We start from the raw sequence: 141,035 nt of genomic DNA, 5'->3' as shown, positions 1-141,035 counted from the left end.
CTTTAATCAGCAAGAAAATCAAGATTAAGAAGGAAACAGACATTCCTGATTATATAGATGAGGACACCTTCATCGACATCGTGATGAAAAGGCCACGACAACGACAAGACGAATTTCCGCTGAACTCCCCAACGACGACGAGAGAAGATGAGGAGCCGCAGTACGAGACCCTGTGGCCCCATGACAGAGACAGTCACGTGTACGTTCTCCCTCTGTCTGACGTTGATGGCAAAAATAGAATTCTCACAAAGGAAAACCTGGAGGGGGATTCTCAAACTGTACAGACTGTGGCAAAATCCCAGGAGCCTGTTTCGCTTTCGTCACGTGATGGCGTCACAGCTGTCCTGTCAAAGCCCTCGGCAGAGGCGTCAAGGGATGCTACTGCAACATCCTCGAAGGCGCCTGCACTGCCACCTGTTTCTCACAGAGTACCTCTGAGGTCTACAAGCTCAAGCGAAGACAGTCAAAAGCCGCAAACCTTGATGCTGTCTTCAGCGTCCAGCAGACCAAACCTTTTTCAAGTCCCCGACCAGGCCATGCCAAGGTCGGCCAGACCAGCCCTAAGGCAACTTCGCCGTTTTGACGTCGAACGGTTATCTGTGGACGATGTGTGTCGACGGCTGAAGGAGCTGGGTTTAGAGAAACACTGTAAAAAGTTTAAGAAATCTCTCATCGATGGAAAACTGTTAAAACGAATAAGTCGGAAAGCTCTGGAGGAGGAGTTTAGACTGAGTGAAGTAGAGATCGTCAAGCTCAGCGCCTTTATTGACGAGGGACACATCCCTCAATAAACAATGTCTTGGGGAGGTAAGGCAGCAAAATAGTAAGTGAATGGGTACTTAAAGCTGGCTTCCAGAAACTGACCTAAAAAAAGTCCTGTGATGAGCTTTACCTTTACCTACATAGTTGTGAAGTGCAAGTTTGTGATGATGGCTAGTAACAAACCACACGTTAACTACTACTGGCATGTTCAGTAGGGAGCAGACCAGAGCGAGGCATCGTGGCCATTTCTTTTTTCAATTCATAAACTTCTTGTAAATTAAAAAAAATTAATATGGGTATTTTTATGTGTGGAAATGTAATTAAGAGTTTCACATTTCCAACAGATAAGTGTGGATAGATACAGACTGTGAATGAAGACGACGTGTGTCTTCTGTACATCGCCATGACAGTGTACAGATCAGCGCCAAACCCACTTCCATCAAGCTTGACTTACTCTTGTTATTTGCTCTAACATCAAATAGTTTTCAGCGATTCATTAACAACCAAGTATTGATCTTACATTACCAAATTAATTTTTACCATTGTCTCTTTTGTTACTTTAGAAAATGGATGTTACAACTTTTGTCATGTTCGAGCATTTTGATACGGGGAGAGTGAAACAAAAAAAAAAAAATCCATGGAATAAGACTTTATAATGTGTGGAGACATGCTCACGTGACTACTAAGACTGCTTTATTTTCTTATATAGTTGAGAAGCTATTATTGAATCATATTCTTTTATTCTGTAATCAGTCGAAACTATAAATCTATCAAGTTTTTACTAATCCGTTTCTCTCATAATAGAGTGACCGCTGACTGTGTGACAGAAAAATATATTGAAACGAAACTTAATTAAGAAAATATTTAGTTTTGTAGATTGTCATTGATCGTTGGTATGATGTTAAGTGTCTGAATGTGGTACTCAAATAGTTTGAAAGCAAAGCTTTTTGAATTAAAAACAACATTGGATAAACAGATATAAATATGTAATGAAATTCCTACTCTTTATTTACACAGTTTTCAATTTTTAAAAAAAATTTGAAGACAGGACATGATGTGATATTAATAATCGTTGTAATCAGAATTTTCTAAGAATAAACCTCTGTTCAAGTATAAATAGGATTCACCGAGTATGAACAGCCCCGTATGTTTCGTTGTCCGCATTGTAGACAGTCTTAAATAAATAATAAACCTGGTTTGAATACAAACTTCTTAAGATTAAGAAGAGCTGAAGCGACCACTGGGTTGATGCAGCTTGGAGACTAAATGTTTTGTCAGACTAGTCAAAGGTTATTTAAACCGTTCCGACATTTATTACTTACTTGGGAAAAATCTGAAGGACCCAGAGTTGGACTCCAACCTTCAGAGGTAAAGTCTTTAAGAAAATATTTCATCGATGGAAAACTGGTGAAACGAGTCGGTGGGAAAGCGCCGGAGGAGGGGAAGCTACAACTGAGTGAAGCAGAGATCGTCAAGCTCGGAGTGTTTGGTGACAATGAAGTTTTATTGCACCTCTTCAGGAGGTGAGGTCGTGAAAGCAGGTTAGTCAGCAAGTCAGTGACGGTCATGTGATCTCCTAGTGTACTTCCTGCTAGTTAGGGAAGGTGTAAACACGGGTCTTCAGGTCTTTGCTGCCTGTTCATCATGTCTTGTCAAACTGAGGTTTGTCATCGTCATTTTGTTTGTATCTTATATCAACTCCACCCATTTAAGTTTTTGCTATCATAGCTGCTCACTTGTGAAGGCTGTGTGGTGGTGAGTCTAGCGCTGAGTTTAAACAACTATTCTCTTCACTAAGTCCCGTCACCTTTGCAGCTTTAGAAAAATTTCTATTTTCACTGGATATTATTTTAAAATAACCGATATACACGAGTGTTTATACGAGTTGAAATGAACTAGAGTTGCAATCAGAGCTAGTATATTTTAAACACATAAGCTGTTGCTGTGTGAACTGTCTTTAATATGTCGAATCACGTGACTGCTTGTATTATGGTGCTGACATGTATTTCTGTAAAGCTAAAGCACTGAGCTGTTGAAGTTAGCAGTGCTTTGTTTGTTTGTGAATGTTTGAGGGGAGTAGGTAGTAGTAGTTTTTCCATGTAGAAGCCGTAGTGTGGTCTTCACAAGGAGCCTGGTGGTGTCGCCAGATGACATCGCCGCGTCTCGACATGGATCACGTGACCTCTCTACCTGCTAACCTGACTTTGTAGATTGTAGATGAGAGCAATTCTGTCATGTACAACTGTCTGAGGTGACGAGAGCAGAGGGCCTATGCGTGTATGATAAGTGAGCTCGCAGTATTCCGTCCCTTATCAAACTTTATTGTCCTCATGCAGTTATACAAGGTGTTGAAAGTAAATACGATTTAACACGTAAGCTATAGACACTCACATTTAAAATATTTTGTTGCCATTAGCTTTTAAAAATCAGCTTACATGTATCTCACCTTAAACTGCTCTTTGAAGACTTGCAACCACATAGCTACTTAGATTGAAGATATATATATATAGAGAGAGCTATACCTTCCCACCTGCATTTACACACACACCACACGGTACATTTTTGCACATCATAATACATACATGCAAACATAAATATATACATAAATACGAAGTTCTATCCATTTTATCTCCTTTTTCAGAACACAGAAGAACAATCCTCTAAGAGTCAAAGATTTTTCACGTGGACAGAGTCTAAGACCTTCACCTCCAGAGATGTTTTTAACGGAATGTTGGGGGACCTGCCCTTGTTGCTAGTCGTGAGCTCGGGGTTCTCTCCCGCCCCCAGCAAACCGGGTATCAACCATCTGGAACAGTTTGAGACTGGGCAGGTAGGAATGTTGACATTTCTAGCGAGTAGTCTAGGATGGTCAGAGAAAATGAAAACGTGGACACACACACACACACTTGTACACGTGATTAACATCTTGCTCAGTTGTCTCCCTGTATTGCAAATTTTGTTTTCAATGTTCTACATTTGCTGCAGGTAGTGTTCGCCTTCCAGAGGGCTTTTCACAGGAGAGTACTACTACACGACTCTCATGACAGAACCCTCAGTCTACCACTGCTGTCTTCAATTCTTTTTAGAGTCAAAGGTTTAAATCATTCCTTATTTCATTCTGTGTCTCGTGTTTTTTCACTTTCAGTCCGAGGTTAAGTTCTCATGGTGTACCAGCTGCAGTGAATGGTCTGTTATCGCAAACTATTTTACCTTCAGATCGAATAAATCATTACACCGACCTTGCAGTGAATTATTTTACAACTACGTATCTTCTAACTATTTTCACTACTTACTTTTATGTGAGCTCATGAGTATTTCATGTTTTCCCTTGATTTTCCTGCAATATATGCTGCAAACTATTTTGTCAAAGACTTTAGTAATATTGTGTTAATTTCATTTATTAAGATCCTGTAAACAAAGGCGAGGGGAAGGTGACGACTCTTGACGATGTCGTGAAGACGATGACCCTTCCCGTGAGGCTGAGCTTCTACCAGCAAGAGCACCTTGTGTTCACTGTGGGTCGCGATCACAGGACACACGAGTACTTCGGAGACCTGACACTCGTGTCGGTGTACCTGGAGCCCTTCATCGGCTGCTTGTTAATTCAAAATGATGGTAAGGGAAGAAGACGCGAGCTATTTTGAATTATCTTCACACACACACACACACACACACACACACACACACACACACACACACACACACACACACACACACACACACACACACACACACACACACACACACACACACACACACACGCGAGCAATTAGCTGAGGATATGCTGGAACACTCGCACACACTTGCGCCCGCACGCACACAGGCCTTTATTGTTTTTATTTGAATTTTTCTATTTTCTATTTCACCTCAGATGGAAAGGTGACGAACAAAATTGTGGCCCTGCCCTGTCGATTTCGGAGACTGGGGATATCCCTGGTGGAGGGACTCGAAGGAGGAAGCGAGGGTCAAGATACGCTGAAGGAACTCATCACCTCTTATGTCCAAGCTACTAAAGGTGTCTCTCCTCGACAGGATCCATTTATGAAAGGTAATTGTATATTTTTGTTATTTGCATGACTGAGCCATATTTATGCTTGTACTACAAAAACAGAGACAGTGGGAGTAAAACACTCACTAACTCAGTAAACCCACAAAACCTTATCCCTGTTGTGTAGACTTAAAGATGGCCTTCGATTCAGTTCAACACATAACCTAAGTAAACATCAATTATTGTTTATGCTTGACGCACCAGGCAAATAAACGAGGCAATAAAAATGCAAATAGGCTTATAACCCATAAGTATGGTTAAACCAAGAAGTTCTTTCAAAAGGAGTGATAGATGTCATCTGTAAACATGGGTTGTCAACGTTTTAAGATATGGGCGGCACCCAAACTTTGTGATGTTAAGTTTATATACTTACTATCGAAGGTTCATGTATGCTTGCATGTCAAATGCATTCTGTATGATATCTTCAGTATTGGGGAGTTGAATAATGCAATGTCACGAATTGTTACGATATATGTATATAGACTATAAGAGGCTGCCAAGGCAGCACGGGTGAGAATAAAAAATAACAACTGAAGTTTTGTTGTTATTGCAGAACTTGCTTTAATCAGCAAGAAAATCAAGATTAAGAAGGAAACGGACATTCCTGATTATATAGATGAGGACACCTTCATCGACATCGTGATGAAAAGACCACGACAACGACAAGGCGACGGACCGCTGAACTCCCCGCTGAAGACGAAAGAAGATGAGGATCAGGACCCGCAGTACGAGACCCTGTGGCCCCATGACAGAGACAGTCACGTGTACGTTCTCCCTCCGTCTGACGTTGATGACAAAAATAGAATTCTCACAAAGGAAAACCTGGAGGGGGATTCTCAAACTGTACAGTATGTCGCAAAATCCCAGGAGCCTGTTTCGATTTCATCAAATGATGGCGTTACAGCTGTCTTGTTAAAGCCCTCGGTAGAAGCGTCAAATGATGGCGTCACAGCTGTCCTGTCAAAACCCTCGGTAGAGGCGTCAAATGATGGCGTCACAGCTGTCCTGTCAAAGCCCTCGGCAGAGGTGCTTCCCCCTGTTCCGCATCACCCACAGGTGGCGCCCTCTTCAAGGGATGCTACCCCAACATCCTCGAAGGCGCCTGCACTGCCACCTGTTTCTCACCGAGTACCTCTGAGGTCTACAAGCACTGGAGCATTAAGAGAAAGCACTCACACCTTCATGCAATCCTCAGCCTACAGCAATCCCAACCTTTCCCAAGCGATGGCGAAGTCCGACAGACCGGTCCGCAGTCATCCAAGCCGCTTCGACATCGGACAGTTATCCGTGGACGATGTTTGTCGACGTCTGAAGGAGCTGGGTTTAGAGAAACACTGTAAAAAGTTTAAGAAATCTCTCATCGATGGAAAACTGTTAAAACGAATAAGTCGGAAAGCTCTGGAGGAGGAGTTTAGACTGAGTGAAGTAGAGATCGTCAAGCTGAGCACGTTCATTGACGAGGGACACATCCCTAAATAAACATTACTCTTTCAACTGGTTGTCAGATCAGACACTCCTTGACTACAAAACAGAAACTTCTGTGTCTATACACAGCTCCTTTCCCGTCACCGTAGGCGGGTGTAAATCTCTTCACATGCAAACACGGGTACCCACACAGCCAGGGACACTAGAGAAAGACTGCCAAGGCAGCTCGGGTGGAGCAGCGCTGACAGACCATTTGTGTTTTGTATGGAAGCCTGAGTCAAACAACTTTTGGCTTCTTTGTTTTTTGGGTTTTTCTTTTTTTTTTTTTTTTTTTTTTTTTTTAAACATACAAGCAGTACCATAAAATCCTTTAATATAAAGGACATTATTCAGTGATTCTTATATATAAATAAAACTTGGGAGTGGTTTCCCTTCTCCTAACAAACTTGCGGCGGCCACCTTTCCGTATTTTTGTTTTTTGCTTGGATTTGTTGTACATGTATTGCCTATTATACCGACCTGTATTTTTTATGACACCATCGGCATCATACTGGACTTTATTTTCATGTGTCCTTCTGTTTTTTCTTTTCCTCGCCGTTAGTCTTCTCTGGCTAACTCCATGTTTCTTCATTTGTACAAGTCGTTCGGTAGACTTTCCATCAGTGCCAATCACGTGCTTCAGCATTTTATTGCAATTTCTATTTTTTGATAATGTGGACATTTTTTGACGATTTGTTCTGATTTGCTCTAGTCCAATGACTTCCGGTCTGTAGATGTATCTTCTATGAATATCATCCGGCAGAAGAATGACCTGACATTGCCATTAAGTACACAGAGATGACTACATGGATTTTGTCTGTGTTGTGTTGATGTGTCTGTGATGTGAGGAGAACCTGGCGTTTGCTGGGACACACATCGGGCTGTCTGTATGTTATGTACATTTCGGTCCTGTCTTACTTTGTGTCTTAGTCTTTCTCTTGTTAAGTGCATAGAACCTTCTGCGAAGCAGGAAAATTTTTGATATAAACTTTATTTTATTTATATATAAATGCGCAAACTCAATTATATCTATACATAAAACGAGATGTGTGTATTTTCATGCTTTGGGGATGGTTTTATCAGCAAGCTGCAGCATGCGAACATTCCACACTTACTCGACCACACACGATAAACGAACCACTTACAGCCGCCGATAGAATTCCACCCTGAAGTACCTAAGACTCCAATCTCTAAACGGAAGAAAGATCAGGGGATAAAATATTCAAATATTGAAGAGATTTCATTGAGGCGATGACATATTGCTTTAATTCAGTAAATACAGCTCACATCACTTGGCATCAAACACCCCTTTCATTCTTAAATCTTTACAACAGACAAGAGCAGAGGTAGAGAAGAGATTCTGAAGTGAAGAAACAGTGTTTTTTTTTAAATAAAAGAAGAGAGAGGAAAAGAAAATGTCTACGTGTCTGCATATACTAATAAAAAAGATCTACCTTATTACATGGCAAATTGCTAATGCAAAATAAATATTAGAACTATCATCTACATACTCTCTTTCCTGAAATATCTGCAATAAACACAATTAAAAAGCCTTTTGCACAATGCAGCCTTATAATACACCAGCACACAATGTACAACTGGTCTTGGTTTACAGAAAGTCACTAGTTTACCATCATTCACACAATTGTTATAAACAGTTAATCATCATCAGCTTTCCACCAATTCATTAAATTAACATAGAAGAATAATATTCATGCATCCTCTCTTTCTTAATTTTCGTTAAATATAACAGGAAAAAACATATTGAAACCGACTCATACACTCACTGTATCTCTATATTCCATGTAACTGTTAGATAATAGTCTGCTTTATCTGTTAGTACCAATATATAGGTATGTACAGGATGGAGAAAATTATACAAAAAAAAAATAAATAGCTTGAGTGAGAGACTAAAAATTAATGGAGCGATTGTATCATTGTACCTAGCACCACAAGTTACTACTGGACAGATGATTTCCTCAGTTACATGTTTTGCAAAATGTTGTGAAATTGTTTATTTCTGAATAAACTCAAAATTTTATATTGAGGAGAGATAGAAAACACTAATTTATTTATCTTTAGATATGCATATGAAAACTGGAATACAAACTAAAGTGCCATGTATCAGTGGATTATGGATGGTTTGTTGCTGTGTTTGGTTACCCACTTCATTTAGCAATTAATACTGTCAGCCCAGCTTGTTATTAATTCTTGTTAATAAGTGCGATAAATTCCTCAATCTTGTGTCTTCTATTTAGTTGTAGAATAAAAACTATTAAGTCTGGCTGTTTCTACTCTTATTTACATTTATAGATGAAAAACTTTGCTTGTAATAGTATAGTCTCTAATATATTATCTATTTGGCAATTTGCTTCATATCCAAATACATGTAGTATGATACTCGTTTAGTAATTAAATTATTATTTTTAGTTCACTTTTAACTATTGCCTTGCGATAATACTCACATGAATGCACTTTTCTTGTCACCACAAAAACATACTACTAGAAATTCAGAAGGAAAGGGGTTTTTTATTGAAAAGTTGTATTAGTAAGAAACTCAAATTGTATTTTTCACAAAGACGTGCTGGAACTCACTACCTGCTAACATTAAAAATGCACCAGACTCACATACCTTCAAGAACTCTCTAGGTAACATTCCAAAGTTTATAGATCTCCTTAACAGTTTTGATAGATATTAAAATATATTAAAGATATTAAATAAAGTATGCATGAGAGATTTGGATCACGACTAAAGTGACATTAAGGTGGTTCATAAAATAGTCCGCGATGTCAAGGCAGTTGACAGTAAGTCCCTATACTCCAATTAAATTATCTCTGTGATGTTTGCTCAGTTTTTAATATATTTAAACAACAAGTACGAAATAACAAGAACTAAAGTCAATAAGCACAATTTGTAGTTACTGCTGTTGTTGTTTTCTACACAAAAGACCATGGTACACTGTGCTATTGAGGGATGTGTCCCTCGTCAATGAACGCACTGAGCTTGACGATCTCTACTTCACTCAGTCTGAAATCCTCCTCCAGAGCTCTCCGAGTTATTCGTTTTAACAGTTTTCCATCGATGAGAGACTTCTTAAACTTTTTACAGTGTTTCTCTAACCCTAGGTCCTTCAGACGACGACACACATCATTCACAGACAACCGTTCAATGTCGAAGCCTCTGGGTGGATCTTGGAGTGGTCTGGTCGACCTAGACATGGCCTGGTCGGGGACTTGGAAAAGGTTTGGTCTGCTGGACGCTGGAGACAGCATCAAGGTTTGTGGGTTTTCACTTGCCTCGCCAGAGCCTGTCGACCTCAGAGGTGCTCGGTGAGAAACAGGTGGCAGTGCGGGCGCCGGCGAAGATATTGGAGTAGCATTCACTGAAGGGGGCGCCACCTGTGGACGATTCGAAAGAGGGGGTGGCACCTCCGTCGATAGCTTTTGTTGAAGTTCTGTAATGACTTGCTTTGACGAAGGCGAAAGAGGTTGTTGGGTCTTCACAACAACATTAGTTTTCAATGTTGAAGAGTTGTCCTGTAGGTTTTCTTTCATTGGAAAGTTTTTAATGGCATCAGACTGAGAGGAAATGTACAGGTGACTGTCTTTGTCACTGGGAGACAATGTGTCGTACAGAGACTCCTCCTGATCGTTTGGTATCGTGGGTGGGGCGTTCACTTGTCCGTCGTCTTGTCGCTGACCTGACCTTTTCATCAGGATGTCTATGAATGTGTTTTCATCTATGTAATCTGGAATATCCGCTTCGTTAATAATCTTTGTTTTTCTGCTGATTAAAGCCAGCTCTGCAATAATAACAATAACTGTTGATATCGCTCTTTTTCCAAAGTCTAGTATCATTTTTTTAGATTGAATATAAAATTAGTAAGGAAACTGTTAAATCATCTGGTCACCCTTTCCTTTGTTAAAACATCGTATCATTAGTGACATATGTCTCCCTATTTCCCTCTGCGAGCGTGCGTGCGTGCGTTCGTGCGTGCGTGCGTGCGTGCGTGTATGTGCGTGTGTGTTACACGACTAAATGTAATTCACTCAGGAAATAAGACTATTCCATCACCTGTGAAAAAAAGTTCTTTAGGAAGAGGGAACTTCTCAGCAGTTTCCTTATAAGTCTTAAGGAGCTCTCTGAACTTCTCCTGACGCCCACTTTCTCCTTGGATTCCATTCACCATTGAGATCCCCAACTGCCGCAGTCGACAGGGCAAAGAAACGACTTTGTCTGTCACCTTTCCGTCTGAGTTAAAATATAAAATAGAATTTAAAGATACAAAGTCCATCGCTGTCTCTCACTCTGTGTATGTGTGTGTGTTGTCTTTGAGTGTATGAGTTCACTACAAGTGTGTTGGGATATATTCTCTAAAAAGTCTTTTCTACCCTTACCTTCATTTCTAACTGATAAGCAGCAGATGAAACGCTCCAGGTACACCGACACGAGTGTCAGGTCTCCGAAGTACTCGTGTGTCCTGTAGCTGCGGTCCACGATGAAGAGCAGGTCCTCCTTCTGGGCAAAGCTCAGCCTCACGGGAAGGGTCGTCGTCTTCACTACATCGTCAAGCGTCGTCGTCTTCTCTAACCCTTTTTAACAGGATCAAGGTCCAATAAACTTACTACCAAATACTACTAATATTAATTATAAAACTGCTTATGATACTATTATTAACACTAAAACTGTTTTTTGACTGCGAGACTACTTTCACACAACCTGTTTGACAAAATAAATACAAGTCACTGAAAGTAAACAGATTTGCTCATAATGAACATTGTATATCTGATGAGAAAGACCCAAAGGCGCACGAAATGAAAATGCCCTTAAATTGATGGAAAAAAGGACAATGTGCTAATAACTGGGGTCTACTGTTACTTGAGTAAAACATGATATATTTACCAGTGTGGGTGCTACTACTCCAGTTTAATAGAACCCTCAACGTGTAACTGAAATTTCATAACACAAAACATTTGCAAACTGAGACACATCTCAAGTACCGTTAACTCTGAAGAGGATGGGTGATGACTGTGGGAGACTTAGGGTCCTGTTCTGAGAGTCGTGTAACAGCACTCTTCTTTGAAAAGCCCTCTGGAAGGCAAACAGCATCTGCAACGTTTTGGGAAGGGTGTGTTAAGAATGTATGCGAGCGCGTGTAAACATCTTCATGTAAACCACGCTCGCCACACTCTTCCACCTTTTTCAACAGAAAAGGTCCGGCCAACGGTTAACACATTTAATGTTTAACATGAAAGAAATGGAACGATGGGAGAAAGGAAAGATAAAACACAAGATTAATATGACGTTTAAACCCTACTGCCCATGAGCTATTGAGCCTTCGTAGGTCTTACTCCACTGACTGCTCAGCTCTCTCTGTCCAGAGCGATGTTAGTTTGCCTAACTTAACTATCTACTCTCACTCCAATGACCAATCAGGCCATTAGCAACGCGGTAACTAAGACGACTGCTTAGCGATTCTTCGTGGGGTCCATGCCGACCAATCATAATCTCTGTACCGTGTAGTCGGCATGGCTCCCACCTCAATCGGCCGCAGTCGCCGTAGTTACGCCTATGACAACTTTCTCTACGTAAAACACGTCGAATGACGTGAAATAATCTGCGTGGGGATTACGTCAGCGCTTGCGTGACTGCTCTCCCCTGGTACCACAGACAAATAATTACAACAACAAAAATAGCATACGCTTTGAATCGCGAATCGTTACAGCATCTGCAACAAATATTAAAAAGGAAATGCACTTCTTGGTTTGCCTCATGCAATAAAATCTGTTTTCAAGAAAACATTGGAAATGGAAGCATTCTTACCTCCCCGGTCTCGAACTTTTCCATGTGGTTAACGTGAGGTCCGCTAGAGTTGCGGTAGAAGCCGGAAGTGACGGAGAGAAGCAAGGGCACGTCACCTACCATTCCGTTGAAGACATCTCTGACAGTGAACATTCTAGACATCGTCCAGGTGAACATCGGCTTTTTCATTGCAGACCGTGTGTCGTCCTGACACAGAAAGGGAGGGAATGGATGCTTACTACCTATTTATTTGCTGCTGAACAAGTGCACCAACAAGCAGACAGCAAAATATTCTCCAGTCAATCACATGTACATACTCGACCACAGCAGGCTACGCAATGGCGAGTCTCTAAATGTCAGTTTATAGCTGAAAACAAGACAAACATGTCTGCTAGCTTCGCTAAACATGTGGACCTCTGTATCATTGACTTTCACCAGTATCTGGTAGTTTTTGTGTTTGAATGCATCCTTTACCTTTGACTTGTTGACCTCAATCTTCCGTGTCACGGGGATGTCGGCATCCGAGGCTTTTGCCGCGGGCAGGCGGGGAAGATGGCGTGGGGGCCCACCTGGGATGTCGGGTACTTCTCGTCTCTTGTAGCTGATGTCGATGAAAGTGTTGTGCTCAATGTAGTCCGGGATCTCGGCTTCTGTCATCACCCGTCGATTCTTATCGACGATGGCCAATTCTGATTTAAGGGACTTTCGATTTAGAATAATTATGATGATTGTAACTTAGCTCTTATGTGTGAGAGAGAGAGAAAGCTCAGAGAAGACAAATATAAGACATAAAGTTACTGATTCAGTGATTTTCTAAACCATCGTAAACATGCGGTAGACAGTTCAAGGAAGTCAAGCAAATGGTAAACTCACCTTGATAGAAGGGGTCGTTGTCCAGACTGTACTTGGCACTGGCCGCTGTCAGCTCTTTTATGACTGGTTTTAGCTTTTCCTGTGGATCTTTCACACCAACAAGGCCGTTCACTAGTGAAAAGAGGACTTGGTTCAGCCGGCGAGGCAAGACTTGAAGTTTCTCCCGCGGCTTGCCGTCTGCAGACAAGAACAGTTCCAACAAAGAAGTGAAACTGCTAGACTGCGTGAGAAGTACTAAGTGACTACATCAGTCCTAATAAATTAAAACACATTTATTAATCCCATTATTTTATTTCACTATTTTCAGAAAATAAGCCTTTTGATTGTTCTAGTTTGGTTCAAGATATTTTTTAAAAAGTATATTAACTTTTTACACTACAACCATAAATGTTGTGAGCATATAATGACAATGACAAAGTATTTTACAATGGGCATAAAGTATTATATACAAGTTAAAAAGTAGTGATTTGTTTCCCCATTCATCATCTAAGTACAGAATGTAAGGCCTTCCAAGATGTTGTATTTGGTACCTGTACCACCAACTGAGAGGCAGGAGAAGAAAGGTTCTTCATACACAGCAACCAGGACCAGATCCCCAAAGAAGGTGTGGTTAACAGGGTTAGGGTTAACAGAGAAGACGAGGTTGTCTTTCCTGGCGAAACTCATGTGAACCGGCATCTTCATGTTCTTCACGATGTCCCTCACAGTCACAGCCTCCGCTCCTATAGGGATGAATCACATCGCAATCTTTATAACATCTTTTTTAAAAGGGATGTTGCGCATTCTTCATGTTTTAATTCTTTCTTTCACTCAATTTGTTCATCCATTATCAATTTTCCTTTGTTGCTGGGAGCTCCCACAGCTTTTCACGTATCACGTGAACTGGACGTACATTGACAACATAACATTTGTATTACAACAGCACGTGCCGGAAACATCGTCATCGAGAGTCCCACCCTTACCTCCGGGGTAGCTCCTGGCATTAAAAGTGAGGGGCGAGCTCAGCGGCAGACTAAGGGTCCTGGAGTGTGAGTCATGAATCAAGACTCTCTTCTGAACTCCTCTCTTGAAGGCAAACAGCAACTGTCACATAAACACTGGCTGTAGTCACGTGTTGCAGTGTCTATTGGACTAACATAGTTAAAATGAATTTTTCATGCTTAATTACATATCTACAGCTGTTTTAATGACTTCAATGCATGTGCGTGTGTGTGTGAAATAGATAATAGTAATAGGAGAGAAATAAAAGATAGAAATCATAGTTTCACTAAAAAGGGAATTTATGTCCACACTGATCCAACACCAGAGTGGATATTTCCACAGGATTCACTACCTCTACATAAAGATCGAGCAGTTCGGCACCTGTTGGTTGCCCCTAGACTAAGGGAGGGCGCTGCACTGCGCGTGGTCAAACTCTCAAACACACAATGATATCCTTAGCTTTGATAGTCGACAGCAGTGAGAGTGCCTTCAATATATTATGAACTAATCACGAGGCTCGATTATTCGCTGTACTTCACCTACTGTCAGCTTTTTATTTTAAATACAGAGTGAAGCTGGGTAGCTGTGATTTATGATACTTTGCGAGACATTGGACAATAAAGAGTGACGCAGTGCAAACCCTCCAAAGTCAACAGCTGCCATGTTCTTGGGGTGGTGTCACACCTACCTCGCCAGACTCGAAGGCTTCCATGTACTTGTGGTTGTCGTCCTCGCTGTCGTAGCCCACGTCGACGACGAGGAAGAGCGGCAACTGCCCCGCCTCACCATCAAAGAGCTGCTTGGGGAAGTAGATGTGGGAATCGTCGTATTTGAACTTGGTGTAGTTCTTAGGCGGTCTTGTCAGGACCTGAAACATGGCGAGTAGACAGCGAGTGGTGTGCAGGTATCATTAAAGTATTTTGTCAGAAATGTTGATCTAAAGTAGTTCGTAACTACAATTTAATCAACTAATATCAGACAAAATAAAGAATTTTTAAATGCTGTTGGTGCCTATTTAATAAAACAATCCAATAAAAATATTTGAATGGCGAAATGGAGAGAGTGTGAGGAGACTCATATGAATGGACAAAAAGAATGCAAAAAGTAAGATGGACTGTGATTGGACAGGACAGCAGAGCTTTAGCATGCAAACGGAAAGGTTTCCTTCTGTCAAATCATGTGATATTCTTATCTGATTGTAAAGATATTGAAGATATTTTTTTTACTTTTAAAAACAACTGGAAAAAATGAAACGCGAAGCTGGGACAAGTGCAAGCACAGCGAGCAAATAAGAGGATCCACATTTTCAGCAAGGATCCACCCCTTTCTCGCAAAATAGAAATGTCGTCTTCACCAAGGAGACCAAAGGCCACGACACATGTCTTACAGATTTATAAAGAGGCAGCCAAGCAGAAAGTGAGAAGCTTCACACGAGCATGCAAGTCAAGTGCACGAAAGAAAAAATGAGGACAAATTGCACTTACGTTTGCCATGTCTCCTTGCAAAGATTTGAACTGTCACCTACAGGAGCGTCAATAAAATGTTTGTGTCCACAGACTGGGGCCAGCTGTGTTCTCGATGTGTACCCCGACTCTCTCTATCTCACACACAGACTAAAGAAAATCCATGTTCATCTAAGCTGTAGCCAGGACTAGCCAAATAATCGACTGTCATCTTCCCTGGCAACATCGAAGTCCACCTGTACTTTTGTATTCTATTCACAGCATTTTGCACAGTGCACCTCGCGCTGATACCTGAGTAAGTTTACAATCAGCGGGTTGTAAGCGGCCCTCGGAAATTCTCAGATCCTAAGCCAAAGGTTGTCGCAAAAATGGTTTATTGCATTTTTTTGTGCAGTCAGCTGATGAAGCATACACTACAGCCTGGCTCGCACTTGTCAGGCGGTCTTGCCTACATGCGAAGCCGTTCTGGTAAGAAAACAGTGTTTGCACACACATCCACCGAAGACTGTGGGCAAGCAGGAAGTACATTTGAGAATTTTAGGAAGGCAACACGTGTGCAGTACCTGTGATGTCATCCAATACACCTGCGCGGTGCAGTGAAATATGTGAAATGACCGACGACAACGCGTAAACGGGGGAAGTAACTGGGCTGCAAACATTTTTTTGGAGAAATATTCTTTTGGAATTTAGTTATCGGTAAACTTTCAATGTCATCTTGATGGCGATGATAACGACGTCTGTGCAGGATGCCGGGTCTCATGGTGAATAGAAGGTTGGCGCGCGTGTGTGTGTGTGATCGTTGACAAGGATGAGATGTTTCTCCTCACCTGTCCAGGGTGTCATATCCCCAGGTCTGAGATTGACTGTTGAGGTCTCCAACGATGAGGAAACCGCTATCCGGGTCCTGTATCACGTGGAGTGCCAGCATCTGACCGTTGGTGCAATAGTAGCTGTCCACGATGATGACGCTGTCTGCATCGTTACCTTGACGTCGATGTGCTCCGCGTCGACCATGTATCTACTTCTTTTATTGATATTCAGGTTGTTTCTCAGGTCATCACTCCAGAATTAACGATTACTCCCGAAATCTTGGTACCCTTTGGTCTTGAATGGCTTTTCATCCTGTCTAGGCGTTTCTTGAATGCAGCAGATGCATAAAGATGGTTGATGAAATTGTGGGATCTCGCTCCAGGGTCGGAGCTTTTAACGCGATTCTTTATCGCGTGGTGGACCTGTCATTAGAAACATGGGCTATTTCCTACTGTAGGATCCTGTCATCTACTATCCCTACCAGTACCACCAGCTGGTTTACGACTGCCTATTCGTTCAGGTAGAATCAGGCTTATTTCGCAATCAACCTTCATAACTGGAGGCCATTATGTCACCTGCAGACGCGATGTATTGGGAGATGTCACTCTGCCATTGGATTGAGGATGGTGTGCTTCCTGTATGGGGATAATGAAGTTTGATAAGGGACCATTGAATAATGTGTGCTCAAAGGCGACACAGTGTTGTTTCTTATCTCTTGTCCGCTAGCATATATCCGCGCCAGGTGTAGAGGTCACGTGATTTAGTGGTGTTATCTTGTGGCACCCACACTCTCCTTTTGATGACCGCGCTACTGGCTCCATGGGAAGAGAAACCCTCCCCCCCCCAAAAAAAAAATCGGTCTGTTCCTTTAACAACATAATGTTCTCGCTTCTCGAGATGTATGTCAGCATCGGTATACATGGACAGGGGACATCACTCACACTTCACATACGTCAGGTTCGCTTGCCTCCCTTTTGTGAATAAACCATGCTAGTTGTCTTATTCCTGCATTAACACACGACAGTACTTGACCAGATATTGTGAGTCATACATCGACATTACTGTTGTGATAAAACGTCCGCTTGCTCTGGATTTAATTAATGCTCCCAAGAGTTTCCTGTCGGATTTAGCCGTAGGCCATCTTTAATCCACCAAGCATGTGTAAAGTTTAGCGGGCTTACTAAGGTATTCCTGGACAATAGCATACAACGAGAATCACAAACTGCACGTGTTACATTCTCTTGTGCTTCCCCTGCACTCAGTTCGTCTAAAAATAAATGTATTGTCACGGTCCACCCAACTTTCTCTATGTAACCGTCTCTGCACGTGCATCAGCTCGGTCTGCCCGAGTCACGTTGTCAAGGAGACTGGCAGGTGGTCTCTCTACTCTCTTTTCCATTTTCATCGACAGGAAAGGTAGAAAGGATATTACTAACACACGGTCACTGTGCACCCCATCCTTACTGAACACAATCCTCCCTTTTCACACACAGCAAAATGCAAGCAAAGTGTTCCTACATGTTATTTGCTTTAAAACACTGTTTGACGAGTGCTGAATGGTGTCCTTTCAAGAAAAGCTTCATGGACATTTCAGGTTAGTAATGTGAGCACATCTCTGTCGGCCTTCTCTTACCAGGAAATTAAACCTAAGAATGCAAAGCAGCTTGGTCCTTTACAAACATCCTCAAGTAATGTTTGGACACCGCAACCGTTAATGTAGAAATCTACCGAAGAAAGACAAAATAAATACACAATATTTTAAATAAAAATGTTAACTTATATAACACCATATTCCGGCCATATGGAGCTCCTGGGACTTTACAATCTCTCTCTCTCACACACACGGACGCACTCGCATAGCATACAGGTGTGTTTTGTATAGAATGCCGTATGGGATGATGAAAGATATGTAACAGACAAAGGGAATAATATTGGTTGCGTGGCTCTGTTTACAACTCGTGGTCTCGTGCTGAGAGATAAGGTAAGCCATATCTTGCGGGGATCCGAGCAACAGGAATTTCCGAACCAGAGCCTGAATGTGTTGATATCAACTTAGACCCACCCTAGGAACTGGAAGACGAAGGGTACCATTGTGTCCACTGTGCTTAATGAAAATGAGCGCTGATGCTAAAATGTAAAATATTAAAAGTAGAAGAGTAAAAGGGTAAGGGATTTCATAGCCACGAGGCCACAACTAAAGGTGCAGTGAAAGTGGTTCATCGTGTCTAGGGCAATAGCCAAGAGGATTAACCCTCTTCTTTGTCCCATTGTTTTTACTTTTCTGATAAACGAAGTCCCCTATTGTTGCAAAGCAGGAGTTGATCCATTCAATGATTGAACCACCGACCTTGTAATCCACAGCGGTTAAGCTGCATGTAAAGAAAACTATTAGCAGACGACAAAGCAGTCAGGTCACACAAGCTGAAATATTTAACTGTAATGTATAATTTTACATCCACTCAATTGTAAATTAAATATCCAGCCTGCTAAGGAATGCAAACGTTATAGAAATTTGCAGTACATCTCCAAAAGAAATAAGGCAAACATTTAGGACTGGCAAAATGAAACAAGCTCAAGAGTTCATCTGAGCTGTTTTAAGGCTACACCTGCAAATTGAATGGGAAAGGAGACAGGACATAAAGCAGACAGCTACGGTTTCCCCCTCCTTGTTGCATAAGCTCACCTGTTTCCACTCACACCGCTGGACTTTCATGACTATCAACTTTCGTTTTGCTAGAAAAGGTTCCTGTAGATGGAATTGAGATATAACTAGTATATACAAGAGGTTTGTGAACTCTACATTTGTTGTCCTCCATTTACTTAAGAGGTGGTCAAGGTTAGTGTATCCCTACTTATCAGCCTACAACATATGCAAGTATACATCATGCACACATACATACTACTCATACATACATATGTACATCGCTAGTAACAAGACCATGTCAAGGATCAATCGCTAATAATAATGAAGTTAATTTTTAAGAGTGCTTATAGTTATGTCTAAAAAATGTCACACGGAAAGATGAATGTGATATGAGATGAATGTGACATTTTTATTTCCTTCTTTCATTCATTTTCTCTTCCTCTCTGCTATTGCTCAATGACAACTCCTTGAAGGCCCCTTGAGTAATTTTCTTAAATTGCTTTTAATAATTACCATTTTGCAAAATAAAAAAAAATCATTCACATTGCATTTGATAGTTTCTTTAATGAACACCAGTCCAACATATTCATTCCAAAATATCTCAAAAAGAAAACCTGCAAATTCATGCTCTAAGAACTAGAACTAGGAATGTCACATGTTTATCATAAAAGTCAAACAAACAAAACAATGTATCTGCTGAAAATTGTTTCATTCTTTGAACACTGCAAACATAAATTTTGCAATTAATTCAGAATAAGAAATTCTTACAAGCAGATGTAAATTATTCAGTCATTTGGAGTAATTTATCCTTCAGTAGGAACAGGATCTTCATATGCATATCAAGGGATACTAATTAAAAAAAACCAGATTGCAATTATTATGCCATCAATTTCAATGAGCAAAAAGAATCAGGAAGCTAAAAAACCTTCTATCCAAACATTTTGCCTTTATTAGGTCTATGTCAATTGCAGTGCTCTGCAAACATTAAAACTTTAAAAACATCAGTAAAGTGTCCCTGCAATAAATGTAAATCACTATATCTAAAACCCTAAAAAAAACTAAAAGAGGGAAAGAAAACATAAGGAATGGATGACCCAAGAGACCTGGGCAAAGATTGAATCAAGAAAGGGACTGAAACAGAAGCTCAACCAGTGCCAAGACCAGCAAGAGAAAGAAGGCCTCAGAGCGAAATACTGGGAAGCCAACCGCCAAGTGAAGAGGTCGGCAAGGGAGGACAAGAGACGCTTCACCCATGAACTAACAGAGGAAGCAGAGACAGCAGCCACACAGGGAAACATGAAGAGATTATATGAAATAACACGAACTCTGTCAGGCAAGAGCGTAAACTCAAACAAGCTGGTGAAAGATAAAAACGGCAAGACCATAACAAATGATGCAGAACAAAGAGACCGCTGGATGGGGTACTTCGAAGAGATGCTGAATAGACCTCATCCAACATCTTTACCTGACATACCACCAGCAACTGCACAACTTCATGTCAACACCAGCCCTCCCACTAAGACAGAAATCATCAAAGCTATCAAAAGCATGAAAGATGGCAAAGCAACAGGCCCGGACGGCATACCTCCCGAAGCATTAAAGGCAGACCCAGAAACAACAGCAACAATTTTACAGCCCCTCCTACACAAGATCTGGGAACAAGAGCTAGTCCCAGCAGACTGGAAATTAGGCCACCTGGTCAAACTACCAAAGAAAGGAGACCTCTCCCAGTGCAACAACTGGCGGGGAATCATGCTGCTGTCCATCCCCAGCAAAGTCCTGACAAGGATAATACTAGAGAGACTGAAGAAGGCACTAGACATGAGAATGAGACCAGAACAAGCAGGGTTTCGCCAGGACAAATCATGCACTGACCACATTGCAACCCTTCGTATCATCATAGAACAGTCCATCGAATGGCAATCCTCCCTTTATATAACCTTTGTGGACTTTGAGAAGGCCTTCGACAGTGTAGACAGGGACGTCATCTGGAGGCTGATGAACCACTATGGTATTCCGCTAAATTCATAAACATCGTCCAGGGATTGTATGAAGACTCATCCTGCCAAGTTATCCATAATGGCAAACTCACTAAACCTTTTGTAATGAAGACTGGTGTAAGATAGGGTTGCATACTATCACCGACAATCTTCCTGATGGTCATAGATTGGGTTATGCGTAAGACGACCCAAGACAACACCACCGGTATCCAGTGGACCTTCACTAAACAGCTAGAAGACCTGGACTTTGCAGATGACATTAGTCTCCTATCTCATCGGCAGCAGCATGCACAAACCAAACTGAGCAAGCTAGCAGAGGAAGCAGAAAAGACCGGCTTAAAGATCAACAAAAAGAAGACCGAAGTGATGAAATTCAACAAGCAGGAACTTCCAATTCAACTTCAAGGAGAGAACATCCTAGAAACAGACCGCTTCACATATCTGGGGAGCATCGTCAGCAAGGATGGTGGAGCGGACGACAACATCAGAAGCCGCATAAACAAGGCCAGGCATGCTTTCAACAGTCTGCGCCCCATCTGGAACTCCCCAGCATTATCCCTTCGCAGCAAGACCCGCATATTTAACACCAATGTGAAGGCAGTCCTACTGTATGGCTCTGAAACTTGGAGAGTGACAAACACCATCAACAACAAGCTCCAGACCTTTACCAACCGATGCCTTCGCCATATTTTGAGAATAAGATGGCCTGAGAGGATCTCCAACAGCAGCCTGTGGGAAAGAACTAACCAGAATGCCACTAGCCAAGACATCAAAAAGCGCAAGTGGGGCTGGATAGGACACACCCTGCGCAAACCAGCTGACACCATTGCCAGGCAGGCACTTGACTGGAACCCGCAGGGGAAGAGGAAAGTTGGGAGGCCAAAACAGACTTGGAGAAGATCAGTAGAGAGCGAGGCAAAGGCTGCCGGAACCACAGGGGCCCAACTGAGGGGGGCTGCCCAAAACCGGGTCCGCTGGCGAGGTGTTGTTGCGGCCCTACGCTCCTTGAGGAGTAGCAAGGAATGATGATGATCATGATATCTAAATCCCACTGTATTAGATACTTTAAATAAAAAGTAATACCTTCTGTTTAAAAAATGCTATAGGGAGAACTTCATTTTGCAGCAAAACAAATAATTTGAAAAAGAAATAGACAAAACAATCCACAAGAAAATAAATACAAGGAAAAGTCAACAATAGGAAAACCAAGATCAGTGCCTCAATGTCTACAACATAAATTATTATTTGCCCCATTCAACTCTCTGACTTCCTTTCCATCAATTACTATTTTCTTCTCTCCCCCCCCCCCCACACACAACCCCAGCACCCATCCCTTAATTTTAGCACATTAGCTGTGATTAAATAATACAAAAATGTTGAATATACCGGTATATGTCAATATGATAATATACTTTAAACAGCTGCAAATTTTAATCATTGATAAATTTCTTACAGCCAGGTGATACCTGTATCTGATGGAGGACAAGTCTCTTAAAGCAGCTTTACACACACTGCAAAGGTAAGGTTTAACATCTCTCATCTCTGTAGCTTATTATATGCATTTTCAAATACTCTGCTCTCAAATAGTCTCTTGAAATGAACTGAGGAGGTTTAGAATCACAGTGAATCACAATGTCATATTTTAAGCCAAAGAAACAGCTTTACACAAACTGCACTGGTCAGGTGTAACACAGCAACAAATGAGCATGTGTTGTTTGAAATTGAATGACCTAATCCCAGCATTACAAATATGGCACTAGGATGGTTTAACCCCTCTAGGGATCAGCCTTCCTGTTTTCAAAATAGATCATCTAAAATCAGCTTTTCACAGTTTGCAAGGATGATGACTTGATAAGCACTTCAAAGCAGCTTTACCTAGCATGCACGGGTAACAGCAAAGATCATCATAGGTCATCATCTGTGTTTTTAAAGTAGATGAACACCTAAAAGCAACTTTACACACAATGCACTTGACACATCACTGTAGATTAGCATGTGCATTTTCTAAGCAGGTGAGGACTTGAAAGCAGCTTTAGACACATCAGACTAGTGAGGTTTAGAATCACCGTGACTCACCTTGTGTCTTTTGAAAGTAGATAACTGTCTAAAAGAAGTTTTACATACACTGCACGGGTAAGATTCAACATAATTATGAATTAGATTGTGTCTTTTCAAACCAATTAAAGAAGTTAAAAGCAGATTAACACACACTTCAACGGTAAGATTTGTTATTGCTATGGACCTGCATATGCTGTTTCAAATGAAATAAACTTTTGAAGGCAATGTTACACACACTGCATTTGTGAGGCTTATCACTGTGATCCTGTCCTGCTGTTTCCAAGCATTTGATTTTTTGAAGGCAGATTTACATTTGTTGCACTGGTAAGGCTTCTTGTTACTGTAGATTTGCCGATGCTGTTTCAAATAGGATAATGTTTCAAATACAGCTTTACAAACCCTTCACTGGTGATGCTTCTCATCACTATGAACAAGCATATGTTGTTTCAAATTGGATAATCTTTTAAATGCCACTTAACAAACCCTGCTCTGGTAAGGCTTCTTATCTTTGTGAACCTGCGTATGTCCTTCCAAATCGGATAATCTTTTAAATGCAGCTTTACATACACTGCACTGGTGAGGCCTCTCATCCCTGTGAACCTGCGCATGTCGTTTCAAATCGGATAATCTTTTAAATGCAACTTTACATACACTGCACTGGTGAGGCCTCTCATCCCTGTGAACCTGCATATGTCCTTTCAAATGGGATAATCTTTTAAACGCAGCTTTACATACACTGCACTGGTGAGGCCTCTCATCCATGTGAAGCTCCATATGTCCTTTCAAATCGGATAATCTTTTAAATGAGGCTTCACATACACTGCACTGGTGAGGCCTCTCATCCCTGTGAACCTGCATATGCCCTTTCAAATCGGATAATCTTTTAAATGCAGCTTCACATACACTGCACTTGTGAGGCCTCTCATCCCTGTGAACCAGCGCATGTCGTTTCAAATCGGATAAACTTTTAAATGAGGCTTCACATATACTGCACTGGTGAGGCCTCTCATCCCTGTGAACCTGCATATGCCCTTTCAAATCGGGTAATCTTTTAAATGCAGCTTTACATACACTGCACTGGTGAGGCCTCTCATCCATGTGAAGCTCCATATGTCCTTTCAAATGGGATAATCTTTTAAATGCACCTTCACATACACTGCACTGGTGAGGCCTCTCATCCCTGTGAACCTGCATATGTACTTTCAAATGGGATAATCTTTTAAATGCAGCTTTACATACACTGCACTGGTGAGGCCTCTCATCCCTGTGAACCTGCGCATGTCGTTTTAAATTGGATAATCTTTTAAATGTAGCTTTACACACACTGCACTGGTGAGGCTTCTTATCACGGTGAGCCCGCATATGCCTTTTCAAATCAGATAATCTTTTGAAGGCAGCTTTACATCCTCTGCACTTGTGAGGTTTACCAGTGTGGTCCGACATATGTTTTTTGTGCAAGGATAGAAAATGGAATGAAGAAATACACACTTTGCACTTATCAGATTCAATATCACTACTAGGGTGCTGTTTTTCTGACTCAGTACTGAAGCTTGCTTCTGTCACATTTACATTTCTCTCATGCTGAGGATTTTCAGTCACAATATCCATCACCGGTATATTTTTACATCCAGCAGCATCCATATCTTGAAGTTCAGGTGATGATATACATGCTAAAATATCTTTATTTTTCCTGCAATTGCACTCCACCTCCTGTGGTACACTCTGTGCCTTCAAGTGCTCCATTATTGTGGACTGAGTGTGTGATTTTGTCTGCTCTGACTTTACTGCAGAACCAACGCCTTGACCTGAGGGAGCTTCATGCTTGACCTCAGAAGTGACTGGTCTTTTTGCATACTGTGTCTTCACTTCATAAGTATCACCTTGGCAGTTCCAATAAAATTCATTATCACTATCAAGTTGAGAAATTACATCCTGGCCAGGCCAGGATCTCTCAGTCTTTACTATATGATTACGCTCAGTCATATGTGGCCCTTCTATCTTCACAATGTGACTGTCTTGCTGTTCAATTTTAATGAAGGAAGTGGAATCTTGAGAATTCATCTCCACTTTCGGAACATTCTCACACCTCCAGTTTGTCTGTGCATCTGGATCAATTTTTATATAATGGAGTTTTTGGTCAAAGATACTGTCATGCTGCATGAAATCATTCTGTAAACATTTTGTCTCATTATAATCAGAGCAAAATGAACTTTCTGCTTTAGGTATTACATTATTTCTTAAATCTTCTTGTGCCTCACCAATATATTTCGTTTCAGTCTTTATGAATGTACATGGGACCTGCATCTTGCTGTTCATGGCAAACATATCTTGCTGTTCAATTTTAATGAAGGAAGTGGAATCTTGAGAATTCATCTCCACTTTCGGAACATTCTCACACCTCCAGTTTGTCTGTGCAACTGGATCAATTTGTATATCATGGAGTTCTTGGTCAAAGATACTGTCATGCTGCATGAAATCATTCTGTAAACATTTTGTCTCATTATAATCAGAGCAAAATGAACTTTCTGCTTTAGGTATTACATTATTTCTTAAATCTTCTTGTGCCTCACCAATATATTTCGTTTCAGTCTTTATGAATGTACATGGGACCTGCATCTTGCTCTTCATGGCAAACATATCTCTGTGCTCTCCAAAAATTACTGTTTGTATTTATTGTCTTTTGGGTAAAAGTACTTTTACACTTACTGTTGACTAACTTTCCATGAAGCTCAAGATCTTAGCTTCATCAACTCTATTCTTTCTAGTGACAATAGAGGACCTCCTGAGTCTGTTGTAATCTTATCAGACCTGAAACATGACAATTGTAATGATTCAGTTGTGATGGAAATTATAAGCAAACATTTAAAAGCAAGGGAGATTTCACTTAGCCGCTCTATTACAATGAAAGAGAAAAGCTTTTACTGCTGCGGCTTTCTTTAAACACGTAGGTTCTTACTCAGTAGGAAATTCTGTAAAATTACTGAATTTTACGCTTTTTTTTATCTAAGATTATGTGGTACTGGCTATATTGAATAAAACCGTCGCCATCTTTAGTGGGTCGGACAAACTGCTGAAAATCAAGTCATTTAACGTCTCAGAACAGAAACAAGGAGGTAAAATAAATAAATTATGTCTGTCCGTGCTCAGATTTAGAGGAATGAGACATACCGTGTAGGTGGAACTTGTGGACGTAGAAGTGTACGTAGTCACACCATGAAACTATGACTCTAGAGTGTAGATTCTAGAAGTTTCAAATCAGTTTTGATCACTAAGAACAACTCCGTATTTTCTTTTGACGAGAGTTACCGCCCATGTGTTGAAATTTGTATAGAGCAGAGGTGGGCCGCCTCCTGTCTCTGACCGGCCCGCCCGCTGGCCTGCCAGTATATATATACTATATATACAGTATTGGGTAAAACTGAGTTAACTGTATTAGTCCGGCCCTCTAAAACCATCCCAATTTCTCATGCGGCCCCTTGGGAAAATTAATTGCCCACCCCTGGTATAGAGAGCCGCCAGGATGCCTATCACGTGGTACACAATTTAATGGCCGTTGCTCAGGTGGAGGACAAAGAAGTCTCCATGCCATTGTCCGAAGTATTAGAAATAGAACTCTATTTTCCCGACAGTTTGGACAAGAAAATAACTTCGCCTGCACCACAACAATCAGTGTCGTACACGAAGCCAAAATCAAATGCGATCGACATTGCTGGCCTATACGAACTGCCGAAGCACAAATCAAATCAAAATCAAATCAGACTTTATTGTCTGTAGAGGAGACCCAAGACAGAAATTTTTCTTTTGCTCACAAGGGCAGGCATACATACTATATGTATATTTAATGCGTTGGCATTGCAGACTGCAACGAAATGTGTCTACACTTCAGTTTCTTCATCCTCCTAGTACTTTGTCAGCTGATACTACTATCTGTTCATTCACCTGTAGGCAAACATCACAAATTGTCATCATCTATGTCATCTATTGGCCTGTTTCAGAAATCCCTGCATTTTATTAATTATTTAAATTGAGCACCTTTTTTTATTCGACCACGCGATTTGCCGTGCACCAGAAATGAAGATATTGTGGAGGACCTTGCTTTTGCCATAAGCACCAACACGATGAAAGAATTTAAGACTGAGTAGAAATCATCACGGGGCCGAAGCTTCATCTCGCCGCGAGGCCACGAAGGGTCGTCAGAGGTCGGCACAGTCTTCACGTCCAGCAAAGGTCAAGTCGTGTGTCAAGTTTTGGCCCCTCTACCCGGCCGATCCACCCGTAAATGTACAGACGACCTTACCCGCCTCTAACTCGCGTGATGCTCACTAAAGATGGCTGCAGCATACTTGATGCTGTATGAAGTGGAGAGAAATCTTAGCAGAAACAATATTTCATGATCAAACTAATTCCTTCGATTCATGGGATGATTTAGCCCTCTACCGACGATGAAGATTTCGATGTAATGACATCCTGGCGATCGTCGATGACATACAAGGAGACTTAATTAGTAATTGCAAATCGGGGGCGGAGTGTCACAACTATACATTGCAAGTCTGTCTTGATCTTCGTTTTTATGCAACGGGTGCCTTTCAGAATGTGTGTGTGTAGGCGTCTCCCAAAGAACGGTTGGCCGCATTACTAACCGAATCACGAGAAACTGAAAATAATACAAACCCTACACAGACTACATTATTAGTTGGATTTAGTATCACTATTGATGTGCTGATATCTTGATATTTGGGTGATGATGATGAAATATATTCATTTGTGTACTCTAGGAATCTCATTTTTCTGTCTGCCCGTAAGTTCCAAGCTTTTTTTGTGTTCACTGTATGCTTCTGTGTCGGTCTTTATTATGTGGCAAAGCTTGTTCCCGCACAGCCATTCTGTCTTTACTGGGTGAAGACAATGTTTCTCAGTTTTAACTGAAGAAGCAGACTCTTGAGAGTTGTACTCAACAACATTCATAACAACATTCTCAAGCTTACAGTTTTAATGCTGAGTCTGTGTAGCCTGATCCTTTTTTAAGTGTTCAAGCTCAGTTTTAATTAAACAAGAAGCATCTTGAAAGTTTAACTCCAATTTCACAACATTCTCGTGATTCCAGCTGCATACAGCATGATCATTTTTTTTGTGTGATGCAGTTCCTGATCAGAGATGGTATCAGGCTGCACAAAAACTAACGTATAAGGAATTTGTCTTCTTTGAGTCAAGGCTAATTGAAATTTCTGCTTTAAGCACTACATCAGTACTTAGGACTTCTTCTGTATCATCTACTGTTCTTGTTTCACTCTTTAATGTTGAGAGCACATGGGACCTGTGCCTCCCTCTTCATGGCAGACATTGTGCTGTCCGAGTTGTCTGATTAAACCCATTGACAATTTGTTCAAGGACTTTCACACTTACTTCTGGTTTACTTCTCAGCAAGCTGTACACATGATATCAACTACTTCCAGTCTAGTGTCTTAAATGATATTAAAACGCCCTCTGAAGTCTGCTGCACTCCACTCTATGTGAAAAGATCTTTATGAACCTGATGCCTGACAGCTTCAACAATTAATTTTATTTCATACAAATTAAAAAATAAAAATTTAAAAGCAATGGAGCTTTTACCGCACATTGATGATTTGAACTCCAAGAAGGTAAAGCATTAATAACTTTCTTCACCGACCCACCCACCCTGCAAAATAGCATGATAAATGATATTGAAATCTACAGAAGGTTAAACTTAAAAAAAGTATTCTATACACATTTATCTACAATATTTTAATGTAAAAGAGTTATAGAATACTCACAGAATAATACACAATTCAATTTAAAGAATATATACATTTATATAAACATATGCACACTCAATAATTATGCATACAAGCAATAAAGAAATGTCGACGCAGGCCACGCAAGAAAAGAAATAGAGACAGAATGATATCACAGAAAAATGGCAGTGTGTCCACCAGGCTGCGTTAGACACCATCACCTCTAAATCCATGTCACAATATTCTAGATTTCTAGAGATAATGGGAACAATATTTCAACAGAGAAAACATGATAAGTGAGAACATTTAGAGTAAAGAAGCAGAACGTGGTGATAAGAGGGTCTTGCTTTTTTTTTTGGCTGTTGCCTCACCTGACATAACACCTGTCAGGTGACATGTAATATTTCAGAACAATAACAGTAACATCGCTAGCCTCTTAGTCGTGAGGTACAGTTGTTGTACTTAGTTGGTACTTAGTGGATTTATTCAGACAAATCATTGACAGTTGCTGTTCAGTTGTCAGGCTGACAGTGCAGGTGAACCAGTGCCGGTGATTGTCCCGTCTCACCTTGAAGCCGGGTGCGTGGAGTGAACAGTCGTAATAAAGTAGTGCATATGAGGCTACATTGGGTCTTTGTCGCAGACTCACATGCACACATGCGCTTGTTTGCACAGGTAATCACACTTGCGTACACACACACACTGCTAGCTGGGTCAGTCGCCTGGCTCTAAAAATAGACTGCCCTTTGCCCTTTACCGTGCAGCGCTGTCGTGAAGCGAGTGACGACCTATCGTCTGTTGATAAACTTCCTGGTTGACGACGACAGTCTCGTCAGGCTGTGTGTGTGTATGCACGCGCGCAGTTTTCTTGTCTTCACATGCAAGCAAAACTCCGGCTCACAAGTGCAGGACATGCTTCACTGGATGCTCACCCTCTGAATCCTGTGTCCGTGGTCCATCCACCTTCGGACAAAAACGAAAGTAAGGCACCATCTTCATGACAGCCGTTGCCCAGGACCTGCCAACTTCCGGGGGCCCACTTTCCACTTACAGATTTCAGTAAACTCGACTGTATCGTGTATCGTGTGTGTTCGAGAAGCTTACTTCATTTGTATTCAACTGGTAAACACATCACGAGGGACCAGACCGAGCTGGTGGACCTTGTGTGGCAAAGGAATGTGAGCTTTGAGGAGGATTTTCTAAAAGTCGGTTTGTGTGTGTGTTTGTTGGGTGGAGGACCTACAAATAGAACTGTCCCTAATTCATGCTGTGTACACAAGCAGTTTATTGTCGTCGCTAAAGGTGGCAGTCGCAAGCTTTGCAGGAAGACATGACAAACGTAAGTACAATTTTCATCCCCGAGTTGTTTACCTTCACTTGTGTGCATGTCGTGGGTTAACCGCTGGCTGTCATCGGTTATCGGTTATGACCTAACTGTTGTGAGAGCAGTACGACGTGGCACAATGATAACAGCTAGAAGGGAGGGGATATACAATCAACAAATATGATGAATCCAAATCTTTCGTGCTCTCAAGAATTTCTCATTTGTAGCCTTATTTTTATTGGATCTTGTCACTGACAACATTAGGGTTTTATCCAACATTATCGGATGTGAAGAGACCTTAGCGACTATTGACACAAGCTCTGAAGCTCGCTATCGCTCGACAGAGAGCGAAACCCATGGAAATTCCATTCATAAAGTTCAACTTCCCCTGTGTACACATCCGTGTTATTTGCCGGGTGGGCTATGCTTGTCTTCACGATCTGAGTGATGTTCTCCAAACATTGTTGCAGAGGGAGCATCTCATTTTGCTGGTTACTTTTGTCTTGTCTCCACACTAATAATCCCCATTAAGATTACGGGGCGCGTGGACCATGGACGCCACGAGGACTTGCAGCTGGAAGAGGGTCACGTGACGTTATGTAACTGTAAGTTTTGTAAAGACAAATCCAGGCCAGGTATCAGTTTCACAATGTTACGACTTCCAAGCACGTAAAGACTAAACCTGGGTGATATATAACTCTGTAGAAAAGGCTTTACAGAAGGGTAGAAGGTCAAAGTAAAATTAGTATCTGTACACACAACCCTAACCCATGGACTGTAAGGAGATTTCTGAGAAGTGTGCTATAGGACAAAGTGAACATTTGCAAAAAAGTGAGTGACACAATCCACCCTGCCCCAGCTCCTGCCCCAGCTCCTCCCCAGCTCCTGCTCCAGTTCCTCCCCAGCTCCTGCCCAGCTCCTGCCCCAGCTCCTGCCCCAGCTCCTGCCCCAGCTCCTGCCCAGCTCCTTAGCAATCTTACTTCATCGATGATAATAGAAGGCATTATATAAAAGTCCTTCAGAGCCAAAAGCAAGCTCAACGCACTTTGCATACAATGTTTAAATACACTCACACACACAACACACCTATTGGGGAAGACTGGAGGAAACCATCTGTGATCCGTCACATTGAGAGAGAGGTGTCAAAGCCGATATTCGAACCCACGACAACCGATTCTGACTGCTGTGATGACGTCTGGGATGGGTGGAGAGACGGAGAGTATAGACCACAACATGCAGCGTTCGGGACAGGCTGTGATGACATAATAGCGGAACGTTAGTGACGGTTGAGACTCGAGTGTAACACATTCATTGAAGCATGACCTCCCTAATCACGGTTTTTCAGAAACGTTTGGAGTTCGTGGTAAATGAGTCACAGCTCATTACCTCACTCGCACGTGACTCTCTTCAGCTGATCTACATGCACCGGTACGACCTTTAGAGGCCCACTTGTTGTAACCAGACAGTAGTTACAGAGTTGTGAGTAAGGCTCAATCACTTCAACTGGCGTCTGAACACGGAACTGAATCCAGTAAATAAATCCTGTTAACGGGGAATCACTATGGGGCGATGACACATTGGGTGAGGATGACACACTGTATAACAGCCTAGTCAGCGATTCAACTATCTGAAACCTGATGTGTTGTTATGTTTGTTGTCATGTGGGATATGTTTACAATTTGTCATAGTGTGTCCACATTTCATATATACTTATATATACACTATATTCAAGATATTGGAAGAAGAGTGAATATATATATAGCCTGATTGAGCAGACGACTGATTGAAGCTGTTGAACTTCCATGTGAAAGTAAGGTATTTGCATGTCGCCTCACCATCAGTAGCAGGGTGGTCCGGCGGCACAACGGTTAGCACCTGTCACTAATGGAGTGAGAACTGGCTGTCCTGGGTTCGATTGGTGTGTCGAAAAAACAGTGGAGTTTTATATTTATTCCAGCTTTCTGTAGAGTCTGTCACATTGCCGATATTTGCCGACATTTCATTGACTTCAATGCCTCAAAGGCAAATGAAATGATCTTTGACCTTAAGGTAAAATAGTCTTATGTAGTCATCAAAACTATCTATGGTGATGTCATCAGGGTCATCAACTCTTATAAATATTTAAGCACTATCTTCGATTACCGGCTTTACACTGACATAACTGTCTATAAAAACCAGCAACATCTGCACCTCCCACGGAAACTCCGATCTTTCTCTGTCAGCTCTGTCATCCTCACTCGGTTCTTTCAGTTCTTCGTCGAGGGTCTAATCACTTTTTCTTTGAATTCTGGGTTCCACAGCCTCTCTCTAACAAGCAGGAAAGGTCTGGTCTCCCTTGTTAATATTTGCTCCAAGATCACCGGAACCAATCACAGGAAAGCGGTCTAAAGTAATGAGACAATCCTTAGAAATGCTCATCCTTACTATCGCTGATCACGTGTTGGCTTGCAGACATAATCCTTGTGGTCAGGCCGCAATGGACAATGTATGTACTCAGGTCTACATGAACATTACCTGATATACAATACACAAAAAGCTGTATTGTATTGCCACAAAGCAGCAACACTCACGCTTCACACAGAAAAGCAAATGTTCGTACATATAAACGCCGTTGTGTTTGTCTGTAGCAGATGAATGGGCCAGTAATATTCACCTTCCCGCAATACTTCTTCAATGATCGCAATGCAGATTCAGCTTTGTATCGTGTGTTTTTGTTCATGAACTAGCCATTAAAGGAACCATTATAAGCTCTGTATGTGAATGAACAAACAACTGACAGTTCTGTCGGTATGTGCTTTACTAGTATACAAGATGTTGACAGAGCTTTCGATTTTAAGCTGTAAGCGGAAACACACACAAAGGAAACCGAAACTTATAGTTTATTTTAGGAAAATTGCTTTTTCAGTTCCCGCAGGTTTGTGACATCAAGAAATATGAGTTTTGGCCACGGGTTTTCTAAAAAAAAAATGCAAAAAGACAACACCCCGGCAAGGGATGATGATGATGAGCCACTGCATGGTGGGGGACAACCAACCCTCCACCATGTTTGTAAGGGGGAGTGGTGTCTTGCTGATATGAAATGTTTAATGACAGCACGCGTGAAAATTGTTGTGAGGCTACTAGAGATATGTCAGAACATAACAAGGTTTTCCGTTTGAGTATTTTAATATAATACTTTGACCTTTAGGGTCCCGGTGAGGACATTGCAAAGTGGCTGGTACAACAAACAATGTCTGGAGTGCTCCTAGCGGAAAATGGGGCTTGAAGCTTTTTAATGTTGAAGAAACTCTTGTTTTCAATATTAAGGCAGGAAAATCGGCCTATGTTTCCCCTCTCAGGTCTTTTCCATTTTTACTGTTGAGTGAAAGTGCAGCCCTATTGCCCTTGTCTGTGTGTGTGTGTGTGCACGTGCAAGGAAACATTGGGAATCAGACACGACAAGCAGAAAATATCGAGAATCATTCAACACACAAAATAATAAACGTATTTTACAGACACACCGAAACTGAAAGTCCCCCTTAAATTTTTTTTTAAATCACATCTGTAGAAAGTCCTTTTTAAAGTTTTCCCCATCAGGCTGGATCGACCCCGCCCCACATGAATAAAAATCAAAACACAGACACGACAGTTCTTTTCCGGCTGCTACCCTTTTAAAAGTCCAGTAAGATCCGACACACCAATATATAAGCAACACGCAGATACAACAAAGAAATTAATCTGGATAGAAAAATAGTCCTTAAAATCTAATCATCATTCAACATAAATTTGCAATAATACTAATCAAATATTACCCAATTACGATAAAGTTACAAAGAAGTCAGCTAGTGTTGGTGGGTAACACAGGACCCGGGTACACCTTAAGCTGCCAACAAGCAGCTGGTTAACAAATAATATTCAGCTAAGCTGCTCATACTTTGTGAAGCTGTTTACCTGTCTGGTAAGCATCCAGCTACCACAGCACTTAGAGTAGTTTCGCCATGGCGCAGTAGTCGCGAAGCCTTACCTCTGGGACCAAAGCTTTAAAGGTATCAAAGGTGCTGTGGGGAAAGGTAACACGAACAATATCTATACACCGATTGGTAACTACGGAGACATGACATTTACTTTTGATTTCCCTATTTCGTCCACGGGCAAACGACTTACCCTCGCCCCTGGTCAACAGCCAGACACTCGGATCCCGTACCCCACTCCCCCGTTCCTCTTGCCGCAGTGCAGCAGACTGAGTAGAACCAAGATTTGTTGCAACCAGTCTTTAGTTCATTAATACTTTCTGCTCGACACTACTTTTTAACATGTTTTAAATCCAAGCCATTGAGTGCCTCAGTCATCGAATATCGAGGATGCACTAAAATTACAATTATATGTGGCTATGAAGGTTTGTAGTCGGTGACTACATGTACTTGATGGTTGTGGCACAAGCAAAGCCTTTCACCTTGAGTTGCATGTCTTCTTTCGTGATGTTGTCCAAGTTTCATTTTCAATATCTACAGTTTCGCTAAGACTTGTTCCTCCTTTGAGCCAGCTTCATGTGTCCACGGACGTATACAGGTGGACTGCTGTGTGTCTGCCGAGACCAACGCTTAGCTTCTTGAGAAGTTCTCTGCTGTTAGTTTCGGCGAGCCTAAACTGTGAATGTGACTAAACCGGAAGCTTTGTATACACCAGCCTCGTTTTAGTAGTTAACTGGAAAAATCATCTGCAGGAAGCCCAGGAATACAAGTACGTGACGTGTCTTGAGTTTCATTTTCCTCGTGCACCATACCACGATCCCAGCGTGTCATCTTGCAGTGCCATTGTGTCCATCTGTCAGTGTCACTGTCAATCAACTGCCATGATGTAGCCTTAGTTGCTGGCACGGCATTAAACACAAACAAACAAGTCACTGTCGATCTTGCTGTCCTACTCTTTGTAGCTTCACTATCTCTTCCTCTTCGTGGTGGCTTGGTCTGAGCGTCGTCCGACCTGGGACCATCAATAAATTTCACTGACATAAGTCTTCAACCCGCCGTTTATGTACTTTTTTCTTTCTGACAGTAATTTACATATCCTTAAAATACCAACTTTGAATGAAAAAATTGATGTTTTGTCATTATAGTTATTGAAGCTTAACGAAATTTTAATTACATACTATTTTAGAAGATCAAAATTTATGTCTACTGTGCACATAGCTTCCTGAAAGTTTCAACTGGGATGAAAAGATGCATTTCTTGGTTCCGGGAAAGACACTTTGAAACACGGAGTTAGTGAAGGAGCAATTGCCGGATGTTATATTCCACAAACCCGATACATACAACAAGGGCCGTAAAACAACAACGAAAGTGGTTCAGGATATAAAACTCAAAAAATAAGGACGAGCTGAAGCCACGTTGGGGCGAGTCCGGGGATAAGGAAGGTAGACAGAAGTTGTAATTGTGTCGTTTCGTCTTCCTCCTGCCATGACCCCGCAGACAAAATACTTGCATGAGACCTGCACACTACTCGCTGTCTACTCGCCATGTTGCAGGTCCTCCCGAGACCGCCCAAGAACTACGCCAAGTTCAAATACGACGATTCCCAGATTTACTTCACCAAGCAGCTCTTTGATGGCGAGGCGGGGCAGTTGCCGCTCTTCCTGGTGGTCAACGTGGGCTACGACAGCGAGGACGACAACCACAAGTATATGGAGGCCTTCGAGTCTGGCGAGGTAGGTGTGACCCCCTCCCCCATGTTTTTTGCCCTCAAACGTTTTGGTGAATTTAAACAGAGTTTAGAGATTTAAACAGTACTGGACACTACATTATTTATCTCCAGTAGAATGCAAAAAGTGTTGACAGGATACAGCATAAGGTTTGAATAGTCAGGCCGTCCATCTTTAAAGTCAGCTGCAGTCTCTCAGTCTCCAGCACATCCCTTCCCACACTGCCTCACCTTTGTCACCTTTCGTGAGAGGTCACTGTGCTGAACTCACCGAAACTCTGCACACCAAGCCATCTGTCCAAGCTGCAGGAAGTCAAACCCTAAGTCGAATGGAAGGATAAGACGACGGAAGACATTAAATTCAGAATTTAATCATGTCATACTTCCAGCCTTGTACTGCTCTTCTTTGTTATAAAGATGCTTTCTGAATTATGACAGTTTTTGTGAAGCAGATTATTTGCTGATTTGTTTGAGTTTTCCGCTTTCAGAGAAGATTTGTTGCTAAGAAATTGTACAGGCTCTGTCTCATTATTCTCTGCTTGCCGATAATAGGAGTAGCAAACACTAGCGACAACGCCCATAAATACACTTTTCAGTAGAGCTGTGTCCACCCAAAGCTTCCTCTCCCTTGTTACTACTGTCTCACTTTCTCTGCCTCTTTATTTATTGTATTTTTCGGTTAAATCACACACACACACACAGGCACTTACTCACTCAAGTAGCTTTAGGTTCGCAAGGAGTTTCGGAGCTCCATGTGAAAACTGCTTTTTAACTATGTTAGTCCTATAGATACTGTAACACGTGACTTCAGCCAGTGTTTATGTGACAGTTGCTGTTTGCCTTCAAGAGAGGAGTTCAGAAGAGAGTCTTGATTCATGACTCACACTCCAGGACCCTTAGTCTGCCGCTGAGCTCGCCCCTCACTTTTAATGCCAGGAGCTACCCCGGAGGTAAGTGTGGGACTCAGGATGTCACTATGACCTGCCAATGTAGTCATGACACTTTTATTTTGTTTACAGAAGACTGTCATTACTCGAACTTTGTTTGTATTGTTTACATCCTGTCCATGTGTTCCATAGTGAGACCCTTTGGAAAAAAGTTTTCAATGAAAACCCCTTTTTTAGGGATTAGTCAGCATCCAGTCCGGCAGTCGGCGGTCCTATAGGCGCTACTTTCGAGAAGGATACACTCACTGTGTGGGCTGCAATCTGATTTATGGCCGCACTGTTTGCTTGGTATTCAATCTTGAGGCGTGTCAGGGTTTCATGCAAGGGAATCTCATATCAGTTCTTCCTCCTTCGCATCAAGGACTCTCGCACTCAGTCGTGTCCTGCACCATGATAGTGATATCTCTATTCTGTTCTATTTTAACTCATGCTAACACTCCAGCTACACTACCTGTCAGCTCTGCTACAGAAGCTACACATTATGTGACTGTCCTCAGTCTGTCTCCAATAATCCACTGTACTTCAATCCAACAAAACATAATTTCCCTATACCAGGTGGCAAGATTTTAGTCACATTGACATAGTAATTAGTACACGTTTAGCATATACTCTGGATATGATTAGCACTCATTTTACATATAATTTGTTTATAATTAGTAAATTTTTGAATTTAACTATTCTACATGTTTATAATTAGTACGCTTTGGGTATAGTAAACATATTTTTGACTATCATTATGCTCCTCAAGAAACTTCCTCTGTATCTGTCAATTACACAAAACTACAAATGAACCAAAGATGATTCAGTGAATGAAAATAAATGAATGAAAGAATGGATAAATAAAATGTAACATCTATTTTGAAAAAACAAAACAAAACCCAGCGATAAAAAAGCCTGTCTCTTTGTAGTCGTTTTGACCTTTGACACAATCCCTGTAGGGGCGGAGGCTGTGACTGTGAGGGACATCGTGGAGAACATGAAGTTGCCGGTTCTGATGAGTTTCGCCAGGATAGACAACCTCGTCTTCGATGTTGACCGGGTCCCTGTTAACCACACCTTCTTTGGGGATCTGGTCCTGGTTGCTGTGTATGAAGAACCTTTCTTCTACTGCCTTTCAGTTGGTGGTGCAGGTACTGAGTTCCAAAAGTGTTTTTTGGTGTGTGTGTGTTGGTGTGTATGTGTGAGAGAGAGACTTTAGGTCCACCAAAGAAACAGTTTTATAACAAATATTTTGACATTCTTGACTAACATGGTGAACGCAGGGTACACATCTTTTAATGTTTGTCTTACAAAAGGTTTTGTCCAACTCCCAGCTATTTTCTGACCTGAGTGGGGTCTGAATAAAAAATCCTTTCAGAAAATAAAGTTTGTCAGCTTGACTGTAATTCTTTATTAAGATCTATGTCACTGTGTTATAGTTTTGATGAGAATTTAGTCTTGTAGAGAAATGTTTTAATTTTAAGGAAACAAACTCACAGAGCAGAACACATTCAGCACCACAACAACAAAAAACATTTTTTCCCTGAAAATAGTAAAAAGAATGACTTGGAGTCATTGATTGTATTGAGTATTAAGTCTGTTAGAACTGATATACATGTACTCACTTAGCAATGACTTGAGCAATTTTATTTCTTTGTTCATTGCTCTCGCTGGTTGCAGACGGTAAGCCGCGTGAGAAGATCCAGGTCTTGCCTCGCCGGCTGAACCAAGTGGCCTTTTCACTGGTGGACGGTCTCGTGGGGGTCAAAGATCCACAGGCAAAGCTAAAGGTTGTCATAGAGGAGCTGGCAGCGGCCAGTGCCAAGTACAGTCTGGACAACGACCCCTTCTTTCAAGGTGAGAGTTGAAAGGTCATTTCTGGATGGTCATTGTCAACTTTGGCTGAACAAGTCGCAGATTCTAACATGTTAAAAACATATCTAAAACTGGTTTAAATATTTACTACAAGGGGAAGTAAGACAAAAGTATTTACTACTATAAAAGATTATAAATAATTTAAAAATATCCTTCACCAGATGTAAAGCATAACATTAAAAGAATCTCCAGCATTACAAAATCTGTTCACTATAAGACATTCAATGAGTACTCTACTATTATGGAGAGATATTATGTTTAAAGTAATAGAAAAGCTTCATACCACAGACAAACCAAAGGACTTCCACAGTTTATTAGTTTGGTATCCAACAAGTGTCACAGCCAATGGCCTGACCTCGAACTTTCAAAAGTAATTTTATCACAGTCTATGTGTCCGTAAACTTTTATTTTTCTTTTATTGATCCTCACTAAGCTTTATTTTAGGGAATAAAGATATCTGAACATTCTATTTCTCAGAGACAACAGCAACTTTACCACATACACACAAAAGCACGATATAATTATCATAATTAATCTAAATATATTTTTTTGTTATCATAATTAATCTAAATATATTTTTTTGTTATCAGAATTAGCCATCGTCGATAAACAGCGACGGGTGATGACAGAAACCGAGATCCCTGACTACATGGAACAAGACACTTTCATCGACATCAGCTATAAGCGACGAGATGCGCCTGATCCACCCGGCGGGCCCCCACCCCCTCCTCCGCGGAAGACGACGACGACGACGACAGAAAAGGCCTCGCATACGAACACACCAGTGAAACGGAAGAACGAGGTCAACAAGTCGAAGATGAAGGATGCATCCAAAACTAGAAACTACGAGACGCTGGTCAAGGTGGAGGACGTAGACGGCCACGTGTACGACTTGGTGAACGTGGACCTTGACAGTAAGGATCTTCCCCTGAAGGCGCAGGCGCACCATCCGCTCATGATGCAGTCCGTCCTGCCATTACCAGCCTTCCCCAAGAAAGAGCGCTCTCCTGAAAGGCCAGGAGAGTTCTCTCCCCCTCCTCTACCATCGAGGGATGGCCGCAGTCAGTCCAGGAAGAACGTTCGCACGGACTCTGACGACGGAGGAGGGTCCGCAGGCTCGCTGGCGTCCATCGGCTCCACCACCTCGGACATCAGCTCGCTGACCATCGACGAGGTGTGCGAGCGCATGCAGGACCTGGGCCTGGAGAAGTACAGCAAGAAGTTCCGCAAGCACTTTATCGACGGCAACCTGTTGACGAAGCTGACGGACAGCAACCTGAAGGATGAGTTCAAAATGAACAAAGTGGAGATTCTCAGGCTGAGAACTTTCATAAACGAAGGGCACATTCCTCGTTGAGTTTTTTTTCTAGAAAATAAACAACAGGAACGGCTGTCTCAGGTTGAACAGTGCAGCTAATGTCCCTCCACTGTGGAGGATGAACTATTTTAAATAATACAAAGAATATGTGATGAAAAAAGCATGAAGGCTTGCAGAGAAAGAAAAATGCAGTCAAACACCTTTTTCATATACTTCTTTTGCATGTACCGTACTTGTCATGTGAAAGTCTACTTTAAACTGTCGCCTTAAATCCAACACAAAAGAATAAATGGACAAGCAATCAGACAAGCTATAAGACAAGAAATCGAGCATCCCTTGCTTTTCTCTCTGACGTCTGTCAGGCGGAAGAAATGCTGTTGGGAACTCTCGTTTATAATAATAATAATAATAATACATAGCACGCACTTTTCTCTGTATGAAGTTAACTCATTGTAACTCTCGTGGAAGTCAGTCAACGTTCAAAATTATTTTGCTTTTGTTCATCTGGTGCTTTTAAGTGAAGCATGCCTCCAGTTAATACATATTTATTATATATATGAATTGTTTATGTCGTTGACACGCTCTGAAAACTATAAATATACAAACATCAACACACGCACAAACACCCACACAAGTAATCACATGTGAAATGTGTTTTTGACAACGTGACTATGACATATTCGAGTTCCCTTGAAAACGCCAGTGACATCTGTGACACTGTGACACTCAACATCCGCGACACTGTGACACTCAACATCCGTGACACTGTGACACTCAACATCCGTGACACTGTGACAGTCTCAACAGTCTCGAGCACACGCCAACTCTTACACTGTTGTTTACTTTCATACCCACCATGTATTTCTATCACACACAAACCGCACACACACACACACACAAACAACACACATTTACAAACAAACAACACACGAACAAAACACACACAAAGGTGCGAGCGATGTACACGATATGTATATGTAGAAGTCAAGCGAGGATATAAACACCATAATGTTTTTATACTATAAACGCCTTGTGTTTATAAAGATTAACTAATTTGTGTTTATACAGACTAATTAATTTGTATTTATACTATTTGCACTATTTACAAATTCTTTCAATCAAAGCAGGACAGAGTGTTGAAGGAAGGACACGTGCCGTTACCGTTAGTTCGCCGTGAGGAGAAACACAGAATTGAGACTTTGAGGGCATCAAGTGCAGCAGACATTTTTACTGCTCTGTTATCTGCCACGATGACGAAAACGTTGAAATGTATTAGATGATGACGAATAATGTTTACCTGTATAGCACTACCACCATTTGTTTCATGAGCAGTGTGTTGTGTCAACATGACGACAACTTCTGTCAGTGTCTCCATTGTCTGTTGTATTGCTCGCATTATATTGCTGTTACATTGTTATGTTTAAAGTATTAATTTTCACGACAAAGTTCTAGCATAATTATTTGTTGCTACAATATACAGTGTTGTTTCCTGTTTTCAAGTGACACGTGTTTATACACTAAGGGAGAGTACCAAAGCTGGCAATCAGTATTGTATTAAACAATGACTTCCCTTTACTTGTGTTTGGTAGTAAATATCGTGTAGAACTGTGATTTATACTTCACGTTTCTGTAGAAGTTGAGAATCACATTTTTCTTCTGTGTATTCATGCGCCCCATCGCAGCAACACTGAATGATAGAAGGAAAGAACGAGTCAAGAAGAGACTTGAAGACTTGAACGAGACTCAGAACGATCACAACACTGTTCTTACATTCATTTTTCAAAGATGTAAACCTGTGTTTTGCTTATTCCCTTCAGACAATTTCGTCATTCATTCGTTCGTTTTTTTATTTTATTCCATAATATACAAAGAGAAAACCATACACCAATAACATTAATATAAGACGATAAACATTAAAATAAATTTAACATCAGTGGAAAAAACCCAGACACACAAGGCACACAGTCGCTTCCACCATGATATTCATCCCTGTGCATAAATATTCATACATACTTGTCGGGTAAGGTCAACAGCTGCTAGAGAAGCACTGGTGGCAACCCTGGGTCAAAGCAAGACAGCAGTAACAACATCCAACAAATATGAAACCTAACACCCTCTCCCTTACAAGACGAGGATTCAGGACCCACACAGAGCACGTGACCTCCCATTCTACCCAGAAGCCAACAAGAATATTCCAAACACACATTAAGTAAAAGCTTCTTCCTTTGTTTCTTGAATAAGAGTAGCACCAGTCGCTGGAGGGAGCACAAACATGGAGGCAGCACCTGACATCCCCGCCCCACCCCCTTGTTGTCCGATGGCGAGAAGATCTTCCACGGCGACTTGTCCACTTCTTCGTGCTTGTCAGCCAAGGCTTGTAAGGTCCCTGGTGTCCTACGGATGTGACCACCCTGCTTTAGACAATGTCCCTGTATGGGATCACGAGGAGTCTTCTCGGGTACTTGTTCTTGACTGGACTCTCCTCTCCTTATCGGAATACTAAGTCCACGTTTCACATCCAGAAACAGTCTGTACTTCCAACTTTGTTTACGCAAAGCACCATCAACTGCAACACCATATTCTTCTGTATCTGAACGGGGTGGCCTTCATTACGAGATATATATATATATAGAGAGAGAAATGAGAATATGAATAATAAATATATCTGACTTTTGAAATTTGTTTCTAGAATGTTCTATGGGAAGGAGCTGTCTGAAGGTTCGTTTTTAAAAGAGTTTTTCTCAAATTTTCTGTTTGATGACTATAATGCTTTCACTAGAATCTTTGTCCAAGAAGACGGTTCTATACATGCTTTTAGTATTTAGGCATGGATTTAATTAAAGAATACTTACTATCTGTCATTGAGGAACGAGTGACTAAAGAACTGTCTTAGGACCTTGCAGCTGCAGCACTGACACGAATTCCATAAAGTCACAATTATTATTATCTAGTATCATTACTATTTGTTTTCATTTCTGTCTGAATTCACTTGACTCCCTTTGGGCGAGGTCCTTCTTGCAGCATAAAATATACTTACAAAAACTGAGATAGTTAAAGAGAGTACTAAAACGAAATAACGATGCTTTATGTAATTTTCATTACTTTTAAAGTAGATGGCTGCTTTAGAGCTGCCACCACCATAAAATGTACTGTCAGTGAACTCCTACAACGAAGTCCAGATAATACTCAACCAAGTTAAGTTTTTTAAGCAATAAAGAAACAATAAACAACCCCCGCAAAAAAACAAACAAACTCGAAATTGCACAGGCAATCAAACAAGTGTGGCAACGAGCAGCTCGCCAGCAAACAACCTTGCCAAAAACAAAACAAACCAAAACTACGGGGCTAGCTGAATTATGTCACCATCGGAATATCGTACTGATACTGGTTGTCATGCGGCTTTATAAGCCATCATCAGTGAGCATCATGCTGCTTCAGTCTTGCTTGCTCAGCAGCGGAGGACCTCTGCTCCCGCCCATTCGCTTCTCTTGGTGACAGCTCTGCTTTTCCACCTTGTGTACTTTCATATTCAGGTTGGTGATGTTTGCACATGACTTTTAGACAATTTGTTAGAACTGTAATGTCATCTTTTGGTTTGTGGGTGTCAGTTATTTCCATGGTGATTTTTTTGTTTTATTTAAATCTGCAGCATTAATTTTTTTAAAAAAACCTCCCTTCATGGTACTTAAAATTGTAGACTAATTCTGTAAAGGACCTACAATTATTTTTTTTTTACCCGTTAATTATAGTCAAACCAAAATCAGCTAATGCACTAATACTAGTTAACCGCTCGGACGGAGGATAAATTAAATATCCGTATCCACTACAGACTGTCATATTCTTGAAGAGGATTTTACTGTTAGGGATACATCAGTCTAAATCTTTTAAATGCTCGCCACAGAGAACAAGACCATCCGATACATTTGAAAGTTCAATATTCAGCTTGGGAATGGGACCTTAAAATAAATTTTAAATTTAAAATGTGTTTTTTTATAATGTGTCTCTAGATACCCGACGATATGAAAGCTGGGTATCTGCCGTTGGACAGTATCTCTCGAGCTAATGAGTTTATAAATAATAAGAAAACTGTTAAACAGTCAAAGAATTGTGATAAGCTATGATTACTAACACTATTACATACCTTAACACGAGCGTAATACTTTTTTTAACTGATTTTCTAAACGTTTTCCCTGCTGTAACATTTGTAACAAGATAACAAGCTGTTATGAAACTTGTCTTCAAACACTACCCACGCCTTGTGGAAGTCAGTAAATGCAGCTTGTAGATTCCATTGTGGGCAAGCTGTTTCTCAACAGGAGTAAAGACCAGTTGACGTGTCCCTGTTGGTGTGTAGGGGGATGTGTGAAGGAGGGAGGGTGGAGAGAAAGACACAGAGAGAAAGAGAATACTGTACAATGTTCAAAGCCATCGCTTGTTTCGAACCTTCTAGACAACTGTTCTTCCGTTCCCCAGAAGGGCAAAGGAACTTTCACGGGGCCAAGGGCAGATTAATTAGCTCCAGAATGGGAGCCTGCACCTCGTTAGCTCTCTCCCCACGCACGGCTGTCAGTGGGGAATGTGACGTACGCCGGGGAACATGAAGTGGACGTGACACATACCCCAGAAAATGGCGGGCACGACTGGGCTGAGGTCATGGTGTGAGGAGGCCAACGTGGCGGGCTGGCTGCAGGTAGTCAGGGTTGACTACAAAATGATAAGGATTTTAAGCACAATTAAAAAACAAATTTTTTTCTTAAAGGCGGCATGGTCGGAATTCTTGTGGAGTTGAACCATCACCCACAGAAATAGTTTAGAACTCTAACCTCAGAAATATGCATATATATGCTGACGTTGTCAATGCTACAACCAATAGGAAAGCTGAGACCATACTTTAAGTGGTGAGAATTCATTTCTTCATGGTGTTGAAATTTTCCATTAATAGTGGCATCAGCAGGCTTGGATCTCGACAACCCAGTGTTGGTGCCGCTGTTGGTGTCGGTGGCAGCAATGAGCAGTAATCACTCATAATTTCGAAAACTGTATGGCGGACTGAGCTCCACCTATGAGATCACATATTTTGCACTCTTGTAGACCTTTAACAACAAAAGAAAATCTGGAACACAGGAGGCTGCAAGATATGAAAAAAAACCCCAACATATTCTTCGAAGTCAGCCATTTTGAGTCTAGGTAGCACATTCCTTTACAAGTATTGTTCACCAAAACTATCATGTTTTATCCTCAGGTTTACTCTTCTAGCAAATCTTCCCCCACCTTTCTTACACTCTCCTTTGATGGTAAAAATACATCTCACAGCCCACATAGCCAGACTATTTTCTTGTCAGTCGCCATCACAGGCTAGCGGCGAGTGTCTGCTGACCCAGTTCGCTCTCTTTGTCCTTTCTTCGTGACCTCTTTTTCCCTTTTCAAAATTGATGGAACTGAAGAAGCTGTTTTCAATTCATTTCCAAACTACACATCAAAAGTAAGAACAACAGATTGAACAGAGTGGCCATACATTTGTTTTCCTGTAGGATTGAAAGAGCACTGGAAAGAGGAGGAAAGAGAGAGATTAAAGAAACGTGATGGAAAGCTATTGCTTTTATGGAAGAGAAATAAATAAACTTTTATGACATCTCTTTCTGTCTTGCCGACATTATTACACCATCAAAATGAATTCAAACATTGATGTTGACTGTAGACTGTTAGAACCCAGAATTGTCAGTGTGTGTGTGTGTGTGAGAGAGAGAGAGAGTGTGTGTGCAAGAAAATATTTACTTAAGATTTCATATCACTCACCTTTCTCTGTTTACAACGGCTTTCACTGTCATGTGACATCAAAGTAAATAAAATCTTTTATAACCTGAGTTTAACGGAGGATAAGTGGCAGGTGGAACAGAAGTGGGCAAAATCTTTCTTGTCAAAGATGCCGACACTAGGTCCGCATGGAGTAAATATGTACTTAATGCGTTAACAAGTGTGTTCTAAGACAGTATGTTCAGCTTCCTGTTTATAATACAGTGATACCTCGGTTCTCGAACGCCTTGACTTTCGACCAAATCGGTATTCGACCAGGAAATTCGAGAAAATTTTGTCTTGGAATCCGAACAAATATTTGGAACTCGAACATCCGAACGTCCGAGATGAGCCGAGTTGAGCCGAATGGCGTTCATTCTGCCCAGCGCGCCTTGCTTGCGTCATCAGTGTGAGTGCAGAGGAGAAAAAAAACAGCAAACAATTGACAAATTCTTCCGTAAAGAAATTAGACAAGCAACTGCAGAGCAAGATTCTGATTCTCCTCAGCAAAAGATACAGAGAACAGAAACACCCGAAGAGCAGTTACCCTCTGTTTTTATTGAAGAGGACTCCCCTTCAAAACAATAACCATCCCCCTTCCCTCCTCCCTCCACATTCATTCCCTCCTGCCATAAAGTTTGTTACAGGTACAGTAAATGAAACACAATTTACTGTACTGTACAGTACATTTTATTTATTTTTTGTTTTGTTTTAATAAATACACGTTTATTTCTTATTTCTTGTTGAGACTCATGTTTTTCTACATATTATATACAAATTAGGCCAGTAAATAGGCATTTTCTGGGGCTTGGAACGAATTAATCCAGTTTCCATTATTTCCTATGGGTTTCATTGCTTCGGTTCTCGAACAATTTGGTTCTCGACCGTCCTCCCGGAACGAATTATGTTCTAGAACCGAGGTATCACTGTATGTACAAAAGATAAGTTAGTTTCACCATGTAAACTGAAGTATTCTAAACTGCTCAGTCCTCTTTTTCTTAACTCTACAAATTAAGTGCTGCTAATGCGAGAAGCAAGTAAATTTTTTTCAAGAAACTGTTGCAATGATTTGCACAAACCTTTAAAGTAGTTATAAAGGAGGTGAGAATAGTCCTTACATACAGACCACGTGAAAAATGCCAAACATTTCTTGCTAATTTTAATAATTATAATTTAAGAACTAACGATATAATACATTGCTTTGTGAAATGTGATAAGATTATGAAAATCTCTACTTCATCATTTACACTCCTGGCCTTCTGTCCTTTGGGAAGACAGAAGGTCCAGCACCATCAAAATGCACTTCTACAGCCCCTCCGCCACCCTTGCCGCAGCTCTGGTTGTCCTGACTATGGTTCTTGTTTCTGCTGTCTTTTTTGATGAAAGACATTTTGAATATTACGGTAAGTCGGCTACTTTATATTATATTTTGAATGTTACCTTCAATAGGTTATTATAGCAAGGGTAGGATATTTTCTTTTGAATATTGTGGTAATATTTTATTGTCATGACGACTGGAAACAGATTCATTTATAAATAACAAATATTAAGAAATAAGCAAAGACTAGTACGTGTAACTTGATGCTAAGAATTTAAGAACATCTCTTAATAACAATCAGCCAGCAAGGTGTGCTTATGGAAACGAAGAAGAAGAAGAGGAAGAAGAAGACCGACTAGTCACTCAGGAGAATTTTCTCGTCAAGACACCAGCTCTGGACATTTTAAAAAGATCTTTTGTTTCAGAGACAGTTCAAGTCAGCCACTTGCAGTCGAAGCACAGACCCAGACAAACTAGATCATCGACGGTCGACAACATGCCCGACGAGATTCTTGTTGCTCTGACGTCACGGGGTCAGGAGGTCAGGTTACGGTTGCGGCGCAACGCCTTGGCGACCTTGAACTTCCCTGTCTACACTCTTAACAACGGGCACTGCGTGGAGCAAAAAACTCAGGGACTACAGGTCCGTCTCTTGGTGATTTTATAGAAACTACATATATAACTGTAGAAGTAGTTGTTGACAGTGTCTGTGTAACTCGGGAATACAGGTTGACCCATGTCAGTGGGTCTGTAGGCGTGTGCACGTCAGCTTCCATATCTACCTCTTGAGAAGTGTCTGTATAACCGGGAAGTAAATGTTTTAAGTGTAAAATAAATACTTGTCCGACCCTAAGAGGCCGGAGCTATGAAGTAAGGGTAAGCGTTGTCCTGGGGGCAAGATGGGAAACTCTAGGGCAAGCGTCTTGTCTCCGTAGGTGTGAAGTGGTGTCCAGACACCCCAGATGTAGCTTTGCCCCTGGTGTCATAGTTATAGAGCAGTGGCCATGATGCCTTATTCAAAACCAGCAAACCAACATTTTTAATCCATATAATTTTAAAGAAAAAACTTTTTAAAAATAAAATATCTATGGAGAAGACACCAGACTCTGGTAGTGTACTCTACCTTGAGGATGGAGGGGGGTAAGCCTTCCTTACAAAAGGAATTCGTATATGGGCGAATGTCGAGTTGTTTGCCCATGGTTAACGTCTTTAAGTAAAAATTAATGAAATATTTTTCTGGCATAGACATACACGTACACCAGTATTACTACTATCACTGGTGCTATGATGATGGACTGATGTGTGAGTTTTTATTCCAGTCATTTCAGGAATCCAGCTTTTACCATGGTGTCGAGTCTATGGCCGCCATCGTGGTCCGGCGGGTCAATCAGTATCTTCAGCCGTTTGATTTGGTAATAATTTCTCATTATGGTACTTGGGTAGACACTACCGGCTTAGTACAATGCAGACGGTACAATATGTCCACGTGGTGATATTTAGACAACGTGAATGTTTTTTCTTGATAGTGTTTCCGGGAAACAGAACTTTTGAGAACGTTGCTTGATACCTATATTTTTCATCATGGTCGAGCTTACCCAATTAATCCTATCATCGCTGTCTACTTTGTTTTCTTTGACCTCCAGGAAGGACCGCTGCTCATTAACGGAACACAGTTTCTTCTGACCCCAAGTCGTGACCTCTTACCTATGCATGTTGATGGAAGAACTCATATTCTCAAGCGCATTCTGACCACCATCAACTTCGGCCACGATTTTCTGGACGAGCGAAGTCAGTAACATTCACTTGTTGTTACCTTATCGCCTCACACACCTGACAACAGCCACTTTTGTGATATTCTGTCATGAATTTTATACCAGCATTAGAATACCGTTCCACAGTGAAGAATTTCACATTTCGTCCTGACAGACAACCAAAAACCGATTTGCCAGATAATAGGATAAAGGGAAGGTCAAAAAGAGACCAAAAAAAAAAAAAATGAACGTAGCACATTTAGGAGAGGTAGAAAAAAGGGAAAGGGGACGAAAGGAAATGATAATTAAATACGATTTCTAAGAGAGAATGACAATTATAAAAAAAGAAAAAGAAGAATGAATGAATGGAGGAATGACCGGCGAGATAACCAGAGAGAAAGATCCCGCTCCCTTCTCTGTTGATGACAGGCACGATGATTATGTTAGTTCTCGTGATTTGTCTGGTGTGATGACAGTGATGTTACAGGGTCGTCACTAGTCATGTTTACCAGTTAAGCACTTCGTGGATGTTCATGCAGGTCTGATGGACAAGGAACGAAGAGCAGCGAGGGCAGAGGTCAGGCGCAACCGTCGCGCTGGTGGAGGGCGAGTGTATGTCAAGCGTGACGCACCCGTGACGCACACAGTGGAGCTGATCATCATCGCTGACTTTGAGATCTACAACAGGTGAGTGAATGACAGACTGAAAAAATAACGGCAAGAAATCATGAATGAATGATTGGGAGTCAAAAACACATTCTTTAGAAGTGAAGAAGCAGGAAATGAAAGGTCACGAGACTGATTATGTCACATGACGTCACCCTTGTATTAGTGAAGGTGACTAAACTTTACACACCGTGGCACTCTGTCAATCCATATGTTAGGGTACAAGGGTTTGGGTACTATTGTAAGTGAAAATCTATCAGATTTAGACAAGGTAGACAAGGATTGATGATAATACTAGACAATTCATAGGTAATGGAGAAACATGTGATAATGTATTGCTGGGATAAGTAAAGATACCTTGTTACAGGTTTTTCGAATATTCAAAGGGCAACAGAACTGATGCCCTCGCACAGATGAAGCTGTACTATGTCTTTATGACTAACCTGGTGAGTGTCTAGTACTTTAGATAAAATAGTGGATATGAGCTGTGACATAAAATAGTGGATATGGGCTGTTGGGTGAAGGAGCGAGTGTTAGCCGTCTGGCCAGAGAGAAACAACAGACGTGGAAAAGAAAGAATTGGTTCCTCTGATTAATTAACTAGCGGCTCAAATGATGTGGTCTGTTCCAATACGGTGTTAAAAGAATTTGTGTTTAATCATTTATATACACTGGAAAAATCAACGATATAGTTTTATGTGTGTGTGTGTGTGTGTATGTGTGTGTGTTTACCGCGAAATTTCATTTCTTTGTTACTGGGTAGTTTTTTTTTATATATGGTCTGCTAATATAAAATTCTAAAAGGTTTTATTTTGAACGAGCAATGTCCACACCGTATGCCTTTTTGTGAATATCTCTATATATAAAGTTGTTTTGGTTAAATGTAATTATCATCTTTTATGCGTAAAATCAACAGAGACTGACAAGTTATTTCTTTTCAGATGGACATACGCTATTCTAGTGTAACGGCAATAGACCCAAGTTTGGTCATCAGGGTGGCGCTAGTCTCCCTTGTTGTCACTGATGTGAGTTATCTCCCGCATTACCGTGAACAAATAACCGAAAGGTTAGATTCATCAGGAACAAAAAACACCGTCAAGTAGAGTCGTTACAAAAAGATTTTGAAAATTGTAAAATTTTAAATATAACATCCCACTTGTAAGATAGCAAAAATAATATATGACACTGGATTATGAAAAAGTAATACTAACAATAGATAAAAATCGAGCAGAGCCTCTTGGTGTCCAGTCACTTAATCCCCAGACACTTCATCCCCGACACTTCATCCCCGACACTTCATCCCCTAGACTTTTAATCCCCAGACACTTCATCCCCAGACACTTCATCCCCGACACTCAAGAACAATTTTCATATCATATTGTTGAAGAACATTAAATTTACTAGCTTATATGAACTTTAACTAATGTTGTAGATGTTTAAATGACGTTGAAGTTAATAGCATGATTTGAATTTGAATTTCAATTAAATTTTTCGCTGACTTCATAATTTTTATAGTTAAGGATTTAGTTTAGGGATTAAGTGTCTGGGGATGAAGTGTCTGGGGATTAAAAGTCTAGGGGATGAAGTGTCGGGGATGAAGTGTCTGGGGATTAAGTGACTGGGAACCGAGCCTCTTAGAGAATTCGTCTTCTTGTTGCTCCTAGTCACCTACAGAGGAGCATAGAGTAGCATTTAATTCTCTTAGAGAATAACCATGTGTACATTTTTTTTCTAGTACTTACAAAATTGTAACACACTTTTAACGCAATTTTGCTCAAAGCGAGTACAAATATTATCCCCATAAATAAGTATATGCGCTCAATGTAAAGGCTTAGAAATTAATTCTTTAGATGTTCGTGCATCAGCTGAAATTTCTGAGAGATTGAGTAGTCTCCATTCACCTTTGTGTGACGTGTGACGGCAGGTGAAGCACGAGGCGGTGTGGACGGAGCGGAACAAGCTGAGTGCCGGCAAAATAGACGCCGAGCGCACTTTGTACGCCTTCCGTGATTGGCTGGGCGCCAACAGCAACATCCCGCGCGCTGACCACTGGATGCTCTTCACAGGGTACCCACATTTCTGCCTCATGTCTGTTTGTAGTGTCTGATTTGAACAGCAATCATTTAGAGATAATAATATTAAACTCAAGATCTGTATATCGCATATTCACACTCGTAAGCAACGAGACATGGACAAATGACAACCTTTCTGCTTTTTCAGGTATGATCTCGCTGAAAGGAGCGGAACAACGACGACCATTGGTAACATCCTCAACTGTGTTGTATCCTCTGTATCTTTGTGTTGTCATGAAGTCCGCACACGTGTACAGTGTCCTTTGTGCGGGCCGCAGGTGAGCGTGCAAAGGGCCGCACGTGCCCGCGGGCCGCATGTTTGACACGAGTGTGTGAGGTCTCGTTGATCTAATGAAGTGGTCATTGCAGGTATCGCCTTTATCGGCACGTTGTGTACCGACAGCGCTGTGTCTGTGGTCGAGGAGTACTTCACCGCCACATCAGGCGCCGTCAGCGCTCACGAACTGGGGCACAGGTGAGGCTGGAACACACTACTTGTGACTGTCGCCTTTTTTTTTTTTTGTACTGTGATCTTCTTTATTTGCTTTCATCATCTCATATAGGCACACGCGTCGTAGTCGTCAGTAGAGAAGTACCGGGTTCGGATGATCACGTGATAAGTGTGACAGGCGTGAAGCAAGGCACTAGATGAAGAAAGGGGAATATTCTAGGTGCGACAACGCACTTCGCATGTTAGGAATAGCTGCTCTGCATGAAGTGTTTCTGGATGATGCAAAACATATGTCCACACGAACACACACGCATGCATCGTGCATATACCTGCTCATACACATAGAAATACACAAGCAAACATTTTTACACATAGACACACATACATAAACGTATAGTTGTTCCCACACACACTCATATATATATATACACACACACACAGACCAATTTGTTCTCTGTCTTTGTTTTTACTTTAATTTTCTGTCTGTTTTCCTCCTTTTGCTTCGTTCTTCGCTTAGTGTGTCTGTCCATCTCTAGTCTCCTTGTCCTCTCACAGCTGTGTTTGAAGCAAGTGTCTGTTGCAGCATGGACGCTGACCACGACGGCGCCTACAAACCGCAGTGTACAGACGACGACAACCACGTCATGTCCACCATCGCCACCTTCCCCCGCGAGGCAGCGAAGGCCTCCAACCCCTGGAAGTTCTCGCCCTGCTCTGTGGACGCCTTTGGAGCTTACCTGGACACGTAAATCTCTTTGTTGTATGAGACAAGCAGCTAGTCTTAGTCCATCTCTACCCGATGGTCACGTGATACAGAGTCTAAGCTCTCTTTTGTGTCAATGACGTCACGTGTCTAGTATAAAAACTGACGTCAATACTTTTTGTGTCAATGACGCCACGTGTCTAGTGTTAAAAGCATGACGTCAATACCTTTGGTGTCAGTGACGTTAAGTGTCTAGTGTAAAAGCTGACGTAACTACTTTTTCTATCAGTGACGTTGCTCATGTCCTCCTGCAGCATTCAGTGCGCTCGCCGCCCGCCACCCAAGTCCCTGTCTACCAGTGAGTTCGGCGGTCTGTACCTGGACGCAGACGCGCAGTGTGAGCTTGCCATGGGTCCAGGCTCTTATTTCTGTCGCGTAAGCATAACTGTGTCACGTGCTGTCTTCATACTCTGTTGTTAATGTACAATGACCACCTCCACCTATTTACTGACCTATCATTATGCTTGCAATATTTAAAAAATGATTTTTTTTCCATTTTATGAAGCAGGCTTTGAAAATTAAAATTGAGAAAACGTTTGTTTTCTTTACTTTAAGAGTTCCACGATGTAATGTAAAGTGTTTCTGTAGTTTCCTTTGATTAAAGGAAAGCTGTTAGTCACTAATCAGTTGAAAAGAAGAGGCAACGAAATTATTTCTAAGTGTTACATGCCTGTAAAGGATGACATTAGTCTCTTCTTACCTTTGTACCTGTGACAGAGCGTGCAGGTGAGACTAGGTGTGGATTTGATGTGCCGCCGCATGTACTGTTACCTGCCCAAGGAACCAGGTTTCTGTGCGTCTGTTGTTCCTCAGGAATACACGTCATGTGACAATAAGAAGGTCGGTGCTAGAGCTAACAGTCATCGTGATAACTTTGTTCTTGTCTGTCTCCCCTGGATGCAGTTCCACTTGGCTGCTCCAGCCAAAATATTTGGTCACAGACAACTACACTATTGCGTGATAGTCTGTGTGTCCTTCTAAATACACTCTCTACTAATCAGGCGATTATAGAATAAAATACTTTTAACAGTTAACAATTCACCGAAATTATATACTTCTCAGAGCAGAAAATAACAGAAGACAAATTTTTTTCCTTTCAAATTAATTATGTTAACCCTTGGGGATCTTTTACAAACTAAAATAACATTAAATTTTTACATCCACTTGACACGCGGATAGAAGGATCTACAATGTAAGTGAATGAAGTAATTGGAGGTATGAACGCTCATGATGATGCAAGACTGTGTGTTCTGTTAAAACCAGTTGTCGGAGACATAAATATGATGATGCTATTTGCACCTACTTGTTTACAATGATACTTCCTGGGGTTTATTTTCTGTTGTCTTGCAGTGGTGCGAGCTGGGGCTTTGTGTTTACAATCAAGCGGCGCCTCAGACCATCGGTAGGAGCTTATAAAGTGTTAACACTTTGCACACTGTCACGTGTCTACACGATCTCTCTTGTTTGAAACTGTCTTACCTATCTATACAATTCACTTCTTTACACACTCACTGAAATCTCTTACCTGTCTCTTATCACACAAACACACACAGGCACACATGAACATACCGCCTCCTACACACATTGCGGAGGGAGAAAGAAAAGATTGACTTTGTTTGAGTCACACAGCACCGCAGTTCAGATTTTTGAAGTCTGCTTACGAACATTTTCTGGATAAATCCTCGTAGGAATGATTAGAATAAATATGTTTTGTAAAACTGTTACAGATATCATCCAAATGATAACAGACACATTTGTCGTCTTAACTTAAAATTTAATATGGTTAGTACAGATGGACATAGAATTCTAATCAAAATAACATGTTAGCAAATAAATAAAATAAAGAAAAAATAAGATTGTGATCAGAATAATGTTCTTTAAAATGTACAAGATGTATAAAAGTACAAAATTTCAAGAAGGGGTATTATGACATCAGTTTGAGAAAACGAATTTGGAACTGTGTATAAATAATTTGTTGATGGCTCAGTAAGGATAGTTCTGAGAAATATCTACAGAAGGGTGTCCGCAAGGTGATGACAAAGTCTACGGCTGCAAAACCGCGGACTGCTCCGTAAAGAAAGTGCGAGAGGCGAGCTGTTGTCGCACATGCGCAGAGCGCCGAGGCATCACACTTCCGGTCCAAACAGTTGGTCCTTTCCTGTCGTCAACGACACCGCGTATGTCCACCGACAGCGATGAAACCTTGCCCCCAGTGCTGGATGACACAACGGCGAGAAAAGGCACCTTCACCACACCGATGTCAGAGATGAAAACGACGATAACTGCTGCTGTCGTGACGTCCACCCCTATCATCACTCAGCCGACAACGACGCCTTGTGAGGAGCTGGAATGTCAGTGCCAGCACAACTTCTCTTTCGTTTGTTTGTTTCTCCCTCGTGCCTAGAGAGCTCCTCAGCATGTCCCCAACCCACATTGTTTATGCATGATTCTCCAAAATGTTGAAATAATGTCGAAATAGCCACAAATATGTTAAAATATTTCATATTTTGATTTTTCTGCATCGGTACTAGCATCTGGTCTTGCTTTTAGCGATACATTCATTCTTTGTTTTAAAGTGCACACCAACCGCCATAAAGAAAATGTGAACAAAATTAAATGTGCTGCTGATAATATTGTATTCTTATATTATTTATACGGAAAACATGTCTGAGTTAATAAAATCAATGTTTACTGATCAAGACTCGTTGGCGTGGCTATAAATAAATCTGGGATGGAGTTGCTGAGTAAAATTATTATATTTCTACACAAAGAACTCACAGAATGCTTGCTGATGAATTCTACAGCAGAAGTCAAATTATTTTGACTTCTACCACACAAAATAAGCCGGCAAGAACATTTATAATGAAGTCATTGCTGCCAGTCCCCACACCAGGTCAGGTGTAACAAGAAACCGCACGAAGTCTCTGGCTACACCAAGAATACAGTTTATTGTAGTGTAGTAGTCACACCTCTGTGTCACAAGTGTCCCTAACCGTAATTAAATTATGGTCCAGCTCTCTCATTAATTGTTAACATTTAGAAGGGAAACGTAGCCAAGTACATTTCTGATGTCTGGCCTTTGACCTCTGCTCGAGTGTATCACGAGAACTCATTGGTGTCATTCACTTCCATTTTTGGATTTTTTTTTTGTGTGCAGAGCTCAATGACGTTATTTACAGAAATGCATCTGACTAAAGTGACTGACAGTAGCACCAGGGTGTCTCAATATTACAATAGCCGAGTGCACGCCTTCGTTTAAGATTTTACAGTCAGAACTTTAAAAAACACCAAACTTTAACGTCTTGCCCCAGAGACCCACTGACCTACCCATCCACACACACACACATCACGTGTACTCTCATGCATCTGAAAAATATCGCAATGACACATGCACACATATTTGAAATCTTCAAAAAAAAAAAAAAAAAAAATCTTTGTATGAAACAGGAGGACGAGAATAATGTGGAGAGGGAGAGTGTGTGGAGGACAAGACTATCTGGTTTCACAACGTGTCTCCCAAGTCGGGCTAAGCTGAACTTTTCTCTAACCAATGTTTTGTGCTCGCCAAACATAACTGGAAGCAATTTCTAAAAAGAATCCTGCATTGACTTGAACATAAAAAAATGATTTGATATATTTATCTCGGTTAAATGTACTCAGCCTATCAAAGATCTAGCTCCATTTTTTTCAAGCCTCGGGGATACACTTGGCGCATGTAAGAAGCAGTGACTGCTAACAGAGGTTCTTACAAAGAGTCAACAAACGTCAGGACAGAAAGAAAAATAGTTGTCATCAACTCCCCTAGCAATACCAAGCCTCCCCCACGTTCGGGGGTCAGTCACTTTGTCAGGCGAGATTGAGAGAGTTTAATGTCCTCATGTATTGCAATGTTAGTTGACTTTGCTCTCGGGCACTGGAGGAGAAGTGTCGTTTATCCAATCAAACCCGTGTCCAACCAAATACATTACTATGCCTCCATAACAACATTTAAAATCCTTAACACCTTGGGAAAGAGTCACTTTAAGGTTCGGGTTAGTCATTTTTATCTCCCCCTCCCCTGTACTCTGTTGACATCCCTGTTGGCAGCGTGCGTGTCTAATCGACATCTTGTCATAATTCGACAACAAAGTAAACTGTACATTGTAGCAGGACTGTTAGTTCAGCGATTAGAGCTGTGCTTTTGTGATTTGTTATTAACAGTGTTATCTCAGTTACAAAATCTTACCCAACAAATGGGTTCATTCGATTGTCCTTTAAAAATTATATAGTTATTTAGTCACATAGAGTTCAATAATAATAATATAGTCACATAGAGTTCAACAATTACATAGTTATAAAGTTATACAGTGACAGACCTATACAGTCAGAGTTATGCAGTTATAATTAGAAAGTTCGTACAGTAAAACTGTCCAAGAAAGAAAGCTGTCGGCAAATATGAAAAGCTTACCTGGATGAAAGATGTGAGCGGGACTCGAGTTTAGTCTTGTGGCCTGTAGACCCACTGAGGCTCGGTTATTCACAGTTGTTTTGTAGTAGTATATGGAAAAGAAAATCCTTTACAATGATACTCTCAGTGTGAATAATCTCAATAGGACTGGTAAACACTTAAATCAATCCAGTTTAGTCAGACCAGTCCAATCCAGTAAGTCCATTCAGTCCAGTCGAGTCATGATAATCAGTTGCGAAGAAACTCGACAATTACATCAAAATGTTTGATAATAGCAACAATAAATGTTTTGGTGCAACTTTCATCTAAAATAAATCCTTTGGGGGCTGTACTTGTGAAGCGAAAGCAAGTCACTGTCCTGGGGCAGTGTGGGAAACCCAAAGAATGTGTCGTTTCCGAGGTTATAAAGTGTAGACTAAGCCCCGCAGAAAATTTTACCACTAAAGCCATAGTTTTAAAGTGGTAGCAAAAATGCCCTGTAGTAAAGGAACATGAAATGGTGTCGCTGGGGTTCGGATAATACTACATTTTACTACAAAAATAAGATGTTTTCCTTGAGATCCCCATTTTGCTCTGGGGAAAGGACTTGCGCTTTATAGCCACAACACCCAATAAATTTGCAATTACAATTCACTACAACCAATTCATCTTCGACAAGCTCAGACGACCGTGCATTATCTCCAAACTTGAAGTACTCAGACACCACCATTCCAACGGAAAGATCACAGCACGTGCGCAACCAATCGTCATCACACTCATTTCCGTAGCCCCGCCCCCCATCGTGTAAGTGACACGAGTGTTCCGTTACGAGTCCTTGAAATCAAATTTAAGACCTCTCATCCCAATTTCGATGCACTGCGAGAGCTCCGGAGATGATTGTCTTGGCTTAGTCGCCGATCATGGATATCAGTCCGACATAAAGTCGCGCATCACGACGCCAATGGCGGTCCGGCAGCGAGGCGGTACAACGCTTGCATGCCATCGATACAGTCAGGACCAAACGATTCTTGCCTAGGGTACACCTTTGTCTGGGTGTTACACCTGCTCACCAGGCTGCCTGTCAGAGTTTTTCAAGAAGAAACACTATTCAGATACAACCCCCAGAATAGCTTTTGCTCTGGCCGGTGATCCATCCAGTTATTACTCAGACTCAGTGTTCATCAACAGCAATATGACAACGTGTATGCAGATAATTCACAGATTTTGCATTTACGACTGATGCAATATTGAGATTTGCAAGAGCAGTTTCTGGAACACCAAGGAATATTTTCTATTGACCCTTTGCTGAGAGCATGAAGACACTGATATCGATGGACGATACGAATCGTACAGGACAAGCGGTGCACCCTACCCACGGCGCCGTTGCTCAACTACGTTTGAGGACACTTCTCCGAGTTTCGCCGAGGCTGGAAGTTTCAAAACAAAGTAAGGGAGTTTCAGAAATTTGCATTTATTAGCAGCTCATGAGAGCTTATTGTTTTCTCGTTTACTGATAAGTGACTGACATTGTTCGTGAAATGTGTTGTCCTACAAAGCTAAACTTTGATTTACTAATATTAACAAAACTCGACTAGTTTGAAGTAACTATGACCTGAAAAATCCTAAAAGTTTTATTTTTAAGGCTATCCTGTGTAAAGAAAGGGTTTTCTTATAAAAACACGTTTTCAAATAATGTGTCTATTTTTAGGAAAGTCCTATCAAGATTGGTAGTTGAAAGAAAATCGTCGTCGCCATTACAGTTCAGTAACAAAGAAGGAAGTATAAAATGTTTTCCATGCATTTTATTTAAAATAGCTCGGTTTTCTTATTATTTAACAACATATTTATCCGAAAATGTAATCTTTGTGTGAAGGTATTATTCTTACTGGTATCTATGACAACCAAATCTTTTTGCAACAGAACTTTTCGGTTTTGAGTCCCCTCGTCATGTCGGGTCTGTCTTCTTTCTCTCGGTACTCAGCATTTCTTTCTTACAGCCAGTAAATAATACAGATTACCTGTATTCACAAGTAATAAGTCGCACCTTCAAAATCTAGTACATAAAACTGTTGTGAATACCAGGATGAAAATTCCTCAAGTGCAACCTGAGCATTTAGTAGCTCGAGACACCAGGACACATGAGTGAAAAATAAAAAACAAAACAAAACCAAAACAAGAGTGCTCGGTCACTACAATTCATTCAAAAATTCTAGTACATTTTCATTGTGCTCATAAAAGTTTAAGCAGGATAATACCGGAAGGTTTATCTTCTTTTGATTGTAAACAAAGCGGAAGGTGAATAGAATTAGACTTTGCCATGACAACAGCACGAATACTGCCATCCTTCATGTCAGTGCCTTCCATAAACCGTTATACTGCTCTGTCCCTACTTTGTGCTTTCTTTCGTTGTTGTTAGTAATATTGTTTGGTATTAACTGAATAATTTTGCTTTTCTACTCTTTTTGCACACAAATAATTTTATTGACTCGCCAGGAATGTAATAAATGTGCGCTTGAGTTTGTTAGTATTTTAATCTACATTTAATACTGTGTTTAACGGGCCAAGCACATACAAATACATGTAATTTCGGTACATACAGTTCTTTGCATGATTGTTCAGGTTGGTCTCTTTGGTCTCTGGGACCCTTTGTTCTGCTTTGTTCTTTTCTTTATTTTTTCTTTTCCTTCGTCGTTAATTTCTGTTTAGTACTGTTCCCACTCATGCCGGTCAGTCTGTACACTGAGGGACGATTGGGGACATCGCCGCCATCGGGCGTTTGTCTGTTGAGTCGGTGTGGCTGTGAGCGTGCTTGCGAGAGTGGAACGTGTGGACCACCATTGTGCTCGTCCCTGTTGTCACACCCTCCTCTGCAGCTTGATGAAGTTTACAGATTGTCCTCAATATTGCGTTTAACAGTCTTATTTCCATAGTGTGAGCCTAAACTGAGGCAAACGCAAACACGAGCCCAGGTATAAGTATCTAATTAAAAAACATATCAGCTTTATAACGCCACGAAAGTGCACCTACCATGAAACACATCTCAAGAGAGCAATTAAAAAAAAAAATCTTACACATACAATTCGAACAGTTCAAATTCAGGCCATTGCTTAATTCGTGTTCCTTCATAAACTTTAAGTGCCTTGCAAGGTTGACTCCACACAGAGGATGTCACACAACAGGAATGTACTTTTGCGAGGTCATAAAAATACTGGAAAATGCCGCCAATTGTAAAAAATATGAAAGGGCTTTCTTCTAGTTTTTTTTTTAAATAACTTTTTAAGAACTAGAATGTGAACTGTTTTCCGTTCTACTTGCAAGTTGTCAAGATAAACTTTCAGCAGCTGTTAAATGTTTGAAGATTTTATTGACCAAACACATTAGTGCCAGTTGTAGCAGCACAGTGATATATAACGAACAAATATTTGATGTGCTCTTTGTTAAAAACTGTTGAGATTAATGATCACATGAAACTCTGTGATCACAGTGGGAGTGGTTGTGTGGCCGCCTTCTTCCCGCGACGTTCGGGTGGATTCATTGTTCACAGGGAAACGCCTTTACTCTGACTGTTTTTCTATAAAAGCTTGTTCCCTCTAGAACAGACCTGGGCAAAGGCCGGCCCGCGGGCCGGATCCGGCCCGCCTCCTGTCTCTGACCGGCCCACCCGCTCAATCAACAAGCCAAGTAATCTCCAAACTTTAAAAATAAAATATCGCCTCGGTGAACCCAGGGTCTCATCTCTCCACCCTTCCAACTAAACAACGCCATCACCAACGTGTCCACGACCAGAGGTTTGCAGTCGAAGCAAGTCATAAAAAGATGTAAATTAATCGTTCTCTTATTTTTACAGCACACTAAGTCCTCACTACTTCTATACATCTTAATGGTATACATATATAATTATATACACATATACACACTGTGTTTGGAATGTTGATTGCGAGGAGACAGTTATGCACAAGAATAAATAATATTTATCTTTCATATTTTTATTAGCTGTAGGCAATAATAACGAGTGTCAAGTTACCTCTTCAAGCACATATTTACATCGCCATATCTTCTTACAATATCAGCCAGTAATTACTACACACTGTTGCATGGAGTCCATCATTGACTGAAGAAGTAAACTGAATTAAATAAAATAACTGCTGTACCTTTTTATCTGGAAAACACAGGTTAAACAACAGAGGTATATTCGTCATATTCTTGTCATCAGAATAAAGCTGAAATTTTGCGAAAAAATCTATTTCAAAATAAGCTTTCTAAATATTTCTAAGAGGAGAAAAATCCCTAATTGAAATAAATATATGGATATGTAGATGTGCATATGAACAAACACACACACGTGGGCATGATTGTGTACAACCGACCGCACTTTATGTATCACAGGCCTCTAGCAAAATTAATTTTGTTTCTAAAGTAAGCAGTCTTATCTGAAATGACAATGTTATCTAATCCATAAAGACAATAATTTTGAATCATTATAAATAATAAAACATTTTCTACAGTAATTTTAGCCCATCTTAATAATAGTACTAGGTGCTTTCAGGTTTGTAATCACTGATAACTTTAGTGTTTTTATACAGGTGAATGTGAGGCATTCTCAAACCTCCATCCGCACAGTTTTCTCTGAAGCACATCTTCTAGTCCCATTATGTTTACTATCCCCGATGATTTCAAAAGCATAGTCTTTGAAAATATCTGTATGTCTTGAGCGGGGGAGAAGGGGTAGGGCAGTAATATCCATAAATAAATTAATTAATATTAACGACCTTAGGATAACCAGTTTACTCATTTGTGTGATTTCTCCTTTAAGCCAATATTTCACTAAAACAATATTACTGAACTAAATGATTTTTGTCTTTTCAAAGTTTAATTGTAATCCCGTAATTTTAGTTTGTTATTCTGTTCTCATGTTTTATGTATTCATATCTTCCTCATACCTTGATGTCCTTTTTATATTAACGGCAATGGCTGTTTCCACGTAAACCCCTTTTATCTAACTTTTTGAATGAAAATGATTATTTTGACTGTCAGAGCTCGCGACGATGATCTGGTCCATGATAGGGAGATGCATTTTGCATTTGGTTTCCCGTGCCACAGGCGATTAAACCCCTCAGCAGCCCCTCAGAAACCACAAAAACCCAGTCTTGTCACCAACCGACACCATCTACACAGCCTGCCCTAGCCCTGCATTTGAGAAGAAATACTGAGACACAACCCCGGACAAGTCAAATCTTTGCTTTTTTGTGTTTCTATTTTCTTTATTGTTTCATAGCATAAACATTAGAACTGTCATTGGTGGTGTGGCGGTAACGCTCAGTGGCTCATGCTTAATAATAATAATAATAATAATAATAATAATAATAATAATAATAATAATAATAATAATAATAATAATAATAATAATAATAATAATAATAATAATAATAATAATAATAATAATAATAATAATAATAACAATAATAACAATAACAATAATAATTTGTAAAGCGCATACCCACACTCCTAAGGAGCATGCTCTTAGCGCTTAAGAACAAGAACGAAACATGGACAGCATATGAGGGACAGGAAAACACACAAATAACAGGAATTATAAAAGAATAAACAAACGTAGTAAAGGAAAAATAAAATCAAATACAGAAAACACAAAGAGGAAAAAAATAACAGGAACAAGAGGTGAGAGTAACATGATATTGCAAAGGGTGTGACAAAGGACTAGCATTATGGGAAAGGTTGTTAGGAGTAATGTTTACAGAAGAGACACAAATGGCTGACACAGGGTGAATTTGCTGGAGCTTATGGCTGACTCTCCCATCCCACCAAACTCAACGAATTTACATTATTTAGTTTAGTCCTATTGTATAAACATTAATAGAATCCCTGTTGAAGTCTTTCCTGTAATATGATCTTGTGACAATATTGTTTTGTCCACAGCCGCCCACCATGCTTATTGTTGATTATATTTACTTTGTACATGGATGCTAATTTGAACTCGTCCTTTTCTCTCACAGCTCACATCGATCATCACAATGAGACGAAGAGCGAAGTTTGTCATCTCCTTTTACCTCAGCATCCTAGCAGTGTTTATCGGGACGGTCTGTCTCATGGGTCTACAGGACCTTCAGCGAGAAGACAGGGCTGCCATCAGCAGATGTCAGAGTCTTCGGACAGAGTTATGTCCATTACAAGATACCAAATTTTTGCTCGCTGTGTTTCAAAAAGAACAAATTGTCAGAGAAGTGAAGGTCGTGTCTGAGAAATCAGAGACCAGAAGACGGTCCCATTCCGAATCAGAGTTTGCAGGGCAGTCCAGCGACACAAATCGTGTGGAAAAGTTCTCTTACTCTCAGAACTTTCCTAATTTGTATCAGCCAGTGCTTTCTAACGGTTTAAACTGTACAAAAGTATGGATGGGCGACAGTACTGAGCTAACGCGCGCAGCTTCTTTGATGAACATGTCCCTCAACCCACCCAGACGTCCAGAAGGGTTTTACGACTTCATTACCCGAGACTGTGTTCAATATCGCAAAGAAATGGGGTAGGTAAACATCAACTCCTCCATCGTCCATGGCATTTTATCTCCCAGTCTATTGAAAACAAGAGACACGGTCGTAAAACGCTTGCCTAAGGTGTGCATTAGCTCATCCTGTCTGACACACACTCACACCCCCACACACACACACCCACACACACTCATATCCACACACACACACATATACAACGACCATAGAAATCTCACAAAGGTTCAAGGAGTGAAGGCGAATGTAATAAAACGATATATATTTATTATAGCGCTAGAGATCTTGGGGAGGAACTGTAATTAAATTCTGTCTTGAAGCATGTTCTACAACACTAACTTTTACGTGGTTGTCCGTGATGGCCCTCAAAGTTAGTCGCTTGACATTATTTTATACACTAAATTTTATTTCACGTTGTTCCTTTTGGAAAACATCAGATAACAGATATCCTCGGATAACATCAGCTTGCTTGATGTATCTATTATGGTCTTCTTGTATTCCTCGACACCTGGTATCAGGCAGAGGTCAGTCCATCATAAAGCATTTACATTAGAACGACTATATTAAGCAACGTAGTCACTTAGGGTGCGGTCAACAATATTAATACAAACAACAATTAATCGTCCAATAATTTAATGTTGCACCAGGATTTCGTTCACTCTTAAGAGGTAGATATGTGACCAATATTTTAATAAATTTAAAGTACAGATGTTGATGCTGCTGCTGATGATGATCATAGAGCGCTTTTCCAGATCACACAAAGTGCTTTACAGAATTAAAAATACACAAATAGACAAATACATAAAATTAAAATTATAATCTCATTCGTTTTTCTTGCGCTGATACATATATAAACATAGCAAACATCATGCAGAGTATAACAGTGCTAGGACAGTGCTTTTTTTCCCTAAAAAGAAAAAAGTGATTTAAGTTAAAATGTGATATTCTTGTGATATTTCGTTGGTTAGAGATTAGTGTATTAGAGACTTTCCCATGCTGCCTTATCCTTACACACGGAGTAATGTAACCACTCAACAGCCACCTCAACTCAGACGGCGACGCTTTAACCCCTCGGCTATACTCTTCCCTTACCTTTGACCTTAGTCTCGGCCTCATGGCAGGTACATCGAGCAGGTGAGTGAGGAGGAGAAGGCGTTTCCCCTGGCCTTCAGCATCCTGCTGTACAAGGACGTGGAGCAGGTGGAGCGACTGCTGCGTGCTGTGTACCGACCTCACAACCTCTACTGTCTGCACTCTGACCTCAAGACCAGCGCTCACCTGCAACGCCAGGTAACCGTTTGAAATCGGACAGTAAATCAGGTTATCAGCAATAAGACCGAGCCATCATGATCTAGCTTTGACATCTTTATATCTAAGCCGAAAACATCAAACGTGTGTTTTTAATTTAGAAAAAAAACCCAACTATGAACAGTGATTCGTTTCAAAAGAAGTAAGGATTATCTGTAAGCTCTGTAAGCTTTAAAAGCAATATCACTCTTTCACTTCAAATGCATTTTGCATTAGTGATGGTATTAGAGAGTGAAGCTAAAGGCACATGCAGTTCCCATGAACTCTCTGCAACGCAGTCGATTGTGTCGAGTGTGTTTACACGAGTCAGCAAACTAAGACCGTTATTAAATGGAGGCGACAGGGAGCTAGCCGTTTGTGTTTAAATTACAGACACTGATGCTGTGAAATCTTTCCGCTCACAATTTCGGTTTAGAAGAGAATTCACCGTGATATAGTCTTAGAATACTCACCTCGCAAGGGAGCTGATGACATCAGTCGACAAAAAAAAAAAAAAAAAAAAAAAAAAAATAGAGAGTGATGTCAGGTTTGTGCACCATGTATGATAATACACTCTAGCATTATCTCCCTTATTTTTGCCCTCTTGCAGATTAAGGCCCTTGCCCAGTGTCTGCCAAACGTGTTCGAGGCTCCTCGGCAGGTCAACGTGACCTGGGGAACGTTTACGGTCCTTGAAGCCGAGCTTGTGTGCATGGAGGCGCTGCTACGCACCCACAGCACGTGGCGCTACGTCATCAACCTGACTGGACAAGAATTCCCACTGAAGACGAACAAGGAGCTGGTTGCTATACTGAGATCATATCGCGGAGCTAACGACATCTACGGCAGTGACCCGGGGTAAGTATCTGATATAACGGAAGACAGAAATCGTCTTTGTTGGTTGCCACCAGATGTCTCTCACTCCCCCTTGCTGCCATGAATTTAAAACTTTGATTTGCAGGAGGCAGTGGTCTTTCCGCTGGACGTCCGCCGGGCCTCCTCCACACAACATCACGCCCGCCAAAGGACCCGTGCACGTGGCAGCGTCACGTGGCTTTGTGGACTTTGTGCTGAACTCACCAGTGGCTCAAGACTTCCTGCAGTGGGCTAAAAATACCTCGGTGCCTGATGAAACCTTCTTCGCCTCCATGAACAACCAGCACCAGCTCGGCATTCCTGGATCTTACACGGGTATGCATCGGGTGTGGTTTTTATGTGACACTATACACTTTAGCTTTTTGCCCTCGTTAGATTAGTGCAATCTTCAGAACTCGGAACTATTTTTGTATCTTAGTCTACCTTTTTCGTATTTGTTACTACAGGCACTACTTTATCTTTAGCTATCAATATAGGAAAGAGAGCAGCGAAATTATTAGTTCATGGGAGACAATCTCGGACTAACTGCAATGCGTATTCTCCCTTTCATCACACTAGGCCTATAGTTACTCTCGTCATCGTGATTTTTGTGTTTTGTTTACATGTAATAAATGTTTACCTGTGTCCTAAAAATGATCAGCCAGTAACCGTTCAAAATTTCTCAGAAAATGACGACTGTGAGTCTGCAGAGAAAAATAAGACAGGATAAAGTTTAAATCACAGACGAGTTTGAAAGAGTGTGCTGAAGAAAGTGAAAAAAAAAATATTAGTGGCAATTCTTTTGTGTTCCAAAACTCAACGATATCATTTTGATGCAGCAACATCACCTGTCTTGTTTTTCTTTCAGGGAACACCTCCTCATCTCGCCGCATCATGCTGAACAGGCTGAAAGTATGGCGGACGTCCAAATGGCCGTGTCGTGGACAGATAGTCAGGTCCATTTGTCATTTCGGACCCCTTGACCTGAGTTTCATCGTCAAACACCGACACATGTTTGTCAACAAGTTTACTTACGACTACCTTCCTCTGGGGTACGACTGTCTCGAACAGTGGTACTTTGATAAAATCAAGAAGGAAAGCATGCTGGGAAAAGTGGATATTGACACGAGGTATTACGAGAATCTCGAAATTGTGAAATACGCCTTGAGAATAAATTCCACGACAGAAAGGAGATAGACATGCTGCTGTGTTCATGATCAAAAAGCAGAACTATCTTGACATTTATATATTTTGAAAACGCACGTAACGATTTTGAAATTTGAATTTTGGAAACGAAGACGTTTGACTCAATTCTCAGACGTTTCCACAGCAGTGAAACTAGTATCAACTGTATATCAAACCACGAACTTGTATTACTGGAACGACTTGCAGACGATTTTTCCAGCTAACTACTAAAACGAGGCTCGTGTATAGAAAGCTTCCGGTTTAGTCAGATTCATTGTTTAGGCTCGCCGAGACTCACAGCGGATCACTTTAAAAACACTGGTGTTAAAATATCAATGTCTGCAGAGATACTTCGTTAACTTTAACCCTCTTCTTTCCACGCAGCGTTACACTGCTCTTACTCTTACGCTTACGCGCTCATTCTTGATCTCTTTATTCATTATTTTTTGTTGTTTAACACTGTTAGTGCTGAATGAGATATTGTTCTTGTCATTTTTGATGTTGTTTATAATGTGGCAATAAAACGAACGAATTTTCAAGGTATTTGTGCATGTGAAATAATATTTCTAGCGTTGGCAACGTCCCATATGAGCTGCCCAAGCAGGGTGGGGATGAAACATCAAGGTCCTCCCTGCTCTGAATTCAGTCACCGGTTATACGCCCTGCAAAAATGAAAACAGCAAAGAGTGCTAGAACTACAGATAAGCCTGATCATCCACCCACAGTCGGGCTAAGCAGCCATACAGAAGGACAGGTTGGCGGCAATGTAACTGAATTGACTTTATAAGATAAATAAAACTACTGATGACCTACATTAGCTAATTGCCTCTGATGATAACTGCAGACGTTACACTATACTTAATTAAACATTGTTCTTAGCATCATAATGAGCATGTATGTATACATTCATACATGATAAACGCATTTCAAATGAGTAAGTACACTGTTCACAAATCCAAAGACAACAGAGACCTTATCACTTGAAAGGTCGTGGCCCTGACGGACCCACTTCGATAATGGGGAAGATAGAAGGCCGGTGCTTGTTGCTCTACCTGGGTGTGTTCTTCTTCTCTTCATTTACTGATAACAGATGTGTGTCGGAGCGACTGGCACGCTCCCACCGGTGACCGCAACACGATGTTCACTTGTAAGCAAAAGTTCGTTCTTTTAGGTATTATAATACTGAGAAAGTGAACAAACAATTCTGTTTTCTTAACATTTCCTGTTGCCATGGTGTTGTTATTTGTAACGGATAAGTACAGGAAAGAATGCGCATGTCTGCGGAGGGTCCGTGACATTGTTGATTCTTGTACTATTGTCTCAGTGACTGCATCATGGAGCAGAAGACTGCGGCGTTCATGTCTTTGGTTTTCGTCTGTTTTCTCGTCACACTGGTGTACGTGTCCTGGGTACAAGGTACGTAGCTTTGTATTGCATCGTCCGGTCTTGTAAACCTTACAGAAAATCTGGCTGTCGTTAGCTTCGAACCGTAACCAGGAGATTTTGATGTAAAACTTAATCAGGCTGTGTTCTGACAGGTAAACGTTTATTGCTGTTATTTCAAAGTTAATGAACGCCGCACCAAACTGCTGTTATCGCTGTTATCTATCTTTCCACTTCTGAAAGAATAATGCCAAAAGACTGAGAGGACGAGTCGCTGCTGTGTTTCAGTAATAAATCTTCATGTCTTTATTCACTTCGGTTGCCTCTTGTTTTTTGTTTTCTTCTCTGTTACCATGACGACAGTGGGAACTAACGGAACTATTGACCGATTTTCCTCTCTGGCTTACTTCGTTCTCTTCAGTTCTGTTTTCCACATAATTATGATGAGATTGCTCTCACTATCTAGTTGTAAAATGTACCCCATCCCACCGCTTGACTGGGGTAGACATCACTGTGTACAATACATATTTGTGACACGTGACTTACTGTTTTACACAATTTAACCTAAGCTGAAAGTCTCTTTATTAACATTCAGAGCTGCAGACAGTGAAACAGAAAAATCATATTCAAGGGATGTTGTGAAACTCATTTGTTTGGGTATGCTTTCATCATGTATGGGTTACGGAATAAATAGAATGAAAACATGAATGTTTCGAATGCTTCTGAATGTTTTAACCTCTTAAAAGCGGTTTTACCGACCGACTCAATTATTTTATTATTATTATTATTATTATTATTATTATTATTATTATTATTATTATTATTATTATTTATTATTATTATTATTATTATTATTATTATTATTATTATTATTATTATTATTATTATTATTATTTTGTATTCAGGTTTTATTGAAATGATCATAAAATGAAAATCGATTTTCATGCAGATTTTAGTTAAACTCTCTGTCATTCCAAAAACCATTCTTAGTTCCAAGTATTTAGTTAATTTCAAAAGAGCATTTGAGATTTTATTGTTCTGGAAATATCCATAGTGATAATTTTATTGCAGCTACAGCTCTGTGGTTAAGAAGTGTTTATATTATATATAAATACTTGTGTGTGTGTGTGTGTGTGTGTGTCAGTAAGTCAGAGTACAGTACAAATGAACTTTCATGTCTATATTATGTTTACATTAATATGAAACATAGAAAACTTGATCAGATGTTGTACAACACCATGATGATGATGGTGATGATGAGGATGAGGATGTCATTGTTGTTGTTGTTGTTGTTGTTGTTGTTGTTGTTGTTGTTGTTGTTGTTGTTGTTGGACCTCACAACCTCTACTGTCTGCACAGTCAGCATCCCACCCCTATACTTGCCTCTAGTCGCAAGAGGAGTTAACTGCACCAAGGTTTGGCAAGGAGTGGCATCCGAGATATCACTCGCTAAAACTCTGGGGTCAGTACCTGCAACACGACCAAAGAACTTCTACTACAAGATCACGAAGGATTGCCCTACCTACCGGCGATTGACTGGGTAGGCTGTAGGGCAATAAACATAATAAAACAATAAGGATCTCTCCCAAGACCCACTCTTTCTTACATAAGTCTAAAGCGGGTTTAAAGTATACCACGTGGTCTAACCTACTTACCTTGTACGACATTAGAAACCTTAGTAACCTACATTGAGAAGTCAGGAGTTTTCATTCTAGTTGGTTGCGTTGTTGACTAAAGGAAGTTTTAAACTGAAAAAAAGAAAGCACACTAAAATGTTTGTAGGTCTGTTGATGCACCAGGTACGTGGAGCAGGTGAGTGAGGAGGAGAAGGCGTTTCCCCTGGCCTTCAGCATCCTGCTGTACAAGGACGTGGAGCAGGTGGAGCGACTGCTGCGTGCTGTGTACCGACCTCACAACCTCTACTGTCTGCACTCTGACCTCAAGGCCAGCACTCAGGTGCAACGCCAGGTAACTTTACCTTTCGTCACTCAGCAAGCACGCGTTTCCAACTGGACCTCACTGTGTTTTTGAAGAAAAGTTTTCGGTCAGTTCGCATGACTGACTATTAGTATATTTATTTATACAAAAAGTACTCATAAATCTTCAGACCACAATGGAACCTCAGTGTACACCTTCATGTCAGAAAAATGGAAATAGAATTTGATAGTTTAGATAATTTTTTACTTAAAAATATATATAAAGTGTGCATAAATATTTCTTTCATATTTAATACATAAAATTACTTTTATTTAGTCCAATACAAGGAGTGTTTGTCATCTTTGTGGCTAATGAGACACTAAAATAATTGACCTGAGACGAGCAGGATTTTATTTTCAAGTAAGAAAAACCTCGTGTTTTGTCCCCCAAGATCCGCGCCCTGGTCACGTGTCTGCCCAATGTATTCCAAGCACCTCGACAAGTCGACGTTCGCTGGGGCACCTTCACTGTCCTCGAACCGGAGCTCATTTGCATGGAGGCACTTCTCCGCAAGTCCAAGAAATGGCGGTACTTCATCAACCTGACAGGACAAGAGTTTCCACTCAAGACCAACAAAGAGCTGGTGGCCATCCTGAAAGCTTATCGTGGAGCCAACGACATCTTTGGAAAATACGCACCGTAAGCTTTGTAAAGACCTACATAATAAATACTAACAATAAAACGTGTTATAAATGTTAATGGAAGAGAACTAACATGGTGACTCCGCTACAGGAGTAATGCACACCGCTGGGACAAGGCAGGACCACCTCCACACAACATGACCGTCGCCAAGGGACCGGTCCACATGGCGGCGTCACGTGAGTTTGTGGACTTCTGTCTTCACTCCACCTACGCACGCGACTTCCTAGAATGGATTAAGAAAACAGATGTGCCAGACGAGTCCTACTTCACCACCTTGAATAACCAACATCAGCTGGGAGTTCCTGGAGCATACACAGGTTACTGATTTGTAATAAAACAATTTGTACGGATATATTTTATTTCTTTATATAACGAGTAGAATAAATTTAAATTATCTTTAAAATGTATTCTAAAACTAAACTACCAATTATGCAAACCTACTTTGGACAGTAAGTGCTACTCAGCCTCGCGTAGTATGGTTTCTGAGTAGAAGAGTGTTCAAGCATGAGCAGAAATATTTCTTTGACTGGCTAACAAGTGAATTCAATGTCAAGCGACCATTTCTCGGGATGTTGGAATGACTAAAATATCCGGATACATCCTATCTTCTAGGAATAGAATTTAGTATTTTTAGTTTTTAGAATAAATACTCAAAGTACACGCCGCTGTCGCAGCTGTGACGATATCTGCTGCTGTTTCTCTTGCATTGCTTTATGAGTTTTTGTTTTTGTTTTTGTTGTCCCACACAGGAGAGCTCGACTCCCCCAGGCGACAGAGTGTTAACCGCTACAAGTTGTGGTGGTCGTCGGAACAGAATTGCGATGGTCAGTGGGTTCGGGACATCTGCAACTTCGGCGTGGGCGACATCCACCGTATGGTGGGCAGCGTCTTCATGTTCGCCAACAAATTCTCCTACGACTTCCAACCCCAGGGGTTCGACTGCTTGGAGCAGTGGTACTTCTCGCGAATTCAGCGTGAAGAAGCTACTGGAGAACTGGACCTTGATGTACAGTTCTATCGCGACTTAGACATTGTGAAGCATGCGCTGAGAAAGAATGTAACGTTTCCTAGTTGAAAAAGTTGATAAATTCCTAGTCTGGATAATAAAATGTAAGAAGAAAGGACGAATAACTGGCAACGAAAAAAGTGACATCTGACACTGAATGGAAAAAAGCAAAGTAAGATTTATCCTGAGCATTTGTCTTCACCATCAATCTTCGATGTAAATACCAAATGTTTGATGGCATTATGGGATAGTTAGGTCAACAAGAGATGATGGTATAAGTAACAGTACATGAACGCAACCACCGCTGGACGTTTGTAAACAACTTAACGAAGACTTAGTGCCACCTTTTGTAAGCTACAAGTTGTTGGGTTTTTCTTTCACGTTATTATTCAATTAAATTTTCTTATAATTATTTATTACTTTTATAAAAAGAAATTAATGCACTCTTTTTGCGCGTTTGTTTGGTCTACGTTTGTGTGAAGTCACTACTGTTACCTCTACTCACCTGCGTTCTGTTCCTGGTTTTAAACCGGGTGGAAAGTGTGTCCCATAACTGGCGCAACTGGCAGCTGATCTGAAAACGAGACAAGGTAGAAGTGAATTGGGTGTGATGGGGTGGACCTCAGGTCACGAAGTTCGACACGGTCCTGTGAATATCAAAGTGCATCAGATCGTCAACCACTCTGCGCAAAACACAGTCAAGCTGATCAACAGATGGTGGGTGGAGCAGCGCCCTCTACAAGTGTCCTTTGAATACCCGTCTATCAATATTGCATAACGAACCAGTCGGTGTGAAAACTTGTCACCGATGATGGGCATCTGTGATTAAGTTTAATCAGTGCGGAGTAATGGTAAGTCGAGAAATCTTAAGTAACATCAACTAATTGGTCATTGGGCTGAGACTTGTTGACAGTGTCAGGAGAGAGAAGAGCCTGGGGTATCTGCCCTGACTTCATAAGTAAAAGCTCGAACACACACATGCTCACACACACACACAAACCAACTTCAGTGTCAGTGGCATCAGCTCACTGCACAAACGCCAACGTACACAGAATTGTTTGTCCGTGACTGGCTGTAAACACCGTGAGTCTTTGCGTCTGGGTCACCCTGGCTCCCATGACATTTATTCTGTTGTTTATCCTTTTTTTCTAGGCACACTCACTCGCGTTTTGTTCGTGGCGCATCGAGCGTCACAACTGTCGACACCCGTGCATGCGGCCCGTCCTTAGCATACTACCCGATGGTGGCCTCACCCGTACCCGCAGATGCACTGAGCAGAAACATGACGGAAACGACACGTATGTGTGTTGTGGGTGAAGTAGCCAATGGGGGACTAGTTGTGAAAAAGCTGAGGTAGCCTGATAACAGCCCATACTCCGCAGATGAACTGGAAAACAATGATATGCATGTGTGTTGTGGGTGTGGGTGGGGTGGGAGTGTCAGGTTAGTACTTTTTAAAATTTAATTTAAAAATTAAAATAGGGGTGGGGAAAGAGTTTGTTATCCACACGCAGACTAAGTGAGAGGGAGCTCGAGTGATAGAAAAAACAAAACTCCCAGTATCAAGGGTTTCCCGGCAGTCGGGTGCACAGATGCCAGATCACGTGACTAGCGGTACAGAGCGCTCCTAGATGACATTGAATCTCGGTGTTTCGCCATCAAATTGCTTCTTTGGACTCGCCGGACATCCTGCCTGTCGAACTGAAGTGAGTGTGAAGATTGTTTGCAACCAACTGCACAGTAAGTATCGGTTTCAGTTCAATCTCAAAGCAAGATGACCGCGCTAGGTGTGACAGGGACAGCGGGGTGGGCTCGTCTTCAAGATAGTGACAGCCATAGGGTGCTATCAGTCATGGTCAAATCATGAAAGTTAGTCATCTTTGCTGAAGCATTAGAGATGGAAATTAGCACCCATCATGATAACCGATCATTACATATTTTTAGATCATCAATCTGTTGAATAAAACTTCATCCAATCGTGAAAACCATTTTATTTAGAGTAACATTAGAGGCTGGTGTCTGGACATAATTGTCTTGGTCATGATAATTTAATTTCGCTTATTATGCTTGTTTTCCACAAGATATTTTAGATTCTTAAAGTTTAATTTTAAAAGAAAATACAATTTTATTTTATAACTTTTAACTAATAAATCCAAGTGAAAGTTACAATCTGGTATCCGCCTGATATTTCACTTTATTATTTTCATGTTGTATTTATTTGTTATTTATTTATTTTATTTTACTGACATTTGTATGTCGTATATTTCTTTGATATTTGTATCACGGTGGGTGCATTCAAAATTAAACATTATTAAGGACGAAAATCTTATTTTATAAATTATTTTTAATGTAGTCTCATAAACGGCGCCGTCACGTGATCATATGTTTGCATCTCATTATGAATTCAGAACGTTTTTAATTGACTTGGAATATAATATGAACGCTACACTTTCATTGCACTTCTCGTTATAATCGTCATCTACATCAACTCGAGTAGTTGCCGCTGACTCTTTACCAAAAGCTTGTCACTTCGACAAATGTTTGCAGCGCAGTTACCTCCCGCGGTCACGTGCTGCCATCACTCGTTGTTAATGCAGTCACGCTTGGCTGGACACGTCTTGTCTACACATCGCTATCTTCAAATCTCTTACTGTACTTTTTTTTTTAATTTTTATTTTGGTAGCTCTCACTTTCTGTATAACACTTCAACACATGACATCGAGATGAGTCGACGACTCCTCTCTGTTAGGTGCTGAGAGGTCAGAGACGGTCCCACCTCTAGTTGAAGGATTCATTTATTCTGTGTGTGAGAGAGAGAAAGAGAGAAATAGAGATGACGACAAGCAAAAACATTTATTTCTTCAGGACATGTGCCTTCAACCATGTTGGAATTTACAAGTCACACAATCTTAAAGCAGACCTGGACAAGGGGCGGCCCGAGGGCCGTGCGGCCCTCGGGCCGCCCCTTGCCCAGGTCTGCTTTAAGAGATGGCCACCTGGCCTAGGTAATGTTCCACATGCAATTCCTATTTAAAATTGGCATAAACATTAAACCTAGTGCTGTCTGTAACACCACAACACCACTGCTGTTTATGACAGTCAACAAGAGATGGTTTTAATAAACAACAAACTCGCTAACATCCTGCACATCTGGGTTTCCCCAAACATATCCCAAACTGTGTATGTACAGACCAACACACACACTAGACACACAGCTCGCTTGTCCTCCTTCGTGAAGCTCAACCAGGATATTGTAAGCTTCTCGTGGATGTCTCTTGATGTCAAACCTCGTCAACCGTGACCAGACCACATGGAGTACACATGGAGGAGCAACCCACCTGTGTCGTTGTCTACCCCACTATTTACAACTGACATTATGTAGATTTTTAGTACAAAAGTATGTGCCATATCTACTGGGGGATTATTTTTAAGCCCCATATTTCTGTCTGTAGAAGAGCAGCTTCAGCAGCCGGCAACTGGAAACACTTGTCCAGACTACAAGCTTCAGTCCGATTCCATTGTGACAGTTATGGGACTGTTAACTTTGATAGGTCATTAACTGTTAAATGAGTGCCTGCAAGATAATGTAGTTTCTATGAATAGTATGGTCTTCCCTACTATTGATAACAGACCGAAATATCCACAAATGATGCAGAAGTGTGAAAATGTTATCAGCATTAATTTGCAGACTGTGATGTGATATGTTATCTCTCCTAACCAGTTTAATTTTTATTCTCAGTTACACCTGTAACTTCAGTTCTGCTGTAGTTGTCATGGCGACAGATGGTGATTGGGAGTCAGTCCATACACTGTCTGCTCGTGAAACAGACCAGAACAATGGAAGAAGAAAGGTGAGTGGTCCACGTGAATGGCGTTGAGAGGATGAAGAATTTTACATGTTATGGACGTGTCTCGTGACAAATCAAAATATGTAATTTTTATATATATAAAATAACAGATTATTTCTATAATTTATTAAATGAATTTTAAAGATTTTTAAGCATTTTAAATAATAATCATTACTTACCTATCTGGGACAGACTGGATAACACACGGATAACATCTGCATGAACTTACCAAAAACTCAACAATCATTCCACAGACAATTCTGTTTTCTTAACATTTCTATTTTACATGTTGTTTGATTGACTCTTCTCGATCTGTCTCGATGGCTGCATGACAAGGTGCTACGAGCTCTGGAAGAGAAGATTGCCGTGTTCCTGTTTTTGATTTTCGTCTGTCTTTTCATCACACTAGTCAACATTGAATCGATAAGAGGTGAGTACTTGTGTATTGCCTGTTGCAGCTTTGTAAACATGTCCGACTATCTTACCCACGATGTGTTTGTCGTTAGTGCCATCGGCATTGCTGATAGATTAAGATGGAGGGCAAATGAAGCACCATCAATAGTCGTTTGTGTAATTGTTGTCAAAATAAAAAAGGCTTCTGATTGTGTCCTGTTGATTAGTGCTACAGAAACAAAGCAAAATCTGTAATCATTGCTTTATTTTTTCCTTCCTCAAAGAATAAAACTAGCATTCTGAGAGGATGAGTTCCTCCTCATCATCAATCATTATTATCTGCCACAGTTGACTTCCCACCATTAAACGTGTCTGTTCTGCCAAGTGGAGTTAACTGCACCAAGGTTTGGCAAGGAGACCTGTCTGAAATATCAGGGACCAAGTTTCTGTGGTCAGTGCCTGCAAGACGACCACCAGGCTTCTACGACAACATCACCACGGATTGTCCGAAATACCGGCGAGAGACTGGGTGAGATGTAACAAGACATAATATGTCAATAAGATCATAGATCATACACTAGCCACAGTCGAGATAGCAGTTGTCACCTCATGTAATATCTGTCGTTATCTGAGAAAGTTATGGAAGGTGAGGACTGACGAATCTTTTCTTCATTGGTCGCTGATCCTGTCCTCAAGCAAGATCTGGTCTTAGTCAGATCCGGGTTAAGGTGTACCACCTGGACCAATCAGCTTTACTTGTAGGTCATTAGAGAACATTTTATAAAAATAATTTGATTTGTTTGTGTGCATCAGGTACATCGAGCAGGTGAGTGAGGAGGAGAAGGCGTTTCCCCTGGCCTTCAGCATCCTGCTGTACAAGGACATGGAGCAGGTGGAGCGACTGCTGCGTGCTGTGTACCGACCTCACAACCTCTACTGTCTGCACACGGACCTCAAAGCCAGCGCTCAGGTGCAACGCCAGGTAACTTTACCTCTCGTCTTTCTTGCACTACGTCAGGTACATACATATTATTGCCCCACCCAGTCAGCAGGCTTGCAAAACCAACTTGATTTCGCACTGTAGTTCCTGAAATCGTAGGTCAGTTCCCTTGACCTTTTGTATCTCAGTTTATAAAAATCCTGTAAATTTTCAGAAAATAAATAGCTTGTGTGAGTACATTTATGTGCAAAAATGATTTACGAAATCTAGCGCAAAGTACAATTGTAATTTTTAATTGTCCGATCTTTAAAACAACAGAATGCAGGTCATTCATGCGAATCATTAGTGCTTAAAAAGTCGTGTGTTTTGTCCCCCAAGATCACAGCCCTGATAACCTGTCTGCCCAATGTATTCCAAGCACCTCGACAAGTGGAGGTTGTCTGGGGCACCTTCACCGTCCTCGAACCGGAGCTCATTTGCATGGAGGCGCTGTTGCGAAGGTCCAAGAGGTGGCGGTACTTCATCAACCTGACAGGACAAGAGTTTCCACTCAAAACCAACAAAGAGCTGGTGGCCATCTTGCAAGCTTATCGCGGAGCCAACGACATCTTCGGCAGATACGTACCGTAAGCTTTGCAGCCAATGATAGGCCTGCATAGTAAATAATTTGCATAGCGCAAAATCCCAGCCAACAGGCAAGCATGTTATAAGGACATTTTAATATAAGTGAAACAGCGAAAAGGTTGTAAAACAACAACAAGAAGAAAAACAATGTCAAAACTGGATTCTGGTAGTAAAAGGGGGATCACTGCAGACTTAACAATGAAGCCACATTTTCAAAAATTTTCAGAAAACTGAAGAACATGTTATACAATCCAACTTCAAAAATGATAAGAGAAAAAAAAAAACAGGCAGTGGAGGTAAATACAAACCTGAATATCCATTAGTGATATTCAAGTAAATAAATGTCAACACGTAACAAGGGGAACATAATTCCCCCAGCCTGCTAGACAAAGGGACTTAGCTCTCAGTTTTTACGTTACTTATACCTAATACAAGATATCAACACAATACCTTTAATATCCATAATGTACATGATACAATGGATCAAAAGTACTTATGAAATATTTATGAAAGAGGACATTGACAAACAAGTGTCATGCTGACTGTATTACAGGAGCTTTGCACACCGTTGGAAGAGAGCAGGACCACCTCCACACAACATGACCGTTGCCAAGGGACCGGTGCACATGGCGGCTTCCCGGGAGTTTGTGGACTTCTCTCTTCACTCCACCTACGCACGCGACTTGCTGACATGGATTCAGAAAACAAGTTTTCCTGATGAGTCCTTCTTCACGACTTTGAATAACCAGCATCAGCTGGGAGTCCCTGGAGCATACACAGGTCACTAAGTTTAAACTATCACAAATGCACGGAAATACTTTATATCGCCGTGTAACATTGACATTACTTTTGAAATTTATTATAAATTTTGATATCTTCCAAACCTCTGGATGATTTCCCGAGAGGTCCGAAATGATTTTCCATTATATCTGGAATTAATACTTTTATCTTTGTTCTCGTAAGCGACTCAACTGTGATGACATTTTTGTTGCTGGACTTGCTTCCCCTAACGATGCTTTCCGTGTTTTTCTTCACAGGAGAGCCAGACTGCCCGCAGCGACAGACTGTTAACCGCTATAAGGTTTGGTTTGACTTTTGGTCTGACCAGGAGTGTAACGGCAAGTGGGTTCGGCAGATCTGCAACTTCGGGCTGGGCGACATCCACCACATGGTGGACAGCGTCTTCATGTTCGCCAACAAATTCTCCTACGACCTTCAGCCACAGGCGTTGGACTGCTTGGAGCAGTGGTACTTCTCGCGAATTCAGCGTGAGGAAGCTACGGGAAGCCTGGACCTTACTGTCGGTTTCTATAGCAACTTAGACATTGTGAAGCAGGCACTGAGAAAAAGTTTAACCTAACCTTGTTACGAAAGGTGGCATTTTTTCCAGTTGTAACTTCTTCAGGAGGTACAAAATAAACCAAATTACAAAGCTTCAAATACAAGAGGAGGCAAAAGGGACATACAAAGATCAGACGACAGCCAGTTGTTACAGAAAAACCAGATACAATGGACTTAATTTTTAGAATATATTTTGACAGTGTATTCGGATATTTCCCCATATATACTGATTTATTCTGAATTATTACTGTTTTCTGATAGCATACCATAGTGGCATTTAAAACCTTTTGATACATGATGTATTATTTGTAGAAATGTTGGTGTATCGAGTGCTTTATTGTACTTATGACTTTTTGTTGCCATAATATAAACTTATGTTTAAATATATTGACTCAGCCGTAATGTTTTATAACGTTTCAGGTTTAATTTTATAATAAAACCGTTTAAAACCAAGTATAACATCTTTCCAGACATTACTTTGGTAATGAAAGTTATTGTAATTTATGGATAATGTTTGCCTGTGTCAACAACTTTGGTTACATGATTATCGCAATATCTTTCTATCTGTATTGTGTAGCGGTCAACGTATACCGGAGGAAGACGTATGACTATCCTACCTCCACCATTACCTTCGCACATACCCTCACTGCCACTCCCATCCCTGCCCCACAAAAGATGATTAAATTGATGTTCTGGACAATAAAAGGCAAAAAGAAATGATGAAGCGAGTGGCCACTGTAAAGTGATATCTTTCAGTCGACGTGAATAAGTTTTATCCCGAAGCACTTTGGTCACCGATTTAAAAACAATGTAATGAGATTTGTGATGGCTGATTATGAGATCTCACGAGAGCACATTCATCTCAGCATGAGATCATGTTGTGTGTAATGTGCGTGCACAAAACCAGCAATAGACATTTTACAGTTTTCGATGATTTCAGCATCACTGTCCGTGTGACCTCAAAGTGGTTTTCATCACAAACATGAACTGTTTCAGCAATTAGAAAATCATTTTAAATTCTGACTTGTGGGTCTTTCTATCATCTCTCAGCATCACTATTGAACGAACACTTTCGCACAAGAGGAAAAAAAACGAAAGGAGAGTAAAAATTATCTATAAAATAATAAACACACCCAAAGATACATGCTTCATTTAAATTTTCTACCTTGATCACGAGCTGTAGTTATCAGCAAGTTCATTTTTATGATTTATTCAATTATTAATTCTTATTAATTTTTGTTATATCTGACTAGTAATCTCTAATTACTCTAACTTATATTACCTGTGGCTTCCTGTCACTGTGTGCGTGTTTGTGTTTGTGACACACCAAGTGAGCGGCTCATAACTCGAGGATTTCCGTTCCTTTATAAGCGACTCATTAAACACACAGACATATCAATCGTAAGTAATAAAATACTTGTCTGTCAGAAGTATCAGAAATATAGACCAGCAGGTGTGACATTTACGACCAGACCAGCCTTCAGGTGTCTGTGGTGTCCTCATTCACGAATCGCAGCCTGTGGCGACAGTGAACCACTCCAACGGCTGCTGCGTTAATGTAAACATCACTCGAGGACTCGAGCGACAATATTTACCTATGCGCCTGCTAAAGTAAATTTACAGAAGAAAGGGTCTACTCCTAAAATATACACGAATTTGTAAAAAGAAATCAGACCAGGGCTTCCGTGTTACCGAGTTACTGTCGTGAGCCGTTACATCTATGGATGCGTTGGTGGACCTTGACATCTTCATCGCAAGGTGATGACACGGACAGGCGCCATGAACAAGAGGAATGTGTTCACGTGTTTGGTTGTAACCTGCTTTCTCCTCACACTTCTCTTCATCTGTTTTATAAAGGGTAGGTGAAACATTTCCATATTATTTGTGAAAGCAGGTGGGAGGATAGACACCTGTCAGAGGATACCGGACACGACACCTGGATGCCACATGCGACATTAGCAAACTCTCCAGCTTGTGGGTCTGGTACATTACATGTTCTTCCTTGTAATGGCTACATCACATGTTTTCTTCTCCTGATTGTTCCGTGTTCTTTCTCGTAGTGGCGATGTTCATAAATAATTTCTTGAATTAAATAATTTAATCTTATACGCGTTCAGATAAAAATTTTGTAACACGTACAACTGTTTGCAGTCTGTTTTGGAAATTCTCTTCTCCCTCGGTTTTTTTTTTCAATTGCTTCGACAGCCTTTTATTGTCGTTTATTCTACCCATAAATATTTCTTTCTTTTCCAGTCACAAAGATGCGTTGGGCGTTTCGTTAGCAATAAAATTTTATGGAGACATTTCCACATATTCCTGTGGGTTTTTTATCGTCCTGTTGCATTATGTTCCTAACCGAAATTAATTATCTTTTTATTGCTGTGATCTGGATGCGCTCTCGAAGGTAATGTCGCTTATTGCTATGAATTATGTCAGGGAAGAGATGGGTTGGTTGCAAGTTTATTTCTCAAAAGATAAATTCGTAAAATAAACCAAATATGAATAAGACTGGATACATGTAAAGACCGCCTTCCTAGTCCTCGAGCCTGTTGACATGCTACTGTTGTTAGCAGTTAGTTTGCCTTGTAACCAACAAACATTGATATTTACTGCGAGAAAAGTACTTCTTGCAAGTTATATGTGCGTCTCTTAGCCAGCAGTTTTTAACAAGTAGTATCAGTGTGTCACTTGAAATGCTGATGTATGAAAACACGTTGTTTCTAATAAAATGAAGACATTTTTCAATTTGGTTTTACAGATTTCATCAACGAATGTTCTATAAAACTTTCTGCAAGCTCTCTAGCTGCGGGCGCAACATTTGTGTCAAAGTTCACAGAGACTTACAGTGCCACAGCATCAGTGACAAGCAACAAGGGGAGCTGGAGTACATCGGCACCAGCTTATTATACAAAGCAGCTTGAGAAGCTGATTGTGGAAAGTATGTCCATCTTGTGACACATTGAACTCAAAGACAAGGGTCTTTTTAGAAGATTACAGTGGTGTACAGACACTGATGATGTTCATTACCTCTAAGGTCATGGTTATAAAGCAGTGGCAAGGCTATCCTGGGGTAAAGAAACACTAAGTAGTGTCGGCGGGGGTCTCGGCAGCCCCTTGTAATACAAAACAAAACGCTTTTCCTTTAGTTCCCCATGCTGCCCTGGGAAAATGATGTACTCTCGTTCGCAACTTCGGCTTTTGGATAATAAGACGTGCGCTAATATTACAGTTATGATTAACCAAGACACACTAAACAATATACCAGTCATGTTTTACAAAACAAAAAAAACCCCAACTTGTAAAGGTTCCTGTTGTCTGTAAGATGCTAGGGTAAGTACTCACATTATTCTCACGTGGTGAATAAAGTTGTGTTTTGGGGACAGATGGCGGTTTCCCACCTTTACACAGGCCTGTGTTGCCAAGTGGAGTGAACTGCACCAAGGTCTGGCAGGGGGACGTGTTCGAAGTCTCTCGTGCAAAAAGACTCTCAACCTTGGCTGCCAGGCGACCTCCGGGATTTTACGATACCATCAGAAAGGATTGTCGCACCTTCAGAAAAGTGGCTGGGTAAGCAGTTCTGAGACAACAATCTCAGGGTAAAATTGGTCATATTTAATGATCTCGAATGTTACCCTTACAACAAGAAGATGCCAGTGAACACAATCAGATTTCTCCCGTCGTTGTTCTTCTTACCCGAAACATTTTCTGGAAGTAGGATGTTCTTCCTATTTACAGAACACAGACATCCTCTAATACAAAGCTTAGGTACCACTGGCTGCACTAGAATCCAGGTGAACACTGTAGAACTCAAATACGATACCTTAAAAATTGCTTTTATTTTTGTCCACTGTTTTAATGTACTTTCCATTAGATAGAATCTTTCTCTTTAAATTGTTCTTACAATAATCCATGGTCTTTTGTTTGCAAGGTCTGGAAATCGAAGTCTGCTAGGATCGCTCCTGCATTCGATAGTATTCTTTATTCACTGACCTTTGGCCTCTTTCATTTCTCAGGTACATCGAGCAGGTGAGTGAGGAGGAGAAGGCGTTTCCCCTGGCCTTCAGCATCCTGCTGTACAAGGACGTGGAGCAGGTGGAGCGACTGCTGCGTGCTGTGTACCGACCTCACAACCTCTACTGTCTGCACTCTGACCTCAAGGCCAGCCCTCAGGTGCAACGCCAGGTAACCAACTCAAAGATATGGGCTCAGAGAAATTTAGATGCGCCTGATCATTCACTTGTTGGTCCTCTTAACCGTTGTCCTTTGTTTATGTTTGTGTTGTGATAGAAAACATGCTACATCATGCATCACCATTATCATCAAATCAAAGACTAGTAAATTGTTTACAGCATCGAGAATAACGGCAAACGAAACTCTCAATTACTGTCGACTACTCTGGACTAAAGGCCCACCTTTAATACTTGAGATACGTTCTCTGTCTCTACGGCTACTGAGCTTCTCGTCTATTTACCCTTAACAGTCAGGTCACGTGATCACCATTTTACGGGGCTCATTGAACTACTTCATCTTTTATTTCCAGCTTATGCGTTGATTAAATTAATGTGATCTTTTTGAACAACTTTTCTTTCTAACCAGTTCTTACATTTTTATTGTCTCCCACAACAAACTTGAAACATGGCGATCACGTTTGACACGTGCCGTAAATATTTCTTTCATGCAAAACAAAGATCCGCGCTCTGGTCACGTGTCTGCCCAACGTGTTCCAAGCACCTCGACAAGTCGACGTTCGCTGGGGCACCTTCACCGTCCTCGAACCGGAGCTCATTTGCATGAAGGCGCTTCTCCGCAAGTCCAAGAGCTGGCGGTACTTCATCAACCTGACAGGACAAGAGTTTCCTCTCAAGACCAACAAAGAGCTGGTGGCCATCTTGAAGGCCTACCGTGGCGCCAACGACATCATCGGTAGACACGTGAAGTACGGGGCAGGCTGTGAATGTGTCATCTGTATTCATTGTGTAAATGTGTCATCTGTGTGTTCATAGTGCAAATGCTCCAAAGGCTTTGCGTTCCAGTCCCGATGGTTCAATCCATCATTTACATAACCCATTTACATTGAAGTCTTTACGCGTCCTTGTCACTGTCTGCCGCCCTCTCTCTCTCTGTTGGAAGTTGGGGGGAGAGCATTTTTGTCAATTTGTGTTGACAGCACGTGACTCTTTTCCAACAGAGATCGAAATTTGAACTGGTTAATGTCTTGTCATAATTTTGCGCTGCTATAAAAAACGTACCATGCAACCGAGGAGGAAAAGGAGAATATTGAGCAGATGTTTTCGAGAAGGTGGATGTATAAAAATGTTGGTTTAAGGCATTTTGTTTCTCTTTAATGTCTTTCCTTTTCCTTTACTCTTTGATTAAAACTTTTTTACTTAATTTTTGTAGAAGTAGCGAGGTCCGATGGAAGAGAGCAGGACCACCTCCCCACAACATCTCTGTTGCCAAGGGTCCAGTGCACATGTGTGCGTCACGTGACTTCGTCCACTTCGCCGTGCACTCGCGGTATGCGCGAGACTTTCTGACGTGGATCAAACGCACGCGCATACCTGACGAGTCCTTCTTCACTACCTTGAACAACCTGCCTCACCTCGGCGCTCCCGGCGCCTACACAGGTCAGCCAGGTCACGTGGGCGGCTGACCTTTCACCTGTAAAGGTTGACTGTTGTCTGATCCGTCAGTACCTGAGCTCTCGTCTTGTCTGATGTTTTCACAGAGTGTAAAGAGACCGACAGAAAGTTAAATGAACTGATTGTAGACCGTTGACATAAGGATGTTGTCAGACAAAGGTGTTACGGTTCAAAGAAAATTTCAGAGAGATGCATCGTTGGTCATCAAGAGTCTGTCAGATCACATGACACAACAGATACACATGTTCATCCATAATCACAAACAGCAATATATATTCAAATAATCTAGCGGATCGGTTGTTTTTAATCTCTAGTTCACCCATCAGTAAAACTATATCCAAGCATAAGGTAGAGACAATAAAAATAAAATAAAATAAATAAAATAAAAAAACTTATTAACACTACACTTACGTGACTGCCGCGATCCCCTGGTAACCGCAGCGGCGAATGCCCAGGAATGAAATTTCGACGGTATTTAAAAAAATATATATTTGTTAACCTACAATAAAGACAACTATCTGTGATACTCTGTTTTAAAGAGCATTTTAAATACAACAACAACAACAACAACAACAACAACTTGTTTCTAATGGCTGACTAGTCTCGTCCAGGACCTGGAGAACTATTTCTTCACCCTTTGAACTGTTAAAGTCAAGAGCTCTCATACTGACGGAGGTGCAAAAGTCGGGTTTTCCAGGTGTAAATTCTGCCGCGGGTCCTCATCATAATCTGTGTGTATAATTATGTTCTTGACTCGTGCACGTGTTTCATCCACAACATACACAAGCTCTTGTAATGTGGACAAACAAATTACCAAGATGAATACATCTTTCTCAGAAATGGATTTTCTGGTATTTTTCAGGGAAACTGAACTCTTCAAAGAGAACGAGCGTCAACCGCTACAAACTGTGGGCTTCGTCTCGACAGACGTGCAGCGGGCGGTGGGTGCGCGGGGTGTGCAACTTCGGGGTGGCGGACATTGTGCGCATGGTCAGAAGCGTGGCCATGTTCGCTAACAAGTTTCACTACGGGTTTCACACCGCAGGCTACGACTGCCTGGAGCAATGGTACTTCTGGCGGGTGGCCAGGGAGGACAGCACGGGTCACGTGGACCTCGACACTCACCTGTACAGCAACCTGGACATTGTGAAGCACGCGCTGAGGCGGAAGGTGACAGCGGTGGGGTGAGCAGGGGATGCTGAATGACAGTCTTCACAGCAACCTTGCCGAGTGTGTGTTTTGAATAAAAGAGATTTGATTCCTGTAAATGATTATTATTGAAAACATGCAAAACAAAGAGAATGAGGCAGTTAGCATTAGCTTTCGACTAATATTCTCTAGTCTGAGTCAACCTGGAAATAAAGAACACTTTAAAGAGATATTATCATACAATTTTAAATGTCTGTATTAAAAAGAAAATCAAGGTTTAGAAAAGGCGTTGGCTACAATTCAATAAAGGGGCAACAGCTTACTTTTAGTAATATGCAGGCTCTAGGCACGCCTGCTCGTGCACACACACACACACAGAGCAAAAAACATAAATTCTTAAGGGCAGTAAAACACGCAACATATTTATGTTCATGTAATCATTTGAAATAAATACCAAGTGTGGATGACCACCATTCACATGAAAATGTAAGGACTTTGTCCCTGTGAACCGCTATAACAAGTAGAGTGAGGAATTTAAAGGGAGGCCACAACGTTTGTCTAAATAAAGTAGACGATTTGTCTCCCTTCTTCCATGTCGAGTACACTCTTTCGAATTTAAAAATATTTGAAATTAATTCCTCATTGATAAAAGCGTAAAGTTAGTAAGGTTGTTACTGTACATAAAAATATTTGTATTTTGTAATGTCTGTTATACCGAACCATCTTGTCGGGCAAAATCTTGTCATAAACCTGCAGAAGACGAGCAGGTGGACTAGTCGACTGACTGTAATCGCGATTGTTGACAGGTTTGTTGATTAGTGTCAAGAGAAAAGGTCGTGGAACAGACGTGTTTCAGTGCATGTTTAAAGGATTCGATTTCTTTTGATGTAATGCTTCGGTATTCTTTCCCCGGACATTTGTTTATAAGAGAAAGAAAACGACAAACAAAATTACTGCCCAAGGCTCGAGCCCCTCCACAGCCGCGTGCCCGAATACACGATCGAGCCCTCCCTGACCCTCACTTGTCGAGGTACACAATTCTAATTAGCTTCTCAACCTCAAAACCGATGAATTAAAAAAGGTATTTTCGAGAAATTTAACAATAAAACCCTGACCCACTAGCTCAAAGTCACTGCGACTGAAGCGGCCAGTCGTCTGCTTCTTACTCTGTTAAATAGCGAAATGTTTAGCTGACCAACGACGACCAGAAAATGTCAGCCAAGCTTGGAGAACATTACATTGCTGTGGTGTTTCTGATGGAATCACTTTAATTATTCCCTAGCTAATTAGCATATTTCTTGTGTTACTGAGGAGAAATTAGTTACAGTGCACTCCTAAAAACTCACGCTATGGGTAGTGTGTAGTGTTAGTGTAGTGTTAGTGTATATGTAATTATTATGTAATAATAAGTGTAGTGAAGTGTAAGTGTCAAAACACGATTCTTCAAGGTTCATATTGCTCAGACACTGACATGTGGAGTGAGCGATCTCTGTTGTTGTCCAACGTTCTGTTTATCAAATTTCGTCGTAGGTCTGACACCAGCCTGACACTCCCTGTGCTGCTTGTCACAATGTATAAATGTCACTATTCTTAGAGCAGGTCAATGGTAGGGTCGCCAGTTATGAATAGCGAGAAAAAGGCCTTCGCTAACTGTCATAGTATTGTGCCTGAACAGGAGGTTTGTTCAAATTTGTCACAGTGGTGAAGACGCTAAATGTTGTTGTAGTTGTTATTGTTGTTGCTGTTGTTGCTGTTGTTGTTGTACGCAAAGCTGCATGCCTCTCTCGCAAGAGCTGTAACTGTCATAGCTCTGATATCAATAATTACTGACTACAAGCTGGCCAGACCTCCGATGTCTGTCACGTGCGTTGCATGTCCCTCTTCACCTGCTGTTTGCTTTAAAATTGAACTTGCGACTGTTGAGAGAAGACTAATTATAATTATATGCTATTATTCACACTTTGATGACTGACAGCTTTCTCATAGTATCACAATACAACTTGTCAGCCCAACTGTTATGTTTTAGTAACTCACATCACGTTTGTACTTATGCTACTAAACATCATTCAAACGGCAGAGACTAAACAAACTCCTTTCATAAGTAGAAATTGTATTCTGTAGTAGTTCTTTCATAAACTTCAAAGGCACTGATAGAATAACCATCTGTTCAATAACTGTTCAGTGATAAAAAACAATGATTTCACGAAAGGACACAGACACACATGTACACTCTCGTCTCGCTGTCGTTGCCGGTGGAACCTTTGGTCCTGAAATGATCTGGTGACATGCAATCCCTGTAAAACTAGGGCAGGCAAATGTAGTAAACGTGTTTACGATCTCACCTGACAAGGGAGTCACATTATAACTTAGTTTGCTATCTACTCCCACATATGATTTCATAGTTTAAATTTTTTCGAAATTATTCCTGCGATCTTTTTATTTGTTTTTCTGCCTCACTGGCAGTTGTTTTCGCAAGCGAATCCAGTTTTTATGTGCCTCAAGTTTGTGCATTTCCCACTAAGGTGAGAAACGCTAGCTGTTGCTGTTTGTGATCATGGCTACCTTGGCTGAACATGCTCACTGCTCACTGTAGATATCGCTAACAAATGGACATTTGATGAGCTCTCTGTCGGGGGCAGTGCAAACACCGGATGTTTATCAACTGATAGCAGACGGCAAGAAAGTATGAAGCCGTTGTACGTGTTTGTGTCTGTCGTCTGCACTACATTCATTGCCATACTTCTCATCACATATTTTCAAAAAGGTAAGCACCGTTATCTTTATCAGTTTGCATAAATATTTTACTGGAAAGTTACAACTGCTTTTTGTGTTTATCATTTGAGCACCCTACATTTACCTGGGTTAACTGTTAACAACTGTTGTTTAAAGATACGCTTAGGTACTCTCAAATCATACACCCGAAATGTTTGAAAGTATTTATATTTATGTCTTTGTGCCCCACACACAGTGTCTGCATGTCATGGTGAGTAGGTAGCAGTGTCAGACTCACCTTGTCTACCTGTGACAGAATTAGGAGACACTAGGTGACACAGACAAATTTCTTTTTTGTTGTGAAGTTTTGTCATACAATGCATAGTCTGGCCCTATAGCTTAATGCATTATAAATGAGACTGTAATAAAATAAGATAATAATATCTATGATTGTAGGCTTGTAAATCCCAGATTTTTATTTTCGGAACGTGTTTGGACTTAATTATCTACTTCTACGGCGCCAACAATGATTTTGATGTAGAATAGTTGAGGATTGATGTGTCTTGCTGTCAGTTTTAACATTTCTTCAGTCCACTGACCTGCTCACCCACTTGCTTTGCTCCTAACATCTTACAAGACTAAGAGTATATGTGATGCCATTTTTCACGCCTGTTCCCAGTGACTGTCAACCGTTAACTGTTCTACCTGCCCACCTGCTGACCCCGGTCCTTAGAACTGCACTAAACACTAACTGATTGGCAACTGCCTATAGTACTCAGGTCAAGAAGCTGGCAAGGACGAGGGGGATCGGTTTTATTGTCAAATAAATGTTTGTGATTTTCAGAAAGGTTTTCTGACCATGCAACGAGATTGTCTGAAATACTCACAAGTTTTGTCTTGTACCGGAAGCCGCTGCCACAGGCTGGTAATGTCTCCACGTGGCCTTCACACGATGCTGCGGTTCCTGGCAGCACATCGGAGAAACCATCTGTCAACGGTTTGTTCACATCCAAGTGTAAAAGCTGAGTGTTACATAGATAATGTAGGCTACCTTACAGATGATAGGTTGCATTTAAAAGCCTAGCGATGGGCCTTCTTCTTTAATTCAATGGAGCTCTTATAAACTCCATCCCAAATTTAAGTCTAGAAACACACAAACAGAACAATATGTAAACAAAAGAGAGGGTTTGGAGGTGAAATTGGTGTTAAACGCTGATCCAGCAGCTAAGGATTATATCACGGCAAGGCAGTCAGCCTGTAAATAGATGCCACAGGATCGCCTGAGAGAGAGAGTGTGTGTCCGATTGAGAGAGACAAAGAACCCGCAAATTTTAGCTCCTGGCATGGCACCCCTGACCCTAAACATCTTTGAACTTAGTCTCTCAAGAGATAATTTCTATTTCTGCTTCAGATGTTCATTTTCCTTCGCCTGGGATGACAGTTCTTGCCAGTGGAACCAACTGCACGAAGGTGTGGCAAGGTGATGAGACAGAAATATTGCGAGCCAAGTCACACAAGTCTCGTCCTGCGAGACGGCCTCCGGGATTCTACGATAAAATCACAAGCAAGTGCTCAACCTATCGGACAGAAGCTGGGTAGGTAGGAGTGCTGGGTAACTGTAATACAAGTCTGCAAAAAAAAGTTCGGTTTTAGAGTCGATGTTGTTGATATTTCATGAAGTCATCTGTATTGCTTAAACACAGTCACATCATTTCAAAATTTGTTTTCCAGAGCTTGTTCGTAATCAGCCCACTCAGATCATGTGTGTGACATCTAGTCTGGACAAAGTTAAAGCTTTATATGCAGTTCGGAAGTATCCAACAAGAAAAACCTAAAGTTTGACATGACAGAACAAAACACGTTGATATTCAATACCCAATTCGTCAGCAACTACAACAACAATAATAATACTAGACTTGTGAAAGTAACACTGTTTATTGTATAAGTAGGTAATTTCTCTCGGATTCAGGAACAAAAATATGTCAGTGTGAATCTTGTGCTTGTGTTTATAACCATTCTCCAAAAGAAATGCATGAAGCACACGACTAGCTTATGTACCTGACAACAAATATAACAATTCACTGCCATTCTCATCCTACATTGTCCATCCAGCCTCTCCCACAAAGGTGTCTATAATTCAGTGTCATTGTCTTGACATGTTCTTGTCAGCCAAAACTAGACAAAATAAAAGAAATGTAGCACAAAAATAATCCATGTGCAACCCTTTAAACAGGTACGTGGAGCAGGTGAGTGAGGAGGAGAAGTCGTTTCCCCTGGCCTTCAGCATCCTGCTGTACAAGGACGTGGAGCAGGTGGAGCGACTGCTGCGTGCTGTGTACCGACCTCACAACCTCTACTGTCTGCACACGGACCTCAAAGCCAGCGCTCACGTGCAACGCCAGGTAATCCTTCTTTCTTCTTTCTTATGACAATAATTTAGTAACAAAATCCATCTTATATAACCTGATGGCAATACCCAGCGATACCATGTGGCTTTGATATGTTTGGACCTGACTATGAGGTCTGGATTTTCATTTTTAGAATTTTCTTGAGTATAAGAGGATGCCAACTCCTATGTCTGTTTTATAATATAACATGCATCTTTTGACTCTTGTTTATGTCCAAACTTTGACTTCTTGTCTTAAATTCTGTTTGTTTCTCTCCAGATCACAGCCCTGGTCACCTGTCTGCCCAATGTGTTCCAAGCGCCTCGTAGAGTCGACGTTCGCTGGGGCACCTTCACCGTCCTCGAACCGGAGCTCATTTGCATGGAGGCACTTCTCCGCAAGTCCAAGAGCTGGCGGTACTTCATCAACCTGACAGGACAAGAGTTTCCTCTCAAGACCAACAAAGAGCTGGTGGCCATCTTGAAGGCGTATCGCGGCGCCAACGACATTACTGGTAGATATTATAAGTATGTCAGAACAACTTCTTCTGACACTTTTAAGAAAATATAATCGGCTTCGCTACTAGATACAAGTTTTAATTTTACTGTACAAAAATAGCATTAACTTGCAAATAAATGAACTGGGTAATTTTGTATTTGCACAGGGACAGACATGACAACTGAGAAGATCCGCCGCTAGGGTGGGGGCGAGGTAGAAAACGACTCGACCGAGGGTAGCTTTGTGTCCTCCGCTCCCTACGACAAAGTTGAAAAAAAAGCCTTTAAAGAGATTTATGAAAAAAATCAAAACTATAACTTATAAATACAAATCAATAAAACACATTCTATAATATATTTATATAAGGACTGAGTGAACTCGGAAACGAAGACGCTCCTCATCTCGCGATAGACACAGAGTGAAGTGTTGTGGTTATGGACTCACAAATACAAATAGTGTACTTAATGAACCAAGAGAAGATAATCATAATTGTATAATGATGCCCCTTCCTCAAAGCTGCCCTGCCCTTAACACATCCACCTGACAAAATATATAAAAAGTAATAATCAGAAGAAGAAGAAGAATGTTGATTAATACAGCGCTTTACCCTATCATTAAAGGTAGACTCAAAGCGATTTAAACAATAAAAAAATACCTTTTTCAGAGAGTTCGCCCACCGGTGGCAGAAGGCAGGTGTTGCGCCGCACAACATGTCGGTTGCTTCGGGTCCAGTGCACGTTGCGGCGTCACGTGACTTCGTAGACTACGCGTTGCACTCGCAGTATGCGCGCGACTTCTTGCAGTGGATCAAGAAGACCAAAATACCGGATGAGTCTTTCTTCACCACCTTGAACAACCATCCTCGACTTGGGGTTCCAGGCGCCTACACAGGTGAGTGAGACAACCTCGAGTTCACAGACTGAAGGCGCCAACGCCACGAGCTCATTCACACCTGCAAGTCTTACAACCAACCCAACAACTTGTCAGTTACACAAACCCTCTTCTTGAGTGCTTAGATAGTTTACTTCCTGCCATCATAAACATTGGAAATGTCAGTTCACACACAGACTGCTTGTAGCCGAGACATAAACATCTTGACAAGGGACAGAACTCGTGCTGACTAGTTGAAATAAAGGTTGGAAGAGTGCATGGACTTAGTTAAGGTAACATTTATTATTTACATCTAACAACAATTAACTTAGCAAAATAACACTATTAACACCAATGAATAATTATTTATTTAATATATTTATGTAGTTAAATGCTACTGAGATGTTTTCAAATACTTAACAGATTTAAAAAGGGCAGATGGGATTTTCTCTAAAGATGAGCTGGTTAAGGATGACTTAATCGGACAAACAAGGAAAACGTTTAAGTCTTATTATCTGAAGAGTTTATAAGCATTTTGCCAAACGATCAGCTATCCACCCATATTTGTCGCATTACTAGTAAATACAAGGCTTAAGTATCGCTAAGTGTACAAAGTCTTACAACCAATCGCCTTTCTGCAGGAAGTGACGACTGGCCAAAGCGACGAGCAGTCAGTCGCTACAAGCTGTGGGTCTGGGGTCGACCCCCGTGTGACGGGACTTGGATCAGGAACGTGTGCAACTTCGGCGTGGGCGACGTGCACCGCATGGTCACCAGCATCTTCATGTTCGCCAACAAGTTCCACTACGACCTCTATCCGCCGGCATACGACTGCCTGGAGCAGTGGTACTTCGCACGAGTGCACCGGGAGGAGCAAAGTGGGAAAACTGACCTGGATGTGACGGTGTATAGTAATTTAGACATTGTGAAACACGCTTTTAAACCGACTGACCCCGACCCAGGTCACCACAACACGTGACTGCGAGACAGACCTGTCCAGGTCTGCACTACTGAAGCGGATGGCAACACTGACTTCTTCTGTAATATACAGAAAGTGTCCATAGATATTGAAAAGAAAAGTGAGAGAACTGAATAGGTTTTTTTTTTTTTGTCTTCGATTTTATCGTCATCATCTTGTGGATCTTCCTTTCGTTCCTCTGTGTTCTGGATCGTCTGTGATGTGATTTTCTCTTTTTACTTTTTGAATGAGATGAGATTGACATTTCCGTTAACTAACGGTCTCCACATCTGCCACCTCCTTCGTGGTATGTGATTTGCACCATTTATTTCTACAATTCTCTTGCATCCAAATATTGCTTCAGCTGAAAAAGGAGATCGTGGCCCGAATTTTCATCAGGAAAACTTTGTCGTCCTTGACAGGAGATGAGACACAGGAAGAAGACTGTTAACATCAGTTGTTTGACATTGTTATCAAGTTAGTTTCTAACGCACCTTTACAGAAGTAGAGGAAGTCCATTGAAATGTCTCGAAACTCTTTTTAAATTAACTTGTCTTTTGATGTAAAGATTGATAATGTGGAAATAAAAATGGATTGAAACCAGGAAAAACTTATTGTTAGTGCTCTCTTCACTCTCTTTATCTCAAGACATCAGGAAACATCTGAACATCTTTTTTTAAAAAAAAAAACCGCTGTAGTTTCGAGCATCTGAGGTTTTCATCTGTCGGTGTAACAGCAAGATGTTCTACTCTGGGAGAGATGATGGAGCACAATACCACTCCATATGCATCACGGAGAAAGTCCGTGTTTCTAGGTGGGCTTAGTGATTTCATTGTTACACATTAATTCCTCGGTTAAATAATAACAAGGAAATATTTTCAGCTTCTGGATGAGTTGTGTGTAGAGTGGAGACAAACAGGACATGCACGACTTTAGTCTCGATGTTGCTGTAGAAGAAGCCGCAAGTCCTCCTCTTCACATCGCTCCCCAGGCCAACGAGTCCTACAGTTCTCCGAAAAACCGTCACAGCGCAGGTAACAGAAACTCCTCTTCTCTCTCTCTAGTTTAATTTGTGTAAAGTTATGTTTTAAGAATAGTGTGCATCACGTGACAAGATCCTATCGAGGGGGTATTTGGCCAGGTCACCGTAAGTAACAATACTCGTTCATATTGTAACAGGTGGTGAGTAGGAATATAGAACTGGGTTTAAAATGTCTGTTAATTTAAAGATATTTTAATATCAAACTTAGTGGTAAGGATTTATTGTGAGAATATTGCACTTAGAAGTAATAAATAAAAAAATGATTAAATAAGCATCCTATGTCAACTAAAGTTTTAAAAAAATAGGTAAACACTTGTACCATGGTCGACCTTGGTTTCCACTCACTCCCTACCCCTTACCCCTAACCCCCTACCCCTAGCCCCCAACACCCACCCACACACACACTTCCTTGAGAATTATCTCAATGGCCGGAAAGCTTGATGTCCATGAACTATTTGACATGACAGGAAGCATTTTATTTTTGACTTTCCTTTCCGTAACATTATCCTATGTTTAGTCACAATGTCTGGGGCAAACACTAGCGGATAAAAGCCAAACAAGTGTTCTCGGATTTTGAAGCATTATTGATGGAATAATTCATGGTTTCTTAATAACATTAAAAATGTCTCTCTGTGTTTCTCCACAATCTCTAGTTTCCATAGTCCAGACATGGCACCGCGAGGTCAAAGTGCTCCCCAGCCTCCCCCGCACTCGCCCAAACCTCCGCCTCGTGTCTTTGTACTCTGTGTGTGTACCTGCTCGGTCACCGGTGACTCGACCGCTGCACTAAGTTGATTGGACCCCCATCCAGAGGCCGAGTTGACCACCGATTACAGAAATAGTTAGTATTGAAATTAATCGCCTGCGGACACGCGCTCGTACAAAAAAATAAATATAAGACAGGTTGGCGCAGACCAGGGCAGTTAATCTCACTAATGTTCTGTTTGGTATCACAGAAGAGAGAAAGAAAGGCGAGCAGACCATCCAGTGGAGTCACGATTCTTATGTACCAACGTTCTATTGAGTCGGGGTAGACACTGATTTATATCAATGTTACAATGGTCTTCAGGCTACATGTGTAAGAAAAAAGGGGGGCCGGGTACTTTCAAACTTTTCGTGAACAAACTCGAGGTAACGAGATAAAAATAGGCAAGCAAAACTGAATTGTTAAAAATTTAAATCCGCAAAAAAGTTTGTAAAAAGTGCACTGAAAAGAACGATGATTTATATTGACCACACACACACACCCTACAGTTTGAAGTAGTGGGTGGGGTAGAAGAGTGGTGTCGATGTTGTCTGCGTACCAGCGCATGTACACACAAACCTACAATATGTTGATGAAGCCTTTAAAACAAAATCTCAGCCTTATTGGGCTACGAATGGAGCTACAGTTAAATATATTTTTAACACCAAACTCGCATCAAAAATCTTAAACTAAAAACAATATCTCCACATTCACACACTCACGCGCATGCATGCGTGATGAAAGGGAGGAAAATCGACGAGCACACCCAATCAAGGAAACTCAATCAAAATTCAATTATTTTGTGGTCGAGTCACTGCACGACCGGTGACGGGGTCGAGTCGACGCTCGATCGTTGCTGCAATCAGCAAACGGTCCACTCGACCCTCTCCCTCTCTCCACGCAAACAACTAACTACAGCGACTCCAAACATGAACTACACGCTGTGTGCACGTGTGCTTTGCCCTTTGCCCTCATTCCGTGCGTCCGTGGGACTGATGCACCACTCATCTACGCAGTCGTCGTCACGTGTCGAGTTGTCACCGCTGTGGTTGGAATTGTTCGACACAACCGCACGCCGTACGTGACTGCAGCAGCAACGACAAGGCGGAAGGGATATCCGTGTGTTGGGGGGATAGACATGAAGGGAGGAGACTCTCGTCTTAAAATAGGGAGGGAATCATCCGGGGATCTACGGGCTGACTGGATAAGAGCTCGAGCAACAGAGGAGAGAGCGACAAAAAAAAAAAAAAAATCCCTGCAACCTTCGTGTTACATCTAGCGACAACCCTGGGTGTTCCGACGGTTGTATCCGGTGTACAGCTGACAATGTACAGTAGGTGTTGCCCTCGGCGAGTGTACACAGTACAGAGTGGATAAACAACGCCTTCCCTCTCTCCGGAGGTATGCAGCATGTGAGTGTGAGTCACGATGCAGTTTACTGATCGCATAGCACAAAGTTTCACATTCAACGGACACTAGGGCAAGGTGACACACTGTGTCAAGGATATTTATGTGTTTGTGTGCGTGGCCAGGATGTGATCATGACATAGCCTGGGCTCGACATTCACCGCCGACATCAGCCCTTCGACTGCAGGTGAAGTATGGGACATTCACTGTTCACTGCTTACGTGTCGATACAATCCCATCTCTAGCAATGTTCACGGATTCTTGTGTGTGTGTAGGTCATGGCTTAAAATAGACATAACGATGTAAATTTAGTTAACCCTCCAGCGCCAGGTATTTATCTCTACCCAGCGAAAATCGTCAGAATTTTACTGAGTGGAGATTTTAGTAGGTGTGGAAAAAATATTTGCGCTAATATGCTGTTGATATACATGTCTACATTGACAGTGTCCTCATATGTAATCACGTGCAACTTAATGATGTTTGCTGCAGGATTGTTTCCTTCAATGTCAAGGTTACTAGATGACCTGAGATGACCTCAGACTGCTCCACTGCTGATGGCGGAGTCTAGGATGTCAACATGCGTTAGCGTGTAATCCAACAACTTTATTCCTTTATTTATGTGATCATCTGTAACACCTTCATTCCTGCAGACTGTGATGTGACCCATGACCTGTTGTACCCAACCTATGGTGTCTGTTCTGCTGTAGTTGCCATGGATACCGCGGTAGGTCAAAAGGCAGTTCGGACCTTGTCTGAATGTGAAGCAGACCAGAACAAGCGAAGAAGGAAGGTGAGTGTGTGGGTCCACGATAAGGGCGGTGAGAGGTTTATTGTACACTGTGAGCCTGCCAGGACACTTCTCTAGACGACTGTACACGTGACGGATATGACTGTGTGACCTTTAACCTAGGCTGGCCTGCTACGTCGGAGAAGACTTGCGGTGGAGAATGATAAGGCAGTGGGTCAATCAAACACTTGCAAATCACTCTGAAAGTATTTCCGCCAGGCTTTCCTTCGAGTTATGTGATGTGTGAGTGCTACTTTATGTATGTCTTTCTATCTGTATGTCTGTCTACAGTCATCTGTCTGTCTGTCTACAGTCATCTGTCTGTCTGTCCTCAGGATCCGCAGCTGGCCTTCTGGCTGGAGCGCATCCTTCACTGGTTCCCCGAGCTGCACACCAAGACCTACTTCGTCCCTCCCGTGCACTTCTGTCGGGAAAGTGTTGTTGTGGACAGTGTGGCCGGAGAACCCGTTGCTTTCCAGGTCCCTGTCCCTGGCCTGCTGCCCGCTTCCTCCCAGTCCCCGAAACCCTGCACCGCAAATGGATGCTGCCTTTCTTCTCAGCCAGGTGGCGCTGGTGCCCCAGAAGCACCACCCGTGTCCCGTCTTTTGGTGGGGCAGGCATCCTCGCCTCAGAATGGCAGCTGGTCTCCGAACAGACAGGTGAGAGGGACTTAGACTTTTTGATTGTTCGATACCCACTTTCATTATGGACTCTCATTATTCCTGACACTGGAAAGAACTTCCATTTTTTTCCCTTGTTTCTTGAAAATGGCAAATTTGAACTTTTATTTATTCGTCTGCTCGTGTTAAGTTCTTTCTTTTTATATGTTGTTATTTGTTTGCTGTTGTTGTTTGTTTAGTAGGAAAGTGATTCCACCTTTGAGGGAAGAGCGAAGGGGAGGAAATCAGAGTACCTGGAGAAAACTCATACCTTTTATATAGATTTCTTGACCGTCCTTTGGTTTAAGTTTACAGTCCATACCAGTGCTGTTTTTAATTATCCCCGCTAAACGTTTGGATCCAATTTTGTACAACTAGTGAACGATAAGCTATCACAGTATATCTTTGTTACACAATACAGGAGTTAGGAGAAAAACTCCGTCAATTCGAAGTTTGAAACATTTTGACCCCGACTCTCAATCTTTCTGTTCACCTGTTGCTTGACCTCCCTGACAGAACGCAGGCCAGGGTCGGACTGCCCAACACGTGGACTTCACAGCCTGTTGCCTCTGGTCTTCTCTCAGGGATCGTCCTGGCAAGCCCATGAAGGTAGACAACTAATTTTCTTTTCTTCCTTTGTCCATCTAGTCGCTTACCTTGATGCTTTAGGGTGCTGCCTACCTGTGTAGTCAGTCAACTGGCACGTGCACGCTCACCTAACAGCCATTGTAGTTGTTAAGATGGTCAGACTGGTCACCTGAAGCCTGGAAGTCACTTACCCCAGTAGAATCCGGACATATAGAGGTTCACGTGAATTGCTAGGCTCGTCAGGACAAGAGTAGTTACTTTCCTTACCATCAATATAATGTCACAATTTACACATTCAACTAAACTGACATTTTTTTTTTTTCATTTCCTCGTTATACACAGTAAAAATTTTTAAGGGATGCTTCTGATGACAAACAATATTCGTAATAACAAAAATGTTACAGGAAGCAGCTATTGCACTTTAAGAAATAACCTTATTAATGGCAGCCAGGAAAAATGCAGTGCACACTTCGTCACTACAGGTTACAGGATGCTTGTTCATCTTTCATTTCATCCTTTTGACCTGCAATAGTGACCTCCTCTCGCTTTGACAGCCTCGGGTGTCCTATGGCTACCCCTTTATTGTGCCGACAGACTCACTCTAGCAAAGCTGGGCGTCAGGACAAGTCACGTGATTTGTTTACCTGCAGATTGGCGACGGCCAGGTGCGCGATGACCGGGCTCAGCAACACGTGCTGCACTGCCTGCGGGCGCTGGCTGACCGCCGAGATGACGTCATGATGGTGTTGTCGGAACTGAAGTACGAGAACTACCTCCGGAAGCTGCGCGCCAGGAAGTCCTCCAAGGCCTCAAAGGCGAAAATACCAGAAGAAGAGACCTATCCTACCTCGTACAGCATCGCGGACACCAGGATGCAGAGGGGCGACTTCGATGTCCTCATCATCCACAAGACCCACGGCATCCTGGTGGGCGAGATCAAGAGCACGGGAGACAACCTGGACGAGCTGTGCTTGGGTGACGAGAGGACACGCATTCTGACAGCCAAGATGAAGCAGGTGGTCGGACAGCTCGACAAGGCGGAAGCCGTGCTCCGCCATCTCATGAAGGACCTGCCCAGCGTCAGAATCAGTAAAACCGTCTTCCTGCCGCACGTCACTCGCGACCAGTTGCTACAGGTGATGCAACAGAACTCTGAGCTTGCAAAGGTGAGACGATGTGGTCGGTGTCATCACTCTGTGTGACATCGGTCTGTGTCACTGTCATCTTGATCTTATCTGAAAGACCTGCAGAGTTAAAACACGAACTAAGTGGGTGGTTGTTGTTGCTATTATTATTATTATTATTATTATTATTATTATTATTATTATTATTATTATTATTATTATTATTATTAAACTGTTGTATATAATCAAAAACTATTTTACTCCATCACAGACAGCAACAACTATAATTTTGACCACTCCTCACATTTCAAGCAAAATAAATACAGACACTAAAAGTTTTATGTCAGTGGCGCAGTAAGCAGGTGGGTAAGGGGATAGCCACCCCCACAAAAACGAAACTGAGGAGAAAAGAATGTGAACGTCGTTCACTCTCACCATGGAGTTTGCCCCACCCAACCCACCCAAAGCTGAGCATCGTCCTGTGCTATTGTATGTGAATATGAACAATACAGATATATCTATAGCATATACAAGGAAGCTTTGCCGTTGTGCATACATATTTCTCCGTTCTCATACATACTTGGAAGAATGAGAAATTGTAATTAAAATAATTACATCAGATACTCTACCCTGTGATGCATATCAGTAAGACAGTACTTAGGTACTTCAGACCGTGTCCCTGTAAGTTGAACTAAACCTGTCACAATGTACATAAAGTTAAAATTATATCTTTTGTTTAACCCCCATTCGCATATTTCTTTCTTCCTCTCTCTCTCTCTCTTGACTTTGCTAATTTTTGTTAATTTTAGTAAAATTTAGCAAAGCGTTCCACAGTGTGTGTTTCAAACAAAAAGTAGTGAAGCGGACGTTAGAGACAAAACAGGGTTGCCAGGGCAATCCCTCACGTGACTAGGTTTTGTGTAATTTTCACCCACAGTTTCACTCCTGTTGTAGACTGTGTGTGACTGCCTGGGTAGCAAGGATGTCGCCGAGGCCGTCAGTCTCTGCCTGTGCTCCGATCAGCTCTCCTCCACTGCCACGCCCTGGAAGGTGACGTCAGAGGTCCAGGACCATCTGACAGAGTGGTGGCGCAGGCGGGTGTTGTCGGAGGGGCCGGACCAAAACATGTCAGACAACATGTACGAGCAGCTGGTTGCAAGGTCAGGATGGGGTCGCTCTCCTCTCGCCCTCCTTTGCTTGTAGTCGCGGCAGGTGCAGCAGTAACTTTGGTGGTGGTAGTAATGATGATGTTGGTAGCAGGGATGAGGTGGGGACAGCGACGATCATAATATTAGCGGTGATGATGTGATGATGATATGTTGATGATAGGAGTGATGACGACGAAGATATTGGAACCGATAATTATTGTGAGGTGTTCATAGTAGGTGTAATGAATATGACAATGATGAAGAATATGGCGACGACAACAATGATGATGATGATGATGATGATGATGATGATGATGATGATGATGATGATGATGATGATGATGATGATGATGATGATGATGCAGGTTCTGTGGACCAGCGACGACAGTGGAAGTGCACTGCGTGCTGACCCCTCGCGTGGAGGTGAGGACAGAAGGGGAAGCTGTGTCGGAGACCGGAGAGAGGATAGCCCGCCTGACCTTAACCCCCGACCAAGTAGAGCTGCTGTGCCGAGCGCCACCCCGGGTGTACATCACGGGCCCCCCAGGCACGGGGAAGACGGTGGTGCTGGTGCTGATGGGGCTGCAGTGGCTGCGGGAGGGCCACGACGTGCACGTGGTCAGCACGTGGCGCGAGAGCCGCGCCGTGTCCTACCTCATCGAGAAGCAGCTCAACCACACGCTGGCGGCCGGAGGTAGGACGGAGGGCGACGGCGAGGGCGAGGGCAAGGTGTATCGTCATGACTACGACCTGGTCGACAAGGACACCCCGGAGGGCGCGGCCAAGGAGCTGGCCACTCACGCCACTAACGGCTCGCTGTACGTCATCGCTGACGAGGCGGGACCTGACCTGAGGTCAGCAGGTCAACTGTTGTGTCTACGTTAGCTATTCACTTGACGTTAGGAGACTACAGTGAACACGTTACTGGACTTTGATGTTTACTTGCTTACCTACCTGGTACCGAGACCCAAGGCTACCTGTGAATCACCTGTACACTCCATAACAATATCGTCAAGTCTCCGTTCTGTATGTATGGTCGGACGGACAGACTGACACATGTTTGTTTAGCAGTCACTGATGATGTCGTAAAAGGTTTCTTTCGCTTTTACTCCGCAGCCAAAAGTACCGAGGGCGACCCTTCTCTGACCTGTGCACGTCACTACTCGGTAAAGTTCCGGGGCTGCACATGTGGGCGGCTGCCATGCGTCACGGACACAAACCTGACTGTTTGCGGAAGGAGAGCCTGACCATCCCCCTGCGGTGCCCCCCTGTCGTGGTGCGGGAGGTGGAGATGGCCGAGGAGATCCGCACGGGGGACGTGCTGCCCTACGTCACCGGCCTGGCGCTGACGGCCCCGACTGACGGCCCTCGTGTCAGGGTCCTGGTGCACAGGGGACATAAGGCCATCTTCCCGGAGTACTGCGTGGAATGCGGGCGGGCAACGGCTGACGTTTTGATGAACGACCTCCATGTCGGCGTACAGGGTGTGCAATGTGAGTATTCGAACCGGGTCCATCCTACTTCAAATATAATGAACGGCTTGTACATCGCAAACGTAATAGAGCTTTTAGCTCGAATTTTCAAGACTCAGATGAGTTTATGAATAAAAACATTTAAAAATAATGTTTACACTCGGGTTAGCCTTTAAATATAGCAGCGGACGGCGAAAAGAGTCGAGGTTGTGACCTCTGCACTCATGCAGTCTGTGACGTCATGTGTGTATAAAACTTCTCTGTTGATGGACGGGTGGATGAAAGAGGAGTCGACTACAAAGCCTGCAGGGGTTTAGTCTCATCTTGTGCAGGTCGTTGTCTCCCTTAGATGTGTATTGAACGTGTTTGTAAATATTGTTCATCGTCTTTACTTTCTCTGTCTTCATACACATCGCATTTATTTTCTGAAGTCAGCGCCGGAGCTAGTGGGATGCAGGACAAACAGAATTGTGAGGCCTTCCAAACCCACATAGCATCGCGCGGTAATAGATGACAGTGTTGTAATACTGTAACTAGTGTAACAGCTATAATAACAATAATAACAACAACAGTAATAATTTTTTAAAATCAAACAACAGAAAATGTGTGTAATTCTAGTGAATGCACTGTGATAAACATCTCGTGTACAGCTTTCTGGCAAAAGAAACGGCTTTAAAAGTAATAAAAAAAACTTACTTTAACTCCATTGAAAAGGGAGGCAACTGGAGTTGTTGGAATTTCAATGATTGTGAAAACTGCGGATTATCTCCATTTCCCGGGTACCATCCCACCCGATGAATAATTTATTGAGATAAATAATAAAATGTATATTAATAAATACAAAATTTATTCTTGCAAGCTTAATTTGTGATGAAATTGCGTTGACAGCAGCGACCGGACAGAAAGCCAGCCGTGGGGAGTCCAGCAGCCCGCCACCTCTGAAGTACAGGGACGTGTTGGTGCTGTGTCCCCACCCGCATACAGACACACCCTTCGTGAGGGCCCTGAGAGACAGGGATCTACCCGTGCAGATCGTGCCGGAGAAACCCGACGATGACATGATTCGTGCCGTGGCGCTGGCGACACGTGACGTGGTGACGGTTAGCCATTGGACCAACGTGCACGGCCTGGAGCGTAAGGTCATCGTGGGGCTGGCACCCGACGCCGGCGTCTACCACCGCCTCCAGCAGATGTCGCGCTGCACGGCGCAACTCATCTGGTTTGACTTGCCGTCTCCATGACAGTTCACCCTCTCTAAGTGTCGTAACATTTCACCCTCGTCATCTCTAAGTGTCATGAATTTCACCCTCGTCATCTCAAAGTTTCATGAATTTCACTCTCGTCATCTCTAAGTGTCATGAATTTCACCCTCGTCATCTCTGTCATAACATTTCACCCTCGTCATCTCTAAGTGTCATGACATTTCACTCTCATCATCTTTTACAATCATCACTTTACTCATCTTAAGAGGATTTTTTGTGTTGTGTTCAAGAATTGTGTATGCATAGGATTTTCGCATGAGTTAGTGTTTGGGTTATATTAGGGTTGTGGTCTGGAGAGAATGTTGAGGAAGAGACGAAACGATGCAAGTTCCGACGGAAGTCGCAAGGCTGATCCTACCATTTGAGGACAATACCATATAAGGACATGACATACAAGTACCTGAGTGTGGTTTGCAATCTCCAGCTTCCAGATAATTTGCTGACGGTGTAGCTCGTGTAGTATTGAGCTTGTAAAACAATTTCTCTCAGGTGATCTTTTGAAATCCTATTTTGTTTTTTGTTTGTTTGTTTGTTTGTGTGTAGTATGTCTAATCTGTTGAGAGTTTTGTTCGACGTGTCATCTCACATGTTTTTAAGTTGTGTATTTTCCGAGTAATCGTCCTTATCTCAATGACCATGGAAAATAACTCTGCCTAGTCTTACTATTAACTTTTTGTTTGTCAGATTATTACATCTCAGCCATATCTTACATTGTGTCACGTTAAAGATCACGTGGGCTTTATAAATGTCCTTTATTCAATCAGTGACTAGCATGGCCATTTCTCACCCCACGTGCGGTCTAAAAAGTCACTAACTAGCATTATAACTCAATATAAGAAATTTATCACAATTCGGGATATAAAACTGTGAGGGTTGACCAAGACCTTCAAGCAGTCCAGAGATAATTTTGATACATCCGTACAGTAAACAAAATGTCATCGTCGCCCTGTTACTACCTACCGACTAGTGATTCGCCTATCGCCACCGCCCACTCCTACCATATCACTGGCTATTTTCGTAAACGGATTTAAGGAAGCAAAAACCTGTTTAGAATAAGAACTGGTGGGATGAATGTGGGGGTTAGAAGTATTGAAATCAACGAAAATACTGAAATTTAAGAAAAATGCCAATTGCGTTAAAATAGCACGAAAGAAATTTTAAAATCAACAATTTTCAAACATTTTTTTACCGTCAGAATCTTGATGACCATCTCATACACAACAACAGCAGGAGCAACAATTCCGAAGTCCATGTGTTCAGTTTGGTTTCTGAAAAGACGCCAGAAGAGCATGTGGACACACAAATGTTGTCCTTTAGGCAAACCTGTCACACAACTAAGGCAACGGTAGACAATCTGTCACATAAACACCCTCTTTGAATTAAAGTCAACTTCTTTAGAGACTACTGACTATTGGTCAACAACCTTGGAAAGCAGGCGATAACATATTTTCACCCCTTTGATTGTGTGTGAGTGAGTGATGGCTGAACTGTTTTCTTGAAGGCTAGGATGACTGTTGGCCTACACCTCTATTTGTTGTGATGAAAAAGTCCATTTTCTCTGCCTTCGAGTGGTTTGTTGAAGATGTAGACTAGGAGGTTGGTGCTTCCGCTGGCTGATAGTCCTTTTCAGAAAGAAAGAAAAAATTTGAAGTATTAGTGAGTAACTGATACAACATACACTGACTTCTTAATAGTTTTTAAAAACCTTGTCCTTAGTTTACTGAAGTATTGGTTGCAAATAAACTTTCATCTATAGCCCTACAGGGCTCTGTGATATTTGTGTTTTTTTCACGACTACAACTGGTTGACTCAGACAATGAATGAAATAAACTATTAGCCAACTACTTGAAGCAAGGACACGCCTCGTGCATGTACAGCCTGTAACAACATGTAACAGGTAGTGAGATAACAGGTACAGCATGTATAATACAATAATATACAAGCCCGCAACACACTATGTAAACATTTTTTCTCTCATAGTAAGAGTCATACACAAACATTTATGTAAGTCACAGGACAGACATCACAATTCTCTCAAACGCACGCACACACACACACTAATAAAAGAAGAATACCTGGTTTGCTTCGATTTACTTATGTTAAGGATAAATGTTTACAAATAGTTTAAATAGTCGGAGAGTGTCAAACTTCTTGTCAGTGAATAGTCCCTCGGAGTGTGGGCACTGAGATGTTTCTACACACACAGGCCGAGATTTAATTACTGATGCAAAGTGCAGTAAATTGTGTTTAGATATGTTAAAACCCAAACAACCAAATAAGAAGTTCGGCTTCACGCTCAAGACGAGAGTCAATAATCAATCAATTAATCGATTAAGCAATCAGTCGATGACATGTAAGCACAACACATAAGTCTGAACTAAAATAAAAGTCCCCAATACTTTTTTTTTTTTGGTAACTGCGCAAGTGCACCTTCAGCTCATGTACAGACGGAAAGGTCTAGAAAGCAGACCACACAATGCTGAGACAGTAGTAGGGGTCAGCGTGACATCACGGGGACAGTCGCTGGAGTACATTGTATCCGGTGTTCAGCAATTAAAAATAAGGAAATTAAACAAAATAAATTTAGACCACAGCAAGTGCAGCGACCGTCCAGGACAACAGTAAACAACTAGGTTAATAACACTGACTGTGGGTGAGGCGACAATGAAAGTGTTGTCGGAGGCGAAGGAAAAGGATTTAAGAGAGTGTCATATAGTCACCCTACTCTACTCTCTCTGTTGACAAAGACTACTGCTCGTGGAATTGTTGCTAGCTACGATATACCATCAGTTAATTTAAGAAGGTAGAAAACTGGACACAAGCGGGAGGCTGGAGGAAATGGTGGAGTGAAACAAAGAAAATGTAGGCTGGCAAATGTCGAAGCTTTGTGGGACTTCAAAGCCAAACTATGCAGAAAACGTGGAAAGCGAAACCGGAAGTAACACGGAAAGTACGTTAAGCTAAAAATAACTGTCACTGAGTTCAAACACCAGCCAATGCCAGCTGGTAGTTTTGTGACGCATGCCTTGATGGTGCCAGAGTCAAAGTTTGACACACCGAGACAGAGACGAAGAGGCAAAGACAGAGACGCACAGAGGGAGAAGGAGAAGAGAGAAAAGGGGTGAGTGGAGATATATATATACACACACTTTTACAACATTCTTTAAGATCTTGTAAGGTTAAATACCTTTTTGCAGGTGACTGGGATAAGCTCATACAAAATAATCTTACTCAAAAGCTGCGTGAATAAGACCCTTCCGCTCTCGAGATACAAACACCATGTTGCCCACAAGGGGATCAAACACGTGGGGTCACTAATATCCCGGGGTTAGCGGATTACCATTTGTTTTATTTAATTGTGTGTGTTGAGATATCTGCAGGCAGCTGTGCTTTAGACAGGATTGTAACGGTCAGAACTATGAGGTCACGTGAGTGCAGTTTGCCCTGTCACTTGTCTGTTCCTCTAAGGACTTCGTTGTTCGATTCTATGTGGACCCCGGGGGCACAATACCACGAGGGAGTTCGAGACATGTCTATTTTTAGCGCACGAGTTTGAACATGTATTCCCGGATTTAAATTTCCAAGCTAGAACGGGGGAGGAGAGAGAGCGGGGGGAGGGGAAGGGGAAGTGACCTCATTTTGTACAGCGGGATCCAAACTGTACTTCCGGTTACTGCTCTCCTGAGAAACTTTCTCAGCAGTTAATTAACTGTATCCATCGGACCTCAAGCATTTTTCGCTTTTCTCTTCATCGGTGTAATCATTAGAACTTGGAATGTGCCAATCACCGTGAAGTCTCTCTCTCTCTGTGTTGTCGCTGTCGTTGTCTGACGATCGTCGCTGCCACTGCTGTCGGTGTAAGATTTCCAGCTGTTGTTCGCGGTCGCCAGGTGAGTGTGAGCTTGGTGCATGTCTATCGATCTCGTGCGCATGTGCATTATTCGGTCCCGAGATATTTCGGGCTGAGTAGTTGAGCCTGACAATGATTACTTGCTGTCATTTGTAAAGTCTCGCATTATCATCTTACTCATCATATTGCTTATCGTTTTATTTATCATAGATGCAAAATTTTGTTTTGGAAACATTTTCTATCAGAAGCTCTTTTTTCTGTAACTTAAAATATTCTTATGATATATATATAATATTATGTTATAATACACAGAACATACTAATGACATAAATACGAAAAGTGATATTATTGGACTTTTTTAGTACCATTGCCGAGAACGACCTGTTTGAGTCTAATTTTTAAGATATACAGTTTGTAGCTGTCCACACCGACTATCAGGTGATCATCATTACCCACACCTGGTGCAATGTTATTCAGAAGGTAACGGCATTATTGCACTCAACCTTCATCACGTGACTACAGCGGTAACTCAGTCAGCAAATGTCCAGACATCGATGTGGCTAAGTTTGAAGATTGGAAAACCATCGGCTATTTACAATCGCTTCTAAAAATCAGTTTGGGGCCGACTCACCAAGGCCGCCATGTGTGTGGACTTTTTCGCGAAAGAAAACAGTCCTTACTCTTGGACGTGGGTGGATCCATTGAAGGAGAAAATTGTGTCAAGGCTCGCTATTGTCCGCAGGGTTGATGGCGGACAGAAATAACAGCCTCGAGGGTTGCTAGGATACTGTTGTCGTCTTCTGTTCAGCGAGACTTTGCTTCACAGCTCGCGAGATTTATGCGAGACCTTGTCATCTGGGGAAAGATTGTACGAGAAAAGGAAACCATCTTGTCTTGGTTTCCCAGAATGGGCGTGGTTACTGGTTTCGTTGAATCCGTGTATCCGTGTTCTGCTCGTGTAAATATTATATTATCTCGTATAATACTACATTATATTACTGTCTGTGAAGGGAATGTCCGAGCTGACCTGACAGAATCTTTTAGGTTGTGGTCACATGATCGGGTTAACACAAACCTCGACCTTTAGCCGCGATTTGATTTGCTTGTATTTGGTTGTGACAAGGAGGGAGGCAGAGAGGAAGGAAGGTAAACAGAGGAAAGTGAGCTCGTTTTTTTTTCACAAGTTCTTTAATCCTCCTCTAGTCCACGTGACCTGGTTGTGATCCCTTGTAACAAAGCTATCCTGTACAAAGGTGTGGGATTGTGACACAATGCGGGTTGGGCTGGTATGATACAGCGCTTCTCAAGGATCTGGGATGAGGAACATATCTCCACCACCATCCCTCGCACACACCTAAAGACACACACACACGACCTGCGACATTTTACAATCACAAAGATTGAAAGCCAGAGAGGAAATCCCGAGTTATGACCCAGTTTGTTATCTTTGGGGATTTCGCAACATCCGACTGAAATGCACCAATGTTTGAGATATGGTGTGTCAACACGAAGAGAAGCAGACTAAGGATGGACTAAATTTACACAAGGATTTACAAGAAGATGAAATTTGATAAACTTTGTTTGAGTTTGGCTGTGGGTACAAGGTACAAGGGTATGTTGGCATCTGGCGACCCCGTGGGTAAGGTTTGCCTGCTGCTCCGTCCTAAAGCAACCGCTTGTCTCCCAATGAAAATGAAAACTGACCTGAGTCCCGTTGTTAGCGAAAATATAACAAGTCCTGGAAATAATCGCTCTGATGTTTACCTTCTTGCCCATCAAAAACGGAAACCTTTCCCCTAGCGTTTGTCGATGATGAGAGAATAAAAGGAGAGAAAACTCAGAGGATACGAAAAATGAAAATTAGCCATGGAGATGATGAGTGAAGATGGTTGACCGTCCAAGCCAAAACAATGGGAGCTCGATAGTCTGTTATTGCGAACAGACTAAAGGTAGAAAAAGGAGTGACTACAGTTCAGTGGCTAAACCAAGTTTCCCTTGTGTATAGAAGGATTTGATGGTTTTACAACTTTCCCTTACTTTAGCTTTCTTTCCTTTTCTTGTCGTTCCTCAGACCATTCATCTGCCATTTTGTCTCGGCAGGCAGCAATTCTATCATAGTAGGTGAATGGACAGAAGTCTCAAACGAGCCTTTTCTCTCTTTTTTCTTTTTTTTCTTTTCTTTTTTTTTTTTTTTTTTTTTTGCAGTCACAAGTGCACCGGTAATTTCTTTGCACTCATTTTAACATCCAGAAAGTTCGAGCGAGCTGCCATCTTACCTTACGACTACTTAGTCCTGGACGGGATCCAAATGTGTTCGAACTCGTTCACTCGTCGAGTAAACGGTGAAAATATTAGCACCACAATGTGTAAACACGAATTCACTCGCTATTACAAGACATTATCTCCTCATTACACCACGTGATCAGGTATCATTCATACAACCGACGACACTTCACAGTTGCCTGGTTATTCAATGCAATGTGATGACGTCAGCGTTGTCCTGTAATGAGATCATTATGTTAAAATGACAGTTATTTTATAAGTTGGTGAGCCTGAACCATCTCTGCGCCATGTATTTCAGGTCACATGACATGTCGAGGTTCAGCCTCTGACTGATGGCGTCGACAGAACTGACGTTTTGGCTGGAAAGCATCAGGCAGTGGTACCCGGATGTGCTTAACAATTGTTACTTCGTCCCCCCTCTTCATTTCTGCCACGAGAGCCTCGCGGTGTCCACGGTGTGTGGTCAGCAGGCTGTAGTGCACGTGCCGGTGTCGGATGACGACCCCAACCACAGAGTGCAGAACCCACAAACGGCATTACCACAGGTAAGAGTTGTTTTTACATCCGGGGCTGAAACCTGGAGGTATAAACACTGGGGCTGTCAATGAGAACATGTGAAACCCTGTGTGAGAGAGTCCTGCGCTTTGCATTAATTCAATGAAAGACAGACAACTACAAGGACATCTGAGTCTGACATCGCATGTCGTTTGTCAGTGTCAGACATGTCGTTCACATCAATTGTTAGCATTGGACAAACACGTGCATGCATAAAATTAACATTTTAAATCCCAGCGGGCTTGTGAAACAATGTTTGATAAGATACCAGACTGACAACACCACTGGCGTCAGAATCCGGGAAAGTGTCAGTTTGATACACATTAACCCCGCAAACCTTACTAATCCACTTTACTCCTGAGGTAGATAATTGGCTCCTTGGAGGGTTGAGGAGGGGAAAATGGTCACCACCCTCACAAAAAGCTCACCTCGAAAACTATCGTCTGTAGCACCTCACTTCCCAATGGCAAAAGGTTTGTTGGGTCTACCTTCATCTCACACTTAAACACTGCCAAGGAATAATGTCCTGGTAAGATTTGTTTTATTTCTTTTGGTCCTTTAGAATTTAGATGAGATGAGGTCTTTGACCATGGGCATCATCCAATCATCTCTCTGATTCATACCAATAATAGAGAATGTGGTTGAAACCTGTATCCGTCAGTCCAGGGCTTCTGCTTACACAAAAAACTGCGTACTGTACGCATTAAAAGTTCGGAGGACTCCTTCAATTTTCGTCAATGGGGTCCTCTTCAAATTTGGGCGAAGAACAGGGACCCCTTAAAAATCTGTAGAAGGGGTCCCTGGGACCCCAAAGAATTTAGCCTTAGCAGAAGCCCTGATCAGTGTGCGTGTGGATTTTTTTTTCTTTCACTTTTTAACAAGCTGCCGATGCTTTTTTCTAACAGCCCGGACCAAGTCACACCCCACAGACGAGGTGGCGGCCCACGGCGTGCTGCGTGTGGTCAGACACAGCGGCCCACTTTAACCACAGAGTAACCCAGGTATTCATTGTATCACCTGCAATGTTTGTTGTTTGTGTTTGTGTAAATAAAGTGGGGGGGGGAGGCGTCGGCGGAGGATTAGATGGGTGTCCAGGAATTGTTTGTATCGCATGAATGTGATGGAGAGAGGTTAGACAGTTACCCAGTAATTATATCGGGTGTGTATGTGTGTTTGTGTGTGGGAAGAGAGTCGGTGCGTAGGGTTGCATGACGCGCGTGTGTGTGCATTGAGGAGAAAGATGTCGAGAAAGGAGGCAATGATCCAGATAGTCTTCACATCGCACGTGCGTGCCTATTGATATGTCGTTGTTGTTTTGTGTATGAAGCGTGCACGTGCATTCTTATGTGCATATAAATGGCCGGGCGCTTGTCTGGATTATGACTTGTTGACGACTTGCTTTAGTTCACCCACAGTACAAATAGTTCACGAATGAATACAGATGTCTGTAAGGCTGCTTCTTTGGAAGGTCTCTTGCATATTCATGATTACTGTTTTTCATTGGGCTTCTCTATAGATGAAAGTGTAAAAAAAGGACAATGTATATCTATCTGATAGCTATGAGCGTTCACAGTATTATTTACTTCTATATTATATATATATATATTATATTAAAATAATATTCACAGGTCTGCGATGCCAACTTGCGAGATGACGTGGCCCATCAGCGGGTACTAAGCGGCCTTCGTGCCCTGGCAGATGACCAGCACGAGGTCATGATGGTGATATCGCAACTCCGATTCGAAAACTACCTCAACAAGCTTTGCAAGGAGAAACTGTCCCCCAGTGCCTCCCCCTACCCTCGGGCCAACAGTCTCCAGGACACGCGGCTTCACAAAGGTGAGGTCGACATCCTCATCCTCCACCGGCGACACGGGCTGGTCGTTGGAGAGGTCAAGAGTGTCGGCGCCAACTGGACGCAGCTGCCGTGTTCCGAGCGAGACAAGAGTCGAAGTCTGGGGACCAGGGTCGCCAAAGCAGTTTTTCAGTTAAACAGGACGGAGACGGTGCTGCGCCATTTTGTCTCCGACATGGCCGCCGATTTGAGGATCAAGAAAATTCTTTTTTTGCCAAATGTCACCCAAGAAGTCATGTTGAAGTTTCTGAAAGAAGGTGGACATACCCAGGTAGCAAAGGTGAGTTAGGGGAGAGAAACTGAGTATGGAAACAAATTTCTAAGAGTTGATGAAAAATTAAAGGAAATAATATTTGTTGTGTCATTTTAAGTCTTTAAGAAAATACACTGAGAAGTTTTTTGATTTTTGTTTTGTTTGATTGTTTGTTTTTGTTTTGCTGTAGGCGTTGATGGAGTGTATGGGTGTGTCGACTATCGAGGAAGCTGTAGACGCATGCGTGCTGGCCAAGCAGCTACCCACGAGCAGTCAGCCCTGGCAGTGCACGGCAGCCACCCGGTGCGAGCTGCAGCGATGGTGGTCCAGGTGGGTGACAAGTGGTGAGTCACACCAGGACATGTCCCCAGGGTCGTACGAAGAGCTAGTAGCCAGGTGAGGTCCCAAAACCCTTTAGAACCTGCAATGTAAAGTGCGGGACAGGTGTCCAAGTTTAAACACTTGGCATTCTGGACCCTCTGGTGATGTCGAAAATGCTTTTCCTTGAGAGGGTTGAATCCATTCAGAGCCTTAATTCATTACATTGATATTGTTTTAAGATTAATATGTAAAAGATAAGACAACTATTACAAGCAGTATTTTATTTATTCAAACCAAATCGTTTTTCGAGAAAGCTTTATATAGGTGTGTGAATTACTGGTTCAATTTGTTACTGGCATACCCTTATCTTGATTAGTATACTCTAGTCCAAGATATTGAACAGCTTTCCAAAATTTAAATTTCGGGACTAGCTATCGCTTGTAAAAATAATAACACTCTTGGAAAGAGTTCAAGATAAAAACGGTAATATTCCATTTTACAGTTGTTATTGGAGGGAGATAACGAAATGAAAGGAGAAAATCTTTTGAAGATCCGACCCCGTGCTGTGAAAACAAAACAAAAACAAAAGAACAAAGAGATGAAAGAGTCTTTAATGTTTATGTACTTCAGATTCTGCGGTCCTGCCACGACGATCGAAGTTCACACAGTGCTGAAGCCTCGGGTAGAAGTCCGCACAATGGGAGGCGGGGTGGCGGAGACTGGGGAGAGGCTGGCTCGTCTGACCCTAACCCCGAGGCAGGTGGACCTGCTAAGCCGAGCGCCACCCCTGGTGTACCTGACGGGCCCACCCGGCACGGGCAAGACGGTGGTGCTGGTGCTGGCGGGGCTGCGGTGGCTGCGGGAGGGCCACGACGTGCACGTGGTCAGCACGTGGCGCGAGAGCCGCGTGGCGTCCTACCTCATACAACAACAGCTGCTGAGGACGCTGACCGCCCACGGAGACGTCCCTCAACGACCGAGAGTGGTCAGGCATGGCTACAACATCTCCAGCAGGCAGTCGCTGGACGAGGCCGTGTCACACCTGTCCGCCATGGCCACCGACGACAGGTGTCTGTATGTCCTCGCCGACGAGGCTGGGCCCGACTTGAGGTGAGGCGCGTTCACACCACCGACAGACTGTGAGTGGACTGCTGACTCTGGTCACGTGACAGAGTCAAACACCATCTAGTCTTCCCCACCTGCATCAAATGTCATCTGTTGATGCGCATATTATATTTTGTCTCTAATTGTTTTTAGGAAATTATTTTTGTCTGAACAAACATAAGCAGATGTTGGACAAAATTAGTCACGCGCATGTACTCACCACATGTAACCTGGCAACGGGTACTTTGTTGCCTAAGGGCGAGGGATAACAACTATTTGTTAATATCACTACATTTAATGAGGGAAGCTGGTGCTGACAGCGAGCACTTCACGAGGTTTTTAAGAGCAGTTGGTACTAAAGGAGGACGAGCTCAGAGACCACGTGACACCGAGTTCAAAGTTGATGGCAAATTTACATAAAGCTGTCTTCTTTTGCTTCTGAGGTGTGCATATTGGAATCCTTTATTCTGATGCAAGTCAACATGTCTCAGTGTTCATGGTATTAATGTATTATTATTACTCAGATTCGTTTTTCTGTATGGGTTAGAGCTAGCTTTAGGAAGGTTCGAGACACCTGCAAAGTTTTCAACGAACCAATCATTTCAAATGATCTTTGTGCACTGCACCGGGTGGCCTCAGCACTTTCATTCACACGAGCGATTCTGCGCTGTTCATTCCTCAAATTTACAATCAACTCGTTGCCGCAGGGCTAGTATCTCTGTCTGCCATCACCAGGTTTGAAATCCCCGGATGAGCAAAGCAGAATTTTTATGAATTGCGACATCACGCGAGATCTCTCGTTGTCTCTATGACATATGGGGGCTTGAGAGGGTGTGTTTGCTCACTACTCATCGTGGCCAAAAACCCTGGAAAATGACTTGCACCACTCCTGTACAGCGATTTTCATTTTCTTCTTATTTGGGACAGAGCACGTTTGTCAGTCGTGGACAACCCTGACTTCTGCTGACCTCCACGGAACACTTTTATAATTACATATTTTGTTATTTTGTATTTTGTATCAATCAAAATCTTTAAAGCGCGCACAGATAGTCATGGTGTCATTATCACAACACACTAATAACTCGAATGCAAAGATCCGCCAACAGGACTCGCAGGTAAGTTACATGTGTGCAGCTGTTGCTCTGCAGGTGGGAATTTTCAGATCGACATTGTCGTGAAACAAGTATTTGCGGAGATGAAAAGCTGTCATGCGTAAACACGATTGTCACGAGGACATGCACGTTTCTACTGTCGGCTTTCATCGCTTGATGCACCTGTGTCCACACAGCATGGACTTACCTGGTATTTGTAAATATTATTAAAATACTTATTAAAATGTTGTTGTTCTACCCCTCGCTGGCAATCGCTTTTTCGTTATTTTTTTCTCTCCAGCTGAGTATCTCACGTGTTTAGACAGTTGTTGTTGTTTGTCTGGCAGCAACCTGTTTCAAGACTTCTGTACCAAGCTGCTGACCACGGTGCCCGGACTCCACCTGTGGGCAGCAGCCATTCGCCAGGGGCACAGACCGACCCTCCTGCACCTGGAGACGCTGACCCACCCGCTGCGGTGTCCACCCTCCGTGGTGAGGGAGGTGCAGCAGGCGGAGGAGATGCAGAACAACGATGTCTTGCAGTACGCCGATGACGTGACCCTGACCTCACCCACCGATGGCCCGACCGTGACCTGGCTACTCCATGGAGGTCAGCAACATGGCGGCGCACACCCGGAGTACTGCGAGGAGTGCGGCATGGCCACCGCCGACTATCTACGAAATAAACTCAACGTGGGAAAGAGCGGTAGGCCTCGACTAGTCCCACTTGCTCACCTGTCTGTGACACCTGTTATTTTCAAGTGTCTTATCTTTGTTTATTTTAATGTTCTGTATGAGTTATAGTTTAATTGTGTAGATACACCGGTTCCTACCACTACAACTACTACTATCAAAACAAAATGAATTAAGAATAAAGAGAGGCGGAGGGGAAAAATAAAGAATAAATTATGAAAAAATGAATGTCATGTGACATGGGCTGCCATGAAAGTCTCTGGGGACTGCTCATGAGGCTGTAGACTACAAATTATTCTCTTTTCGTAAATTTTCCAGAGCCGTAGATGTATTTATGTAGATTCTTTATACTACAGATTAGGATTTATCAATTGTGTACACTGTGTTCGGTATTGTAATCCACAAATGTATGAATCCATGTTTGTTTGGTTCCTTCTGGGTGGGTGAATCTTTTAGACAAGGAAATTTTTGTGAAAAATGCAGATAATAATAAAATAATAAATAATAAAAATAATAAATAATAAAAATAATAAATAATAAAGATAATAAATAATGAAATATTCTGTGTGCAGCCCAAGGTGCCGACAGCCCGCCCCCAGTGAGTTACCGCGACGTCCTCATCCTGTGTCCCAGCGCACGTGACGATCAGGAGACCAAGGTGGCCTCCCCTTTCATCCGGGGCCTGCGCAAGAAGGATCTTCCGGTGCAGGTGGCTGGGGAGGACGCCAGAGATGACGTGGTGCGTGACGTGGCCCTGGCTGAGCGTGACGTGGTGACCGTCAGCCACTGGCGTAACGTTCACGGTCTGGAGCGCAAGGTGGTGGTGGGCATGGCCGCGGACGTCAGCGTCTACCACCGCCTCCAGCAGATGTCGCGCTGCACGGCGCAGCTGGTGTGGATTTGTAGTGGGGGGCGACACTGCAACCACCTCCACCATTAGCGCCAGTTGCCAGCCAGTTGCAAGCCAGTTGCCAGACAGTTGCCTTCCAGTTGCCAGACAGTTGCCTTCCAGTTGTCAGACAGTTGCCAGCCAGTTGCCTACCAGTTGCCAGCCAGTTGCCAGCTAGTTGTCAGACAGTTGCCAGCCAGTTTTCAGCCAGTTGCCAGCCCGTTTCCTGCCAGTTGCCTTCCAGTTGCCTGCCAGTTGCCAGCCAGTTGCCTTCCAGTTGCCAGACAGTTGCCAGCCAGTTGCATCGATTAGCGTGAGACTGAGTCTGTTGGACTTGTTGGCGAACCTGCGTCCAGTGAGAACCACACAGCAGGTCAAGCAGATGGCAGACATGCGCACTAGCAGACAGGAAATACAGGCAGCCAGACGTCGGACCCCCCAGATCAGGGGTGGGCAACATACGGCCCGCGGGCCGGATCCGGCCCGCGACGGGATTTTGACTGGCCCGCAGACTGTTTCTGGTCGTACATGATAATGTGGCCCGCGGCCACATTCTGCCGCAATCTCCCACTACATGGACTAATTACTTGCTTACAGCGTCAAATAATAGTGACTGTTATTTATTTGTTCTTTGTTTTCTTTGTTTTTTTATTCTTTGTTTTCAGTTAGAATTAGATTTAGAAGTCGGCAAGAAAGCAGTATGTTTGCTGTGCAGTGAAAGTGTTGCCGTGATGACAGAGTACAACGTTAGCCGCCATCATGCGACGGCACATGCAGGCTATGGCAGTACTATGGCAGGCTATGGCAGACTATGGCAGGCTAAGGCAGGACTTTATCAGCAGCGGAACGGCAAACAAGAGCAACAGAACTGGACAGAAAACTTGTAAAGCAACAGAATGTATTCGTAAAAACCAAAGTAGCCCAGAAAGCTGCTACTCATGCCAGCTTGGTGCTGGCATACAACATTGCCAAGCACAGCAAATCGTTCAGTGATGGTAAACTTGTTGACAACTTTGATCGACCGCAGCTGTCTCATTGACTACAGCAACTATTGAAGTACATTACGTTAACATCATTAAATACTGTTTTCTGTCTCTATGCTTTAAAATTAAAGTTTATGAGTTTACATTAAAGACGATTTATTCCTTGCATATGTAGATAAACAAGCGATTAAGGTATTGATTCAGTAATCTGGCCCGCCAAGGACCTCATTTCCTCATATCCGGCCCGCCGACCGGAGAAGTTGCCCACCCCTGCCCCAGATGAATGGCTGTTTATGGCTGGTGTTTGACAGTCGCCATAAACACGTCCTGCTCAAGACGCTGCTTGTGTACAAGTGTCAGTCATTTATGTTTACTAGTACCGGCTGACGCCCAGCCAGGACGGGTAGATGGTACTAGTTGTTGTCGGGGAAAGGGAGGGGATGTAGTGAGTGGACATTACGCTAATAAAATATAAATATAAAATTTAATTAGAGCCCTCCATAAATAGAATCTACCTGACATTGGTGTTCCGTGTTCGGGCAGAAATGTCACCTGGAACATTGTTAGGAATGTGAGGGATGAAGAACTTGATTTTATAACCTTTGCTTGAGCATGCACTTCAGAAATAATAAAACTGTTAGAATGACAGGATGACAAAACGGAGAGTTTGTGAACCTTCGCACGGCCAAGCTATCAACATGTGTATTCAGGTTGTGTTCAGGTTTATACATCTCTAGTTGAGACAAATGACTGAAGACTGGGACCACAATGATAAACACCTGAAAGAATTTTTACTCTTCATCAACTTTCTAATGTTGTCACCTCATTAAACTAATGGAACTGTTACGAACACGATGGAAAGTGATCAAATAAATCATTAAAATGAACTGTTGGTGAATTTGAAGGAAAGAAAGAAAAAAGAAAGGCTACAAAGCTGTGTACTTTTCATAACTTTTGCTGTGTATGTTACCTTAATAAACAAAATGTAGATATTGCCAGTCCTAAGAATATGATTATATTATAAAAAAACGATTACATTCTATGATTAAGGGGCGAGGACAGATCATCTAGCTGGGGGACATGCGTGCTTGCAGACATGTTTATGTTAGGGTGGTCCATCATTTGATTTAGTTTTGTTTTAAAGCATTTTAATTTAGTTTATGCTTGGCTAGTTTTATTACTTTATTTATGATAACGCTTAAATATTTGTGTGTGATTTTGTTTTTATTGCTTTTCAATGGGAGACCTCATCCGGTCTGTACTCTATCTGCTGACATGAATGTAGACTAGGATGACTCGCCCCCATTGTTCTGACGACAGTAGAGTACTTACCATACAGCTTTTGGAAAGTATTAAGGATTTATACCATCCTATTGTTCAAGACCTGTATGGGTGCTTCTCTATTTTTTTTTCACTACATTTTAAGTCTTGTTTGTCATCCTTATCTCGGGTTTTGAAATACGGGTGTGGGTCGACATCGGGTGAAGAGGTTATTGCTCAAGGGAGAAGACCAGATGACAGATAAATAGTATTTCAACACAACCACTCCTTGTCTCCAGGCCGATAGTTCTCTCTATCTCAAGATTACAAAAGAGTTTTTTTAAGATCCGCTTGATGTTTACAAGGGAGGCCAGCACGGGCAGTAACCGTGGTGGGCGGGGCTATGCAAATGAGTGTCATGACGTTGATGTTGCGCTCTTTGGGCGACGGTTACTGGGTAATGGTGGTTTTATTGTCCCCTCACCGCCATCCCACCTTCAAAATCAAATTTGTTTGAATGTGTTCGTGAGTGTTTAATACTCAACATTTGATTAGAGGTGTGAAGTTCACTTGTTGACAACAATGACGACAGCAGCGATGTGACTGTGAAGGGGCATTGAACTATAGCCTTTGATACATCAATGATGTCCTGATAAATATTGCAGGAGACGTTCTTAACAATAAAGAAATAGTCATGAAGGTAACGAGTCTGAAACGATGCCACAGGTAAAAAACAGGTGAACACAAGTCACCCATTGAAAATGATTTCATTTGCTTCATTCTACAGCTCTGCAGGGGAAAATAATATTCATTGTTATAACGCTTTCTGATAATTTCTCTTCACGATAAAAATAACATGTGAGAAAAATTCGGTTGAAATGCACAGTACCACCATATCTGAGATACCGGAAATTGCCTGACCTGTGTTGCTGATAGAACGGTGACGAGAGTACCGTTAGGAACACCTGGTATTATCGATGACACGAATTTCCTCTTGCACTTGATCACAGTAAGAAAGGTGGGTAGTGTGCCAGTAACAAATACAATACAGATACAAATATAAAATATCTGTATTAATCCACTTTCAGGAAATTGTGTCTGACAACGGTAACATTCATAATCAGCTGAGATAAAAGACCCCACAGGCTACAAAGAACATAAAATGTCTGCACCCTCCGCATGGTCCTGTGAGGGTGACACTTCCTTGACCGGCTTTAATGGGTGCTTAGCAAGTTTTTGTTCTACCCGATGGGTGGGCTGGTAGCCAGGGTGTTCATAGTGGGTTAAACAAACTATTGAGTTTAAATACTATGTTCTTGTATCTTCACTGTACTTCTTACACATACAAGCTGGTCCTTGCAATAAAATATCTTGTGCTGCACAGAGGCACGACTACAAAAAAAGAAAAGTAAGAAAAAAAGCGATCCCGACAACTGCTAAATACTTCTGATAACAATCTGGATATTAATCACCTCTTTGTGAAGTGCCCTGACAAGTTACCTGCTTCCTTGTTGTATCCAGCTGACCAAGAGGATTTAAGACTGTTTGTGGGTAAGCAGCTGACAAGTGTGGACAAGTGCTTTCTTTCTCTTTTCGTCGTCACTGTGACTTTTTATTTTTCATCCACGTCTTCCCACAACGAAACGGTTTCAAGGGGTCACTACAGTCTTGACCTTCCATCAGTCTCCACCATGCTTTCCGACAGTTTCTCTCTGTCTTGTGACTACACGGATCCCAGCAGTCTCTTGATTATTGCATCTCCACTCGGTCTGAGTATCGACTGACTGTGCTCGCCACCGACGAAACATCGACTTGACGACCTTTAGATGTGAAATGTAGAGGTTGACGATGTCTACAGACTTTTAACTTTTCTCCTCGTCTTTTCTTCCTCTCGTCGTAACGGCTTCTCTGGTCATCACTACTATGGATCACCGATCGCTCTTCTCCGTGGCAACGATGGAAGAAATAACACCTTGACAATCTGTAGATTGTAACTGTACTTCATCGACATCTTTGTCTACAACCATTTCATTCAGCGGATCATTGCGCTGGATAAGGATGCGACTGATGTTGTTGCTGTTGCTGCTGCTGCTGTTGTTGTTGTTGTTGTTGTTGTTGTTGTTGTTGTTGTTGTTGTTGCTGCTGCTGCTGCTGTGCAACGACATTACTTGTAGACCACAAAGATATTGAAAGTGTCCCTGCTTGGGGTTTTTGTGTTTGCTTGTTTTGTGTTTTTTTTTGTTTTTTTTTTAATTTATTTTTTGAGTGTTTTTGTTTTGTTTTGTTTTGTTTTTTTGTTGTTGTTGTTGTTTTTTTTGACAGAGGGTTGTTTTGCTTTCCTCTTTGGTCAACTCATGCGCAGGACGCTAAGCTATTTTTAGATATACCGACCTTTCGTCACTTCCGGCTTTCTTGACAAATCCAGGTGTGATTAAGATAAAAAAAATTAATGTAATAATTATCGTGCCTCTTTGTGATGAAATACCACTGGAGTATGTTTTTATGATAATTTATGCTCTGTTTACAACCATTTTCTCTGAGCGCTCGACTGAACCTTTAAAAGTTCCAGGTGAACTAACAGGTGGGAAGTGGAGCAGACACTACGGACTAGATAACTGCTGGCCCACTCTGTCGGACTGATTTCACAGTTCTTTCAAAACCCCAAACCGGCTCAGGGGGTCGGGTGTAGACGAAGCATGAGGTCTGGAGCTGATATAAGACCTGTCAGTCTACATCATTCAGAGGGAACAGAGAGGATGGGATCAAGTCTGAGCCTACAGAGATATCAACCAGACTGTAAAAGGAAGGGTTGTCTTTCACTCTTAGTCAACATATCAGTTGTCTCCAATACAACCGCCCTCCGCCCTCCTCCCGCCACCGAAAAAACAAGTTTGCACCACCACGGGTGGTGGAATTGTTCCGGGAAGACTCCAGCTGTGACCAGCATGTGTACCCGTCCAACGCGGGCTGGGGAAACATTTGTACTGACAAGTATTTGGAGATTGTTATCTGTCAGAGTGTCTTCTCGGAATCACAATAAAATTGTCTAGTGCAGTGATGCCCAACCTTTTTCGGCCTGCGGGCCATATCCATTTCGGACAGCCGTGTCGCGGGCCACTTCACCGCAAAAATACAAAAAGGAAAAAAAAAATAGAGCAGATACCATTTTTATTAGAAACAAGTTGTACCTACCATTAATTATGTACTAATTAGTGAGATATTTGAAGTTGTTTTCCCGAAACCAACTTCTGAATGTCCGGCCTCATCGTAGAGACACCAAGTCAGAGCACTGAATCGAAATGTTCGTCCATCGAAAAAAAGATTGGGAAACGCCCCTACGTGGGGATAAATACTTCTTCTTCCTTTTTTTCCGTTTTTTTATGTCTTCTTTTATTACTAACATGCCAATTTCCTGCACTGTGGGCAGAAGTTTCGCGGGCCGGATGGCACCGCGTCGCGGGCCGGATATGGCCCGCGAGCCGTAGGTTGTGCATCCCTGACTTATATGATAGAAATGTGTGTTAGCTTTACGAGCGTATCTGGTTTCTCGCTGTGTAAAAAGCTTTGTCATAAAGGGGAAAAAATTATATATATATACACACAATTGGCTCTGCGCCAGAACGAGAATTTGGATGAAGGTCTAATGTAATTGAAGCACCACAGAACTGAACAATAAACCCTGCCCCCCAGGATGGCTTCCTTCACCGAGGATTGCGTTACACTCATTGCCGCCTAGTGTCCGCCCAGGGGAACAGGTTGACAGGTGTTCACTCCATTTCCCCTTCCTCCCTCCTTCCCCAGTTTTGACGAACTGTGTTTGTCCCCTGCACCGGTCGTCACGAGGTCCTGTTCTCGGCTTCTGCTTCGTCAGACGATGATTATCACCTTCGGTGGCGTCAGAGTGCACCGTCAACATCCGGGGTATGAGGCGGGAGTCTTGCTGTCAGGTGATGTCAGCCATATGTCTTCACTCCATTGTAAACACTGCTGGAGGATCAGTCATCAGCAGGAAGGGTGCATGACTATGTTCTTCATCGTGTCTGGTTTCCACACGATGTGATTTACGATGTTTCACACGGGTTTTGAACGTCGACACGTGATGACTGTTAGAAAGATGAGATTTGTTTTTGTTCCGTACAAAGTCCTTCATCCAGGAGAGTAATACTCACACACAAAGTGTACCCTCAAGAAATTGTACTCACACTCTAAATAACAATAAATTCAGTGTTTAACAACTTAGCACTTCAATGATATTATTCCATTAGCATTTTATGATGTTTCCTTTCTCTTCAAAACTTAGTCCTACTTGTGCCATTATTACAGTACAGGTGGTCTGAAATGAACACTTCAGGGAGTTATAGGGAGTAAACATGTGAGTACATTTTGAGGGCAATCCCTGTTAATGTACAGACACCCTCTGGGAGTGACGAAAAATCCGCGAAGAAGCGGGGTTATATTTATTTTAATATTTTTATATATATTTAAGGCTTTTTAAATCCTTCATACACGCTTACAAACCTTTCGCACTCTCTTATTAATCTTTCCCGCACTTTTGCAAACACTTTATGTCACGAATCGAATGGTGTAGCCCATTATGTAGCGGTCTGTGTCAGGTGTCACCCGGCGCCGTTGGCGCTTTGAGGCGGTATGTGACCCCGCGTGACCTGCCCGTGAGAGCCGTCTACATCTTAAAAGCAGGTGAGTGAGCGATTTGACTGACGACAGGCTTGGTTCCTGGAATGCTCGGTGCAAGAGAGCGCATGTGTAACAAGAGGATGCTGGATGTTTCTAGAAGGCTTTTGTACAGTGTGTATCACCCTGAGTGACAGCAAGTGTGACGGCAAGAGAGGAGTCGTCGGAGTTGCAGTTGTCGTCGCACAGACTAGTGTGGGGTCAGACAGTCGAGAGTTGTGGAAGCTGTTGTGGGTGTGTGTTGCCGATAGCTACCATTACTGCGTATCATCAGCCCGCTGAGGACCACGTGGGCTTTCCCAGTCCGCGTATCATCCACCCGAGGTGGACGCTACTCTGCACCTCAGTAGAGTCTAAACTTGTAACTCTGTACGTAAATGAATGAATACATAAAGGAAAAAACACTGGAAACTTAAGGAGTTGTTTCTCTATTGACTGCTTCCATTTAACAGCTGAAAAATTCAACCAATCAGATATTTTGTTATATTTGAAAGAAGGCGAAGTTTAGGTTGACCTAGCGCCATGTTGATGTTCGTTGCCGGTTACTCAATTAGACATGGATTTGTACTCAAACAACAGAAAATGAGAAGAAAACAGTCAGTAATATTTAAATTCTAATTTATATTCTAATAAATTATATCCTTGTTTTGTACTCTGTCTGTGTCGCTGTGGTCAGAGTGGTGAAGCACGTGTCGCTAGTGGAGTAGCAGGAGTCACGATATAGTGTAGCCGCCATATTGCGAGGGATTACTATACATATATACATTAAACTACATGGACATGTCAATAATGACCCTTGCTTGCATGAGGCAAATAAGGATTAACATATAACCCTGATAAATAGAAGTAGAACAGGTAAACAAAGATTATTCAGGAAAGAGGCTAGGAGGTTGAGAGCACGCGGTTCTCTGGGGATATCACAGCCTAGGTAAAAATTCGCCTTTGTTTCCGTTAAACGAGTTTGTTTTACGTTGGAGTAAGGGAACAGACGATAGATAGCCGAGCTGTTAGATGGCAGGTGTAGGTGCGGCAAGTTATCAAATGGATTTCTCTGTGGTGCGGGGTACGTCACCCAGCTACACCACGTTCAGTGGGTACGTCTGCTCCGACTGCTCGTACAACCGCAGGCGGGTATAAGGGCTAAAATAAAATTATCGAGGTTTAAGCGAATACAATTTTGACCCCTAGATAGGAAAGAGGTCTCACACCCTATTCCAGTAATAATCACATGGAGAGCGGAGTTAGCAGCCCTCACAGTCCCTGAGATAAACGCTATCAGACCGAAAGATCACGAGACTAGCAGTTTTTATCTCGACTATATTTCAACAACGAACGACCTTTAGCAGCGTGAACTAATATTAAAGCCATGGCGGGGATACACCACGGATCAGAGGATCCGCAATTCAGATATAGACATAGATGCAAGTGCGTAGCATGCAAAGCCGGTACTCAGTGACGTAGGCGAAGGACACTCGTTGTGCCCTGCCCTGCCCTCTCCATCCCTACACACTCACACCTAAAATGACAAGCGATATTGCACAATGAATGTATATGCTTTTTTTTTTTTAATCAGGTGAAGCTGCCAAGTCAGGATGAGGGTAGTATTGCTGACTGTAACTCCCGTGTCAGATGGTATCCATAATAAATCACGTGACGATCTAATTACGTATGATGTGTATCTGATATTGTTCAAAATGGCATATGACGAAATATTAAACAATAAAATAAACTGTAATATTTTTATAGCTTAAAAAATTTTGTAACATTTAATTTTATCGCAATAATAAGCAGTTTGAACACAGGGTGCGGTTGATTCAACAGCGCCACCTACTTCCGGAAAGAAAGGCTGCTGACGTTCGCTGACGTGTTCTTAAGATGAGTGAAAGTAATAGCAGACAGCGAGCTTTCAGTTCATCTGAATAATGACCATTCATTTAAAGGATAAAGATCGTCTTCTGTGTAGTCACGAACCTCTTCCGACAACTGAGTCCTGAGGCAGTTCACGAGCATCGATTCGGGCTCGACACTTCTCTAACCACTGAATTACCAAGTTCACAGCAATCATGTGTACATGCTACAAGATATTTTTGTTATTTTTTGTCATGAATACCATCTATGAGACCCCCTCAGTGTTTAAGTCCTAGTTTGACTAAAGGTACCCAGGGACCTGATGTACATTGTAGTTCTTGTGAACTGGTGAAGTGCAAGGTGTGAGTGTGGACTGACGAGACACGAGGTGTGAGCGAGGTGGATCTTTGTTTAACCAGAGACAATAGAAACATATAGACAGGCTATTTCCAATGAGAGGCGTAGAGCTGAGAGGTTTCTCGTCTCCTGTATTCAAATCTTGAGCGGGACAAAAGCAACTTTTGTTTTCATTATAACCATTATAATGAAGAAATCACAGCGTTCTCTGAACTGAAGTTTCTAATTCAGTTGCCCCGGAACAAACCATCCTTAACTGCTGGATATGCATTAAAGGAACCTCAGTCGTCATGGAAATGATAAAAATACACTTCAAACAGCTAGTGGAAAGGTCACTGTTCTCTCTCTTTTTTTTTTTTTTTTTGTTATCTCAGTCACCTGCTGTGCTACTCCCTTGGATTGTTTGATAGTGTTAGCACACAGCAGTAATTTCCTACTGCCTGCTAGGGTATGGCATTTAAACAATAAGAATGAAAAGAGAATGCTCTCAAGAAATCTTCTCAAATAATACATTCTCCCCAACACAAGACCTGCTACCTTGCAATAAGAACTTAAGCACTGCGCCATCGGACCGTCCATCGAATCAGCATCGGGACGAAGCAGACAAGGTGTATGGAGGCGAAGATCGCGAATCAAGCCGAGAGCTGATAACACAGTTCCTTCTTTGACCCTAACCGTCTACTTTTGCAACGTCATGGTAAACAAGGTCTTGACCTTTTTGCTGAAACTCAGGTGAGAACCGCGATGTTCAAAAGATTGTCTTGTGAATGAAGAATCCTAGGTTGGTTTTTTTTTTCGATGTTTGGGAATAAATAATTTATACTTAATTAAACCACTCGTATCTCGGAAACAATTTTCTCTCGAGTTGGCCTTTAAACGCTGAAGTCGATAACAGTTCTCGCGGTACTTCCGTCTGGTGGCGTGCAGTCCGTGCGGTGGGCAGGGCGCAGCCTCTGTAGTCGTCGTCGCCGTGGGGCACACAGCTTGGGGCACGTTGCACGCAGTGGTCACGTGGGTGTGGAGGCGATACACACCACGGGTTCTCTCTCTCAGACCATCCGGATCCTCGGCCCATGCGGTGAATAGGATACTCGCCATCGGGTGGAGACTTCCTTCAGCTCGCTGCTAGGTCGGCGCAGGTAAAAACACTTTTTAAATTCCGTTTTATTTCTTGAGTAAACCAAAAAGACTTTTAAAATAAAATTCTGGTTTAAGTTAGGTTAAGGATACATTTTAAGTCGAATTGCCAGAAAATAATGGGTGAGACGCAGAAGACCTGGCACTACTTTTCTTCTTATCATAAAAGAACTCGTGGATAAATCACAACAAACGGAGATAAAAATAGAGGTTTGACAGTAGACTACTTCCAGTACAGCAATACTAAATTCTCCGGACGAAGGTCTTTGGAAAATCATGATCTAAACGAAAGAAGAAATATTGAAGGAAGTAATGAGGCGTGAAGAAGTAAACAAGGTTAGGTACCAGGATACTAGGTTACCATGAGGCTGTTGTTGTTGTGAGGAGCGATTTAAAATGGCTGCAAGGGTTGGAGCTTGTCTGGTAATGGGGTTTGGATGTCACAGCAACACCTTCATTTTTCTCTTTTCTCTTTGATGATGATGATGATGATGATGATGATGATGATGATGATGATGATGATGATGATGATGATGATGATGATGATGATGATGATGATGAAGAAGCCGTGACCTCACACCATGTGACTATTTCCTGTGAGAGGGTGGGGTTAGGTAGATGTTTATGACACACAAGCCCAAATCTCTGAGTTAAAGGAGGGCATCTGCCACCCTCTGTTCATACCACGTTCACACCTGCTCACATCAGTCGAGGATGTTGCCAGACGACTGTAAACACCGGTGGGCAACGCTGGTGCTTGTGTTGAATATTTTAACACTGCAGACGAGTTCACCATCTCACTGTCCGCATTTAAGTTTGTTCCACAATGATCTATTATTAATTGATAATAATAAAGTTATAACAATTTTAAGTAAGAGAAATATTTACCTCCCTCTGTCTGTCTGTCTGTCTGTCTGTCTGTCTGTCTGTCTGTCTGTCTGTCTGTCTGTCTGTCTGTCTGTCTGTCTGTCTGTCTGTCTGTCTGTCATCGATTATTCTACCCCTGACACAGTTTCCCCCACCTGAGGGGATTTTGTTGATTGGAAGTGTTTCCCAAACAAGTAATCGCTGATCTGCCCTGAAGTTTAATGACAACTTCAGCCTCAAGTGTCTTCCAAATAAACAGCTGCTGATGATAATGAGGATTTATACCGCGCCTTTCCAAAACATTTTTCTCAGGGTGCTTTACATAAGTCACATCGAGACTAAATCATCAACAACCATGCACATATCTTGGCATATAACAGACCCACTCCCTTCTCACAACATAAAATAAATTGCAGAGACACGTTCTGCACCCGGAGGGTCAGGACAGGGTCACAGTGAAGTCGTCATTCTGAAAAAAAAAATGCGTTTTAAGTTGAGACATGAAGATGGTAAGATCATCCGAGTGACTGAGGTCGACAGGTAATGCGTGGTAATGACTACTGGCTTATGTATGTCAAACAGGCGTTTGTACCTGTCTTAGTGACAAGTCGAGTATAAACCCAACTTAGCCATGAAGACTTGCACTCGGAACCTCGATGTCAGACTTATTTTCAAAAGCCTCACAGACAATCAACCCAACCCTTGTGTTTCACAACTTTTTTTAAAAATATCTTAACTGTCCAAATAAAAAAGCCGTAGATCAGATATCCTTTTTTTTATCTTAACATCTACCCAACCATTTATTTTTAGTTTTACAATTACTTTGATGGTTTGGCTAAAAGCAAATATTGTTCGTGGAACATTTGTTAAAAGTGTTTTCACCAGATGAGCATCCTTTATATCACTAACAATATTGGGGGCTGTTTAGAAGAAGCACAGATTATTTTAAATCCCAGTTTTGTTTTAGAATTACCTCTACAATAATTCCGTTCTTGCTTTCTCAGGGTTAAAATGTGTGTGTTGGGAGGAAACACGAGAAAGAGTACTATTATTTTTAACCCTTTCTCTATCAGCTATATTCCTTCTATGACCTGGTATTGCACCTCAACACATGCTGGGATTTTGCTCTATAATAATAATATTATTATTATTATTATTATTATTATTATTATTATTATTATTATTATTATTATTATTATTATTATTATTATTATTATTATTAATCAAGGGGGAAAATCGAGCAACTGATAAAATTTTATAATGACAACATACCTTACAAAATCCATCTCGGGAGAAACAACCATAACGCAGAGGGACAAAATCTGTATTTAAAATCTTATACCAATAAATCAACGCACAGAAGGAAAAACAAGAGCAAACATTCAGTGCACCTTTCCATGTTGAACTATTTGTCGGGTCAGTGTGCCGCACGAGATGTCGAGCACCACCCGTTGTAGTCATTGCATTAAAGTCGAGGCAAAACCTCGAGGGTAACCTTTACAAATTTTCGATCTCGCGAAGAGGAATCACTCGTATGAGGCTGTCATAACGAGGGAAAGCCCATTTGACAAACAAGTGGTCGTAAATTTTTCTCCTCAATAACATATTTGGTTAATGTCAGTGCAGACAAAGAAGAGCGAACGTGTGACTCACGTGGACAAAGTCATGTGCGGGGATCTTGAAGGGAACTTGAATTTGATCTTTCAATGGCTTCACAGGGTGGGGAGTACAAAGAGAGAAAAAAAGGCTGAACAGCTATGTCGTCCTTCCCTCCTCCATTGCTGTTCTTCTCACTGGGCAGATATCTCTCTCTCTTTCTTTCAACTCGTACGCCTATCTCCGCCTCTACCTGTGTCCCTTGTCCATGTCTTCTGTCTGTTCTCTCGTCGTCACATGTTTTTAGTGCGCGTTTAACGTATTCAATAGTGGGTAGGTGGCGGGTATGGAAAAGGAGAGAGTTCCATTGTTTGGCTGGACAATAACTAAAAATCCTGTGGCCATATGTTGTTGTTTTGGTGACAGGAAGAGTCAGGAGACGATCATCAGACGAGGAGCGGAGTTGTCAGGCTGGGATGTAAGGGAAAAGCAGTTCAGAAAAACAATCAGGGCAGGTGTCAGCAAATAAATTAAAACACAGCACGGACAGTTTGTACTGGATGCAAGAGCGGATGGGAAGGCAGTGTAAAACACGAAGAAGAGGGGTGGCTTGGTCCCGTTTCCTAGCTCTAAACATCAGACGTGCAGTAGACTTCGGTACTTTCTGGAGTTTGTGAAGAAGGTATTCAGGGCAGCCAGCGAGCAAGGAGTTGCACTTATCAAGTCTGGATAAAACAAACACACAGACAAGAGTGTTGGTAGCGTGTAGACAGAATGTGACGGATGGCGCTGATCTTGTGTAGTTCATAATGCTACTTTCTTCAGCATCATACGACTCTAAACACTTTACTGACATACAGGTGCGAGAGGACATCAGTTTAGGACTCGCATCAAATGCACCTGTAGAAACATGTACACACAGAAGCAGGCAGACATATTGCCTAAAAATGTAAATAAATGTTTAAAAATGTAGCTGAAAAGTTTTTATGACACTTGTATGGAAGGTCAGAGCACGATCCCCGGTGTTGTAGCCCAGCCCTCGCAGACAGAAACATCAACTCAACTAATTACTGCAAACGATCATTACAAGATCAATCTACCCGGAGAAGCACAATGTCGATTGTATCACACTCGTACCCAATACACACGGTGCTTGATGTGACATCGCAACATCAAAACTCTCCGAACAATCGCAGAAAAAAAAGGAATCAAGTCTGAAAACGAGACCACTGACACACCCATCCAAACTCTAAGCAAGAGAAGAAGAAATAAAATAATTCAGAAAAAAAAGAAGAAAATGTTGCAGACATAAATCCATCCGAAAACATATATATCTACCTATATATATATTTGTACCTCTTTTTCTCTCTCTCTCTCTCTCTCTCTCTCTCTCTCTCTCTCTCTCCCCCCCCCTTAAACCTATTGTTTCTTTCGATCTCTTTAATGTATCTGTTCTTTTCTTCCTTATCTCGTTCTCTTGCTTATTGATTTTGCTGCTGCGGTTGGAGCTTGCGATGATTTTATTGTTTTCGCAGCTCTTCCAAAACAACAAAAAGCAGGAAACAGGAAAGAAACATAAAAGCAATAACTTTCGCTCCAATGAATGGGACATTGGGACATTTCTTGTAGACATGTAGACACTGAGGTTGCACAGACACGTGAGCGCCAGATTAGACAGGTGTTGTTGTTGTTGTTGTTGTTGTTGTTGTTGTTGTTGTTGTTGTTGTTGTTGTTGTTGTAAAATACGGTGTCTGTGTGTGTTTATGAAGGCCCATTTAAAGTCTGCCCTTCAGTGGTTTCTGCTAAAGTTTATCAACTATTTTGTAAGAACCCGTCGTCATCGTCGTCCTCTTCCTCCTCCTCATCATTCTCATCATCATTATAATCACCATCCCTGTCATAAACAGCTCTTTCGGGATGATATTTCACAACTTTTACTGTTTGTTTATTTACAGTTTCAAGCTGCGAAATGCGGATTTGCAGGCGGAGATCACATCAGCTTGTGTTGGTTGCTGTAATGATCATCGTCGTCGTCTTTGTGTCTAATAACGTCGATTACAGTCAGTCAGTCAGATATGTGGAGAAATTCCTTATCAACTCTGAAGGCAACAATAAATCAGCCAACGTCATCAACAGCTCAGAAAGTTCCGACATCTTTCGAGAAACAGGTAAAGCAGCCTTCTTACTCCTTCGATGAGCACATTTCACACTAAAAAATATATTTACAAAGAGTATTTGTGGGTATATTGCAAAAGACGAAACGATGCCATCCCTGTATTTTGTTAATGCTTTTCTGCTGAGATGAACACATTTAAAATGTCTTACTAGGTCCGACAAGCTAATTTCTGAATTACTTAAGCAACGAGTGTGAGTGTTAATGAAACCCATTACGTCATCAAAGTCGTTAGATAAGACACGTGCCGTGAAGAACACATGGGGACATTGCCTACCTTTATACTCCACCGTATTTATGTCACTTTAATGTATTTTTGTTTCAGTCGACGAGTCCGTTGCTGATAAACTCAAGCAACGTGTCCGAGTGTTAATATGGGTCATGACGTCACCAAAGACTGTGGAGAAGGCACGTGCCGTGAAGAACACCTGGGGAAGCAGGTGCGACCTGCTGCTCTTCTTCAGTTCTGAGAACAACACTGAAATTCCCATCATAGAGTTGGACGTTGAAGAAGGGAGAGAGCATTTGTTCGAGAAGACAACTCAGGCGTTTGACTATATTTACGAGAACTATTTCGATATGGCGGACTGGTTCATGAAGGTAAGTGATTAGAAGATTTTCCCCATGTCGCAACAGTTCGTAATTGTGTTATCTATTGTAGAAAATTAAAAATTTTAATTGTATTTTTTTTCCCTTGAGCGCACACACAATTATTTATATAGGCATGTTATATGCAAAAGTGTGTGTGTGTGTGTGACATTTCAAACCAAAATATATTCTCTGCAAATGTTCCTGCAGTAGTTACTATAAGGTAAACAAGTTTTAAAGACACTATATTCTTTATTGTCCCGTGTATCACTGACACATGATTGACACAAATAAACAAATTCAAGTGAAGTACATCCGTAAGTCCCGTCAGACTCATTTTACTTTCGTTTAATAATTCAACATCAAATGTATATTGTCCTTTCAATCACGTGATAGAGCATGCTGTTTCAGGTTGACGACGACACATTTGTGGTGATGGAAAATTTACGTCACTTCCTGTATGACAAGAATGCAAGCGAGCCTGTATTTACTGGTCGCCATTTTCACGAACCTCGACTTAATATAGTAAATATTTGTATTTCTTCCTTGCTTATGTCTATTGTTTGTTTTTGCATATAAACCACTTCAAAATATAGGCATCTTATTGTCTTACTATTGTCTTCGGCACACAAACCTACAACTACTACGATGTACGGTGTGTTTGTGTGTTTGTCCGCGCTAGACAAAAAGGAAGAACGCAATAGTAAACTAATCCAATATCCGTTGCAAGTCTCGTCAATAAAAGATACAGAGGATGAAAGACCTTTCACGAAATGAATAATACAAGAGGTAAAAAGGGGAACGAACTCAACACGCAAAATGATTATCGGCCTTGGTTTGAACGAGTGTTGTTACAGACACAATCCAATATTAGACTCAGCAGTCAAACAGTTTAGTCCTTATCTTTATCTAAAAAGCTAGCACACATATGAAGACTTCGCTTGAATTTTTTTCGTGAAATCAGAGTTTTGAGAGCGGCGGTGCCGGGTATGTGCTGAGCAAAGAAGCTCTCAGACGCTTCGGCACCCGAGAGAGCAGCCCACCCTTCTGCACCAACGAGACGATCTACGAGGACGTGGAGATGGCGAGGTGCCTGCAGCGGCTGGGTGTCAGCATCCTGAACTCCACCGACAACAAGCTGCGCAGCCACTTCCACCCGTATGACGCAGAGAGTCACGTGATCAAGGGCCTGCCTGTGGACTACATTCTGTACGACGCCAACTCCTACAAAGTGGTGAGATGCTTTGTAGTTGGTACACTCAGTCTTGGTGCGAAAATAACTGTTGTGGCCTGAAGTTTGAACTATGATGTGTTGTTGGGAAGGATGCATTGAAATTACAGATTAGTCATCTCACGAAGACGACAGAATGGTTGATCATCACAAATAATCAAAGTACAATGATGAGGGGATTGGTGATAATGACCGATGGAAAAAATGTATTTTAAAAGACATACTCACATTCGAGTAAACGTACGTCTGAAAAGAATTTTTTTTCATCCAACTAGAACTAATTTTACTGACCATTTTTTTTAATTGAAAAATTATCTAGTCTTGAAACTTGAAGAAAGGAATGTAGTGTTAGAGACGAGGCTCTGTCTTTTGTCCACCATGCTCAATGTCTTTCTGTTGCAGGGCATGGACGCCATTAACGAGCACGCCATCACGTTCCACTACATCTCACCTCAGCAGATGCACTTACTCTACTACTACACCTACCACTTCCGGCCTTTTGGAATCTCCTATACGTACAGCTAGTTCACAGACTCAAAGACACTGGTGTTCTTTCTCAGATTAAAATCCGTCTATATCTGGTTTGAACATGTCTACCACATTCTCAAACCAGACAGACTGTGATAGTCTCCCCGGTGACAAAGGAAGAAACTTATTTTATCAGACCATCTACCGCTGTTATCTACGGACCAGTGTTTATGTGGTCTACAGAAAAGTAAACCTGGCTTGTCTACAGCAGGTCAAAGTGGCAGCTCTCTTTTCTGTTATAGTTTTCTTCTATTATTATTATCATCATCATCATTATTAATGTCAATTTTTAGTGATATTTATTCCTGTCTGTGGTCGCGTGATCAGTGTGTGAAATATTTGAAAGAAGCGGAAGAAAAGGCAATGGAAATTATTTATCGATACTTTAAAACTTTCTATAAAATCTCACAATTTATCTTACAATTGTGTCAGATTTGTGTGTGTATATAGACAGATGCAATAATTGTATTTTATAAACGTGTTTTAACAGCACGGAAAACGACTTTAATGAAGTGTGTGAGAAGCAAGCGTGGAAAGGAGTGTTTTCATCAGACAAGTTTTATTGCAGTCGTAAAGAAAATTGATGTTTGTGTGTTGTTGAGTGACTAAATATACTAAAGAGGTGACATACGAACTTTTGTGTACTGCTTTCATTACCTATAACAACAATAGATAAACATTTTTCGCAATCACATGTTTTATCCATGGTGGCTGTGACTCAGATCCATGACTACAGAAAAATTCCTCGGCTGATGAGACTGGGACGAACCGATGGAGAAAGAGACTCTTGTGTGTCTTGTCATTCTTAAATTAAAAGGAGAGAGAAGTTTAGAAAGTATATTTTGAAGAAAAATCAAGAAGCCCTTTAGGGACTGCTCGGAGACCGGGGTTAGTATCTCTTCCCTGTGTGCCTTCTCCATGGATGTTGCCTTCAAGAGACTATATTAGAAGTAACATAACTGATTACCATGTCATCAAAGCACCAGGATTTATTTCAGACTTTAAGCAGAAACTTTATTTTAACTACAAAACCTCTCAGAAATATCAGAAATATGAGACTTTGTAGAAAACACTGGAGGGGATGGCAATAAGTATGGTCGGATGACTGGGAGGGACATTGGTGCAGCCAGTCATGGACATCAGTATCATACAACTTCAGGGTCTCGTGAATTCAAAGGCATTTACAGGGTTAATACGAAAGATGTTTGTTATTCCCAAAAGAAGTATTTATACACCATTGACAGTATAACAATAAACATTGAAAAACATAGATCAACATAAATCATATTTCCTACACAATCGTCGCCAAAAATGTCACCAGTCAGTCAGTTTTAGAAAACAAGACAAATTGAAATATTAGTTTGATACAGCAATCCTCAAAAGTTTGAATTTCTCAGTGACATCGCCAATATTTACAGATTTCACATTAATTTTACCGTAGTGACACAACTCTAGTCCAGACAAAAAGACAATTCAGTCACATGTTTCAGTGATGCATAATTTTAATGAATGGAGTCTGAGACGGGGAAGACAATGTTGAACATGACTGATAGCAATTTTTTTATTATCCCAGCTACCACAACAATTGAGACAAGTTGTAATAACTGCCTTCTCGTGCATGCTTAAAATAAGGGTTGATCTGTCGAGAGATTGTGATGGAGTTCATTGAGAGAAATTAAAAAGTAGACACTAGTTGGCCAACTAATCATTCGATGATTGTTTTCCCCCGCCACTCACTGTCACCACGAAGTTTGTTCACATGCTCTTCAACAACTGCCTCAACTGTGGTCATAGTTATGAAGAAAAACAACTCGTTTCCCTGGGGAAAAGTGGAAAACTCCAGGAAAAGCTTCTTGCTTTCCAAGTCATCAAACGGTGTCAAGACCCCGCAGATGATGTTTAACCCCTGTAGCCGTTGTTACAAAGTGGGGGGCAAAGATGCCATGGGGTACGGAAATATGAAGTAGTCTCCACTGGAACTGAAAATTGCAATGTTACTACAAAATAATAATTTTCCTTTAGTTCCCTAGTGCCCTGAAACGACTTGCTTCATAACTACCTCCCCTGGGGAAATAGGGGGAGTTAAAGGAAGATATGCTGCACTACCGGTCTTAAACAAACATCGACGGCAAAACAAAATAATATGTAGATGATAAAAAAGATTTTTAAAAGAAGTGGGGCCTCCAGCAAATGTTATCTCTTGTCTTGCTGGTTCACCTGCTCCACGATAAGACTAGTTGAAACAGCATTGTCCATATTTGCTTTCTGATTATTGGCGTCAAACAGAGATTGTGATCATCAAATGGTGGGAAATGTTTTTAGCATTTTGTCGATGACACATGTCCTGGCAGGACAATGTGCTTGCGTTGACTTCAAGCAAATGTTGTGCTATTCCTGTATGTAGAAGCATCAGACATTTGTAATCGTTTTTACCTTTAGCTGTACAGCAGCAGATAAATGTCAGTGCGTGTGTGTGCTGTGTCATGTGTCACACATGTGTCCTTAAGAATGTTTTTATATATTTTTTTAATCGGCTTGTTTTTATTATTACGCACCACTTAATCACTAAATGGCACTGAGTCCATTTTCCAAAGGGGTAACTACCAGTGGGATCAGTTACACTGTAACGGCGTTTTCCTTTCAAGCGCGAAACATGAACCCTGAATGCTGGTCACGTGGGTGACCTTTGTGACGTATGTCTTCCTACCCTCGCTAACATGATTATGCATGAGAACGTTGCATGTCGCAACATAAGGTACTCATGCGCGGAACGTTTGAACGAAGCAGAGACGTGTATATACAGATCTCTGGACAAAGTTAATCCACTGGCCTTTGTAGCCAGCATCTTTAGGAAATGACACTAAAGTACAAACAACTCCTAGTGTCGAAGAGAGCATTCAGAAACAGAACATAGTGTGTCCTGATCAGGTTTTGTTGTTGTTTTTTTGTTTGTTTTTTTGTTTTTTTGTTTTTTTGTTTTTTTGTTTTTTTGTTTTTTGTTTGTTTGTTTGTTTTGTTTTTTGTTTTGTTTTTTGTTTTTTGCTTTTTTTTTTTTTTTTATTTATTTTTTGTTTTTTTTTTGTTTCTGGGTTGTTGTTATTTTTTTTTTTTTGGTTTTTTTTTATGTGTCCAGGATTGTATCTAATTTCTTCTTCAAATTCAGATCATGCTGTCGACGCTATTTTCGGCACTTCCTGTATTGTTGACAAATCCAGGTGTAATTAAGAGACAAACAATAATATACTATTTCTCGTGCATCTTCGTCATAAAATACCACTGGAATATCTTATGCTTTATTCTCTATTCGCAGTGGCGTAGGAACCAGGGGCCAGCGGGGGCAGCCGCCCCCCCCCCCCAAGGAAAATACAGGGGGGGGGGCAGGAATATCCTTTTGCCCCCCCCCCCAATATTTGAGACGTAATTCCTCACAAAGAGCAAAGAACTGAAGAAAGGAAGGGGAACTTAGAGAGGAGACGGTCATCACCGTCACGAAAGCGGGGCCTGAGGCAAGTGGAGGCTCTAACACCTCTGACGATCAGATCGTGCGTGCGTTTAGTACACCCCCCCCCAATCCTTTTTTACGAAATGTGCGAGTGCGAACGCCGTTCACTGTCAGCAGGGAGTTTGCCCCCCCCCCCCCCCAACGCCGAACATCTTCCTACGCCACTGATTCGTAGTGATTTCTAGTGAGCGCCTTTAACCTTTGAGAGGTCAGAGAGACCGGGGCATGCGACAAGCGGTCTAAGGGAGGCTACCTGCCTCCACAAAGGTGGGATCGTCGTCTAAGGGAAGGAACCCGTCCAGAGGGTTGCGTCTGAAAGCGGGACAGAAAAAAAACATCCGAGTCAACAAATACAAGAAAATGTGTTCGTTGACATTGCTGTGTACCTCAGTATACAGTTCAGGCCTACAGAGTCCGACATTATTCTTTCATGGATTTTTAAAATGATGAGCAAAAGAAAAAAAAATTAGTTTGGGTTCATGAGCTTATTTGTGCATGTACAAACATGTTTGTGTTTGTAGGACGTGTGTACAGACTTTGTACACGCCATGAACTGTAAAAAGGCCATTATCATTACTATTAACCTACTTTCACTGCACCAACTACAACCAGAAAATTGTACAGAAGGAAATCTCGCCGTTTCTGACTAGACATTACACAGGGTTCCCAGGGACAGGGATGGTGCCAAGGACCTTATAAGGACCTTTCATGCATTCCTAAGGACCTGAGTGACAGTCATCAATGCTTAAGTTTTTCTCTTGTATGGTCGGAAAGATGTATTATTTATGAATCTGTGGTCTTCTCTATGTTCTCAAATACATGTATTTCTAGTAATAAATAATCAAAGAGTTAATTTTGATGCCTGTCTGCCATATTTAGATTAGATAACTTAAAAAGTGTCCTTAGCGCGCTGATAACATACACCATTAATGTTCCATGTTTTCTAGAAATCTAAGTAATAATAATTGCAAAACCTGAAAGCCATTCGTTGGTGTAATACAAAAGTCAGTTCATGTCTCAAGAGAGAAATAGAGCTATGCACAGTAGTACTAGAAGATCAAGGTTCAAGAAAGAGTAAGTTTCTAAAGACCTTTTGAAAAAAGAGTGTTTTGTGCGAATACGGAAGGGCAACTAGTGTTGTACAGATGTGTACACCAAACATGCGGCGAAAAATCGTCGGTAGTTTGCGCCAAAGTCGACTCCGAAAATAAATTTGTGGTAATATTTTATCGATATAAGGACTTGTAAGGGTCACAGACAAAATGTAAGGACCTGAGTGAGAATTTGTAAGTACCGCATGGCAAATATAAGGACTTATAAGGCCTTAGGGCGAAAATTCAATATGTAAGGACTTAAAAGGACCTGGGAACACTGATTACAGTGCTTTGTGTGCCTGAAAGGCAGTTGAAGAAAGTAGTTGATTTGTTGGGGTTTTTTCAACTTTGTAAAGGGACTCCTTAGAGTTAGCCTGGGACCCCTTAGAAATCTGAAGAAGGGGTCCTTGGGACCCCAAAGAATTTAGCCTTAGCAGAAGCCCTGAACATATATTTGTTTCGCAATGCCTGTCGCAGTGGCAGGGCAAAGTGCTCGCGCACCTGATCACAAAGACGGATGGTGGTGACTGGAGGACAGCAGTGTCAGGCAGACTGGGGTTGTACATGTTGCAAAGATGCTAACATACTATGGTGACACTAGAGCTTGACCAAACAGAACAGACTCATTTTTAAGTAGATTATTTTGTACGGCCCAGGAATGATGTAATAACCTAAAAAAATGGATGGAAAACGGTTCCCCATCTCTCTTCTATAGAAAAAGGCAAAACGTTCTATATAATGTTTGATGAAATATTTTGGTTGTAAAAAGGATCGTTCGATTGTCGTAAACATGTTGGATTGATTATTAAAAAGAGTGAGAGCGAAAACATCGCACGAAGAAAATACTCGCAGGCGGCCACATATCCACACGCACCACGCCTACTACCCTGGTAAAAACCTTCATCGTGTCAGAGTTAAATGGTGCATATCATGTGTTCCTTCACCGTTATGGGGTGAACGCCTTACTTACCTTTCACCTGTCTCCTGACACCCAGTCCTCTGACCTTTCCTGAAAGGTTAAAATGCCTCCCACCCCATAAAAAAAAAACTAGAGCGAAAAAGAACCTTCAGATCTTTTACAAATAAAAACACTCCAGTGTTTCAATGGTGTTGTAAGGAGATCCCTGATGTATAATAACTTTTGTGTGGAGTCAACCTTGCATGGCACATCAAAATGCTGTCAAGATGCTGTGGTGAATGACAAAGCATTCGGATGATTTTTAATTTCTGACACCACCAGGGGTCGTGTTCACATGGACGGGACTTGTCTACACACCCACTGTGCGAACTTTCTTCAAATCGGGATTTGTCCTGCTATCCACAAATTTTTGTGCGTGAATGACTCTGTATGCAGATGAAAATGACTGGCTTGGTTGCTGCTCAAGTGACTTTTTTCTTGGCTATCAATCTCGATTACGGACACTGGGATACGCTTGCCAGGAGATTCAGGGTGTGTCACGCCTCGTTGCTTTTTCGAGGCCAAGACGAAGTTTTCGAAATAACATCAAACCTGACTGCGCATGCGTCGGCTTTGGCTCGACATTAACATAGAAAGTAGCCTGCCACTACACCTTTAATTACCGCAAAATTAATGAGGAAATTATTCCGTATACGACATCTGTTATTGCCGACCCCACTTGCTGCCTAACTGCTCGATATTTAATGTGTAATGTTTATTTTACTGATTTCTGTTGTGTTCAATGCTTTTGTTTATTTTATGTCTTTAACGAATGTGGTCGGCTTTACTGTAACTCGATGGTGAATGCATTTGCTATGTTATCAAGCTTATAATTATTTTTTAATTAAATACTTCTACTTGTGCTCATATTTGCTTTTGTCTCAAGTTAGACACATCATGGACATAAGACTGGTAATGAAATATTCAGGACAACCTGTAAACTTTATCAATGTGCCGAGGTGGGACAACAAGGAGTGTACATAATCTGGAAGTTCCTAAGCAGATAAATGTTTGTGTATATTTTACAGAGGGGTCCGAGATTACCTGCTAAAGGACAGAGGACAGGGTTAGAGGTGAGGGATAGGACTTGGGCTTGTACGACAGTAGAGGTGATATCCAGCCTTTTAGAAACATACTGCAATAGTATACTGACCTGTCACTACAGGTTGACAGAGAGTATTGTTTATCCAGACTAAAAGCAACAGATGGTACCATTGATGTGTGTGCTCGAAACGACTTAAAAAGAATCGAGGATGACAAACGTTTGAGTAGTTTCAATAGGAACACCTGCGAGTAAATAAATAGTAAATTTTACTTGGAAGAAATAGGTTTTACATTGATTAATATGTATCAAGCTTGCATAATGTTATTTTTTAAAAAGTTATTATCATCAGTCCGCTGTAGCTATAAAATAAAAATGTACTACTGGTACTTAATCATCTATCAAAAAAAAAAAGAAAAATGTACATTTTAAATGTGTTTATATTTTATTAACAATAATACACATAGAAAAAATAAATTGAAAATTTGGAGTTTCTTATTTGTACCACTGGTCTGTGTGAGGAGTTTCAATGGGAACACCTGCGAGTAAGTAAATAGTCAATTTTGCTTGCAGCTAGATGAGGAAGAAATAGGTTTTACATTGATTAATATGCGTCAAGCTTGCATATGTTATGTTTTAAAAAGTTATTATCATCAGTCAGCTGTAGCCATAAAATAAAATTGCAATACTGGTAATTAACCCTCTATCAAAAAAAATGTACATTTGAAATGGAAAAATTAAATTGAAAACTTTAATTTTGGTCTGCAGAAGATCTACTTACCAGTTTGTCGAATGAATTTTTTTTGGACCTCTTGCAT

General features: G+C 41.7%; 12 protein-coding genes across 18 annotated transcripts; 11 read left to right on the top strand and 1 right to left on the bottom strand.

The window, feature by feature from the left end:
• The first annotated feature begins 3,458 nt into the window (after positions 1-3,458).
• Positions 3,459-6,995, top strand: LOC112562814. The gene is made up of 5 exons (XM_025236330.1): positions 3,459-3,592; positions 3,748-3,856; positions 4,168-4,377; positions 4,634-4,810; positions 5,364-6,995. The coding sequence occupies exons 1-5, from the start codon at positions 3,491-3,493 to the stop codon at positions 6,287-6,289; spliced, it is 1,524 nt and encodes a 507-aa protein (XP_025092115.1). The 5' UTR covers positions 3,459-3,490; the 3' UTR covers positions 6,290-6,995.
• Positions 6,996-9,011: 2,016 nt separating this feature from the next.
• LOC112563233 lies at positions 9,012-15,619 on the bottom strand. Its single transcript, XM_025237054.1, has 11 exons — positions 15,416-15,619; positions 14,620-14,799; positions 13,913-14,033; positions 13,481-13,672; positions 12,951-13,127; positions 12,552-12,766; positions 12,099-12,284; positions 11,276-11,384; positions 10,673-10,867; positions 10,350-10,526; positions 9,012-10,077 (listed from the first exon to the last, which is right to left on the bottom strand). The coding sequence occupies exons 1-11, from the start codon at positions 15,422-15,424 to the stop codon at positions 9,239-9,241; spliced, it is 2,400 nt and encodes a 799-aa protein (XP_025092839.1). The 5' UTR covers positions 15,425-15,619; the 3' UTR covers positions 9,012-9,238.
• A 13,850-nt stretch (positions 15,620-29,469) lies between these two features.
• On the top strand, positions 29,470-41,353 carry LOC112562622. The gene is made up of 6 exons (XM_025235975.1): positions 29,470-29,998; positions 35,487-35,666; positions 36,489-36,609; positions 37,545-37,736; positions 38,266-38,442; positions 39,051-41,353. The coding sequence occupies exons 1-6, from the start codon at positions 29,990-29,992 to the stop codon at positions 39,815-39,817; spliced, it is 1,446 nt and encodes a 481-aa protein (XP_025091760.1). The 5' UTR covers positions 29,470-29,989; the 3' UTR covers positions 39,818-41,353.
• Positions 41,354-47,324: 5,971 nt separating this feature from the next.
• LOC112562392 (A disintegrin and metalloproteinase with thrombospondin motifs 7-like) lies at positions 47,325-55,291 on the top strand. The gene is made up of 14 exons (XM_025235639.1): positions 47,325-47,532; positions 48,209-48,301; positions 48,533-48,677; positions 49,180-49,327; positions 49,674-49,752; positions 50,248-50,331; positions 51,231-51,373; positions 51,527-51,567; positions 51,748-51,853; positions 52,413-52,574; positions 52,847-52,967; positions 53,310-53,432; positions 53,943-53,994; positions 54,608-55,291. The coding sequence occupies exons 1-14, from the start codon at positions 47,386-47,388 to the stop codon at positions 54,994-54,996; spliced, it is 1,833 nt and encodes a 610-aa protein (XP_025091424.1). The 5' UTR covers positions 47,325-47,385; the 3' UTR covers positions 54,997-55,291.
• Positions 55,292-57,868: 2,577 nt separating this feature from the next.
• LOC112562772 (beta-1,3-galactosyl-O-glycosyl-glycoprotein beta-1,6-N-acetylglucosaminyltransferase 4-like) lies at positions 57,869-67,437 on the top strand. Of its 2 annotated transcripts, XM_025236249.1 has the most exons (7): positions 57,869-58,464; positions 58,727-58,797; positions 63,030-63,556; positions 64,658-64,826; positions 65,434-65,681; positions 65,785-66,014; positions 66,547-67,437. In XM_025236249.1, exons 3-7 carry the CDS (start codon positions 63,048-63,050, stop codon positions 66,873-66,875), a joined length of 1,485 nt encoding a protein of 494 aa, XP_025092034.1. In that variant the 5' UTR covers positions 57,869-58,464; positions 58,727-58,797; positions 63,030-63,047; the 3' UTR covers positions 66,876-67,437. The 2 variants fall into 2 exon arrangements, with proteins under 2 accessions (XP_025092034.1, XP_025092032.1); XM_025236247.1 differs by lacking the exon at positions 58,727-58,797 and having other exon boundaries at positions 57,870-58,464.
• Positions 67,438-67,579: 142 nt separating this feature from the next.
• LOC112562776 (beta-1,3-galactosyl-O-glycosyl-glycoprotein beta-1,6-N-acetylglucosaminyltransferase 3-like) lies at positions 67,580-72,305 on the top strand. The gene is made up of 7 exons (XM_025236253.1): positions 67,580-68,010; positions 68,188-68,279; positions 69,606-69,786; positions 70,046-70,214; positions 70,615-70,862; positions 70,956-71,182; positions 71,615-72,305. The coding sequence occupies exons 2-7, from the start codon at positions 68,198-68,200 to the stop codon at positions 71,938-71,940; spliced, it is 1,233 nt and encodes a 410-aa protein (XP_025092038.1). The 5' UTR covers positions 67,580-68,010; positions 68,188-68,197; the 3' UTR covers positions 71,941-72,305.
• A 2,570-nt stretch (positions 72,306-74,875) lies between these two features.
• Positions 74,876-79,465, top strand: LOC112562773 (N-acetyllactosaminide beta-1,6-N-acetylglucosaminyl-transferase-like). Its single transcript, XM_025236250.1, has 8 exons — positions 74,876-75,268; positions 75,611-75,722; positions 76,056-76,149; positions 76,461-76,641; positions 76,926-77,094; positions 77,431-77,678; positions 78,230-78,456; positions 78,714-79,465. The coding sequence occupies exons 1-8, from the start codon at positions 75,150-75,152 to the stop codon at positions 79,034-79,036; spliced, it is 1,473 nt and encodes a 490-aa protein (XP_025092035.1). The 5' UTR covers positions 74,876-75,149; the 3' UTR covers positions 79,037-79,465.
• A 1,070-nt stretch (positions 79,466-80,535) lies between these two features.
• On the top strand, positions 80,536-86,130 carry LOC112562774 (N-acetyllactosaminide beta-1,6-N-acetylglucosaminyl-transferase-like). The gene is made up of 7 exons (XM_025236251.1): positions 80,536-80,875; positions 81,776-81,955; positions 82,401-82,584; positions 83,031-83,199; positions 83,706-83,953; positions 84,418-84,644; positions 85,522-86,130. Exons 1-7 carry the CDS (start codon positions 80,779-80,781, stop codon positions 85,845-85,847), a joined length of 1,431 nt encoding a protein of 476 aa, XP_025092036.1. The 5' UTR covers positions 80,536-80,778; the 3' UTR covers positions 85,848-86,130.
• Positions 86,131-88,279: 2,149 nt separating this feature from the next.
• LOC112562775 (beta-1,3-galactosyl-O-glycosyl-glycoprotein beta-1,6-N-acetylglucosaminyltransferase-like) lies at positions 88,280-93,837 on the top strand. Its single transcript, XM_025236252.1, has 7 exons — positions 88,280-88,572; positions 89,365-89,517; positions 89,932-90,115; positions 90,754-90,922; positions 91,187-91,434; positions 92,070-92,296; positions 92,917-93,837. Exons 1-7 carry the CDS (start codon positions 88,494-88,496, stop codon positions 93,252-93,254), a joined length of 1,398 nt encoding a protein of 465 aa, XP_025092037.1. The 5' UTR covers positions 88,280-88,493; the 3' UTR covers positions 93,255-93,837.
• Positions 93,838-95,954: 2,117 nt separating this feature from the next.
• LOC112562280 lies at positions 95,955-105,241 on the top strand. 4 transcript variants are annotated; one of them, XM_025235427.1, is made up of 9 exons: positions 95,955-96,614; positions 96,917-97,217; positions 97,550-97,873; positions 98,390-98,482; positions 99,112-99,627; positions 100,540-100,745; positions 101,099-101,587; positions 101,850-102,226; positions 103,097-105,241. In XM_025235427.1, the coding sequence occupies exons 2-9, from the start codon at positions 97,140-97,142 to the stop codon at positions 103,444-103,446; spliced, it is 2,433 nt and encodes an 810-aa protein (XP_025091212.1). In that variant the 5' UTR covers positions 95,955-96,614; positions 96,917-97,139; the 3' UTR covers positions 103,447-105,241. The 4 variants fall into 4 exon arrangements, with proteins under 4 accessions (XP_025091212.1, XP_025091211.1, XP_025091209.1 ...); XM_025235426.1 differs by having other exon boundaries at positions 95,969-96,614; positions 96,939-97,217; positions 103,094-105,241; XM_025235424.1 differs by having other exon boundaries at positions 95,969-96,614; positions 103,094-105,241.
• A 1,024-nt stretch (positions 105,242-106,265) lies between these two features.
• On the top strand, positions 106,266-116,921 carry LOC112562948. Of its 3 annotated transcripts, none has more exons than XM_025236576.1 (8): positions 106,266-106,588; positions 109,899-110,145; positions 111,061-111,156; positions 111,784-112,290; positions 112,454-112,659; positions 113,215-113,694; positions 115,127-115,485; positions 116,045-116,921. In XM_025236576.1, exons 2-8 carry the CDS (start codon positions 109,933-109,935, stop codon positions 116,410-116,412), a joined length of 2,229 nt encoding a protein of 742 aa, XP_025092361.1. In that variant the 5' UTR covers positions 106,266-106,588; positions 109,899-109,932; the 3' UTR covers positions 116,413-116,921. The 3 variants fall into 3 exon arrangements, with proteins under 3 accessions (XP_025092361.1, XP_025092362.1, XP_025092360.1); XM_025236577.1 differs by lacking the exon at positions 106,266-106,588 and adding an exon at positions 107,161-107,357 and having other exon boundaries at positions 112,454-112,593; XM_025236575.1 differs by lacking the exon at positions 106,266-106,588 and adding an exon at positions 107,161-107,357.
• A 9,500-nt stretch (positions 116,922-126,421) lies between these two features.
• LOC112561239 (glycoprotein-N-acetylgalactosamine 3-beta-galactosyltransferase 1-like) lies at positions 126,422-134,242 on the top strand. Its single transcript, XM_025233589.1, has 6 exons — positions 126,422-126,640; positions 131,057-131,269; positions 131,600-131,874; positions 132,274-132,387; positions 132,827-133,096; positions 133,496-134,242. The coding sequence occupies exons 2-6, from the start codon at positions 131,071-131,073 to the stop codon at positions 133,616-133,618; spliced, it is 981 nt and encodes a 326-aa protein (XP_025089374.1). The 5' UTR covers positions 126,422-126,640; positions 131,057-131,070; the 3' UTR covers positions 133,619-134,242.
• Positions 134,243-141,035: the final 6,793 nt, after the last annotated feature.

The sequence above is a fragment of the Pomacea canaliculata genome, linkage group LG4 (genome assembly GCF_003073045.1).
Source record: "Pomacea canaliculata isolate SZHN2017 linkage group LG4, ASM307304v1, whole genome shotgun sequence".
NCBI classification, from domain to species: Eukaryota; Metazoa; Mollusca; class Gastropoda; order Architaenioglossa; family Ampullariidae; genus Pomacea; species Pomacea canaliculata.
Note: the sequence above shows the minus strand (reverse complement) of the source record. Positions and strands in the feature narration are given on the sequence as shown.

Bases quoted from the DNA above. Each gene is read 5' to 3' on its own strand.
- LOC112562622 (XM_025235975.1), top strand. The intron at 35,667-36,488 runs GTAGGTGTGACC...TTTATGTGACAG, and splicing joins AGGCCTTCGAGTCTGGCGAG to TTGCTGTTTGCCTTCAAGAG. The intron at 38,443-39,050 runs GTGAGAGTTGAA...TTTTGTTATCAG, and splicing joins CAACGACCCCTTCTTTCAAG to AATTAGCCATCGTCGATAAA.
- LOC112562775 (XM_025236252.1), top strand. From the start codon at position 88,494: ATGAAGCCGTTGTACGTGTTTGTGTCTGTCGTCTGCACTACATTCATT. The intron at 88,573-89,364 runs GTAAGCACCGTT...TGTGATTTTCAG, and splicing joins CATCACATATTTTCAAAAAG to AAAGGTTTTCTGACCATGCA. The intron at 89,518-89,931 runs GTTTGTTCACAT...TTTCTGCTTCAG, and splicing joins GGAGAAACCATCTGTCAACG to ATGTTCATTTTCCTTCGCCT.
- LOC112561239 (XM_025233589.1), top strand. From the start codon at position 131,071: ATGCGGATTTGCAGGCGGAGATCACATCAGCTTGTGTTGGTTGCTGTA. The intron at 131,270-131,599 runs GTAAAGCAGCCT...TTTTTGTTTCAG, and splicing joins CGACATCTTTCGAGAAACAG to TCGACGAGTCCGTTGCTGAT. The intron at 133,097-133,495 runs GTGAGATGCTTT...TTTCTGTTGCAG, and splicing joins ACGCCAACTCCTACAAAGTG to GGCATGGACGCCATTAACGA.
- LOC112562280 (XM_025235426.1), top strand. From the start codon at position 97,140: ATGGATACCGCGGTAGGTCAAAAGGCAGTTCGGACCTTGTCTGAATGT. The intron at 97,874-98,389 runs GTGAGAGGGACT...CCTCCCTGACAG, and splicing joins GCTGGTCTCCGAACAGACAG to AACGCAGGCCAGGGTCGGAC. The intron at 101,588-101,849 runs GTCAGCAGGTCA...TTTACTCCGCAG, and splicing joins GAGGCGGGACCTGACCTGAG to CCAAAAGTACCGAGGGCGAC.
- LOC112562774 (XM_025236251.1), top strand. From the start codon at position 80,779: ATGACACGGACAGGCGCCATGAACAAGAGGAATGTGTTCACGTGTTTG. The intron at 80,876-81,775 runs GTAGGTGAAACA...TTGGTTTTACAG, and splicing joins CTTCATCTGTTTTATAAAGG to ATTTCATCAACGAATGTTCT. The intron at 84,645-85,521 runs GTCAGCCAGGTC...GGTATTTTTCAG, and splicing joins CGCTCCCGGCGCCTACACAG to GGAAACTGAACTCTTCAAAG.
- LOC112562948 (XM_025236576.1), top strand. From the start codon at position 109,933: ATGGCGTCGACAGAACTGACGTTTTGGCTGGAAAGCATCAGGCAGTGG. The intron at 112,291-112,453 runs GTGAGTTAGGGG...GTTTTGCTGTAG, and splicing joins GACATACCCAGGTAGCAAAG to GCGTTGATGGAGTGTATGGG. The intron at 112,660-113,214 runs GTGAGGTCCCAA...TATGTACTTCAG, and splicing joins TACGAAGAGCTAGTAGCCAG to ATTCTGCGGTCCTGCCACGA.
- LOC112563233 (XM_025237054.1), bottom strand. The intron at 14,034-14,619 runs GTAGGTGTGACA...TTTATGTGACAG, and splicing joins AAGCCTTCGAGTCTGGCGAG to TTGCTGTTTGCCTTCAAGAG. The intron at 11,385-12,098 runs GTAAGAATGCTT...AAAACGTTGCAG, and splicing joins AAAAGTTCGAGACCGGGGAG to ATGCTGTTTGCCTTCCAGAG.
- LOC112562814 (XM_025236330.1), top strand. From the start codon at position 3,491: ATGTTGGGGGACCTGCCCTTGTTGCTAGTCGTGAGCTCGGGGTTCTCT. The intron at 3,593-3,747 runs GTAGGAATGTTG...CATTTGCTGCAG, and splicing joins AACAGTTTGAGACTGGGCAG to GTAGTGTTCGCCTTCCAGAG. The intron at 4,378-4,633 runs GTAAGGGAAGAA...ATTTCACCTCAG, and splicing joins CTTGTTAATTCAAAATGATG to ATGGAAAGGTGACGAACAAA.
- LOC112562392 (XM_025235639.1), top strand. From the start codon at position 47,386: ATGCCCGACGAGATTCTTGTTGCTCTGACGTCACGGGGTCAGGAGGTC. The intron at 52,968-53,309 runs GTAAGCATAACT...TACCTGTGACAG, and splicing joins CAGGCTCTTATTTCTGTCGC to AGCGTGCAGGTGAGACTAGG. The intron at 53,433-53,942 runs GTCGGTGCTAGA...GTTGTCTTGCAG, and splicing joins CGTCATGTGACAATAAGAAG to TGGTGCGAGCTGGGGCTTTG.
- LOC112562773 (XM_025236250.1), top strand. From the start codon at position 75,150: ATGTCAAACCTCGTCAACCGTGACCAGACCACATGGAGTACACATGGA. The intron at 76,642-76,925 runs GTGAGATGTAAC...TGTGTGCATCAG, and splicing joins AAATACCGGCGAGAGACTGG to GTACATCGAGCAGGTGAGTG. The intron at 77,679-78,229 runs GTAAGCTTTGCA...ACTGTATTACAG, and splicing joins ATCTTCGGCAGATACGTACC to GAGCTTTGCACACCGTTGGA.
- LOC112562776 (XM_025236253.1), top strand. From the start codon at position 68,198: ATGGAGCAGAAGACTGCGGCGTTCATGTCTTTGGTTTTCGTCTGTTTT. The intron at 70,215-70,614 runs GTAACTTTACCT...TTGTCCCCCAAG, and splicing joins GCACTCAGGTGCAACGCCAG to ATCCGCGCCCTGGTCACGTG. The intron at 70,863-70,955 runs GTAAGCTTTGTA...ACTCCGCTACAG, and splicing joins ATCTTTGGAAAATACGCACC to GAGTAATGCACACCGCTGGG.
- LOC112562772 (XM_025236249.1), top strand. From the start codon at position 63,048: ATGAGACGAAGAGCGAAGTTTGTCATCTCCTTTTACCTCAGCATCCTA. The intron at 63,557-64,657 runs GTAGGTAAACAT...GCCTCATGGCAG, and splicing joins CAATATCGCAAAGAAATGGG to GTACATCGAGCAGGTGAGTG. The intron at 66,015-66,546 runs GTATGCATCGGG...TTTTTCTTTCAG, and splicing joins CATTCCTGGATCTTACACGG to GGAACACCTCCTCATCTCGC.